General features: G+C 47.1%; 3 protein-coding genes across 3 annotated transcripts in view; 2 read left to right on the top strand and 1 right to left on the bottom strand.

Moving 5' to 3' along the window:
• Positions 1-1,552, top strand: part of LOC120849428 — an 8,049-nt gene extending 6,497 nt beyond the window's left edge. Inside the window, exon 3 of the mRNA XM_040221640.3 lies at positions 1,529-1,552. Coding sequence (XP_040077574.1) covers positions 1,529-1,552 — 24 coding nt within the window. The remainder of the gene's footprint in view (positions 1-1,528) is intronic.
• Positions 1,553-37,760: 36,208 nt separating this feature from the next.
• On the bottom strand, positions 37,761-102,585 carry LOC8035025 (flavin-containing monooxygenase 5). Its single transcript, XM_040221637.3, has 5 exons — positions 102,353-102,585; positions 77,748-78,165; positions 48,553-48,879; positions 47,748-47,948; positions 37,761-38,206 (listed from the first exon to the last, which is right to left on the bottom strand). The coding sequence occupies exons 1-5, from the start codon at positions 102,583-102,585 to the stop codon at positions 37,763-37,765; spliced, it is 1,623 nt and encodes a 540-aa protein (XP_040077571.3). The 3' UTR covers positions 37,761-37,762.
• Positions 102,586-103,031: 446 nt separating this feature from the next.
• LOC120849429 lies at positions 103,032-105,336 on the top strand. The gene is made up of 2 exons (XM_040221641.3): positions 103,032-103,039; positions 104,550-105,336. The coding sequence occupies exons 1-2, from the start codon at positions 103,032-103,034 to the stop codon at positions 105,334-105,336; spliced, it is 795 nt and encodes a 264-aa protein (XP_040077575.2).
• The last annotated feature ends 38,843 nt before the right edge of the window (positions 105,337-144,179 follow it).

Below are 144,179 nucleotides of genomic sequence, written 5' to 3'. Positions count from 1 at the left end.
GCGTGCCACTGTCCCGTTGTCGTCTTCACCTTCCTAACAGTATTTTTACTAAATAGAAGTTATACAATAAGCAATTTTTACCATTTACGGTTTAAAAAGGAAGCACAAAATCCTCAAATTGTGAATATTCACTTCAACATCTTTTTTAAATAACTTGCGTCCGTTAACGCCTTACATATATTTAGCGCATCTATCTTTATCCAAGTATGCATAGAAGGAGAGCGCATGCTCAGAACGAGCTCACATTAATACGCTGCTTAGACAGGCAGTCTCGATGGTGTAAAATGCGCGGTGCAAAAAAAAAAAAAAAAAGCTCGGGCAGCTCGCCATCATCAAGCGCTCAGCAGTCGAGCACACAGCTATGGCCGCCAGTCAATACTCCCTATTCGCCTTTCTTTGTTTGGAAGCAAACAAGTGCGTCATCTATTCGGCAGCCCCGGGCACACTTCGGGTTTACATATGTTTTCTAATTTATTTACTCATCATTCCTCTATCATAAGAGTGAATTAAGTCTTACAGCGCTATAAGTACCCATTTGCAAAAACTAACCCGTGTATTTAATTTCGCAAATACTGCGAAACCGGCCGTCAAGTTCAGAACAGGAGCTGGTTGGGGGCTTTTTGCAGACTGGCGGAACCACGTTTCAGCTCATGCGAAGACGAGCGAATAGTTATGCGCTAATGAGATGAACGGTCATCAAAACAGTGTCATAATATACAATGGCTTAAGTCCGCGCGGTCACTAAAACTGTCGAGATTTGTGTCCACATACTTTTTGACATTCTTTGTGTTTACAAACATGTAATGTTCCCATTTAAACAAAAATGTATGTAAGCTCCAATCCCATAAATAAAAAAGACAAGATACTGGGAGTTAAAATAAATGAACTTATCAGGCGACTGGCTGAGGTACAGAGGCAGTTTTTGACAACATGCACTTTCAGAAAGAAAGAGGATATATTCGTCCACCCCTTTCCCCGTATAAGACTCCCCAAAATTTCAATTCGACGTGCAGCACACTAATGTAGAACCGACCGTGCCAACTTTCCCAAGCGACTTGATAGCCGAGTAGTACAACTTATTGAAACCGCTAATGTACGTGTTACTGACTCCAAAAAGAAAGAAGAGTGTTTTGTTGGCCCTATTGCAAAACCTCAATGTTTTTTGTTTTGCTTTTCTGTAGTCTTTGATACGTACTTTAGCTGTTTAATAACTTATATCGTACCGTTATCAAGCTCATTGTGAAAGTTGGTGCCGTCTGTTTGACGTCAGTGCGTTGTACGCTGAACTGAAATTTTGGAATGTATGGGAGAGAAGAGTGTAAGGCTACACCTTTCTTTTGGAGTTTAGGTGTGTCGGAGGGGGCTTCATGACCAGTACGTTTTGCATGATGGGCATTATAGGACCAAATCAGCTTTCGAATCAAAGCATTACCTCTCTAATGTCGGCATTTGGGCTCATTTCTTGTATTCGACTTATTTTACATGCGACAAAAATAAATAACCCAGTGACATTTTCTCTTCTTTACAGCCAGGAACTAAGAATTCCAACTGACTCATATGTCGAGCATTGACCATCATTGTCCGGCAGTACAACAGGTCAAGCTCGCTAAAAAGAATTTCGTCTTTAGGTTGTGGGCGTAATAAATAAAGGATTCCTTTTTGTTAACTTCGTTTTTCCGATCTTAAATAAAGTAGCTCTCCCTTACTTCCCTTTGAGGAGATCTGTTTCAGAGATACCCATGATTATTTCTTTTTTAGGCTGTGGTGCATGTCGATGTGATGCTGAAAAAAGCCAAAATGTATGTCTGGGTTCTGGCACCATTTTTGCGAGGCAGCATTGTTTGGGTGTCTTTCTTAATTCTTAGGGTCTACAGTATCAACAAGAGCATGGCTTACTTTAGTCTGTTGGATTAGAATAAACAGATGGGAGTTCATTTCCTTCAATCTACCCTCCGCAATATATGTTTCATTCAAGAAAGGAAATGTTTACCTAAATTTAATTAAAACATTTTATCCCAGTATGGATTAGAGTTCGTCATTGGTGCGGTGAAGCTATTGGATTTTGTGTGCCACGTGTATCTCAAAGGAACAAAAAAGCAGTTATCTTGTTTCAAAATTTAGAAATTGCCGGCCAGGCATTTAACAGAAACGTAAAATTTTTATTTCATACATCGGCTTTTCATTCAAAGTTGACGCGTGATTTAGTTTGTAAAGACAAAATGAGAGAATATTCTGGAACAGATAGGGCGTTATGCTACATTTCTAAGAAAACGAAATAATACAAAAATACTTCTTAGAATAGACTTCAGTTCCCTTTAAAGGATGTACTGGTCGTCTAACATCAGAATACTGGAGGTATGATGGCAAAAACTTAATAATGTTTATTATTAACTTGGTTAATTAAGATATAAAAAAAACTTAATAGAAACACCAAATTGTAGATTGGAGTACAATGAGAGATTAAAGTCACCGCTTCTTAAATACAGTTTTTTTTTCAGGCAGCCTTAAAAAAATATAATGTGATGTCGGAATTAAATCGCATCCCCAATATTCATTTTTCTAAAGTAAAACGAATATATAGATGAAATAATTTTGGGGGGTCTTTATAGAGAAAACCTATATTATTATTAGTTACAAAAGACGCATTGTGTGGGAACTGAGCATCTGAACCGGACGATAATACATTCCTTTGGTCTTGGTTACTTCGTATATAATCCCAGTATCACTCGGAACTGAAAGCGGGCATCTGTGCGATGCACGGCCATAACTTTGAAGGAAGGGGGCCTGAGGCTACGGCCCTGAATGATGTATCAAAGTATATAAGTTCACTTAGGGCAATAATGGGAGCTGTGGATGTACTAATAGAAGTGTGCAAGTCGTCCCAAATAGTGACTCGATACGATATCGTGTTTGACTTGCTGTACCCTGGCAAAGATATCCAAATGGGAAAATAATCACCGTTCAGGGTTCCAGAAGCAATTTTCCAATAATTATTAAGGCTGCGGTCCCACGGCAGCCATCTTGAACGAGGCGTTAGTTCAACCAATAGATGGCGACACGCACCCGTGGGGTGGCCGAAACATTGGTTCACAGTGGGATGGCTCGAGCACCATCACGTTCCCCTCGTGGCCTTGCTCGCGCCGCTGCCAGCTGTGTTCAGCTAGCTGAAGTAGCGTGGCCCAGCAAACGGATGTATGCGAGAATGTCAGGCTGGGTATAAATTGTTCTCTGATATAGGGAGATGCGGTTCGGCGGTTGTAACGGGCTTTCGCAATAAATCTTAGCAATAAGGAATCCAATGTTGATTGACGTGTCAATATTCTATCAATGAAAATTTTCTCTGCAGGAATGCACGCTCAGTAGACTCAATCTTCCAAGACACCAGTGGAAGCGGACGTGAAGTAAACTGCTTCGCGATTTACGGTACTTACCTCACCATTTTAATGACGACTAAAATAACATCACGAAATATTGTGTCACGGGGTCCGGAAGATGTTGTAAAGGTTGTTACATTTTAGGTTCCCAGAAAACAAACGCTGTTGCAATATTTTCGGAAGTACCGATAAACATAATGTTGTAAGTACAGCTTAGGAGGAATATGATGAAAACTATCAGAAGAAATAGAAATACGTTTATTTGCAATGATGACGCTATGAATGAAAGGCGTTTAGCGACGGCAAGTTATGAGCGTTCGGGAATTTATAAGTTGACGTGATTGCTAACTATGGACATGCGAACAATGAAGACCAGTTTTGTCGGGAGATGGTGTTGCGGTGATGACCTGATATCGGACGACTCATGGCAGACGAACAGGCAAGTTTCTTCTCGGCGAAGGGTAAGTGTCCAGTGTCAAGCACAACACGTGGCTACCGACGTTGTCGACGTTTCGAACACTTACCGCTTTCGACAAAAGTCCTGGCACCTGGGCTAACTTTGTGGAAAGAATCGAAGACTTCCTTGAGTCCAACGCCATCATCAACAGTAACTGAAAACGATCCACTATTCAGTCGGTGGGTGGCGAAACGTATCCGCATCTACGGAGTCATGGGCGATGCGTGCTCTAAGTGGCTGGAAGTTTACACGATGCCTGCCACGACTTCCAAACACGTCATTGACGTTCTACGGTCTCTTTTACCTACTTTTGCCGTACCGAAAATACTTTTCTCTAATAACGCGCAAACTTTTGCTTCAAATAAAATAAACAAGTTTTTTAAGAAAAAAAACCGCCATGGAGGCATCACATTAATGCACCATACCATCCTGCAACTAACGGGCAAGCAGAACAGATGATATGCGAAACGAAAAAAAAAGCCCATTTGAAGCTTACGGAAGAAGCAGTTCAGTGAAGAATCGCCAGGTTCTTGTTCCGGCAGCTCGCGACGGTTTCATCTTACACGAAAAAAAAAACCCGCCGAAGCAATATTCGGCGGACGAAAAGCCACACCCCTCGATCTCATAATACTGTGGCCTACGAACAAAGATCGAGAGATTCCCAGATAGAGAGTAATGGCAGTTTAATCGGTCGGACAACTCGTCTACGTGAGGAATTTCAGCGGAAGTGGGGCCTTCCATGTAAAACTTGAGTAGAAAAGTCTCTATATTGGTTGACCAGGAGGTGTCATCTCTCTGAATACGTTGGTTATCAATGCCCTTCAGTGTAAATATAACTAAATCTCAAAACTCTCTTTGTATATTGTGTAACTGCCCTTGTATTTGATCGTAGAAGCTATGGTGGTGATTTGGACCTTTCACACCAGGCTCCTTTTTCTTATTTTTCGCTTCATACTCCTTTGCGGTTTAAGTATGCTTCAAGCATCTTCTGGAACGGGGACGCTTTACGTCAACGAGGCCATTTGTTCCAAGTAGTCAATCAGGAAATGCTGCTAGAAATCCGTTTCTCATATTAACGAATAAGCCGCACTTCTGCACAGTGCAGTTTTCCTGTTCCACGTAGAGTTGTAAAGCAGCATCCTCATTGATTCTACCATATACTGTTGCGGGTGAAGAAAGTCTTTGGGTACACGATACTTGAAACAAGTCTGGCACTGTACGTTGTGGTTCGACACTCACTAATGTCGTCGTCCTTATAGAGCCTCATCAATTAATAATTACCTCGTCACCTCATATTGCTCTTCATCAACAGTAAGTACAATAGGCTACAGCCATATTACAATCCAAGAATTGAAAAATGTAGTCGTTCAGTCCTACAACAAGTTTATTATTTATACATTGTTATTACGTTACATTACCTCGAGACGATCGACGCCCATCGTCGATCTTCAAATACTTATACCTGTATATAAATTAGACGCACAAGGGGGGGGGGGGGGGGGGGGTCGGTGGCCGAGTGCATGGTCTAGCGCACACTAGCTCGGAGCACTTGGAGCGAAAGCTCGCGCTGCAGAGCCCACCCCGCCCCTGCCCGTTTCGATAAACCAATTAAACATGTATTGCGGGCGATTTTACCCTATTTAACGCACATATTCAATTTAGCACTTAAGTATGGTACCTTTCCAAAAAAAATGCAGATAGCAAAGGTGACTGTAATATATAAAACCGGTGATAAGAATGACTTAGGAAATTATCGACCTATTTCGGTTTTACCCATATTTTCCAAGGGATTAGAGAAAATCATACATCAAAGGCTTAATAATTTTGTGAGAAATTTTCAATCATTACGCCCTGTCAATATGGATTTATGAAAGGTCGCTCGACTGAGATTGCACTTTTAAAACAAAAAGAACTACTTTTAGGCAACATCGAAGCGAAGCTGATAACACTCGGCATATTCATTGATTTCACAAAAGCCTTCGACCGCATAAATCATAAAACGTTACTTAAGAAACTGTTCATTTATGGTGTTCGCGGAGTCGCTTTACAAATGATTACTAGTTACCTTCAAAACCGCCATCAGTGTGTTGAAATAAATAAGACATGATCAAATTTCAGACCACTAATCGCCGGTGTACCACAGGGCAGTATATTGGGGCCACTCCTCTTCAACTTGTATATTAATGACCTAGTAAATATTAATGGTAATGTGAACTGCATTATTTATGCGGACGATACGAGTATATTTTTTTCCGGCGTTAACATAGATACAATTATAAGCAATGCGAACCATTATCTTTATCAATTAAATGCTTGGGCACTATCGAATTCCCTGCAAATAAATGTAAGTAAAACAAAGGCCGTGGTATTTAGATCTCGGAATACAAATTGTAGTCCTAGGTCTGTACTTTTGCTTGGTACAGGCACTATTGATATAGTTGAGAGTGTAAAAGTCCTGGGGGTAATCTTTAATCAGTACATGACTTGGAACGATATGGTGCAATACACATGTAAAAAGCTATCGAAGGCTGTGGGTATAATATACAGATATCGCCATATGATTCCTAGTTCGGCCATGATACTCGTTTACAACTCTATTTTCTACGCTCAATATAACTATTGCTTTTTGGTATGGGGAATTACGACCTTGACTAATATAAATCAAATGCATATTCTTCAGAAGAGAGTGATTCGTACGATATGTCATACTAGCTATGACAGTCATACGAAACCATTGTTTAAAAAATTTAATATTGTGCAAATTACAAGTCACTATAGTTACAAATTAGCACTTGCCTATAAAAAGTCGTTTTGTACCAACCGTTTACTTTTATCGATCTCAAATCTTCAGTTCAGGGAAACGCTCTACAACACTCGTTCTGAAGATGCGTGGGCAGTACCGCACTCCAGGACCAATTACGGCGATCAAATGCTGAGATATGCACTACCGCGCCTTTTCAATTGTTGCAGTGAATTGGATATAAACATTTTAAGTGGAACTCGGAAGGACGTGCTTTCTGTATTTGTTAATGATTTTCTTAAACACGTTCTGGAATAGTTAAAGTATGAATCGATTGTACGATTTACCTCACTTTTTTCTTTTTTTTTTTTAGTGGTGTAGAGATTGTGAATTTGTATGAGTCTGTGTACGTGTATATATTTTTTCTCTCTCTGCTGCGGTAGGGAGAGGATTTAGCTCACTTATTTTCGTTTTATTGGTGTAGAGATTGTCAATTTGTATGAGTTTGTGTACGTGTACATATTTTTTTTTTCTGCTGCTGTAGGGAGGGGGGCAGAGGCTCGTCAAGCAACACTGAGTTGCTTTTTTCTCTGCCTCCCCTCTCCAAACCGAGAGAAAATAAAGACTTTTGACTTGACTTGACTTGATCTGGAAGAGCATCGTACCGGCGTGCGGTCGTGTATCACTACTGCGTGGTGCACGTTAAAGACCCCAGGTTTGCGGCTGTACCGCACTGGCTAAATTGTTCATCTACAGCTGAGACACCAGACGCCCACTAAGGCAGACTAACTTCCGACTGTATAAACATACACACAACAGTTTGCAATTAGACGCATAATAACAAAGAACACAGCGTGCCGCATCTTTTCTTTTGATGCCTTTTTTTTTTTTTAAACCAACGCAAGCTCGTGCGTTCTTTTTTTTGAGACGGTTAGAACGGTCGCACATAAAACCCGCGTTTCTCCTACCCGCCCGCTCCCTCCTCTCATTATGTGTATTTTGTTATAACTAAATAAACTATAATAATGGTGTTTTATTCATATTTACTTTCAGTTTCAGTCAGGGAAAAGGCGTTTCGCGGGAACTATAGCCAATAAATGAGCTGCGCTTAGAGTATCGGCACTCTCTTCCCCGACAGTGTTGTGAACGCCGCCATTTTGTCGCTTGTGCAGAGCAGGCGCAACTGCCGATCGTCATGATTCAAAAGTGCGACATCCTCAGCATTAGATTTGGTGTTAGGAAGCCCATGTAATGTTGCTTTGCTTTGTCGAAAACTGTTTAAAGTGGAGGACGGAAAAGCGTTTCTTCGTGATTTCAGATAAAGCTTCAAATAACTGGCAACCATGATTTTAAGCCACAATAAGGCCAAGTGTCGCTACTCTGAAGCGTAGCTTATTTAATGGCACTATTCATGCTCTTGTTCAAGAGGCTTGTAATACCTGGAGGGGCCATGACGTAAGCCCCGTGGATTCCACAGGCCACTACCTTTTGACACCTGCCTCTTCTTCATTGTTCCCGGTTGTGCCAGTAAATTAGCTGCGGTTCCGAGTAACGACACTTGGCTTAAAATTGTGGCTTAAACTCATGGTTGCCAGTTATATGGAGCTTTATCTAAAATCGCAGGAAACGCTTTTCCGTCCCTCACAAATGTTTAAACAACCCGCGACAGAGCATTTCAATATTGCATCAGCTTCCTAGCACCGCATCTAATGCTGAGGAAGTCGTACTTTTGGATCATGATGATCGGCAGTTGCGTTTGCTCTGAGCAAGACCCAAAATGGCGGCGCCCATACCAATTTCGGGGAACTGAGTACCGATACTTTAAAGCTCATGTAGTGACTCTAGGCATAAAGTGAACTCGGGTGTCGTATTTTCCTGTTCGTCTTTATTGTTTATTGATTTCAATCATATCGAATAATTAACGCATTATATCACGCTACGCTTGTGTAATTATTTGTCTTAGATTTATTAGCCTGACCCAGTACTTAAACCATTTATTTATCGATAGTAAATCTTCCAATATATTTTTTAAATGTGAAGGTAAAAAGACACGGAGATTGATGATGATACAGACGCCAACGCCGCCCTCGGAAATTTTTTGAACACTAGAAATCAGCAGTTTGTCTGCCATCCGCCAGGTAGCGGAACAAAACACCCAAATAGTTGTTAATTGTTTTTAAAATTAGCTAAGCGCTGTACCTATTAAGAAACCAAAGCAAGATCACTGTGAAAATTTAATACATCGCAATGTATATCTATTATAAACAATAAATGTTATTAAATGCCAATAAATCTGTTTGATGTCCAAAAGAGATATGAATCAAAAACAGGTATGTTTGAAGGGCTCCTGGAGCGTTATGACTTTGAAAATGAAAAAAAGCCATCGTCCACCTCTTGGAAAACCATTGTAGCTCTAAATGCGATAAAAGATTTTGTCATAGTTTAATTCTTTCTTCAGCGGCATTTGAACTACCATGACTCGAAGCACAAAAAAAGTGCTACGTTTGATATAAAATATCTAAACAAAAACATTTTACACAACATTAAATTTTTTACTGCATATTACCAATTATAAGCACTACATCTTTAGCTAATTTCATTGCCCTAGCGCTTGTCATTAAAAACATATTTGTGCTGAAAAATGTCAATTTTAGGGCAATATTTGGAGGGATGAAAAAAACAAAGTAGTGCAAATACCAAAAAAGTGTATCGTTAGATTATGCTCCGACATCATCTTAACAAAACTGCTCTATTGCAACCGTGCTATCTTTAATAAATCGTTCATAAAACATGAACTAGCGGAGCAAGTGAGGGTCCGCGCCATCATATTCGCAACGCTACAAATGGGCATGAACAGTAAAAACCAACACATACATAATATCAAATGAAAGAGGATTGCATTGCCTTTCGAATGACATCAATCGCACAAAACAGTATTTAAAAGGAGATGAGTAATGGCATGCAAACAGTACCTAAACTGCCACATTCAGTGGGACCGTGGCCTTAGGGGTAGGATTATAAGCTCTCACATACATAGAAAAAAGTAGAGGGTGGCCTGTAGAAAGTTGGGCCACCTGAGTTAGCTTATGGTGGGCTTTAAAATCATTCCACACTATCAAACCAAATTTACTACTTACACCAATCCTGCAAAGCGTCCACCATGGCATTGTATCTGCCCGGTCCCCTTCCCCCCCTATGCATGCATGCATATATATATATATATATATATATATATATATATATATATATATATATATATATATATATATTGCCGCGCGCAAGGCTGAGAAAGCAACGCTCGGTCACGGTCCTCCAGAAAGTTCCCGTTTATTCATGTACCGAACGTAACTTCTATCATTTATCCCTGCTTTTGTTTTCTAGAAAGTGCGTGTTCATTCTCGCCCGATCACGCGACGCTCGAACCGCTTTCGCCGAATCTTCTAGATAGCGGCGCACTCTAGATAAGAGGCCGCCCGCGACCTTGTCGAGTCAGTTTCGCCCCAGCGTTCGACTGTGCTGCTACGCCGACTTCGACGCCCGCGACGCTCTGTTATTATCTTTGTACCCTTTTAGTTTTTGGCACAAGTTCGCCACATTAAACGTTTCTTTCTTTCTGTTTATTCAGTATTCCTTTGGTCACCACCCGTGACATTTTGGTGGAGGTGCGGGGTAACCGCATGCCCGTGCAGCGCTCCCCTCCGAGTTCTCGGAGTGCAAGTCCGAACACAAGCCCCCAAGAACCCAACGAGGACCAGACCGAGATCCGATTAAGTCGCCGGAACCTTGGCCTACCCCCGGAGTTAGGACCCTTGCCACCCAGGACCAGGCAAACAAGGAGGACGACGATGGCCAACCAGTCGGAGACCCCGGCCGCTCCAGCCGTCGTTTACCTGCCCGTCGTACCGCGGACGGCTGCTCCATTCCACGGCGAGCAATACGAAGACGTCGAAGACTGGATTGACCAGTATGAACGCGTTGCCCGCCACAATTGCTGGACCGACGAGCAGCGCCTGAACAACGTCTATTTTTCGCTTGAGGGTACCGCCAAGCACTGGTACGAGAATCATGAGTCCTCTTTGACGTCGTGGGACATGTTCAAGACCGATCTCAAGGCTACGTTCAGCAACCACCACCGCCGAGAGAGAGCCGAGGAGCTACTGCGAACCAGAACCCAGGGCCCCAACGAGAGCGTCACCGGCTTCGTCGAGGATGTTCTTCGCCTGAGCGCCCGCGCCGATCCTCAGGCTACAGAGGAGAAGAAGCTGCGACACCTGATGAGGGGTGTGAAAAGCGAGATATTCGGAGGTCTCATTCGCAATCCCCCGACAACTGTGGAGGGGTTCGTCACGGAGGCGACGAATATGGAACGTGCCCTACTAGCACGCGCCAGGCACTACGAGCGACACCCTGGCGTGACTACTCTGGCGACGTACGGATACAACCTTGGTACCGACCTCCCAGGCATCCGTGACATCATCCGTGAAGTCGTCCGGGAAGAAATCCGCAAGATGCTCCCCGCTATGGATCGCCCGTCCTCCCTGTCGCTCGCCGAGGTCGTGCGAGATGAAGTTCATCGGGCCTTCCAACCTGAGGTTCCGATCAACATGACGACGCCAGACGAGCCGACTTCGAGCTACGCCGCCATGGCCCGACGACCGCCGCAAGCTAACCGCCAGGCCACGGCGCCACCCCGACGAGACCCTCCGATGCCACAGTATCCTCGACGCCAGGAAGGGCAAGTCCAGGACGTCCGCCCGGAGCAACCCTCGTCGAGGAAGACCGACGTGTGGCGAACGGCCGACCGACGCCCGCTCTGCTACCACTGCGGGGAACCCGACCATGTGTACCGCCGATGCCCATACCGACGACTCGGGCTGCGCGGGTTCCACCCAAACGACCCGCGCCCCCGGTATGGTGAACGCCCTCGGGAGATCGACGAGTACCTGCGACGACCCCAGTCCCCCGAGCCTGCGTCCCGCCGAGAGTTCCGGTCGCCATCGCCGCGACGTCCAGCTTCGCCGATGCACCGACCCCGACGTGAAAGCCTGTCACCCCTCGCTCCTCGCCGGGGAAACTAGGCGCGGCAACCCCTGGAGGTGGAGTTGCCGAAGACGACCGACGTAAAGAGCCTCCAAGAACGACGGAGCGCTCCCACTCCCCCGACGCCACGCATCGCTACGACGCCCCTGCAACGGTGTCCAACAACCTAAACGTCGTCATTGACGGCCACGACGCATCGGCACTCGTGGACACCGGAGCAGACTACTCAGTCTTGAGTGGGAGGCTCTCCCGCCGCCTTCGAAAAGTCATGACGCCGTGGGAAGGACCCCAAATACGAACCGCCGGAGGACATCTCATTACACCAGTCGGGAGATGCACTGCTCGCGTCGAGATCCACGGTGAAACGTGCCCTGTCAGGTTCGTCATTCTACAAGACTGTTCGAGGGACGTTATCCTCGGAATGGACTTTCTCTGCGAGTATGGCGCCGTCATCGACCTCGGAACAAACCGGCTGACGCTACGAAAACCTGCTCCACCATCGGAGGAACCCCAAGCGACGTCACCCACGGTCCGAGTCCTCGCAAACCACGTAAACCTACCACCGCGGTCGAGTGTTTTCGTACTTGTCGGGATCGATGAAGCTTCCTGTGGCGAAGTTCTTCTCGAGGGAAACCTCCAATTGCTCCTGGGAAGAGGCATAGGCGTCGCAAGGGGAGTAGCTGAACTTCAGGATGGGCGGACTGTGGCCCTCGTGACGAACTTCCGAAACGAAACGCAACACCTTACGAAAGGTGCAGCCGTGGGCCACGTCGAGGAACTCCGAAACCCCGCCGAAATCATCGCGATTACTGACGAATTCTCGCCGTCCCAGCAAGACAGTACGTCGCCAGCGCAGCTCGACATTGACCCTAAGCTTCCGGACCCTAAACGACGTCAGCTGGTTAACCTCCTCGCCGAATACCGCGACTGCTTTGCGACGTCGTCGAAGGTGCGCCAGACCGCGGTTGCCAAGCACCGCATCGTTACCGAGGACGACGCGCGCCCTGTGCATCGATCACCGTACAGAGTCTCCGCGAAGGAAAGGGAGGTGATCCAGCAGCAAGTTCAAGAGATGCTGAATGACGACATAATCCAACCTTCAAGCAGTCCATGGGCCTCTCCAGTCGTGCTGGTTAAGAAGAAGGACGGAACTCTTCGGTTCTGCGTGGACTACCGGCAGCTCAACACGGTTACGAAGAAAGACGTCTACCCACTGCCCCGCATCGACGACACTCTAGACCGGCTGCGCCACTCTCGATACTCTTCATCGATGGACCTGAAGAGCGGCTACTGGCAAATCGAGGTCGACGAACGGGACCGAGAGAAGACAGCCTTCGTCACGCCGGATGGACTCTACGAGTTCAAGGTGATGCCCTTCGGACTGTGCACGGCGCCAGCAATTTTCCAGCGTGTCATGGACACCGTACTTGCAGGGCTGAAGTGGCAGAGCTGTCTCGTCTACCTGGACGACGTCGTAGTATTTTCAGCTGACTTCGACGAGCACTTGCGACGACTCCGCACGGTTCTCCATGCCATACAGACCGCCGGGCTCACTCTCAAGCCGTCAAAGTGCCGGTTCGCCTATGACGAACTGAAGTTCTTAGGTCACGTGGTTAGTAACGAAGGCATTCGTCCAGACCCAGAGAAGACTCGCGCGGTCGCAGCATTTCCAGTGCCAAGAGACAAGAAGGCCGTGCGAAGGTTCCTTGGGCTATGTGCCTACTATCGGCGCTTCGTTCGAGATTTCGCAAGGATTTCCGCACCGCTCACAAACCTCACGAAGGACGCCGAGAAGTTCGAATTGGCCGAGGAGCAGCAGCAGGCATTCGACGAGCTGAAGCGACGACTGCAGACGCCTCCTGTTCTTGGACATTTCGACCAGGATGCGGAAACCGAGATTCACACGGACGCAAGTAACGCAGGACTTGGCGCGGTACTGGTTCAAGTTCAAGAAGGCACCGAGCGAGTCATCGCCTACGCAAGTCGGACATTGTCCAAGGCGCAGCGAAATTACTCCACGACTGAAAAAGAATGCCTTGCGGTCGTCTGGGCAATCACGAAGTTCCGCCCGTACTTGTACGGGAGCCCGTTCCGTGTAGTCACGGACCACCATTCGCTCTGCTGGCTTGCTAACCTGAAGGACCCGTCAGGACGTCTTGCTCGATGGAGCCTCCGACTACAAGAGTTTAACATGACAGTGGTCTACAAGTCCGGCCGGAAGCACAGCGACGCCGACTGCTTGTCCAGAGCCCCCGTCGAAACCCCTTCCGGCTGCAGCGACGACAATGACGACGAGAGCTTCCTAGGAGCTGTAAACGCCGACGACATGGCACGACGTCAACGGGACGATCCTGAGCTGCGGGCATTAATCGAGCACCTGGAAGGGGGTGGGGGTACCGTGCCGCGTGTCTTCTCACGCGTATTGCCGACCTTCGCCATTCGACAAGGTGTACAATACAAAGAGAACTTCGGCGACAACAGCACTCCGTGGTTGCTGGTAATTCCGACAGACCTTCGGGAGGAGATCTTTCAAGCATGTCACGACGACCCGACGTCGGGACACCTCGGTTACAGCCGAACGCTGGCCCGTATTCGTGAAAAGTATTACTGGCCGAAGCTCCCCAAAGCCGTCCACCGCTACACCCGATCGTGCCACGAGTGCCAGCGACGTAAGAAACCGCCAACGAAACCGGCCGGTCTCCTGCAGCCGATTGCTCCCCCGACCGCACCGTTCCAGCAGATCGGAATGGACCTACTTGGCCCCTTTCCGCCGTCAACATCGGGAAACAGCTGGATAGTCGTCGCCACAGATTATCTCACGCGGTACGCCGAAACGAAAGCCCTCCCTTCAGGGACTGCTGTGGAAGTCGCCAAGTTTTTCATCGAGTCCATCGTCCTCCGGCATGGCGCCCCCGAAGTCCTGATCACAGACCGAGGGTCATCGTTCATGGCACAGCTGACCCAAGAAATCCTGCGTCTCAGCCACACCAGCCATCGTCGCACCACGGCGTACCACCCGCAGACCAACGGGCTCACGGAAAGACTCAACAAGACCATCGCCGACATGATTTCCATGTACGTCGACGTGGAGCACAAGACATGGGACGAGGTGCTGCCGTACGTCACCTTTGCCTACAACACAGCCGTACAAGAGACCACCGGAGTGACACCCTTTCAACTGGTGCATGGGCGCAGGGTAACGACAATGCTGGACGCGATGTTACCCCACGAACCGGCTCTCGACGGAAGCGACGACGCCCAGGTGGTTGCCCAACGGGCAGAAGAAGTCCGCCAGCTCGCCAGACACCGTATTCAAGCCCAACAACGTGTCGACGCTGGCCGCTACAACCTTCGTCGTCGGGACGTCCACTTCCAGCCCGGAGACAGGGTGTGGGTGTGGACACCGATCCGCCGCCGTGGTCTCAGTGAGAAACTCCTAAAGCGCTACTTCGGACCCTACAAAGTACTTCGTCGACTCGGTGATCTGAACTACGAGGTGATGCCCGACGGAACACGAACATCGTCACGCCGCCCACCACGACCTGAGGTCGTCCACGTCGTGCGCCTGAAGCCGTACTACGCTCGATAGGACTGTGGACCTTTTGTGCTCCAAAAGACTCTTTAGTTTATCGTTCTTTTTTATTTTGATTTGTTTTACACTGCATCGAGGCGATGCACTTTTAAAGGGGGGAGTAATGCCGCGCGCAAGGCTGAGAAAGCAACGCTCGGTCACGGTCCTCCAGAAAGTTCCCGTTTATTCATGTACCGCACGTAACTTCTATCATTTATCCCTGCTTTTGTTTTCTAGAAAGTGCGTGTTCATTCTCGCCCGATCACGCGACGCTCGAACCGCTTTCGCCGAATCTTCGAGATAGCGGCGCACTCTAGATAAGAGGCCGCCCGCGACCTTGTCGAGTCAGTTTCGCCCCAGCGTTCGACTGTGCTGCTACGCCGACTTCGACGCCCGCGACGCTCTGTTATTATCTTTGTACCCTTTTAGTTTTTGGCACAAGTTCGCCACATTAAACGTTTCTTTCTTTCTGTTTATTCAGTATTCCTTTGGTCACCACCCGTGACAATATATATAAACACTGTGACGGTGGATTTCCTAAATGATACTTTTACAGCTATGAATTCGGCATCAGCAGTATTCAAAGAGTCAGTTGCATTTCGACACTGAGGTAACTCTTGTCGAATTTGCAATGGAGCACATCCATTAGGAAATGTCGAGAGTGAAGGATTGTAGTAGTCCTTGTATTCTGATATTTTAAATTAGCTGGAGTAAAGATGTTCTTTCTTCGAGATTGCGCCGGGACCCGACGTCGGAGGCAGCTGATGGTCGCTGACGGAAGAGTAAACCAGACAGGACTCCGCGGAAGGGGGGAAGAAAAAAAAAACACGTCTATTTACAAGCGAAGCTAATTTCCGAATCCTTGCAAAAGGTCCCACCACGTGCTGTCCCCCCTCGTGTTCCTCTTCTCTCCAATGTCCCCTGCCCCAGCCCGCACGGGCGTCGCCAGTTCAGCCACACACAGGGGTACACGTGGAAACGCCAACACATAAAGAAAAGAAAACGAAACTCGGTCCTGTTGCCGCGTCCATTCACGGTGACGGCGGGGCCGATTCTCACACCTCCCGACTAAGTATACTTTTTAGACCCGAAATGTCAAAAATAATATATAACAACTAATCTCAAACCCGTACGCATATCAGTCACACCTTGCGCAGAGTGTGGGACTCAACCCGTAAGAACTATAAAAGAAATTTATACCAATATGCCAATCACATGCTATAGTCGGATGCAACCTAAGAACAATCTTTTGGCTCCACCCACAAGCGCATTGCGCCCATCTGAAGTGCGTCCGCCGTCGAGAAAGTAGTTCGCTAGCAACGTTGCTTTTTCTTCCTCCAGGAAACGTGTCTTGAACTACTACAATACTTATCTAATTAATTCAGGACATTTAAATAATTTAGAATACGTTTTTGTCAACGAAATAGCTGTTTAGTAAAGAAAGAAAGTCATGCCCAATGTACCGTCTTCCCAATTCATTTTCTGACCAAGCTACTGTCTAACATACCGTCTAACATACCTCTCAGCAGTGCTAAGCCTCGCGCCCGCTTCGAAATTTTCGTTGGCGATAGCGTCGCTGGATTCTCACGTTGCCGCGCAAAAACTGCTGCAAACGCAAGCCGATACCATCAAGATTTTGTGGCGTAACCTCGGGCACGTAAAACACGGTGCAAAAAAGCAGAATAATTGTCACGAGAAACTAGCGTCGCGTTGCTAATGCCAGCAGCCATGTTGGGCTTTTCTTTTTTTTTTTCAAAAGGATCGCGATTGGTCCACGGAATCGTGACGTCATGAAAACGATTGGCTGGCGTTTCTTGGCGTAGGATTACATTTTCCTCTGAGAGGCATTTCCGGTTTTTCCTTAGCTTGCAACCGACTACAGTAAAATGATTCTTACTGTGCCCGCCAAGGCTCCAAAGCAGTGACAAATATCGCGCCGAGACTGGCACAGCATCTAGCCTCCTAGCCTCGGTCTCTTTGCCGACAGGTTATTCAAGACATCCAGATTTCGACGGGACTTGAATCGGACGGTGTATCACTGGTTCCGAAATTTCCCCGCGCAAGAGCGACTACAGCTTATACTCTGTCCTGATTTACGAATCGGGAATGGGCCTCGCAGGCGGTCGCCGTTGTCGACATCTTCTGCACCCCCAGCTCTCTCATACGTGCCCGGCTGGCAGATGGTCGAGTCTTCATCAGCGTCCCTAGCTACATTCTGGGACATCTTCATCTCAAAGACGGTGTCCTCGTCGCTGTCCCCGCTTTCCCTGGCATCTTCACCGGCTGGCTGTGACGTCAACCACCCTAACAAGATGTCCGACTTCTTGTCGACACCCACTTCCCTGCCGTGGTCACTATCAGCTTGCCAGAACGTCTGCCGCCAAAGCAAGATATTCGGTTCTTTCTCGTCGTCGTGGTTCACGTTCTCGTCGTAATCATCCTCCGCTCTAAGAAACGCCTGCCGCCCAGGCAATAAGTCCGGTCCTTCGTCGTCGTCCACGTTCTCGCCGTCGTCGTCCTCGGCTTGCCGGAACGTCCGCCTTCCAGGAGATACCCTCAGTTCTTCCTTGTAACAGACGCCCATGTTCTCCACGTGGTCGTCATTGGCTTGCCGGAACTTGTGCAACCCAAGTAAGATCTCAGGACCGGCCACGATGTTGTCGAAGTTCACACATGGGTCGTCCTCAGATCTCCGGGACGCTTGCCGTCCAGGCCAAGTGCACGGCATTTCGTCGTCGACTTTCACCTGCTCGCCTTGGTCATTTTCGGCTTGCTGGGACGCCCTCCAGGCACGCGAGACGTTCATCTCATTTCTGTCGTCTACGTCCGCCTGCACAGGCACGCAGCTGCGATTGTTCTTCGACGACCACTTCGTGTCGTCGGCCTGTAACAGAATCCGAGGCGCCTCGCGGACCGATGGGTCCGGCCTCTTCTGACCTTGGTGGTCCAAGTTGTTAGCGTCGGTCTTGCCCACCTGGGTCGTCACCTTGTCGGGTTCATGGCTGGAATCTTTGTTGCCACAGTGACATTCTCGGCGTCTACTCTTTTCTTGTGAAACAGAAGTGCGTCGTCTGGTGTCCTCGGCCGAGGACATTCGCGGGAAAGGTGCCCCAATTCCTTGCATTTAAAACAGTTCACCCGATGATTTTTGAGGCCTTGTGTTCTTGTGTTTTTCCTTGAAAGAAGTGGTAGTTTCAATAAAGGGCCTCCAGACCTCAGCTCGCGACTGTCCGAGCTCTAACAAGACCCGTTTTTTGATCGCACCATACCCACTTCTCTCACCCATGTTCAGCCTATTCATTAGTGCACGCATGCTGTCCGTGAAATCAGGTCGCGCAAGATATCCTCTGAGACGCTCAGGGACTTCATATGTATCGAAGACGTTTTCTATGCCATCAAACCAGCTCGGCGCTAATATATTGGACGACGACCATGGTTGTCAGTACTCCCTACATCGATCTCGAAATGCGAAGAACTTCATCTCGGAGGTTGAACTCCATGCCGCCTCCACTGGCTCGCGTTCGGTTTTCGGAGCGTAGATGTTCTAGTTCTAGCTCGAGGCGTAACAGGCGTTCTTTCTCTCTTACTAGTTCTATCTTCCTTTCAAATCAGCTGTCTGATCAAACTCCTCCGTTTCCAACCCCTTGTGTCTGCGAGTTTGCCACTAGTCCACTCAAAGGCGACAATTCACCTGGCCCGTCAACATTCATATTCCGAACCCTATCGTGCTCTGGCGTTAGAACCGGTATCTGCCGCTCTTGCCTGTCTGTATCCATGGCGGGAACACGTCAAAAAAGCACTTTACCGTAAGGTCAACCACTTCCGCTGGGTCACAGACACAGCCCGCTCCTCAGAATAGTCAGGCACGAAAACGATGTCCGAGCTGTAGACTCAAGCGTTCCTCGCTGGAGTGGGCTCTGCCACCACGAAGTAGCTTGGTGGTCCAATTTTCAAGGAGCTCAGTGGTCCAGTCTTCTCTCTAGAAGGCTCCACCAATGCCGCGTCAAGTCGCTGTCCGCCGATTCCGTTGTGAAGATCACGCCGCCGGGGTCCGCTGACGCAATCCTGTCGACTGCGCCAGTAATCATGTTCTTTCTTCAAGATTGCGCCAGGACCCGACGACGGAGGCAGCTGATGGTCGCTGACGGAAGAGTAAACCAGACAGGACTCCGCGGATAGGGGGAAGAAAAAAAAAAAAAAACACGTCTATTTACAAGCGAAGCTAGTTTCCGAATCCTTGCTAAAGGTCCCACCACGTGCTGTCCCCCTCGTGTTCCTCTTCTCTCCAATGTCCCCTGCCCCAGCCCGCACGGGCGTCGCCAGTTCCCTCACACACAGGGGCGCACGTGCAAACGCAAACACTCAAAGAAAAGAAAACGAAACTCGGTCCTGTTTCCGCGTTCATTCACGGTGATGGCGGGGCCGATTCTCACAGCTGGTAGCCTTGCATCCGTGAGAGTCAATATGGGAATGGGAACCCGCTGTAGATAAAAATATAATTCAGAAACTTTTTTATGGCAATTCCCTGCAGTTTCAGTGTAGGATCGTGGGTACAACGTGATCAGTGTGGCCTTGACACACTGTCGGGTGTTTCTGTTTGTCAATATTGATGAAAGCCGCTTCCCTGATTATAACGCAAGAAGGGCTTCTAAGCACAATATGCCTTTAAAGGCAAGCTTTGACTGCTCCGTCTGGCAGACTTTCCATGACTTGTCTAATAGTTGTAAATACTATTTTTACGATTGTGTCCTTGGCACTGTTAGTGGTTTCACTTTCTCGTGAAAGAGGTGGGCGAGTTGGAATATCTTTCATCAACCTCGATTTCTGAGCTGGATTACTCGCCAAGACGCTGTTAAAGCTGCGCAGGCCTCCAGGTATCGCATTTTGCTGTGATGATCGAGCCTCTTCGTCATTCACACTAGGGGTATCACCTGATGTAGCGGAAGCAGAGCCCTGATACGCAGACTTTTCAGATTTGTTTTGTCTTCTTTAATTTGGCGAACTCTGGAGGCGGCGGTGCATGAGGTGGTTCCTGAGATGAGGCATCATCATTTGAAATCAGGGCCGGGAAGTCACCTGGAGCTGCTGTGAAACGTGCAGCTTATTTCCTTGGTTTTGGGCCTCGAAGTTACGTCTTTTTACATGATAGTGCTGAGAGTCGTACCTCGACGTTGACGTAATCTGCGGGGTGTCAACCCACGCAGCTGGCGCACTCGGCGTTGGTCTCTTTTGAGTAAATTGCTATGTGGTGGAGGCCTTCCCATTTCTTGCACTTGGCTTCTCCTTTGCAGTATTTCACAACGTGGCCCATGACTTGGCTCTTGAAGCAGCATGATGCCACCACGTGTTCAGTTATGTTGTGTCTTGTAAAACCCACATTTATTTGGGCTGGTCTTTCGGTGTTTGAACGAAAGGTTAGGCAGACCTTACCTGTCGGTGTAGCTGGGGCTCCTGGTTGAACTTGTCTCTGAAAGGGAAGGCGGAGAGCGATGACTCCCGCTGGTACAACATAATCCAACAACTATGTGTCGGAGTACCGTTGGGGAACGCCCTTGATAAGCCCGTTATTCTGAAGGCAAATGTTGGACAGGGATCTCTAAACTTCAATACCTCAGAGCGTTTTTATTTTCATCAGTCGACTGGCGGCGTCCTGTTCGGCAACTTCGATGTAAAGTCCTCCGCGTGCTGTGAAATTAAGGCGCAATATATTTCCGCCCGCAGTTGCATTGATGGCACTGCTCAGGTGCAAAGGTCCTGCTGCTGTGCGTGACACGTCTGATCCTTCGGGATTAGATGTACTAGTACTCCAGTGCTTCTCTTACGGTGATGTTCCACGAGGATAAAGCCATCTTCATCGCCGCCGTGAATGTCGGCGATGATCGTAGATTCTGGGGCGATGCTTTCATCATCTCCGTCTTCTATTTCTTTTTTTCGGCGAGTTGCTGAGATGACGCACAGACGCTGTGTATCCGAGACAGAAGCATTCTTTTTATGGAATTGGGGGGAGGATCGTCACCTGTACAAGTGAGACATGAGTTGAGGTCGTAGGATCCGAGGGGCCTCCGGGTGCGCCTTGCATACCCCAAAGACCCGGTGGGTGGTCGTTAGCCTCTGGAGGGTCAGCGATTTGCAGGTTGTGGCTGGTATTTACGAAACATAAGTGTAAAATATAGGGGTGCGTTATCTCTGCCCCTCCAGGGCAGAGATAACGCACGACTCCTGTCCATTTTTCTTGCACTCAGTCGAGGAAGATGAAGTACAAAAATCTATGAGTGCTGCGTCCGTGTTCGGCTTTTCTGATTGAGCACGAGGCCCAGTCGAACACTGATGCAACGTTCGACTACGTGGGCCAAGCGCAGCGTAAAAACGAAAACAAATAATATTTGTTGTCGTTGTTCCGCGGCTGTTTATGCTGAGAGAGTTTGGCCAATGGGTGGAGCGTGTTGCCCGCTAAAACCAGCGGAAAGCGCGATAACACAAAATGGCGTTACTTCTTTGTCTCCTTTATTTTGAAAAATCGCATAGAGTTCATAACAGTCAGAGCCTCAAAACTGCGGACGGAAGTAGTCATCCCCCTGTTGTCAGACTAAGCTGCTGTGGTTGCCAGTCTGTCATTATCTTCTTAAGAAGGCCAAACACTCTCAGTAACAGCGGCTCTCAATTTAGCCACTAGGGGCTCGATTGTTATACCTCGTTTCAGCTTCGGTCCAGACGCAGCCAAAGCTACAAGCGCGAGCTCCGGGCTTTCAGCATCCCTGCCAAGCACGCGCGCACGTGCAGTGCAAGCACTGTTCTGGGCCACATGCTCGCGCTTGTAGCATTGGCTGCGTCTGGACCGAAGCTGAAACGAAGTATAGTTCTCCCTCCCGGATCAATCGGACTCCAACCAAAAGGTGGACATCGGCCGAGTGATGGTTGTGCGCGCTCTGGTAAGCTTGAAAGGAGCTACCTCCCAGGGATTAGACGGGGTCCGGGCGAGCGTTCTCAAGTCCTTGGGAAAGAATGCAGTGGAGCAGCTGGCGAATATTTTTGAAGCAATCTTAAGCGGAGAGGAACCTGTGCCCTAAGACTGTCGGGTCGGCCGCGTGGTTCTGATCCCGAAGAGAGGAGGCGACAAAGAGTTCTTTAAAGATTATCGGCCCCGGAACATGACCTCTACGGTATTCCGGACCTTCGCCCACATTATCAAGAAACATATGGCAGCATAGGCAGAAGAGAACGAACTGCTCACCGAACTTCAGGGCGGATATCGGAGGGGTCGAAGGTTGGAACACAACCTGCTCACCCTCACGCGTGTATTGAAATTGCCCGAAAACAGGGAACAAGACTGCTGTGTTGTTTTCTAGATGTGGCAAAAGCATATGACAGGGTGCCGCACGCGCAACTCGTGCGACGTTTGGAGGAGCTCCACCTTCCTCTTCGGCGGCTAGCTGTCATACGGCGCCTATACTCACGCAATACAGTAATGACGGAACTGAAGGGGGTCGACTCAGAGCAAGTCACAGTGACGAGGGGTCTCCGACAGGGATGCCCACTCTCCCCACTTTGTCATATTCTGTGTGTGTCAGGGTTGGAAGAACGCCTGATCCAGTCGGAGGTGGGTTTTTCACCGCCACACGTGGAGGGAGGCACAGAAGTGAAGTGGATGCTGCCGGGCTTCACCTATGCGCATGCTATTGTATTGACGGCGGAAACGGTGGAGGACCTGCAGCGTCTAATATGCATTTGTGAGACGGAGGCGGCTGCGTTGGGCGTTCGATTCAACACCAAAAAGTCGGCAGTCCTTCAATTAGCCGGGTTCGATGAGACTAAATTAAACAGTCTGGTGCTGAACGTCGAGCAAGCACAGGAACAGGAGTCGTACAAATACCTGGGAGTTGTGCTGACCAACAAGCCGGAGTACTTGTCTGAGCATTATGCTCACCTCCGACAGGCAGCCGTGCGAGGTACGAATGTACTCCGAAAACGTAATCGTTGGAGTTGCAATCGTTTTTTGGTGACTAGCGAACTCTGAAAGCGGTTGTGGTGCCTGGATTAACCTTCGCCAACGTGGTTCTTTGTGTCTTTGGCACAGTGCGGGAAGTCATAGAACGTCGTCAACAAGAGGTCTGGAGGCAGGCCTGCGTTGTCACAGAATGGTGGCCACCGAAGCAGTCCAGGAAGATCTTGGGTGGTCGTCGTTTGAGGCCAGGGAGGCGACCGGTAGGATAACCTACGACAGCCGTCTCCGTCTCATGGACCGCAGCCGGTGGGCCAAGAGACTCTTCGTCTACACGTATCTCACGGTAGTGCAGACTGGCTGAAGGAAGCGGCTGTACCAGTTAGAGAAGAAGTACGGCTTCCTTTCAACCCCTGTAACTATTACATCAGATAGGAAGTGGGAAATGGAGATACAAAACAGGGTGAGAGAGGAGGAGCCAGTTCGGTGGGCAGAAACGGCGAAGTCCAAGTCGACGCTATATATGTTCCATCGATATAAGCCCGAAATTTCGGCAGAGACTAGACTATAGGACAACAGCCTGGGCAACCGGCTCCTCTTTGAGTCACGCGCAGGAGGGCTGCGAACGGAGGTGTATCGCTATTGCTTCGACCAGACGGTGGAATCCGCAGCATGCCGTGTGTGTGGTCAGGCAGATGAGACAATTGAACACCTTGTGCTGTCGTGCACCGGTCTGCAACCAGTTCAACCGGCAGAGCGTGGACAGGTAACCCGGAAGCTCGGGCTGGCAGAGGCACTCGGCTTTGGGTCTGCTTCCAGCTCAGTGGCAGACTCTGCGGGTGGGACTAACGGCAACAACAACGCCGACGCTACACCTATAACCAATGGAGGGTGGCGTGAGCTGTTGGAAACCACGAAGCGAAGATTAGAGAACTGGTGGATGCTAGTTCACCAACGGGGATAACCGAATCCCGACTGGCTATACATACAGGCAGTGGCGTATACATAACCTGCCCGTAATGTCATTCGCGGCCATGCAGGAGTTTTGTGCCGTGCGTTCGGTAACTTCGGTTTACTGTGTTAGTTTCACACCGCAGAAGTAGGAGCTCTAGGGTCAGTACCCTGGAGCTCCCGCAGCTCCTGCAGGTAAGTCGATACCTGCCAGCTGTGTATAGACCCCTTTCGAAAATCACGTGTCGACGGATTAAGAATCCGATCCACTGCAGAATGGCGTAACAATCGACACCGCTAAACGTGCTAGTAGGGTGAGCGGGTAGATTTGACGGCACTTTGATACTTTAGACCTCTGTTGTTGTAAAAATAGTAAAATGTCTTCCGTAAAGATATGGCCGGAATTTGTTAATGGCCCAAACGACAGCTAGGCATTCTTTCTCGGTTATAGTGTAATTCTCTTCGGCGGCGGAGAGCATTCGGCTCGCATAGGCCACAACATATTCTTTTAGTGTGTTGGGATCGCTCTGCAATAGAACACCAAGGCCATATCCACTGGCGTCGGAGTGCAACTCTGTAGGGGCAGAGTCATTAAAGTGCCCCACGATTGGATCGGACTGGAGAGTGGCTTTGAGAGAGTGAAATGAGTCTCGGCATTCAGGGGACCAGATGAATGGTGCATTGGCCTGTAACAACCGTGTAAGCGGGGCAGCCAGTTGGGCGAAGTGAGGTACAAAACGGCGAAAATACGAGCAGGGTCCTAGGAAACTACGAAGTTGTTTGATATTAAGAGGAACAGAAAATTCGTTTAATGCCTTGAGCTTATCTGGGTCGGGCCGAATGCCATCTTTATCTACTAGATGCCCAAGGATCTTAATTTGTTGAGAGGCAAAGTAGCACTTTTTTTGTGTTCAGTAGGGGGTTAGCTTTCGTGAGACAAACTAACACTTCGGACAGGCGGAGGAGATGGTCGTTAAACGTACGAGAAAAAAGTGAAAGCCGTTTAAAACTCCCTGTAACACCGAATTAGAGCGCAGCTCTTGAGGAGGAGGATGGAATGGTTCTGGGGGGTTAAGTGACCTGAGGGGGGGGGGTCACCTGACCTTGGGGGTCACGTGACCTTGGGGGGTCACGTGACGATGCCGATGATGTCATCAGTGACGTCACTGATGACGCCATCCGTGATGATGACGATGACGATGCGGATGCCGGTGACGTCATCAGTGACGTCACTGATGACGTCATCAGTGATGATGACGATGACGATGCGGATGCCGGTGAGGTCATCAGTGACGTCACTGATGACGTCATCAGTGACGATGACGATGCGGACTCCAATAACGTCATCAGCGACGATGACGATGACGATGCGGATGTCGGTGACGTCATCAGTGACGTCACTGATGACGTAATCCGTGATGATGACGATGACGATGCGGATGCCGGTGACGTCATCAGTGACGTAACTGATGACGTCATCAGTGATGATGACGATGACGATGCGGATGCCGGTGAGGTCATTAGTGACGTCACTGATGACGTCATCAGTGATGATGACGATGACGATGCAGATGCCGGTGACGTCATCAGTGACGATGACGTCGTGACGATGACGTCATCGTGGAGGTCACGTGACCCCTGCGGGGGAAGGGTCACGTGACTTTGGGTGTCACGTGACCTTGGGGGTCACGTGACCCTGGGGGAGGGGTCAAGTGACCTCTGGGGGTCACGTGATCTTGGGGTGACCTTGGGGGCCACGTGACCTTGGGATGACCTTGGGTGGTCGCGTGACCTTGGGGTGACCTTGGTTACGCCGACGCCGACGCCGCTCAAGCCGGGAACGGGCCCCTAAGAGCTGCGCTCTAAGAGGAGGAAGGGAGAGTACTGAGGGAAGGGCAGACCCCTCCTCCTCCTCCCCTCATTCTTTAATATGCTCCAGGGGGGTCACCTGACCTCGGGGGGAGGGGGCCACGTGACCTCGGGGGGGAGTGTCACGTGACTTCGGGGGGGAAGGGGGTCACGTGACCTTGAGGTGACCCTTGGAGGGGTACCATGACCTTGGGGGTCACGTGGCCTGGTGGTCACCTGACCTTGGAGTGACCTTGGAAGTGTTCACGTGACCTTGGAGGGTCACGTGACTTGGGGTCACGTGACCTGGGGGTGACCTTGGGGGTCACGTGAGCTTGAGGGTTACGTGAGCTTGGGGTGACATTGGTTACGCCGACGCCGCTGAAGCCGGAAACGGGCGCCTAAGAGCGGCGCTCTAAAAAAACTCCGGTCTAAAAACATGCTTTTCGTGCAAGGCTCGTCAAATTATGAGGCGCTGGAGAAATGCAGCATTCTGGGTTAAGTCCTTATTTCGAACTCGTTTCGTTCGCCTTCCACCCATTGAAAAGTATGCGTAAGGGCCTTAGAACGCACCTGGTATCGCTGCGCCGCAGCGTTCTTCCGCAACATAAAGTTTGTCTGCTTTCCTCGCCGTCACCATGGCAACGAACGCCGAATGACTGAAAGCACGCACGGTACCGCCGCGTGAAGCCAGCAACAGCTGACGCCATTTTACGAACGCCGTCTGCTAACCAAAGCCGAACGCGGTGTGTCAGATCAACCGCCTCGGCCGGTGCGCCGCTAGCAAAGACGACGAAGCTGAGACACGCCGACGGCGATGGAGCAAGCAACAACACCGCGGGACGACTGCAGGGGCGGCATTTATTCGGATCAAAGGCCGCCTTCGCCGGTGCGCCGCTAGCAAAGACGACGAAGCTGAGGCGCGCCGACGGCGAATGGGCGAGCAACAGCACCGCGGGGCGACTGCAACTGTGGCATTTATTGGGATCAAAGGCGCAAAATAAGCAAGAACAATTTTTTTATTTTAATCATAACACGCGATATCCAAGTTGGGAACCACATACCTTTGCTGGGTCTTTCCTGTGAACTATTTACAAGGACACGGGGTGCCCAGGGGCGGATGCAGGAATTTCCTGAGGGGGAGGGGGGGGGGGGGGTCAGGTGTTGGTCAGCATACCATATGTTTAGGAACCCCCTCCCCCTCTCCTTCGTTTTACGCCCTAAACTTTACACAAGCAGAAATCAAGAGGTGGGTCAGGACATCCGGACTCCCCCGCCTCCCCCCCCCCCCCCCCCCTCTAAATCCGCCCCTGGGGGTGCCGCATTCGAAACACAGCTCCGTTTGCAAAATATGGGGGCCCTGAAAAGGGCCGTTTAGACCGCTACCAGAACCTATAACTGACGTAACGAGCACTTGACGAGGGTTTGGCGCATAAGTCGTGTTTATGCACGCAGGCGGGCGACAGGCTCAGCGCTGCAGATCACTCAGTCACCGGGGCCGTCAGAATCCTTGTCCTCCGCACTTTAGGCAGCCGGCAATGGCCAGGCGGCGCCACGAGAGTACTGCATTCAGCGCCACAAGCGGAGGCGTCTCTGTTAATGAGGCGGCCAGTTTGCCGGTCGGGCCGTTGCGAGCAGCGGCGACCCCGATTTCAGCAGTCCCCGTGTGCACCTGCGTCCCTGCGTGCCATATCACTGGTTCTTTTATGCGGTTTTTTAAAACCATCGGCAGCCTTGATAGGTCCAAGTGTTGAGAGAATATTCTAGAGTCGTGATTTGGACACCAGTTTCAGTTGTCTTCACTACTTGCGGCCGCACGTACGGTCTGTGCTTCGCTCGTCTCCCAGGAAGTGACACAACACAACGAGAAGGCAGCGAATGAGTTTATTGTACATCCCGGTTGCCCGTCTTCGAGAGCCGGCAGTCCGGTCTTGCCGACCCTAGTTGTCGCCCGTTCAGAGCTCACAGTCGGAGCCCGTGTCGAGGCCTGTGGATCGCCCTTCCCACGCCAGTGCTGCGTAGGCTAGCTCTTCCGGGCTATCACAGCCAGAATCTCGCTGCGGAACCAGTCCGGGATCGTCAGGGACTAAGCCAGTATGGTCAGGGTTTGCCGCTTCCGCCGGTTCTGATCTGAACTTTGCTGGTGGAATGCTCCCGGGAATCGCCATGGGCCAGACCAGCCAGAACGGCTATATCGTTCTTGCGCGGCCCCAGCCTCGTGCAGCACGCTCTTCCTCTTTCATCGCCGGCTGGCCCCCGCTCGCGCCTCGCTCGGCCGTCCTCTCCTCCCAACGCCCACACACACTATAATATAGAATAAAATTTGACTAATTAGAACCAAACTCTGCATGCTACAGAACCGTACGCGCATTGCAAAGCCTGGTGTAAAATGGCGACAGGCAACAACAAAGCGTACGTGTATGAAGAATATTTACGCTTCGCACGAGATTTTTATAAAGAAAAACTTTAGCATCCTGCTTTCATCCTGCAGACGTCATCTTCATCTGTGTAAAGGCTACGGCAGTTAAATTTGCTGGCGCCATCTCAAGCCCCCCCCCCCCCCCCCCCCCGTATGCTTAGGAACTGAGAAATTTTGGACAGCGCATCTTTTAGGCGTGCATGTATGAGCTTAGGTGAGCCTGCAGACGTCCAGAAGCAAATGTCGTCTGCATAGACTGTAAGGTGTACAGCTCTTGTGAGCATTTCAGTGATCCCACTGAGAACAATGTTAAAAAGGACCGGGCTTAGAACACCCCCCTGAGGCACACCTTTGGTCACTGTATGACGAGAAGTTTCCCCTTCCTTTGTTCGCATGTAAATCGTTCGATTATTAAAGTAGTCAGATATCCATGCGTAAAGACAACCGCCAATTCCGATAGATTGGAGGCCCCGTAAGACTGCCGAATGTTTGATATTACCAAAAGCTCCGCAGACATCAAGAAATACAGCGACTGTAATTTTCCCGCGAAGCGATACATTCCATTTCGAATAGGTATAACAAACGTCTTCCAGGGTGTTCTTTTCATTTTTTTCAAAGATATTTCATTTAATTCATTTAATGATAAGGAAAAAACAGAGAAATTCAGTGAAGAAGTCTCGTTTGGCTACTCTGTATGGGGATGGGGAGTGTTAAAACAGACTACATATGGCACCTGGAACTTCTTTCTACTCCTTTTCTATTAAGTGTAATAATATGTAATTTCTCAGATAGCGAAGGAGATTAGAAGGGTAGGAGGGAGTATCACGTCAGCCACGAAACTGCCACAAGGCATGCTCCCTTGCCCCCTCGCCTCTTTCTCATTTTCCTCCTTACCCTCCTCACTTATCGGGCCAACGTAACCACAGCACGTGACCGTCGCGTTGTTGATGTTTGCGGGTAGGAGGGAGTATGGTGCTGGTGCTTTTTTTTTTTCAGTGATCACAACTAGAAACTGTGGTCCGGGTCCAGCCGACCGATTCTGCGGCTGCTGCGCGTCGTTATGTACCCTCAGTTATAAATTAAATGCGTTCTGTTTTCTACAGACCATTACTATCCTGAAAACGAGAGTATTTAACGTGAAACGTCAACGCTGTAACGACTAGTGCCTGTTAGCGTTTTTTTTTTTTTTTGGTAATGTACCGTGTATCTGCGGGGAGATATTGTGTTTTTTAACTCCTGGCCACTAATTACTACAGTAGCCAAAGCAAGAATAAACTATATACAGACATGATTGCGTAACCATGTCGGCCTGACAGGTTGGACCAATACTTACGCATTTTTACGGCGATGATATCGGCGCTCGCCTGCAAATGATAGCAGCGCTCTTATTGCTCTCAGGTAATATCACACTACAATACGTTTGGCTTTTTCTTTTCGTTGCGACCGCTATGCCCGTCGTCCACTTGGGCGTTTTATTGAGGTCGTGACAAATTGAACCAGCTCAACTTGAGTCGAGCTTGGGAGACCGTTGGCGTCGGTGAGGCGAGGTTGGGGTTTTATCGACTATTGGAAGTGCACGTACGGAGCACACCACGCTCTGCTTCGATGAGGTCCAGCCACCGCCGCGACCTACGGTTGAAATGCATCGTCTCCGCAGTTCGGCGACCGTCGGAAATTTAAGACTATTGTTGATCAATTCCTGTTATCGTAAAACTATGTGTGTTTAATATGTCAAGGGCTTACTGGTGACAGGTAACCCCCGCTGAAGACAAGCCAGCCCGAATGCGGCAACCGACAACGCTGCAAGCGCCCATCCCGTAGCCGGCAGAAATTAGCGTCGCGGCGACGCCAGGTTTTCGTTTTCTCCGTTACAATGGCGGCGATTGCCCTGATCGTCCCGTGTACCAGCAGTGGTCTGTCGTCTGCTCGTGATCCGCCTGAACCGCTTGCTTGCTTGCTTCACGTCTAGCCTGCGATATGATAAAACCTACCGGACGGTGCGCGCGCAAGCCTGCGTGGAATCCTACTACAATCAACCATCCATCTCGCACTTGACATGTCACGAGCACCAATTGCCAGAGAGATCTACGGTCACGTCGGCCACAAAATCGTTTAGACGTTTTATGACTAGGGTTAACAAATATTGCAACGTGCCCCCTCCTAGTATTTATAAGTTCCTTGCAGTTGGCGCTGCTTCTGCCTCCCTCGTCCTTTCTTCCTTGTTGCTTTGCGCTATATATCCTCATGGTCAAAGCACGAGGCTCACACTGCAGAGCCTGCGGGGACCCGAGGTTAAAGTGAACTGGCTGAGAGGTAGTGAGCTCAACGAGCGCTCACGGCTGCCGCACATCATGTTGACGGCACGGGAGGGCGCTAGTAACGCGTAGGCTGTAGTAGCTCATGCTTCGCATTGCATTTTCTGCGCTACTGGCGCTGTCGTCGTCATCCTCGTAGCCGATTCTGTATTGAATTTCACTCGACATAAGCAACACAAAACATGAGGAAAGATCTGAACGGTTGCCCATTCGTGCTTCCGAATCGCCAAGCCAGGGCCCCTCGCCGAACGACCTCGGAACGCTCCTATCCTTCATTCCAGGCTACGGCAGCGCCGCAGTGTTCACCCGGGACCTTTCCACGCTCGCCGCTTCACAGGACGTCTGCGCCTGATTTCCCTACGCCTCCTATAGTTCACTTTGCCTCGGTTCAATAAACCGATCTCACTAAGCATTCCACGCTTGCGTGACGCCGCCATAACTGTAGTTCATAGGATGCAGACGCCAGTTCACGAGACAGCTCATGACGCCTCGTACTCTTCTCGTGCAGACCTCCAGCGGGTTCGTCGCGCGTGCAGAAAGACTACAGCTCCCACGATGCATGGCGGCAGCGGTGGCGTACTTGAACTAGCTGGTGAGATCGGTCTATTAATACCTGCGATACTTCGCTTCAGATTAAATCCAGCGCTTTGTCCGTGCACTTCTTTCACTTGTCCTTTGTTCAATTTTTTTGCGCTGTTTTCACGTTTGACGATGTTAAACCAACTAGTCCAACTTACCACCTTGTCGATACTACAAGCACGAGCATGTGGCCCTGGACAGTGCTTGTGCTGCACGAGCACGCGTGATTGGCAGGGACGCTGTAAGCCCGGAGCTCGCGCTTGTAGCATCGGCTGCGTCTGGACCTCAGCTGAAAGCAAGCATAAAAGACGAGGCCTGTGCATGGAAGGCAATCCTATCGCAATCTTTATTACGAATCACATTATGATCAGCCAAGTGTAGAGTTCCACCTTAAAAAATTGTCCGGTCAAATTACCCAAGAAAACATTTAGACCTCATTGCCAACGGCTGCAGAAGCATTGTCTACGACGATTCTGAATTTTATGTGCCTCCCTGGACGAGTGATTGTGGAACAAACAGTTACGGCGCAAAAAAGCTGGTGAAGGTTTAACATAATTTAAGACATACCCCCGAGACTGGGGAAAAGACGAAGGACAGCAAAACACAAAAAAGTCTTAAACACAGCTAAATTTTATTTTGCAGAAGTTAGTGTTTATATAGGGTTTCGCTGACCCCCTGAACCAGAAAAGAAAAAGAAAGAAAGTGAGAACGCTCTTTACACGAACGCATACGAACTAAAAATACTTGGCACAAAGCCGAAAGAAGTAACACAAAAGGTTGGGTTGAACCTTAATCATTTAACTACAACATTCAGGTAAGACAAACAAAAAAAGGAGAACTACCAACTACCCTTTCCCTGAAAAAACCAACAGGACCGTGGCCAAAAACCTCGAACATCAAAACACTCAAACGAACACAAAACAAAAGAAAGGAGCTAAAAAGATAGACGCCCAGGGCTAACACTCATTTAAAACCAAGCCTGCATCAACGGCGTTTTCCTCTTCCACCTTTAGAGCAGCGGAGGCTCTGACGTAACATAGCGCAAAGATAGCGCCGAACTCAAGCCCCCTTTGAATTTTGTCCTCCACGTAAGCGCTACGACGTGGTTCACCCTCGTTGGTGTGCTAAAAATATTTTTTTGTGAATGAAAGAGGTCTCTCCTTGTGCAGTTTTGACACGCCACACTGCTCCGCGAGATTTACAGTGCCGAGTAGAGTAGAACGCTGCGATGCATCGGGAGCACTCTGTTCACACGGAGGAATGAGGTGTAGAAACCGGTAATTACAAGCCTCGTGTGACGTCACATACGGAACGGGAGCGCAGCCATTGATACTTTCGAAATTTTGCATGGAGTTTCGCATATTTATCCGTTATTGATTGCTCTAAATGGGGGTGGTTTAATAGAATAAGAATGGCTTATGTTAATCATTATTCTCCTTCCAGAAAACCATCACTATATCTTAAGAACGTCAAATTTTCACAGGACAATCTCTTTAAAGGCCTGTTCACACATACGGCGGAGCGCTATGTTAGCGCTACGTGAGCGCTCCAAGGAGCGCTCATGTGGCGCTTCTTAGCGCGTGACTTAGTTCTACCATAGCGCACGATTAGAGCTCCTGTAGCGCCTTGTTATGGTGTATCCACATGACAGACCGGGCCACGGATCGATGGATCACGTGATGCGCGGCCCGCGGGCCGCCCGGCTGCAATGAGCATCCGCACGGCGGACCAAAAGAGCAGACGACCAAGCGAACGGGCCGGTCTAACCCTCGACCTCACAGCTCCGTCAAACTCATGCAGCGAGCTGCTTTGAGGCTATTTGTAAGGAGCCAAGATGGAGGTTGAACGAAAGAGAGGTTTGGCCACGGTGGCCCTGGCGTTGACTATTGAGGACGAGGAGGACTTAAGTGAACCGAAAGAGGCATGGGGACATCTTTAGATGATTATTTGAGTAGTCGTCGCGACTATTGTCCCACCGAGCGGGGAATTGCTCCATGAGCGCGATGAAGTAACAAGTTGCATCGCCGCACAACAAAAGGTTCGTCTTCTTCGTCTTCAACAGTTGGCACCAAAAGAAAACGACTTTGGATTTGGATTCCAATCCAAACAACAAAAGTCAGCTTGTTGCCAGACTTAGCGCTTCAATTATACTAAAAAAGCCGCGGTCCGCCGCCAAGGTCCGGGCGAGAAAAGTCGCTTGGCATTTCTCAGAAGCGCGGGCCGCGGACCGCCGGCAGACCTTAAAGACCGATGACGTAAAATCACGTGATGCGCGGCCCGCGGACCAAAACAGCGATTTGGTCTGTCGTGTGGATACACCTTTAGCGCTCCAGTAGCGCCTTGTTAGTGCTTCAGTAGCGCCGCGTCACTAGCGCTTCTTGTACCGCTGTGCTGCGGATTAGCGCGTGCACTGCGGTTCCGGTTCTTGGGGTTGGGTGTGCATCAGCAGCACCATGGCGGACATGTAGGATGCTGAAATAGAAATGCGACACATGCTCTTAGATACGCGATTAGTGCATATGTGTGTGGACGGCTTAACGCCCCAAAGAGCCTTCTGGGTGCGCGAAATCTTTCGCCGCCGAGATATCGACGGGTACCCGGCGAGCCTTGTTCGCAAGCTTAGGGACCGAGACAAAGAACTCTTTCGAAGGCGATTATTTTCATGATAATGCTTCACAGCGCACAAGATCAGACACACTTAAAAAGGAAAATCACGCATACACAGGAAGAACACTCACGCAGCGCTGTGTATGCGTGTATGCGTGATTTTCCTTTTTAAGTGTGTCTGATCTTGTGCGCTGTGAAGCATTATCATGAATTACCGACTCGCCCAAGCTGAAGTTCTGACCGATTATTTTCAATTCCGTGTCTTTGAAACGAGGGTCACCCGCATCCAATAAAAAGCGATGAGGTCGTACCCAATCAATTAGTCGCTCAGAGTCCATGACTCTGGATTGCCTGCCCGACCCTTTGCTTGGAGAGCGGCTGTTTTACTTCCTCTTCTTTGAATACCAAAGGAAAAACAACAACAAAGGAATCGCCGTGCAGGCGCTGTTCCGCAGCAGCAAGCACGGCACAAGGAGCGTGAGAGCGTTAACAAAGCGCTTCTGTAGCGTTAACAGACCGCTAACAAAGCGCTTCTGAAGCGCCAACAGAGCGCTGCTGAAGCGCTAACCGAGCGCTACATCACGCGCTAGGAAGCGCCACATGAGCGCTCCTTCGAGCGATCACGTAGCGCTAATTTAGCGCTCCGGCCGGTCTTAAGGGTGAACGGCCTTAAGGGTGAACGGAGAACAGTCGGCCTCTCAAAGCTCACTGCCTCTTTTCCGAAACATGAGTGCAGAGTAAAAAGACAGTAGAAAAAAGAAGACGTGTCATTTCATCATCGGAGAGCCAACCAGACCAGTGGCACCCGCCACGTCTTCGATCGAGAAGGTGCTCAAGCTGCCCGGTTACAAGCTCGACCGCAAACTGGGAGATACCAAAGACCGCTTTCGCGAAGACCGACGCCCGGCCAAAAACCGCCGAAAACTCTCGGAGCAGCACCACGTGAGCGCTGGACTCCCTGCGTCACCGGAAATTTGGTCGGATCGTCTGCAAACTTGTCAAGCACGGAGGCCTGCTAGAGGTCAGCAGCACATGGCGACCCCGCGAAACCATCGTTGCGATGAACACCGCTGGGCCTGACGCTCCTCTTCACCCTCTTTATCAACCCATCATCATCGTCATCATTCACACCACTGATTTATACTATGCAATGGACTTCTTCCAAAACCGACGCGCCCCATCGCGGCGAAATACCACGCAGTGCACTCTGGGAACTAGTTGGCCGCTCAGTTTCGGTTTCGTTTGAGCAGCTTCATCTCATGCTATCACGCCGCGACCGAACGCGCCGCTTGCGTTTTCGGTTATCTGACTTTTTACGAACGTACAATACACTCATTCTCGAGCGATACAAAACGAAGACCGGGGCACTTTTCTTGGTTCCCGAAACACCGGATATTATGAGTGCGTATGCAAACGTATACTAAGACCGTGGCTTAGTCACCTCACCCAACGAGTGCATCTTTGATTTCAATTTCATTCATCCCGTCTAGTACCAGTGAACTAGAACTGGAATTTGTTCACCTGGAGCCTTTCACCTATTTTTTTTTTTTTTTTGCCAAACGTCCGCTTCTTGTTACTTCATTGGGCAAAAAGCAAGCCGCATTCTCACAGGAGTATCAAAGTTGAGCCCAGCGTTGACGAATGAACTTTTCAGGAAACGCAATAAATTCGACCTCGCTACTGCACAAACGTTACTATGATGTCTTCCTCGTGTCATCATATATCTCCCACTCAAACTTTATGCTGATTGAAGATTAAGTTTTTGCAAACGCTGAGATCGGCTAGCTACGACGGAGGCCCTAACAAGCGTCCCCTACTCCTCGCTAAGCCTTTTTGGACGAGCTTTTACTGACGCCCAAGATCTGTGCCTGAACGGTGTGTCTGAAATTATCTCGACATACTCAGGCAGGAAGAAAGCAAACACATAACAAATATTATGGCCATTAGCAACTGTCAAACGCGCTTTGAATAATTTCGTTCGTTTGGCGCACCGCATAGGGGTTCTTGCCCGTCCGGCGCACTCCCGGCGAACGGTGCGACATTCTTCACATAAGTGCTCGACCTTTGCTTTCTAAAAATGGTCTGTATGTGCGAATGTGCCAATATGATTGCAGGATAACTTTATGCGCATACGCCATGTTGAACATTAGTGAAATGCAAGCGGGTGGGGACCTCACTTCGTGCAGTGCTGCGGGTCAGTACAGATAAGAGATTAGAAGTGTGTTAAAATTGAGCTTTTCAATGGCGCCTCCGAGTTTTACCTCGCGTACTCAGGCGTATTAAGAAAAACAGTAATTGCAAAAAGTGCTTTTTCGTCTATGGACGCACGAAACAAACAAACTTCCTGGTCAACAACACTAATGTAAAGGCGCGAGCTCGATGTATGCATACTTATTGGTTACTACAGCTTGTTGGTTCGTACATATATGCAAGATCCCCGAGCTTTGCAGCGTCGAGATTCCCAGCACTGGCTCGTCCACATACCTCGATTGGAACGCTAACAGAAAGGCTCAAGTACAAAAATACAACAAGCATGAGTTAAGACAAACTATACGTCGCGGGCTTGTCTAAAGCTTCAAGGTCTGGCCATTTAGGTTAGTTTAGAGACCACAAATGACGCTCTCGGGACCAGAGAACATGAAATAACGGCCGTTAATAGTCCACGCTCTGTGTATAATCTTTTGTCGACGTGTCAATCGAAACCGAAACCATGCCACCCTCCTCCCTGGCTGGCCAACTAGTTCCCAGAGTGCAACGCGCGCCGTGTTGCATGTAGGGCTTTATGGAAGTAGTCTATTTATCCATCATTAGAAGCGGCGCCGCACGCCGTCAGGGTATGGGCGATTTGCCATTCTCCGGCGCCGCGGCTCTCCTGGGATAAAGTAGATATACCATATCATATATCATATCATGTTATACTGAGCAATGGATTCTCTAATTAAGGTCGGTTGCAGCGCCCGATGTCTATCGTCAGTATACCGACTCACGGGGTACTTGAGACATGAAGCAGTGTTCCAGGTTGGAGGCGCTGATTCTCGTTGCATATAAAACACGCTTTACTATACTGCCGTGTTTTTAACTTTCGGTGAAACAAGGGAGCAGCAGCAGTGACAAGACAATAAATATTTGGCAACATTTCTCACTGATTCGATACTGCGAACGCAAAAAAAACTATTTTTTTTAAATTGTTAGGGCCGAAATAATGTTGAAATAACGTGCGGGGCGTTAACATATAAAAGCGGGCACACACAGATATATATATATATATATATATATATATATATATATATATATATATATATATATATATATATATATATATATATATATATATATATATATATATATATATATATATAAGAATTAGGGGAGTGAAAGCCATAACTTGGCGTTCTGCAGGGCGAAGCACAGGATCTCTTAGACTGCCGCTTCAAGTATTTTCTATATATTGCCGGCCACAACTTTAGCGGGGTTCTAGACCATCCCAGAGGTATATAAACATTTTCAGCAAATGTAAACTTAAGACATTTGTTTCTTAATTTTTGTTTGTTGCCATCTTTTTCGGCGATACTTTTACTGTGCATGCTTCGTCAAGTACGCAAGGAAAATTTATTTCACTCATATTTGCAGCTTTTTCATCCTGTTTTTGAGAGAGATATTACATTTTTGTTGAACGAAGCGAAGACTCATTTCCCGCACGCCGTTTGGCGATGCTAATAAAACACGACAGGTCGGTGAGGCGAAAATGTCACCTGAAACTTTCTACTCTTTGAATCAATAATGCAGATGGCATTTTTTCATATTTACTAATATATCATACCTCAGAAAGCCCTCACTCACTTCTAGAACACTTCATGGGCTACAAAGAGCCATTACGCGTGCTCCAGCAGGTCGACGCACGACCGATATAATATTTGATGCTCTATTTATAAACGAAGAATGCGATAAAAAGAGCAATCACGGACAGGAGTATGTAAAACATCGAGGCGCCGCGCTTCTCTGTTTGGAAGCTCGTGCAGTTGCGATTTAACGGATAGAGCACTCTCATTTGGGATCCCAAGACGGCGTCTCGTGCTCCAGACCATGAATGAGGGCCTTCGAGTCTGAATTGGTATGGCACACAAGGCCCCAGTAGGGCACGGAACAGCTTGTGGTCGGTGAAGAAGTACTTGAGCATCCTAGGACTGGCGCCAATCTTGTCCGCCAGATCATCCATGTACTCCATCGAATCCACGTATATGGTGGTATCGAACGAGTTTCCAAAACGACGCCACAGTGCAGCTCTTTGTCTTGCAATGTCCTGGTACATTTCGTGATGCGGTGGAAGCTTGCATTTGCCCGCGAGCAGCTGTGCCGCCCATCGGGCCTGCGGGGAATTAGCGGAGTAAGAGATTATATGTTTTGTTAGGCGACAAATGCAATTGTGTGGTTCAGAGCTGTGAAGTGCTCGATAAACATTCATATAAATTAAAGATGGACATTCCCACGACTGAACCGTTATGGCCTGAAGTTTGAACAAGTGGCATCCGGATTCTTAGCTTGTCAAGAGCTTCACAGTTTCAATAAACACAAAGTTTGCCGTAAAATCCCGGGAGACGCTCTACCACTGAAAAATAACTCACCCCTGTTTTTGACGCGATTTGCTATTTCTTTAAAAATACCGAATGATAGCCCAATTATGGTAATTGCAGGGCCCTGGCCAATGGTGACCTCCGCAGAAATGGTGTTCTTTAGCCAAAGCTGGAGATAAGCGAACATTGCGGACTGGAAAGAACATTTGTCTTTGGTTCATCGCTCCTCCCCTCGATTACAAGTTCGCCCCTCCCCTCGATTACAAGTTCCGCAGGACCCAATATCTCAAACTAGCATTTTTATCTAGGTTGTTTGATCGCACACCGGTAGGTAGCCCACTGCTTGCTTTCAACCGATTTCGATTTTAGGTGGACTATTTCTGGAGATTTTAGGGTAAATGTTTTTTCAGCATTCTTGACGGACAATGTGCCACGTCATTGTACTTTTACGCCGTCCTAAATATGGGAGGGGGCTGCTCTGCTTAAACTAGCGGCAAAAAGAAACGTAGCAGTGATATCCTCCAGGTTGTAACGGTGCTGCTACTCTGGCAACCTGCTGCATCGTGGGCAGTGCCACCGCTGGCCTGTTTAAGGGACGCGCCATTAAACCTTATCCTCTTTTCTTCAATCGCTACCCCACGGCTCGTGTCTTTATTCGATACATGATGTCAGAAGGGGGATATGGAAGGATTAAGAGCACCTACAGAGCTCCAACTGGCGGGCAATGTTGCCGAGAACTGGCGTCGCTTCAAGCTGCGGCCAGAGGTCTTCATGACGGCAACAGAACCCACCGCTAAAAGGAACGATCGGCAGAAGACAGCGCTGCTCCTTCATGTTGCTGGAGAAGAGGCCCAGGAGGTTTACAGCACCTTCCAGCTCGGTGATCAAGCGACGTACGCTCAAGTCGTAGCTAGATTTGAGGACTACTGCACACCGAAGAAGAATGAAACGCATGAGAGATACGTCTTTAGAACACGCATCCAGGCCGAGGGTGAGCTATTCGAGCAATTCTATAGCGACTTGCAGTTGAAATCCAAATCGTGCGAGTTTTCGATGCTGACAGGGTCAATGATCCGAGGCCAAATCGTATATGGAACTCCAAGCAAGAAATCGCGCCAAAGACTTTTTCGGGAACCCGATCTGACGTTAGAAAAGGCTGTGGAAATGTGGAAAGCGGACAAAATAGCTGCCAAGCAGATGAAGGCATGGGAGGAGCCAGAAAAAAACGGTCCACCTCATTAAGGGTAGAGCGTCGGAGGGGCGAGTCTCTTTTCACAAACAAGGCGAACGGAAAGACTGGTGCGCAAAATGCAACTTAATTCACCGGGGCCCTACTTCTCCAGGTTTAAGCAAAGTTTGTAGAAGGTGTAACAAGAAAGGCCATTTTGAGGCTTGTTGCAAGACGGACCGAGTGCATGAAGTAAAAAACATCGTGGAACAAGAAAGTCAAGGCAGCCAAGAATTCGACATTCTTGAAATCAACAGGTGCAGTGAAGGACGTGGTTCTGAGTGGCTGGCGCCGGCAACTGTGGCTGGCAAGGAGATCTCCTTCAAAGTGGACACCGGAGCTCAAGCAAACTTACTGCCGCTCTCGTGGCTGCTGCGTGCCAGAAAGAACATTGTGCTGCAAAAAAGCGCTGCAGACCTGCGAAGCTACAACGGCGGTTTGATTTCCCATAAAGGAAAAGCCAGCTTGATGGTGTCATGCAACAACAAGCAAGGCCTACTGGAATTTTTTGTGGTGAAGAAATCTCGCACTCCGATTTTGGGACTCCAAGCCTGCGAGCAGTTCGGTTTGGTAAACCGAATATCAGCGGTTAGCGACAACACCAACGCAATCATTTCTGACTTTCCCGAGGTATTCAATGGCTTAGGCTGCATCAAGAAAACCTACCACATGGTGCTTAAGGAAGGAGCCCAGCCGGTTGTTCAAGCAGCACGGAGGGTTCCTCAAGCGCTGCGAAAACTATTGGAGGCAGAGCTGCAACGTCTGACAGCCGCCGGAATGATCCGGGAAGTTGACAAGCCCACCAGCTGGGTAAGCCCTTTGGTGATTGCCCACAAAAAAGACGGGAACATTCGAGTGTGCTTAGACCCTCGTCATATAATGAATGGGTGAAGCGTGAGCATTATCAGCTTCCGAAACGCGAGGCCAGTGAGGCAGAACTTTGCGGAGCACAGTGGTTTTCTACCCTAGATGATAACTCCGGTTTTCATCAGACACCGGTAGACGATGAGACCGCAGACATTTGCACGTTCGCCACTCCGATTGGGCGGTATCAGTACACGCGACTACCTTTTGGGATTGCCTCAGCTCCTGAAGTCTTTCAAGAGACGGTGTCAGAAATACTTGAAGGTTTGCCGGGAATTTGTGTGTGTATAGACGACATACTTGTCTGGGGAAGAACCGAAGCCGAACATGACGAACGTCTACGGGCAGTGTTAAGCCAAGCAATGCGAGGAGTTCTGACACTTAATTTAGAGAAGTGCAAGTTATCCTGCAAAGAAGTCACTTTCCTAGGAGACGTGATAAATCAGAACGGAATCAAACCAAACCGAGCTCAACCCTAGTTCAGGGTGTCCACGACTTTCCGACGCCAGATAACAAAAATGATGCGCAGCGTTTGTTTGGATTTATAAATTATTTTGGCAAGTATATACCTAATTTGTCGTCCAAAACAAACTTATTGCGTGACATGCAAACTGTATTTGAGTGGACTGGGGCGCATCAAACATAGTGGGAGCGCCTGAAGACACTCCTAGTGACCGCTCCGACATTTGCGATCTTTGACCCTGTGAAACCAGTGAGAGTATCGACAGATGCGTCGCAATACGGATTAGGAGCTGCATTGATGCAACTGCAGGAAACTGGGTGGCGGACAGTGACGTACGCCTCGCGAGCTCTGTCAGATACAGAGACCAGGTACTCCCAGATTGAAAAGGATACCCTGGGAGCCACTTACGGGCTCGAGAGGTTTTATGAGTTTGTGTGCGAAAGGAAGGTTTTTTTCGAAACGGACCACAGTGCGTTATTATCGCCGTAGCAAAGAAGTCTGTGGGTGACATGCCCCCACGATTGCAAAGGTTTTTTCTACGTTTAATGAAGTACGACTTTGAGTTGAAGTTTATTCCTGGAAAGGATCTAGTCGTTCCGTATGCCCTCTCTAGAGCATTCTCAAAGAGTAAGAAGGAAGAATAATCGGAATCAGACGTTGAACTACATGCTGTAGGGGTTCAATACAGTATGGTCATTCCGAAAACACGGGAACAGCTAATAGCTGCGACAGCTAGTGATGAAACTCTTGCTCAAGTAATCAATAGCCTTGAACATCAGAGACCTATTCAAGGTCTATACAGGGTCTTTGAAGGGGAGTTAACGGTAGCAGAAGGAATTATTTTCTAAGGCACAAAAGTTGTCATTCCTCACAGCATGAGAAAAATAATTCTTAAACAAATTCACGCTGGTCATCTCGGCATTAGCAAGTGTAAGGCCAGAGCAAGAGAACTGGATTTCTGGCCTAGTATTACTGAAGAAATCCAATCTCTTGTTCAGAGATGTCGGGTTTATCAGCAGCATGCGTTAGGCTGCCAAGTGAGCCCTTCCTTATGCGGTCAGTTCCTGACCTCCCGTGGAATCGAATTGCGTTGATCTTTTCGAGTATGCTGATTCCTCTTACCTCGTAGCCCATGACGCTTTCTCTAACTTTCCGGAAGTCCAAAAAACTTGGAGAAGTCACGTCAGCGGCTGTGATGAAGAAGCTTAGCAGCTTATTCTCAAGACTGGAATACCACTGGAACTATGCTCGGATAATGGTCCACAGTTTTCCTCACACGAGTTTCGGCATTTCGGTCACAAGTACGACTTCGTACACACAACATCAAGCCCTCGCTTTCCTCGCTCAAATGGACTCGCCGAAAAAGGAATCCAAATAATTAAACGAATTTTGAAAAAAAAAAAAAAAACGATTGACGCCAACGAAGATTTTTGGTTCGGACTGTTAAATTACAGATCAACTCCCGTGGACGATGGCCGGAGCCCGAGCCAGCTGCTCATGGGACGGAGATTGCGGTCTCCCATTCCCGACTTTGCGCCACGGGCCCCATCGCCAGTACAGAAGCGCTGCCAGTGCCACAATCGGAAATCTACACATGTTCCTCTTGCTGAGGGTCAAGTCGTGCGAATCCGGGACGATCGGGGGTGGAACAGAAAGGCTCAGGTACAACGAGGTGTAGCTCTACGTTCATATATAGTAAGCACGGAAGATGGACAAGAATTGAGAAGAAACTGGGTGCACCTCCGTCCCACCTACGAAGACATTGTGCAAGATGGACACCACCCCGAGCCCCGTGCCACAGAACCTGCTTACTCTTCCGGCCCTTCAGCAGAAAGTGAAGAGACTTATCTTCAAGCGCCTGCGCAGAGCAACTTCATGGCAGACACGCCCGTGGACACAGGGCAGCTTTCCACAGATCAAGGAACTGCCGTGAAACGAACACGTGCGCGACAACCTCCCGCAAGGTTGTGGTACGACGGGCGTTTTCAGCAGCACCCGTAACTTCATTGCTTTCGCCATCCCTCATAAAGAAAGGGAGGTGTAACGGTGCTGCTACTCTGGCAACCTGCTCCATCGTGAGCAGCGCCACCGCTGGCCTATTTAAGGGAAGCACCATTAAGCTTTAACCTCTTTTCTTCAATCGCTACCCTACGGCTCGTGTCTTTATTCGATGCACAGGTCATGTCCCAATTGAGATTCAATAAATTATAGCTTCTAAAATCTCTTGCGATTCTTATGTGATTCCTCTTTTTACCAGTTCTGGAATTCCTACACGTTCATGATGGAATGGTCACTCCTCCGTACAACTCAACGGGGGCACTAAACCACTTTTTTTTCGATTTTGAGATAGTCTTTTTATCTTCCTATCCCAATCTATAAGCTCTAAGCATCAAAAAGTACAAGCAATACATTCATGCTTGGCCTATCTTCTTTTTTTTTTTTTAAGTTTTATGTAACATTGCTTACATCAAAATTATCGCAGACGCCAGGGGGCACCGTCAGACGAGGCGAAACCGTGCTCGTCCAACAACGCCCTCCGGTGTCTTCGAGAAAGAGCATGGCGGCCACCAAGCACTTTTTACCGTCGTGTTCCTCGCTGAACCACTTTGCACCGCATTCTGAGCTTCGACAGGATGTGGTTTGTTGGGCGTGCCGATTGCACTTAAAACACCTGAGTGGGTTCGGGATGAAAGGCCGAACTTCACGTCTCGGGTAGCAAACATTGATGTGCGAAGGTGATTCAAGTGTTTGGAAGGCGCATACTGCCGAGTAAATGAGTGAAGGGAATCTTCTCCCTACATCTAGAAGTTTCTTGCTTATTCGCACCCCGAGAGTAAAAAATAAGGAAGCCCAAATGACGTTGCTTAGTTTTTCTTTAATTATTTTCTGACACTCCGATTGCTTGTGGTGAAAAAAGAACGGGTGTTTTACAGGTCATTAACATCTGGGATTCGTTCTACACGGTATTTGCACAAAGTAGAACAATCATTGCATTGCCCCTTTAACTCACGTGAAACATTTGAATTCTCCTATGCGGAGGGCAAGTTCGTCTGCTTCTTGCGCAGGGGGTAGCGGTGACGTCAGAACGCCGAGCCCTGATTGGCTGATTGCGACCCCCTATCTGAGCGTCGTCTGCTCCTCTGCCACGTCGTCTGCTCGCAACGTCGTCTGCGTCTGTCTTACCTTTCCTGCGACTTTCGAAAGTGCAGAGGCCAGAGGCCAGGTTCACAAAACGATCTTACGCCAAAAATATGCGTAGGACAAAACTTAAGAACAAATTCGTATTCACGAAACGAAATTTTGGTAAGTTTTGCGCTGGTTACGACGAAATCCTACGACAGCTCCGAAGCTGTCTTACGCACTTCTTACGATCAAATCAGCATGGCCGACAGCGTCGCGGTCGCGAGGACCAACGGACATTTATTTTTCTACGTGCGCTTCTCACGCGTCCCGACTTCAAGCAGCAAGAAAAAAGTAAAAAGTACTTGAAACAGACCACGACGAACAAGAACGGTGGATCCACAAACACCCGGGAAAAGCTCCAACGGCCACGATTCCACCGACAACGACCAAGCGAGCGCGGCTGATAGGCCTAGCAGGCACTCCGACTCGCCGACCGTCTGCCCACGACCGGCTGGCGTGCTGAATGGAATATGCCCGCGAGACCCTTGTAAACCCTTCCCGTCTTATACTTTGATAGCTGACCTCAACTTTAGATTAAGAGGTCAATCTCTTCCTCTTGTCATCTCCTTGTTTTCCGAGGCAACGGCGACTCTCGCCGGTAAAAAAAGCGGTGAATCTCCGACAGACGCAGGGAAGGTAAAGCAGCCATCGCTTTGACTAGCAGACGTAAAGCAGACGACGTTAACTGCGCCAACCCGCCGGCGCCGTTAAAGAGTGAGGAGTCTCGCCGCACACGAAAGGAGGGAAAAAGTATTTGGGTGGGAACTTGCGGACACTAACCACCCTCACTCTCCGTTCTTAGCAAACAAACCTCGGCGCCTCGGGACACCTCGCCAGTGAGTCCTTTGACTTCCCTCCTTGATGCGCGTCTGCTAGTTCTTAGACAAAAACAACGTACCGCTCGAGTTATTTCGTCTGCTTTCTCTGAAAGGCGAAGTCGAGCTCGCTCGACTTCCGAAAGTCGCAGGAAAGGTAAGACAGACGCAGACGACGTTGCAAAGGAGCAGACGACGCTCAGATAGGGGGTCGCGATCAGCCAATCAGGGCTCGGCGTTCTGACGTCACCGCTACTTTCTTTCCCATGCGCAGAAGACAAAAATGAGCCCACTTGCGAGGCGTATATGAATATTTTTTAATCTCACATGACAACGCCTAAACATTTAAGACAGTTTCGATTTCTGCAGTTTACTAAGTAAGCAAACTGAAAGAAAAGAGCCCCTCACCATATAATACTATAAATGCTATCAATGTATAAGTTTTGCTTAACTGTATTTTGGATTCGAGAACAAATAAAAACTATGATCATGTTACAGAAATACCTAATATTTAAGTGAAAAACGAAACGACAGAAATTGGTGTCGTGGAATGGAGGTACAAATATATTTCTTTTCAAAGGAACGGCTTGGTATGACAAAGCGATATAAGTCAAAAAAGCATGTTTACATTTATAAGAGCAGATGAAACTCTTTTCATATAATTCTAAAAATAAAAAAACATTTTCTTCAAATGACGTAGAATTTTCTACTTTTAGCTTTTGTTCTCATGTTTAGAGTCTTGTTTCTTTTAGGTAACTATATATATATATATATATATATATATATATATATATATATATATATATATATATATATATATATATATATATATATATATATATATTAACAATATTATACTTTTTAAATAGGTTCAGATAAAAGCTTTTCATTAGAATATTTCTGATGCATTAAATAATGGTAAATCGAAAGCTAGCTCGATTCAAAGTTGTCCAATTAATGTCAAATATGAACGATTCAAGAATATTTCTTTTATGAAATAAAGCTTAAATAAAACAAATGTTTAGAGAACTTTGACCTTCCTATGATAGTATTAAAGCAGTGAAAAAGTTATCATTATTGTGAAAAAAAATAATTTAAACTTGCGAGACTCCAAAATATATCACCAATAAAAACTGCGAAAATTGCAAGACCTACTTTTTTCCCTTTCGAAGCCCAAACTCCAGGACGAAAATATTCCTGAAGTTCTAATTTACAGTTTTGTTTAAGCCACACAGTTTCCACCAACATGCATTTTTCCAGAATGTTTTGAAGACCCATCATTTTTTCTTGCACGATTCCAGATGAAATAACTCATCATGTATGAAGCCGCGTTACGATGGAACTTTTTTCCTTGTACCAAACAACGTTGTGTAAGCAGAATGACGTCAGACCTCTAGAAGATGCGGTTGGCATAGGCGGGACCTGGCTTTCCTGGTGTTCAGTAAGGGCACGCATTTCAGGGTCTGTTCTTTACTGAGGGGTCATAGACGCGGCATTGATGACAATGAGGAAAGTGCCACCCGTTTCACTGTATTCTGAAGCAGGGTAAGCAGGAGCATAATTCTTGAGGAATCAGGCTTCAGCGCGCAAGACGGCTGGAAGGGTCTTTGAGACTGGCTAGCCAGCTTAGTGAATGCTGATCACTGACTACCTTGAAAGGCTTTCCGTAGAGGTAAAGGCGAAACTTGATAGTGTCCCAAACAATTGCAAGACAGTTATTTTTCCCAGTTCTCGGCCCTGGACAACTGATGCAATTACTTGTTTGGCACCGTCTTGCCGCTGGACTAAAACGGCTCGGAAACGACCGTTCCAAGCATCGGTGAAGATTCCGGTCTCAGCGAGTTCATCGTTACGGGCAAGAACTGGTGACGACTGTAGGCGACTTGGAGAACTTGGAAAGCATTCAGCTGCTCTTCCGTCCACGTAACCGCAACATCCTCCCGCGTCTGTCGAGTGAGCGCTCCGGCGGTATAGGAAAATTACTTCACAAAGCGTCTATAATATGCACACAGTCCTAAAAACTGTCCTGCGGCTTTTTTCACTCTAAAAAAAGCCCGTGCATCTACTTTCCCGCACAACAGTTAGAGAGCCAATCACCGCAACTTAGAGAGGCAGCTCAGCGAATGACGATGCCGAAACATATGTTAAACCGAAAAACGCAGTCTTAGTTATGAGATTAAGCGATGCAAGCATGACGTTTTCTATTACTTAATGTAGCAATGTGTAGCCGTGTCGACCGCGAGATGAGCGAAGATGACAAGATCCACCATCTATTCAAAGTGCTTTCAGAAGGATTATTTCCCATCGTAGCCCCAAGTCTCCACCGACCGGGGCTCAACTTCTCCCTGAGTGTCGGAAGTATGAAGAGCTCGACAGGGCGAGAATACTCAAGAGGCCGTTCGAACTCCTTAATGATGTGTCTGTTGCTCCCCACACTGACACGAGCGTCCTGAACCTGATACGTACACGCCTTTACTATATTTTATGAGTGACAAGTGTCAAGTGACAGGAGCTATTCGCTTCAATGTACTTCGAAAATTCGCTAAGTGATTTATATAACACAGTGGTGCTGGTAGCACCTTTCATTATTTTGTGTCTCTAAGGAAACAAAGTGATTTTAATACAATAATGATGTGCGTTGTGATTTAACGGCTTTAGAGAGTACGATCTGCACCACGCATTATCTTAGCTATCGTCCCTCTTGTTCGCTTTTAAGGGAACAGACGCGAAAACGCTTCGCACATATCTAAAAATAACTAACAAGTTCATAAAAAAGCACGCACCTGCAGTTCAATAAGGGGGAGTGGAGATCCATCGCCCATCACGAGTCCAATGATTGCCAGGGTCGGGTGCTCCAAACCGGGAGGGAAGACGTGCTTGTAAAGTGGTACCTGCTTGTCCACAGCCGGCATCACGTTCTCGGAGAGCATGGAGAACTTGATCTTGTAACCCGTGGCCAGAATGACGGCGTCTAACTTTGTCACCTGTGCACGTGTGTTTATGATTGTCCTAAATAGCTCACCCCACTAAGCTCATGGCACCTGCATCTGCTGAGTGCTAATTGAAATAATAAAATGTAGACGGTCATTTGCCTCACTGACTTGTATTTCTGCTTATTTTATTAAAGGATAGTTTATCAAAACTTTGATTTAACCATTTTGTCTAAGTAATACAATGCAAAAACCTTTGTGTTTCAAATCTGCATAGTATCCGAGAATGCTGCAAAAAGAAACATGTTTTCAACAGATTAATTCATATATTTTATTAGTACAATCACCAGAAAATATCTTACCGCTACCTAAATTTATTTAGTCAGACCAGAAATGGCACGCTTTTATATTGCTATCATATACTTTTTCTCTGGACGCCATCTACCGACTGCAATAGACAGACTTAATTTGCTACGACAAATGATTTTTGCCCCCCCATACCCTCTCGGACAAATTATGGTCTGTGTTCATTCATTAGAATCAAATAATCAAAAATATTGACACCATTCTTCAATGGCCCGCCGGTACAAGGCTGCCTCTGCTTTGATGCTGTTTGGAGGAAACGTTCAATGCGCGTCAGTGTCAGTTTGGACCTTACCTCCTTGTCATTCTCGAAGACGATGCCGTCCTCAGCAAACTCGACCACGTTTCTCTTAAGGATGACGATGCCACTCAAGATCAATGATGGCAACACGTCGCTCATGCTAATACGCTGGCTGTTGACGGAGTCCTTAGGTCGGAGCCCATAGGCCTCGTGGCTGAAGAAGTTATTGAACCGAGATTCCGGTTTTTCGAGGCTCATCCATCTAGGCACCAGACGTTTCTTCAAGTCCATCGCTCTTGTCGATAAAGCTGCGTCATTCGGCATGCCGTTTGGCCCAAGCCTCTTGGACATCCAAACTCCCCCCCTTGATGACAGGTAGACCTGCGGCAGAAGTAAAGGGTTTCTGAAACAATGACCAACAGGCGCTGTTTATTGGTTATTACGCTAAATCGCTAGGTTTTTTTCCACATTCGTTAAAACGCTCAGGAACTCACATGGCGAAGAACGTTCGCCACGCTTACGTTAAATAGTGATGCAGATTCTGTCACCTCTGATTTATAGTCTCGTCCCCTAATACGCCCAAACACATCCCCATGCTGAGTCAAACACTCCTCGCAGTCGCACTCTCTTCAGAAGGGGAGAAAACGTATAAGAGTCGATATAAAGACCGAAGCACGCCTACATCAGTTATCAAAAATATCCTATAGAAAAAGTAAACAAATATTTTACATATCCCCATCCCCGGAGTTCCTCCCAGGAAGTTTTAATTACTTCCCCGTTGCGGGTTGTAGTTCAGCTAATTGGTTTATAGTTGTAAATGAGGAAAGAAATTTTGCCATTACACAAAGGTAACGTATAAGGAAGACGCTGAACACACTTTTCTCTACTTCTTCCCTTCGTGTTTCGTGTTACTTCTGCCGCCCACATTAAAACAACGCGGGTTGTTTTACAATGAGTGACGTGGGCGTTCGCTTTTCAGTAAACGGCGAAGAGCTTCCTCAATATACAGTGAAGAGCTGCAATGAGTTTTGTGACAGCCTAGCAGAGGGCTTACATCGACGATCAAAAGAAAGGTTTTGTATGATGCAGATTTTGTGTATAACCAAGTACTTTGTTGGAAATAGTTCTAAGCCAATGGAGGACAAATCTAAATCAAGATTATCCGTTGCTCGTGCACCACGTAGGCCTGGACACAATACTTGTAGCTTGGCGAGATCTGGGCGCAAGGCCAGGGCTGACGAAGAAAAAAAAAACGGTAATCCAGCATGCTACGTCTTTGGACGAAAACATATTATTATGTGAGTAGCGCGTACTCCTGTAGTATTCACTGCGTTTTGTTGACGATTCTGAATGGGCGTCGCCTTTACTGGCTATGCAATATCTCACTGTGATTTTGCCTAAACAGCGCTAGCAGCAATGCACCTGGAACCCCGCCCCCCCTTCTTTCTTCACCGAAATTCCTTGGTCACCGTAACCCTGTAATTCCTATGAATTCAATAATGAATCCCTGGGGCATAAAAATGAAATTGTGCGGCCTGACCGATATCAGCAAGGCGAAGTTAAGATGGTAGCATGAAACATTTCATCATCTTGCGAAAGTGAGCTAGAATAAAGCGGTTTGAAATTCGCCTGTAAAAGAGGGCTCTGAAAGGATCGGCCGCACGCGGCTTAAAAAACGTTCAGGACTAAGTCACTGAAGAACAAAGAATCCAGAGTTTTTCTTCTTGATGTCCCTGGATTCAGAATTCCCTCGTGCCCTTCTGTCGCTCTGGAAGTGGGAAAGCTTAATCATCTTCCTGTCGTTCAAATTTTTTCTGTTACGGGAGTCGGCAGCACTCTGTACACCAGTTGGCTATGGAGAGGACAAAAGAACGCAAGCGCTATGCGATTTGTTTATGTCAGCATTAGGGTGCCTCAATGCAAAGCGCACATGAAGGCACCCTAGTCAGCATTAAAGGGGGCGGTTATCTGCACATCATTCGAGGGGGGATCGATACTTTTTAGATACATTATGCCAAAAATTAGTGCCGCTAAATTTGCCATTGCGTAATTTATAGCTAAATGTGCTGCTGAATGTTCAGTGCTTTCTGTTTTTGTTTGTTTGTTTTACAAGAGGAATATGGGGGGGGGGGGGGAATTCAAAGTTTAAGCTCGAATCAAATTGAAAGGTGCAAAATAGTGGTCAGAAGGTTAACGTCGAATTAAATATCAATTACAAAAATAGGTATTATCAATAAAAGAAAACTAAACAAAATGCACAGTCAAGATTACAGCACCTGTCTGCTTATACCTCAAAGACCGCGTGCAGCCGAATTCCGGTGAAGTATTAAGAGTGACCACATAAATCAGCTTGGTGCCGTACCTATAGATTAATATTGCCGCGAGCGAAGCTGACTAAGTAGGCAGCGCGCTCGTGGCCTAACAGTTATCGCCCGTGCCTTCCACGCAGAAAGCCAGGGTTCGATTCCAGGCAGCGGACTGTCCTTGCATTTACTCTTTCAACTTGCCCGTCTCGTAAGTTCGAGAACATTCTCGTCTGATCGGGTTACGAAAGTTCTACGCTGACCGATCCAGAAATCCACGATGGTACACAAGGGACTCCGCAGGGCGAGCGGAGTCAGTTTCGTTACAGCGTTCGACTCTGCTGTCACACCGACCTGGACGCCCGCAACGCTCTACTTCCCTCTGATACTTTTTTTTTTTTACTTTCGGGCACAAGTTCGGCCCCATTAAACGCTTAGTTTCTTCAGTTATTATCGCCTCATCAATTGTCATTCGTAACATTTTGGTGGAGGTGCGGGGTACCGCATGCTCGTGCCGCACAGCCCTCCGAGTTCCCGCAGTACAAGTCCGAACCCAAGCTCCCGAGGACCAAACGAAGACCAAATCGAGACCCGATCAAGTCGCCGCACCCAAGGTCTACACCCGGCATACGGATTTCTGCCACCCAGGACCAACCAGCCAAAGAAGCCGACGGTGGCCAACCAGTCGCAGACGCAGGCCGCTTCTGCCGTTATCTAACTGCCCGTCGCACCACGGACGGATGTTCCGTTCCACGGTGAGCTCCACGAAGACGTCGAAGATTAAATTGACCAGTACGAACGCGTCGCCCGCCACAATGGCTGGACCAACGAGCAACGGCTGCAAAACGTAAATTTTTCGCTTGAGGGGACTGCCAAGTACTGGTACAAAAATCACGAGTCTTCTTTGACATCGTGGGACATTTTCAAAAGCCAGCTGAAGGCGACATTTGTAAACCAGCAACACTGAGAGAGAGCCGAAGACTTACTTCGTACAAGAACTCAAGGCCCCAACGAGAGCATCACCGGCTTCGTGGAAGATGTTCTGCGCCTGAGCGCCCCCGCCGACCCTCAATCTACGGAATAAAAGATGGTCAGAATCTTCATGTGGGGCGTAAAAGGCAACATCTTCGGTGGCCCTGTTCGTAGCCCTCCGACAACAGTCAAAGATTTTTCCGAGGCGACGAAAATCGAGCGTGTACTGCAAGCCCGTGCCGGTCACTACCATTGACCAGACGGCCTCGCTGCCCTCACACCGTCTAGGTGCGACCTTGGCTCCGGTATTCAGGCATTCGCGAGGTCATTTGATACATTGTCCGGGAAGAGCTCAGAAAGCTGTTGGCTTCTGCCAACTAGCCGGCTTCGCTGTCGATAGCCGAAGTGGTGCGCGAAGAAGTTCGGCTTGCAATTCAACGGGAGGCTCCTGCCATCGTAGCAGCACCCGACGAACCCACCCTGACCTACGCAGCAGTGGCCCGTCAGCCACCGCCTCCTCCTCGAGCCTATGTCGCGCCGCCCCGAAGTCCGTCTCTTGCGCCGCAGCACGACCGCCACCGCGGTGACCAGGTCTAGTACGCCGGCCAGGAGCCCCGCGCACCTCGGAATACCGATGTGTGGCGAACGGCCGACCGACGTCCTCTGTGTTTCCACTGCGGGGAAGCAAACCACACCTACCACCAATGCCCATACCGGCCACTTGGGCTGCGGGGGTTTCACTCGAATGACCCACGCCCCCGTTACGGTGAACGCCCTCAGGAGAACGACGAGTACCTGCGACGACCTCAGTACACCAGCCTACGTACCGCCAAGAGTTCCGGTCGCCGTCGCCACGACGTCCAGCTTTGCCGATGCACCGACCCCGACGTCACCCCTTGCTCCCCGCCGGGGAAATTAGGCGCTGCGGCAACTGGAGGTGGAGCTGGCGAAGACGACCGACGCCAAGATCCACCACGAACGTCGGAGGGCCCCCACTCGAACACTACCAGAGATCGAAACGACGCCCCTGCAACGGTGTCCAATAACTTAAACGACGTCATCGACGGCCACGACGCACCCAGCACTCGTGGACACCGGAGCAGACTACACAGTCTTGAATGGGAGGCTCTCCCGCCACCTTCGAAAGGTCACGACGCCGTGGGATGGACCTCAAATACGAACCGCCGGAGGGCACCTCATTACACCGGTAGGGAGATTCACTGCTCGCGTCGAGATTCACGGTGACACGTGCCCCGTCAAGTTCGTCGTTCTGCAAGACTGTACGAGGGAAGTTATCCTCGGAATGGACTTTCTCTGCGAGTATGGCGCCGTCATCGACCTCGGAGCAAACCGGCTGACGCTACGAAAACTTGCTCCACCACAGAAGGACCCCAAAGCGACGTCATCCGCGGTACGAGTCCTCGAAAAACACGTGAACCTACCGCCGCGGTCAAGTTTTTTCGTACCCTTCGGGGTTGATGAGACTTTCTGCGGCGATGTTTTGCTCGAAAGAAGCCTCCAGTTGCTTCTAGGAAAAGGGATCGGCATCGCAAGAGGCGTCGCAAAGCTCCAAGAGGGACACTCTGTCGCACTCGTCACAAACTTCCGACTGGGGGCCCAGCACCTTACGAAAGGCACCGCCGTGGGTCATGCCGAGGAACTCCCGGACTCATCCGCTATCGTGACCACCCAAGACAAGGCCGCCTTCGCAGTTTGACATCGACTCAACCCTGTTTACCCCACAACGATGACAACTCGGTGACCTCCTTGCCGAGTTCAATGAGCGCTTTTCCGCGTCGTAAAGGTACGCCAAACGACCGTTGCGAAGCACCGAATTGTCACTGAAGACAACGCGCTTCCTGTTCATCGGTCGCCGTACCGTGTCTCTGTCAAATAGAGAGAAGTCATCCAGAAGCAGGTCCAAGAAATGCTCGACGACGACATTGTCCAGCCCTCAAGCAGTCGTGGGCTTCACCGGTAGTCCTGGTGAAAAAGAAAGACGGGACTCTTCGGTCCTGCGTGGACTATCGCCGACTGAACGCCGTAACAAGAAAGGACGTCTACCCGATGCCACGCATCGACGACAGCCTGGACCGGCTGCGCCACGCCTGATACTTTTCGTCTATGGACCTGAAGAGTGGGCACTGGCAGATCGAGGTCGACGAACGAGATCGTGAAAAGACTGCCTTCGTCACTCCAGACAGGCTGTACGAATTTAAAGTGATGCCGTTCGAACTATGCACAGCACCAGCGACGTTCCAGCGCGTAATGGACACAAGCCCTTGAGGCTTTCACCGGCTCGCTATTGTACTTTCAAAAATGTATTTTTTTCAAATAAAACTATGTTCTATGTTCAAATAAAACTATGTTCTATGTTCTTTCCGGCTTGAAATGGCAAAGTTGTCTCGTCTCTCTCGATAACGTCGTGGTATTCGCCAGCGACTTCGACGGGCACCTGAGATGTTTGCGAGCCGTGCTATAGGCTATCCAGAATGCCGGACTGACATTGAAGCTGTCAAAATGTCGGTTCGCTTACAGTGAGCTCAAATTCCTGGGCCATGTCGTGAGCTCTCAAGGTGTAAGTCTTGACCCTGCAAAGACATCCGCGGTCGCCGAATGTCCGAAGCCATCAGACAAGAAAGCCGTACAAAGATTTCTTGGGTAGTGCGCATACTACAGACGTTTCGTTCGCGATTTTGCCCAGATTTCTGGACCGCTCACGCATCTGACGAAGGAGGACATGAACGTCCGGTGGGCGGAGGAGCAGGAACAAGCGTTCAACGAACTGAAGGAAAGACTCCAGTCGCCCCCTATCCTTGGACACTTCGATCCATCAGCGGAAACGGAAGTTCACACAGACGCCAGCAACGCCGGGATAGGTGCGGTGCTCGTGCAAATACAAGATGGAGCAGAGAGGGTGATCGCTTACGCAAGCCGGGCACTGTCCAAGGCAGAAACAAATTACTGAACAACCGATAAGGAATGCCTCGCTCTCGTCTGGGCATTAACCAAGTTCCGCCCGTACCTGTACGGGATCTCTTTCCGCGTTGTCACGGACCACCACGCTCTCTGTTGGCTCGCCAACATCAAGGACCCGTCAGAGCGCCTTGCTCGCTGGAGCCTTCGACAGCAAAAATTCGACTTGACCATTGCACACAAGTTTGGCCGCAAGCATAATGACGCCGATTCTTTGTCTAGGGCCCCAACTCGAATCTCCTCTCGACAGCACCGACGACGACGATGACGCCCGTTTTCTCGGAGCAATTACAGATACCGACATGGGAGCACTTCAACGAGACGACCCGAACTTCGCGCCGTGATCAACCTCCTCGAAGGTCAAGGAAGTTCAGTTCCCCGAGTCTTGGCCCGAGATTTGCCAGGCTTTGTTCTGCGGCGAGGCGTCCTCTTCAAGAACGTTGGAACGAGCAACCCTGCCTGGCTGCTGGTTTTTCCGGCCAGCGTGCGAGAAGAAATCTCGCAGGCTGGCCGGAGATTTTTTCCGGCCAGCCTGCGAGATAGCGTCTGTCCTGTATACTTCTTGTCCTTGTCTTTCTGTTGCGATATTTTATATGTTTTACTAAAAATCTTTCAAGCATGCCATGGTGAACTGACGGCTGGACACCTTGGCTACAGCAGGACGCTCGCCCGGATTCGTGACAAGTAGTACTGGCCGAGACTCCCGAAAACAGTCCACCTGTACACACGGTCGTGCCATAAGTGCCAACAACGTGAGAGGCTTCCGACGAAGCCAGCAGGGCTCCTGCAGCCGATACCTGCCTCGACTACGGCCTGCCAACAGGTCGAAACGAATTTACTTGAGCCGTTCCCAACATCGACGCAGGGAAATCGGTGGATTATCGTCGCGACCGATTATCTTACACGATGCGCCGAGACGAAAGTCCTGCTATCGGGAACAGCGGTGGAAGTCGCCAAGTTTTTCGTCGAGTCCATTCTCCTTCGACACGGCGCACCTGAGGTGCTGATCACAGAGCGCGGGTCATGCTTCTTGGCACAGCAGACTTAAGAAGTTCTTCGGCTCAGTCATACCAGCTATCGACGAACAAACGCGTATCATCCGCAGACCAACGGGCTAACGAGCGGCTCAACAAGATGGTCGCCGACATGATCTCCATGTACTTCGACGTAGAGCATAAGACATGAGACGAGGTGTTGCCGTACGGCACGTTTACCTACAACACAGCGGTTCAAGAAACCACGGGAATGACACCGTTCCAACTGGTACACGGCCGGACGCTTACCACAATGCTCGACGCCATGCTGCCTCACGTGCCGGCCGACAAGGGCAACGGCGATGCTCAACTGATCTCGCAACGTGCGGAAGAAGCTCGCCAACTGGCAAGAATCAAGGTTTATGAACAACAGCGAGTCGATGCACGCCGCTATAACCTTCGTCGCCGGGACCTCTACTTCCAGCCCGGTGACCAGATGTGGGTGTGGACAGCGATACGGCGCCGCGGGCTCAGCGAGAAGCTTCTCAAATGCGATTCTTGACCTTACAAGATCATCTGACGCCAGCCACGACCCGTGGTGGTGCACGTCGTCCGGCTCAAGCCGTATTACGAACGATAGAGCTTTGGACTCTCATCAAAGAGGGAACTGCGAACTGAAGCTCGCGACTCTGCTACCCTTTTGTTGAGTATTTTTGTTTTTGTTTTGTGCTGCATCGAGACGATGCACTTTTTTTAAGGGGGGAATAATGCCGCGAGCGCAGCTGACTAAGTAGGCAGCGCGCTTCTGGCCTAACCGTTATCGCGCGTGCCTTCCACGCAGAAAACCAGGGTTTGATTCCAGCCAGCGGAGTGTCCTTCTATTTACTCTTTGAACGTGCCCTCCTCGTTAGTTCGAGAACATTCTCGTCTGATCGAGTTCCGAATGTTCTACGCATCGAAAGTTCTAGGCCGAATGATCCAGAAACTCACGAGGGACTCCGAGGGGCGAGCGGAGTCAGTTTCGCCCCAGCGTTCGACTCTGCTGTCACGCCGACTTCGACTACCGCGACGCTCTGCTTTTTTCTGTTCCTTCTTTTTATTTTCGGGCACAAGTTCGGCCCCATTAAGCGTTTAGTTTCTTCAGTTATTATTGCCTCATCATTTGTCATTCGTGACAATATAGTGTAATGTAGGGTGTCACTTAGGCCCCAGCGGCTCACTCAACTGCCTGCGCACCTAGCGGCTGTTGTGAGGTTAAACTCGGCTAGGGGTGTCTCGAAATTTTGTCGAATCTCGACTTTGACGTCGAACCTAAAGGTTTGAGTGGTTCACCGAAACTTCGACCTTCGACTAAAGTTCTAAGAAGTTGGACTTATGCGCAATGTTGCCCGGCTTCTACACGAATATTTTGAATTTCGGGAAAGAAATGATATAGAAAGTTTATTTTATATGTTATAACATGGTTGCCAATGTTTACAGCATATAAAAGCGCAAATATGCGCCCTTAATGTTTTCCTTAGTAATGTGAGCCAGTGATGCCAATACAGCCAACAAATACTGCACTTTCTTTCCACCATGCTTTTTTTATAATTTTCGCGCATGCGCACACAAGTTCAACTTCAATCGAACGCTTGTCGAATATTAGTGAATGTTCGAAAATGTAGACCTCTGTCTACCTAGAGCCTAGGCAACTTCGCGAAATCCCTAGTCTCATCTTTATGCGCCTCAGGTGGAACCAGCTAAACAAAGGAAGTAGGGAGACAGCAGAAAATAAAGTAGAACCGACCGCTAGACTATAAACTGTTTTATTTCATCTTCCTCTTCTGCTATTGGTTTATATCCATACCCCTTTTTTGCCTCTGCATTTTTCTTCGTTTTTTCCATCGCTCTCATTTTTTTGTTATTGATTTTATTCAACTAACCACAGATAGTGTTGTGTAGAAAAAGTATTTCTATGACTTGCAAGATGATTGAAGGCCTGTGTTGTATTTTAGAAAAACAGACAGACAGGAACTGTGACTTAGTCACCCTGCGTGACATTCATTTTAATTATATCCCTCCTTGCTCCATTTACCGTCAGTCCCCGTTCCCACTTCGTCTTCGGCCAACATGACACGCCCCCCCTCGCAGAAAGACCGCCATGGAGAGTACCGATCAAGAGGCCGCGCGTTCCTCTTGGGTCTGGACCGAACGGAGTATCCGGTAATTGGCACCTTTGCTGCTGTACCGGAACCTGTTGTACCAACCGTTCTAGTTAACTTCCAGGCGTTCCAACAGTGTCCGTCTTCTGTTCGGTGCGTTTTGGGTCGGGGTGCTTTTTCTATTCTGACTGGGGCACTAAACAATGTAGTGCCCTTTGTGGTATGTCCTGGCACTCGGACGCGCACGTAGTCCCCTCCCTTGTACTTTAGAGTTTTGACCACCCTGCGTTGGCCAGCATATTTTTTGAAGTTTCTTTGCTATCTTTCCACCTTTCTACAAAGGTCCTCTATTGCCTCCCTAGCATTTTGTGCAATGTCTGAATGGGGTAGTCCCATTATGTCGAGTCTCGGGCGCATTGGTCGTCTCTGCAAGAGCACTGACGGGGACGGATTAGTTGCTGCTAGAGGTGTAAAGCGCTAAACTCCAAGGAAGTCCACCAGGTCAAGCTGTATGTTGCCCTTCTCCAACAAAATGCTTTGAGTGTAATCCTTGAGCACTCCATAAAAGCGTTCAACCTGTACATTTACCTGTGGATAATAAATAGATGATGTTGCGTTCGTGATGCCTCTATCTTGAAGAAAAGTCTTAAATTCTAGACATGGATTGTGAACCGTGGTCCGATACCAGAACTTCCGGGTAACCTTCTTTGCTGAAGAATCCTTGCAGGAAGGTTATTAATACATCAGTTGTTAGTTATTTGTAGAACTCAACCTCTGGCCACTTGCTGTAATGATATATTGCAGTGATGGCGTATCGGCAGTTTCCAGGAAAACTTGTGAACGGTCCGGCGAAATCAATTCCGATCTACTTCCACGCACCCGTGGTGTTGCGAGCTGGTTTCGTAAGAGCCGGTGCTGTTTTTGTTGTTTTGTCATGTTGCTGACAGGGCACTCCAGTTGGTGATGTAAGCACTGTTGGGTTTCATGCTACTCTTTAGTAAGCGTGTATGGACTTGCTCTAGATTCTCGTAATGTTTTCTTTTATTATATTCCTGCAGCGAGAATATCATTTGAGTAGTTGACGGCGCCACGGCATCCCTTCAGTACTGTCGACAGCCTCTTCTGAAAAGCTGCTGCTGCCAAAGCTAGGCCGAAGCAAACTCTTTTGTATCACAAGAGTCTATCCATTTTTATGAACGCCGATAGATATCTGCTCTCCTCGGTCAACTGCATTTGATGATAGGCCGATCAGAGGCCAAGCTTGGATAATACTGTCGTGCAAGTCAGTTGATGAAAAATGTCCTGTTGATGAGGAAGTGGATGACTGTCAATTGACAATTGCCTGATTTGGTTTTCGCAAGTCCACGCATAGACGAATTTCGCCGTTTTCTTCCCGGCCATAATGATTGGAAAAGCCCATTCCGAGGCGTCAATCTTCTCGATCACGCTTGTTACTTCTAACTTTCGTAATTCATGAGATACCTTGTCTCGTGTTGTCAGTAGAAGACGACGAAGTTTTTGTTGCACCTGCTGAACAGTGGTTCGTGTTTTGACGCTGTGGACAAAATCCTTCACGAGTTACAAATCATCTGAAGAGAGTTGTGGAAACTTATTTTTATACTGCTGAGGATCTTGTTGATTTCCCGTTGATAGTTGATGAGACAGATTTTTTTTTTTATGTCTACCGTTATCTGCATGCCTTGAAGGATGTCTAAATCAGCCAATGGTTCGCCTCGTATATGTGGGATGTGCAGGTTTTGTAGCAAACGGTACTTTAACCTTGGACATCCCCTCTACCTGGATCAACCCATTGGAGTAATTCTTAAGTCCCGGTTTAGAGTGCGCGAGCTTGGTGCGTCGAAATTCTGTATTTTATATCGCCGAAAATATGATAGAAAGTGGAAATCCTGTGTCCACTTGCAACTTGACCGGTACGCCAGCGATGACCACCTTGCAGTACAAAGTGTTCGGAGGTCCCTTAATGTTCATCAGCCTTTTGGTTTTAATGGAAGACGTAATCTTCGCTGTAGTTGATTTCCTTCATACTGGCGCGAAATGATCGAGCGTACCGCATTTCTTGCATATCTGCGTTTACGCTGGGCATGAAGTATTGTAACCTAAGTGAGCCGAAGATGCGCATCTTTAGCACTTCTGATCTTGTTTTGGAGAATTCGTAGTAGTTCTTGTAAGAGCTGCAACCTCTGAAGTGCTTGAGACGTTCTTGCCTTCGTTGAATAGCTTAGACTCGCGCAGAGCTTATTCCACTTTTCTAGCAATGACGAATACTGTGTTCAGTGTTAATTCTTGTTCAAGTAAAAACCTCTTTCGCACTTTCTTGCTACTGCCTTTCTCTACTAGCTGGTCACATATTAAATTATCCGTGGGTTCTCCAAACTTGCATGTCTTGGCCAGGCTCCGGAATGTTGCGACATACTTTTCAACCGCTTCTCCCGGTAGTTGTTCCCTTTGACGGAAACGATAGCGTTCGACAGTCTTGATGACGGTTGGCGTGGAGAATTTGCTCAGAGTACGTATTGTGTCTCCGAATACTTGAGTAGTGGAAGCACTGTCCGCGGAAGTCGATGGTTGAGGGTCTTATGTGGTCACAGGTACAGAAAAGAATGCTTACTGACCCTCCACTCCAAGGCAGTTGAGAAGTGTTGCCTTCTTCCAGTCGTCTGGGTACGTAGTCGTTCCACTCGCCACCTGTAAGGTCTCCCAACAGTGGGAACCATTCTACCCATGGAATTGTCTTTTCACCTTGAGCCGGTAGAAAAGTCGGTGGCCTTTCCAGCTTAATTGTCGACAGCACCAATTTGTCGCACTACAGAAGAACAGACAGAAAGTAACTTTAACTTAGTCACCCTGCGTGACGTCTATCTTTATTCTATCCCTTTTTTCTTCCTCTTTTTCCCCGACAGTCCCCGTTCCCACTTCTCCTTCGGCCAACATGACAGGGTGCTCACGCATTTGTCATCGTCGTCTATAGCAAGGGCGTCTAAAACATTCCTCGTAACCTGATTTTTATGGTTTCCTGCTATGTGAACATGGCCGAGCTCTGCTTTACACAAGCATGTCCAACAATTGGCAGCAAAATGTCCTGGTCCTTGCGAGGTTCCTAAGTTTTTCTGCATGTTCGCGAGCTTTATCGGTAATACATCGACCGGTCTGTCCGATGTAGCAGTGCCCAGATGTTAGCCGTACGTTATACATGACTCACAGTTTACATAGAGCGTACCTGTAACGCCAGGCACCGAGAAAAAACGCTCCACTTGAAAAAGAAGTCATATATAATGCCTTCGTTTCCATATGTAGCGGATTTTCTTCCATACGTGACCAAGTCGATTTATGGGGTCAGTTTAAAAGATTCACCCGGATTCGGGGGTTCGTGGATACATTGAACGAATAGCGGCGGCGTAATAGTCTTAAATAATATTTATAAAAAAAAATATATTAATGTGCAATGACGCCATGGAGGCATAAAAGACGAACGGAGCTCGAGCTCCGTCATAAATTCCCTCCATCACCCCACGGGTGGTTCTAAATAGACCCTTTTTAAAACTCTATCAATCCAGATTGGTAGTCGCCGTTTTGGGGTGCAAATATGGATGTGATATGATCCGAATCCTCGCCAAACGCTGACTCAGCACTAGTTTTTGATACAAGCCAAGCCGTGTTCACGCCGAGTACTGACGCACCCCTTGCGTCCAATTCACTCAGAGTACGCACCCCGACAATGGCGGACTTGTATAATCGACGCACCTGCTGTTAGATGGCGCCCACTTTTGAAAAGGGTCTAATCCTTGTGGGATCTTGTTAGCTACCAACACAGGCACCGATAGAGTAACCAAAGGGTTGTCTCAACAGCGGCGATATCTCAAAGGAGACGTCAAACCTAGTAGCGCGGTCCCCACATCTCCACGGCAATATAGACGAACGTTTAGGGCCACATTACCGCGGGTCGGTTCGATTAATCACCTCCGTCGGTGCCAATGATCGTCCACCTTGTCTCACTCTCTCGAATATAGCGGAAGAGAAGACACACTTACCAGAGTAAGGACAGAGTCCAAGAGCATTTATTATAACACTTTTAAAAGAACTAATGTCCCCATCCAAAGTGCCCCCCGCGCCGGCAAGGTAAGGAAAGGTCCTTACCTGGCCAGACTCGGAGTTCCGGAGAGCCAAGACCGGGGAAGCATCGGAGAAGTCGCCGACACACGTCCTATCTCTTTCGCGGTCAACCGGACGAGTCTCTTTCCCGAAAGCGGGAACACAAGAAGTGAAACCTCCTCGCCTGTTAGCAGTGATCCGCATCCGAGCGGGGGGACGGAAAAAGGTCGCCCCGGGAGAGAGTGAGAGGAGGGCCCCCCAAGCCAGGCGGCCCTCCGCCTCACGAACAGGTCGGAGCTCACGGCGAAGGAGGCCGAGTGTTCCGACCCGCGACCGTTGTCACAGCCATTGGGGAAGGGAGACCAGAGGAATCCCCACATCCTCTGACGTCTTGAGCGCGGCCAACGCCTTTGTTCCCGCCAGCTTTTGTCCGTCATTGAACGTGGCACCGAGCCTTAATGTAGACACTGGCGAGCCTCGCAGCAGCAGCAGAAATTGTTTGTTAACCTCAAATACCACAGACTAGCACGAATAATAATGGCGTTGCGGACAACTTGAAAACCACAAACTTGAGGCGCAGCTGAAGGTGTTCAATCACTCACGGGTGTATATGGTGGATACACAGCGTCCACAGCATGCTGTTATGCGCAGACCAGTGGTGGATCCAGGGGGGGAAGGGGGGGGGGGGGGTCTCAAGGGGCCCCTCCTAAGACATATCAGCCACCGCAACTCCCTGCCTTCCCCCGGCGATGCTGCGCGGACTGCGGAAACCAGAGCTTGGCGCCAAACTATGATGAATTCAAAAAGGTTCTCTCCGAGCACAGGAAATTCGGTTCAAACGTTCGAAATTTTAACACTTTACAGTCGAACCTCTGAAATGTTTGCGTATTAGCGTCGTTCCCTGCGTTCAAGCGCATCTGCATCCTCTATACAACGCGTAGTCGAAAAAGAAAAACGAGCCTGTTTCCATAAGATATTGGGCTTTAAAGTAGCGACCTTCACCGCGGTCCTCGGAGGGCTTCGGCCGACCTGAGGGGACTAAACGTCGCAATCCAAAACAGAAAAAAAAGAAGGCCGAAAATAAGCAGATTTGAGCACGGCAGAAATAGGAACTCCTTTCGTGTGCGTCAGGGTGATTGGCCTTTCAGGGTGATTTTTTTCGTTCGAGCACCCTGTCCAGGCAAGCAGTCTTCGAGCTACCATTAACACTTCTGAGTGAGAAAGGCTACGGATTACGAACTTCGAAAACCTTCTGTTGCCATTCCCAGAAATTAATTCCGAAAGGCAATAAGAGAGGCGTTAGCGTTGTTGTGAACAATCTCAACGTTATTGGCTGTCACTCCGATTTCTTCAGGTCCCCGCGTAGGGACATAGCAAAATATGTTTGCCTTAGGCGAAGGTGGTGAAGCCTACACCCTATGGCCACACTGACTGCCAACGAGCAGTTGAATTTGATCCCCGGGACTTGTGATTGCCGACCAGGTCTTGCTTGCCCGTTTCGACCTTAGGATGCGTGACAATCAGCGCAGCTAAAATGGTAAGTTTTTTTTTGTTGCCCTCTGCTTACTTAGTCCTTGTTTTTCTGGTTATACGGTAAAGCACCGAGTCAGACTAAAAGTGCACTCAAGACATAATTTTGTATAGTATTCAAAATTATTTCGTAGGCCTTATTGCAACACGCATTCTTGTGTAGAACTTTTTGGCAAATGTTTCGTCACATAATAGCCGACGCACAAATTTCATGAGGCAATCTTAAAATCTGAAATTTATTATGAAAATCCGAAAGAGATATTGTCTAATTGAACTTGACGACGGGGATCAGAGCTTCCGTCCCACATGAGTATAGGGTTCCGTCTTTTTGGTCAATACAGACAAACAAACATTGACTTCCAAGCTCATCTGATAAAAAAAAAAAAAAAAAAAACGTAAAAGCCCGATTTGGAGTCGCCCTAAAACATCTTAAACCCAAGATTCACGTGAAGAAAACTTGTATTACAGCTTTATTCTCCTTAACCCGGTAACTCCGCACACACTAAACGTCCGCGAGGCTGCTGCTTCCTTCGGACTCCTGTTCACCTTTCTTTCTCTTATCGGTACGGGACTCACGCGTAAAGGTGAAGTAAAGAAATCCTATGCCCTTTCTTCTTTAACATAAATCCTGATAAACTCCGATTTTGTCGCGAGTCTGCAAGGTGAACCTTCAGAGCGAGCTAGTTAGAGCTCTCATTCCTTCGAGTGCGTCTCCACACGCCGGTGCTGCCTAGCTAATGAGTTTGGTATCGTTTCGTGTTTTCAATATTTTATTTTTCTAGGATTTGGTGGATGCATTTTTGGGGGCTACTTTTCCCCGCAGATTTGGTGTACTTCGGTGAAAACTTCTGGTGTTGCTCGATACAACTGGGTTTTATGTAGGATATCTTGAAAAAAATGGGGCACGTGATTCCTCAACCTCCGCGGGGCATTCGCGTGACCCGAACAATCGAAAGACAGCAAAACTGTAGATGAAGGTTTTCTTCCCTGAAAGGTTGGGTTTTTCTTATTCAAGGACCGATTTTGATAAAAGGGACTTGGAGGTTAATATTGGAGGCTTATCGGGTTTCACAGAAAACACTAAACCATAGTCTTAGGTTATGCGAAGTGGCCACAAAGATAAATCAAGATTCCGTTATCCCCCCCTCCCCCTCCAAGCGGGAGATATCGCAACCATGTCTTGAATAACGACACTTGGTGTCGCTGAGCAGGAAAGACCTTTTTCTACTATTTATTCGTGCGTTTAAACAAAAATTCAACAGGCTATGAGGTGTGCAGCGGGTGTTCCCTCTCTCCACCCACCCGTCCCTTTTAATATTAGTACTGCCCCCCCCCCCCCCCCAGAGGGTCCTCTGTATCCGCCCCTGGTGCAGACACGGCTGAAGAGTTTCAATCAGCCAGACGTCTTGACACCCGACTGCGGCACCTCTCTCAATGTCGCGGGAAAAAGACGGCTTTGCTGACGACGCGCGAATTGAGTTGTCTTTGTGATGCGCACTTTCGAAAAGTAATGTCCTAATATAAAGTCACCAATAGGCTTGTAGTGCTAAGACCTTGTGGTAAGTGAATCATGATACATGAATTCAAAATCGAAAAGTACGTGGTTTCAGGTTTCTTTTCGAGCGCGTTGGAGAAGTTCGAGTGTGGTAACTTCGTCTAAAGAATATAAGAAAGAAACGCTTCTTTTTTTGCTTTTTTTTAATTGGAGTGGTTAGATAGTCAAGATTTCTTGATGCTGGTATGATTTAGACCTAGCGGGGACCTGCTTAGATAATTTCACTATAGGTACAGAGTACTTGAATGAACTCGAATTTTTTATTTTTTTTTAGCAGCCAAATCATTCTAAATAGTGGATGTACCGAAATATTCTAAATTCGAATACTATGAATTTGAAAAGCAAAGCGTAGTATTATAATAGTCCCATTGATTTCAAATTCTACGCTCAAATATTCGCGCAAGCCTACTTTCGCAAGTGTGGGGCCACAAACACAGGGTAGCGTTTTATCTCACTATTAGGCTAACGTCTCCAACCTTTAGCATAATTACAGCATCAAACGCTTGCGTGTTACAGTGTTTAGCAAACATCAGACTCCTCTGTGCCCGTACTTGTGCTTATAAAATATGTAACACTTTGACACCGGAAAGGTCTCCAAGTGTTTTACAGGTATTTCAAGAGGCATCCAGAACGAGGTGCACAATAAAATCTGTTAATCGACTCGCCATTCTTACCTTGCACATGTTTCTTGGCATGCGCTAGATTTTTTTTTTTTCGAGCTGTGCAGATTTATTTAAAAATACCGTGAAATCTACATTTATGCAGTTTGTGCAGGTGAGTTATACGGTCAGAGGCACAAAGCATAGGGGCCTGATCAGAACGATCAATCGGCTAATTAAGCAAAATTTTGTTAATTAATATTTTAATTAAAAAATAGACATATGGTTTCAATTAGAAACTTGCTGAGCATCATCCGACCACCGAATCCCTAAATGAGTAATTTTCAGAAAACATTTGAGCGCGTGAAAAGTGCATTAGTGCACTAAAGCTGCCACTGGTGTAGCAGCAGCATGGCTACCTGCGCGATAAGGGGCCGCGTGGTTTTTCCGTCTCTTATCATAGCCACAGCCTTCTACCTGTTGCGCGACTGGTACTTAAAACACGAAAGAATAAAATACATTAAGACGAACACACCCGATGTGTTTTATTATTTTGTGTTTCAAGTCATCTGCGCCGACCTGCTCTATGTTCATCTACGACTGGTAGATTTAGCGCACTATTGCGCTTCCTACGCGCTCAAAGTATGTCTAAAAATTATTGGCGTAGCGGTTTTGGAGGACGCGTATCAGGTTTCTAATTGGGACCATCTGTATATTTTCCAGTGTTAAACACAATACTCGATAAAAGTATTTAAATTAAGCTACTAAATATCTCCTTCGTAAAGTATTTAAAATAATACTCAAGTTCCTTTCACTGTAAAGTACCTTGAGTAGAGTACAAATAATTAGAAATGTAATTCAATTACTTTTGAAGATACTTCCGCATTCCGTAATTTGTATCGACGTCAGTGACAAGCACATTGCGCAAATTTGGTTTACCCGAATGGTTTATTAACCGGCAAACACACAACGGAAAGAAAAAAAAAAACATCGCAGGGTTATTTTATGAAGCCCAACCATATCGAGCAGAATATCACTGATACATGTTACAAAACATTTCTGGGACAAAAAAAAAAGAAAAGAAGGAGGTTGCTTTACCTATTCGCAACTTTATCAAATTTTAGACAACAACGCAGAGTCGATAAGCGGGACGCTACAAATCCTAAAACGTCACTCATAAAGCGGTATCTCCACCGGATCGTCGTATTCTTGTAAACGAAGAGCGCGCACGCACAAGGACGAAACGACGCCTCAAATCGCGATTCTCATTTCCTCCTCTTTTCGCTTTGACTCCGCGAGGGCGCGGAGAGAAAATGGAGTGAGGCCATTCTCCTCCTTCTCAACTCTTCTGCGATGAGATGACGTCAACATTCTCGCTCATTCGCTCCTTTATTTTCCAGAAATACGGCCATCTGCTCGAGATATGGCTATATGAGTGATGTTTCGTGGTTTACGGCGCCCTGTTGATCACTTCTGTAAGCTTGTTTTGTGAAATCCGAGTTTGGGTTCAGCATTATTTTGACGACCTATAAAGGGCGCGGTGGTGCCTTTCAAAATGGCTGTCATCTGGATGATCTTCGTATAACAGCACTAGGAGGCGGGGTCTGCGAGCCCTAAATAATTGTAGTGCTGGTGTTTACAAGCGTATTAGAGCCTTACTTTATCTTTTCCCGCCAGGAAGGTGTAGTCGAGCACCTTTCTTGTGAAGTCGATCATCCAGGAGCTAGGGAGCGCGATTCTCACACCGTGGTTCCGCCATCGCTGGAAGTTGCGAATAGTGACATCGCTGAATATCACGTTCTGTGGTGGACCTTAGACGCATCGTTTAACTACAATCCATTTTTTCCTATATGAGGACTTTACTATAAACGAACTTGGGATACGGAACGGAAATGATGAATGGATAACAAAGAAAACCCACATGATAGATACGGCACTCTGCGCACCTCCTTCAAGTAGGTTGCGTTCAGAAAGGCACTGAACGTTGGGGAACCCTTTGTTGGCATTTTTAGAGGTCACCCTGCTCGTAGTTAGTTTCCTGTCCTCTTATCTACGTATCAACAATTTATCAGCAAGAGGATTGGGTTGCTCGAAAGAAGCTCAAGTTGACTCGCACCACGCCCATGCCTCTTCATACCGAAAAACTCGGAAAATGGCGGAATGTAAAAAAAGGGTTTGAGATAATGAGTACAAGAGACTCAGAAATGTAATTCCAATACTGAATCAAATACTCCCCATCAAAAGTATTTGCAAGATAAAGAAGTTACTTGAAAAAATATTTTAACTGCATTGTCTTGAGTAGGGTATTTGTGATTGGGACAAGTCTGATTTTTGCGAATAAAAAAGTTAATTAACAAACGTTACTAAATAAACCGACATATCGTTGCGATTGGCCCAATACGCTATGTCCCTCCGGCCGTATAAATACCTGCACAAACCGCATAACTGTAGCTTTCAAGGCTTTTTTTTTTTTGTTGTTTTAAACAGATCTGTATATCTTAAGATAAACACCCCATTTGCGATAAACCTTGAGTATTGGTCGAAAGCCAGACTACATAAAAATCATAGATAAAATTGGCAGCCACCTTGATCTCCAAACTTCTATAATTCGGTAAACAAAAATATTCAAGGTGCGCCACAATAAACTCGTTTAGAAGATCGTAGAAAAAGTTATGAGCAGCAGGAGAGGCTTTATTCGACGTTTCGAGCAGACTCTGCTCTAAACGTCAAATAAAGCTTCTGCTGCTGCTCAAAATTTTTCCTACGCCTGATACTCTCTTGGTGAACCATTGCTTATTAACGCTTCGGATCTTGTTTAGAGGACATCAATCCGTCTTTTCGGGGTATCAAGAAGCTCCTATATTTTTATCTCTTTCCCCACAACATTGAGCGGGAAAACTGGGTGCCCAGGGCACATGACGGCAATTTTCTTTCTGGATCCAATAGTGAAACAATGCCACCCAAGTGGCCTTTCCCCAGCAAAGGATGAGACTTCGCGGTTAGGTGTTCGCAGCCAGGATTTGCGGGGTTTGTGGAACCTCTCCCGAACGTCGCACCATATATGTGAAACCGAGCGTCGGTGTCGGGGGGCGTTTGTTTCCATTTAGCGGTGGGAGTCCGACGTTCGTAGCCGCGGCGGACGATCCGTGCTTCTACGCCACGACTACGGTAGTGGGGTCAGCTCGTCCCCCACCGTCACGTGAAGTTAGGTTGCGTCATTGACATCAAGTGGCCTGTGCACCAATTCAGTTTCCTGCTAATATTAGCGGGAAACGCACGAACCGTTGGACGGACGGAAAAACAAAACTTTGGGATTCGAGTACCTTTAAAAAACATTTCATGCTTTAAGCTAGAAAACGCAGAATTGGAGCTGTCCTTTGATTAGAAAAAAACATGCCTCATGTTTTTTTTTAGAGCGCAGCTTTTAGGTGCTTGTTTCCGACTTGAGCGGCGTCGCCGTCGCCGTCGCCGTCGCCGTCGCTGTCACCGCGCGTTGCATTAGGGGAAACGTCCAATTATGCAACGCGTGGGTCTCACTCGTGACCCGCGGGTTCCATTATGGCACGTTTCCCGTATTGGCATCACACGTGACGTCACGCGTGACGTCACGAGGGCCTCGCGCGTTGCATTATGGGAAACATAACCCGAACTGACGCCATACGTGACGTCGTGAGTGACGTCACGAGGGTCTCGCGCGCCCATTATGGGAAACGTCCCATAACGCAACGCGCGAGTGACTCGCTACCTGCGCGTTGCATCATGGACGTATCCAATAATGAAGTCACACATGACGTCTCACGCGACGTCATGGTCACTTGTAAAGCTAACGACGGTCACGACATTCTCGTGACCTTCACTTCACGAGGCTTTCATGGCCGACGTCACGAGGGTCACGAGTTACGCCACCAGGGCGGAGGGAGGGAGGGAAGCTTGAGGGAGAGGAGAAGGAAAGGAGAATGATGGGAGGATGGAGGAGGGGGAGAAGGAGGAGGAATACGTGAGGAGGAGGGAGGAGGAGGGGAGGACGACATGAAGAGAAGGGGAGGAGAAGGGGCATACCTTCCTCTCCGTACCCTCCCCTCCTCCTCCTCAAGAGCTGGGCACTAATGCGGCATTACAGAGAGTTGTAAACGTCTTTATATTTTTTATAACTACAGCATTATTTTTAGTTTATTCTGGACACAACACGGCAATGAGCTGCCCTCTACATTGCGTCTTTGTTCTGAAACTGTACCCTTATTTCGTTTTCTTTTTATAGACCAGGGGTGGCCAAGCTACGGCTCGCGAGCCGCATGCGGCTCTTCGCGTGTTAAAGTGCATGCAGCTCTCAGCTCTTTCCCCTCCCCTTCCTCCTGGCTCCCTCCCGATCATATGAGCACTTCCCAAAAAGAGAAATGGATGACGATGTAAATCGAAAAACAGGTTGCGGTTTGGTAGCCTTGTGCTACTGCTACCTTACATACAGTTATACAGCTTTTGACTCGGACAGATCAAAAGTAGTTCGTTTCGTTTATTGCTCTAGACAAAAGTTTGCCCCCTTCCCCCCCCCCCCCCCCCTCCCTGCGGCTCTTGAAAGTTTCGTGGTCTTGTTTGCGGCTCTTAGGCTGGGTCAGCCTGGCTACTCCTGTTAAAGAGCAACACGCGTCTCTGACGTCATACCACTGCGGAGGCGCTGTTGTCACCACGGCGCATGCGCAGAGGCTTCACCTCACGCGAATCTGGTTTCTGCGCTCGCGCAGTGCCCACACCTGGTGTGGGCAATCGCGGGCTTGTTTGTGAAGAGTGTGCCGGTCTATTTAGATACCTGGAGAATTTGTAAACACTGCCGCGTGCATAATCGAGGAGATACACTTCTACCTTCATCTAGAAGATACACGTACACTTCTACCCGAGCGTAAACGAAAAGGTGGCCAGAATGACCTTGCCTAGTCAGTCGAGCCCTAGCTCTTTTCAGAACATTGTAGGTAGAATATTCGAGATGACGAGTGTAGTAGAATAGGAGCCGAGCGGAGTATTGACGATTTATTCACCGATTCCCTCTCGCGATAGCCAGCTATTACGCCAAACTACCGAAGCTTGTTGCTGCCGCCGTCAACACTCGCTGCTGCGTTCTCCACGTATGTTCTGCTTTTTCGTTTCTGGCACAAATTCGACCCCCATTAAATTTTTATTTAATCCGTTTTCTTCCGCCTCATCGTCTGTCATTCGTGACATTTCTGGTGGGGGTGCTGGGTAACGCAACCCTTGAAGCGTACCCTCCAAGCTGCGAGCCCAGTCCCCGGCTAAAGAAAAATTTGTACGGAAACGACGGAGACCAAACGAGGCTGCCGTGTTCAATGTTTGCCCCCGTAATTCGGTCTACTGCCGGAGAAGACCCTCCAGTCGACGAAGCTGACAATGAACAACCAATCGTGGCAGACCCCTGCAGCCGCTCCCATCGCCCGTCGCTCCTCCTACGCCGACACCCTTTCACGGTGAGGTCCATGAGGACGTCGAGGAGCGGATTCAAGACAACGTGCGCGTGGTACGCCACAACGGATGGACTGCTGAGCAGCACCTGCAGAACCTATACTTTTCGCTGAAGGGTACTGCGAGGCACTAGTTCAAGAACTACGAGGCTTCGCTAACGTCATGGACATCTGCGTGGCCGAGTTAAAGCGGACCTTGACGAGCCAACACCGACGGCAGCAGGCGTAATATCTGCTACAGACACGGATTCAGGCAAGCCTGAACAATGTGGTTGAAGATGTGCTACGCCTAACTGTACTCGTCGACCGTCAAGTCACCGAGGACAAAAAGTTGCGCTTTCATGAGAGGCGTGAAGAGCGACATCTTCGATGGCGTCATGCGCAACCCTCCAACGACAGTCGACAGGTTTGCTGCCGAAGCCACAAACATCGAGCGGGAGCTAGCGGCCCGAGTCAACACTTACTAGACAGCAAAGCCTGCGCGTTACGTCACATGACGTCTCGTCAAGGGGTACGGCATGGGTGCTCATTGGCTACGAGCGGCCCGTCAGCATTCGCCGTGGGGCTCGTTTCCTATCATAGTCCCACGCGACCGCTGACGCGGCACTCGCATTCAATCAGCGCCCGTGCAGGACTCCCTGACGTGACGTCTCTTGACGTAACGCGCAAGCTTTAAAGCTTTTTAGGAAGCGTTACCCGAGCTCGCAACTATCATCGGCTGAACTACGTTTCAACACCGGAATCAGTCCGCCCTGTGCTCAGCACCAGCGCCGCCGGACTTCGCGAGATTTTCCGCGACGTTGTTCGCGAAGAACTCACGAAGCTGCTGCTTGTTGGCGATTCGCCAGCATTGATGCTAATCACCGAAGTTGTGCGAGAAGAGTTCCAGAGAGCCATCAAATCACGCACTCCTGTCAACCCTGCACCGCCCGATCAACCGACCCTGAGCTCTGCCGCCACGGCCCGACGACCGCCGCCAGAAACGCGCCAGTACCAGCACCCGGCGCCCCTTCGACGGGAGCCCGCCACATTACGCTAGACGCACTGAGAAACAAGCACCGTACGTCCGAACCGAACCCCCGGCGCCAAGAAAGACGGGCGTGCAGCGCACGGCTGTTCGACGCGCGCTGTGCTACCACTGCGGGGAAGCCGACCATGTGTACCGGCGATGCCCCTACCGGCAACTTGGGCTTCGTGGGTTCGTACCGAACGCCCCCTTCCCGAGGAGCGGAGAGCGAACGTGGGACATCGAGGAGTACCTACATCGGCCGCCGTTACCAGCGCCGACTTCCCCCCGGGGATTCCGCTTGCCGTCACCACGACGTCCGGCGTCGCCATTTTGAAGGTCTCGCCGATTGACCCTGTATACCCTATCCGCATCGAGGTAACTAAGTGCGGTGACCCCTGAAGGTGGAGTTGCCGAAAATGACTGCCAGAAACAACCGCCAAGAACATCGAAAGGCCCCTACTCTACTCACGTTAACCGCCCGAACGACGATCCTGCAACGGTGCCCAACAACCTCAACGTTGCCATCGACGGCCATGACGCGTCGGCCCTTGTGAACACCGGAGCTCATTGCTCCTTTTTGAGCAGGAAGCTCTCTCGCCGCCTTCGAAAAGTCACGATGCCCTGGAATGGCCCGCAAATACGCACCACCATAGGACACCTCATCATGCCTGTTGAGACGTGCACTGCTGGCGTCGAAATTCGCGGAGAAACCTGTCAAGTTCGTTGTCCTTCATGACTGTGCCAGAGACGTCTTCCTTGGCAGGAACTTCCCGTGTTAAGCGCGAGACACATGGACGGAAAAATCGTCCGATTCGACCTGCGAGCCGACAGTGCGAACGCCGCTCCGAATTGCCGCATGCGAAAGTTTGAGACACACGCTTCCGACCTTGCATGCGACACGACGATCCGTTCGGCTCTGCCCAGGACAAGCGTTCCAGGACAAGTGCACCAGGACAAGCGCTCCAGCTCTGGTCCCACATTGACGGTTCAGCTCGCACGAGCGAAATTAGGAGCTCGTACTCGCTAGCGCGTGCATTCTTTGCTGGGTCCATCGTTCTTTAATGGGTCAGCGCGATTCACGCGTCCTGCTTCCCGTCGCCCAGGTCAGTCCCGTTTTCTTGTTCGTCCCGACATACCCAGTACGTCATCAGGACGTTCGCGCTAGCTGTGCTGTCATTGGCTGGATGCTTCTGACAGTCCGTCTGCCGTGCGAAACTGTCTGGCACGTTGTACGCACGCCGGATCGCCGATCCGACGTCTGAAGCGACCAAATTTTTCGGATCAGGCAGTCGTACTGCCAGATCGGACGTCAGATCGGATGTATTTTTTGCGCATGTGTCTGGCGCTTTAGATACGGTGGCGTTATCGACCTTGGAGTAAACAGTTTGACGCTGCGAAAGCCCGTCCTACCTCCCCAAAACGACGCCAGCAGCCGTCTGAGACATTGCGGACCACGTGAACCTGCCGCCACCGTCGAGTGTTCTTGTTCCCGTCGTTACCGGTGCAGTCGCCTGCGGGGAAGTTCTTCTGGAATGCAACGTCCAACTGCTTCTCGGAAGAGGAGCAGGCGTCGCAAAGAGCGTTCCAGAGCTGCAGGATGGACTCACTGTGGTCGTCGTGACAAATCTTCGATAGGGGGCGCAGGATCTCAGGAAAGGTTCCGCTGTAGGCCACGTCGAAGAACTCCGTAACGCCGCCGAGATCGCCGCGGTCTCGGATGAACCCTCGCCATCTCAGCCGTACGGCACACCGCCGCCGCAGCTCGACGTTAATGTTTGAAGAAAAAGTCAAACAGCGCCGAAAGAACGGAGGACAAGAAGACAAAGTGTACAAAGAGAGCGCTGACTCTCAGTTGATTTATTGGAAGAAAACACATAAATCGACAAGCTTCACGATCATCAAGAAACATCAAGTCACCGCTCCCCCGCACGTGTCAAGCTTGCTCCAGCCAGCTGATTATACACTTCGTCTTCTTGTCCTTCGAAGTTTTGGTGCTGTATTACTTTTTCTTCAAACATGTACCACCAACCCGCCCAACTTTCTACCATATTGCTCTACGTTAACCCCAAAACCAGTGCCACGGAACGACGATAGCTCACGGACCTCTTCTCAAAATTCAGCAACTGCCTTGCGACGACAGAGACAAGGTGTGGGTGTGGACACCCATTCGTTGCCGCGGCCTCAGCGAAGAACTGTTGAAAGGGTACTTCTGACCGTACAAGTTACTTCGTCGCCTCGGGGAGCTCAACTACGAAGTGGTGCCCGACAGAATGCAAACATCATCACAACGCCGACCACGACCGAGTTGGTTCACCTCGGGAGACTCAAGCCCTTCTACTCCTGGTAACACTGAGGAGTTTTCAGCTTACCATTATTTTCTTTTGTTTTGTGTTGCATTGGTGCGATGTGGTTTTAAAGGGAGAAGTAATGCAGCGCGAATGATCGATAAGATAGCCTTCTCCGTTCATCATGAAGATTCTTGTACACTTTTACCCCGAGGGTAAACCATGATTAAACCTGAATGACCTTGTCTAGTCAGTCTCGCCCTAGCTTTTTCCCGAAGATTCTAGGTTGAATATTCGAGAGGATAAGCATATTGGATAAACAAGCAAACGCCGCATGCGCTCCGTGCGGGAACTATAGGGGGCGCTTCGAAAAACGCGCGTAGCACCGCTAGCGGAGGAGCTGGCGTTCGACAGTGAAGCGCGCTCAGCAGCCTGCGGCGCCTTTTCGCGTGCGAAGCTGTGGCGGCGGAAGCGCGCACGGACAGAACTTTTGCTTTTTCAGCCGATAAGTTGAGGGTGGAGGGTGACGTTGCATGCGTGCTGGGGCAGGTTTTAAAAAGGGCATTCAGTTAAACAATCGGAAAGAATAAACACAAATTTGGGACGAAAACAGACACATACAACTCTTTCATGGAAGAATTGGTTAGGGTCGAACGCTGTTCGGCCGACTTTCGGACGAGGACAAGACATGTAGCTCGCAAAACTTGGTTAACATTAAAAACGAGCGTGTTGGTAAATATATTTTCTCCGCTTTTTATATATTGTGTTTGAGTAATTATTAGGGATAACTTCTTTAGTTGCGATCGAAAAAGGGGTTTGAGCAATTTTTTCGAAAAGCAAGACGGCCGCCACCATAATTGCTCTCAGCGGGAAATTTGGTATGGGCCGCGTAACTAAATGCGAAACGGTTTTGACCGTGAAAGGCTTGTCAAAAGAATACCACTCGTCGTGGGAGATAGATGCTTTACAGGTAGGAAGGGACTAGTGCACTATACTTCCAATTCAAAAAAACCTTACGAAAGGTGGCTTCAAAGTCGAGAAAACCAAGTTGCCGGCCAACACACGGTTTGGCCGTCAAGGGCTTTTGCGGTCAGCTGTTTTGTAGTAATCTGAATGTGCGAGGTGCTGATTTTCGGCACACAGGCACTTGGCCAAGCGCAACTTGACAAAACACTTATTATACCTAAAAGAGGTGGCACATTTTAACCAGGTGGAAATATTTTTGGGCGGCGTAACTAAATGGGAACCGGTTTTGACCGTCAAAGGCTGTCAAGAGAATACCATTCATCATGGCCGGGAGGTTCACATTTTACAGGTAGGAAGGGACCAGTGGACGGTACTTCCAGTTTGAACCACTTTGCGATAGGTGGCTCTAAAGCCGAGAAAAAGATATTGTTGTCTACAAGACTCGGGGTATCAGCATTCCCACATCCGAAAGAAGGCTGATCAAAAAGAGAGCACAACACATAAACTTCCATACTCAAACATCGAATGTCCAGTGATTCCAAGTTTCATTGTAGTCTTCCTTAAATTTATATTTGTCACTTTTTGTACCGTCCGAATCTTTCTTCATGAAGTAGAGACTGCGTGCCACACTGGTCCAGAAATATCATCGACACATTCGATGGGGACGAAACTTCTTTGGAGGGCATTCCTCCAACAAAATCGGCACTGCATACCCGCGAGTGTAGGATGGCATTTCAGTTCGAACTGAGATATGTAGGCGTTACTGGTACAAAAAAAAAAGCAGAGCGCAAAGCGGCAGTGTAGAATATGCCAGCTGTACCGACACAGTGGCGGACGTGATCGGGAGACCAAATTTCTCGCGTCGTACGGCACGGGCCCATCGTTGTCGCTGTCTCACAAAGCATCGGCGAGGTAAAAAACTGTGAAACTTTGTTCCCACGAGATACGACGTATAACTATCGGAGCACTTAACGACGCAGCAGTTCATGCTGTCGACCCAGCGCAACCGCAGCGCTCCGAATTCAATGCGTACTAATGTGCGCGGCGTGGTTTCGTTTCGCTGGGGCCTTCACTGCCTACCTTCGGTAACGGCCGCGTGGCGGCGCGCCGGTCGCGTCGCACGGAGTGTATACCCGATTCATTCGCCGAGGCTAGCTACTGCATTCTCGACATTTGTTTTTCTTTTAGAGCGCAGCTCTTAGGGGCCCGTTCCCGGCTTGAGCGGCGTCGGCGTCGGCGTCGGCGTCGCCGTCGGCGTAACCGCAACCCTCGTAACCCTCGTGAGGGTTACGAGGGTTACGAGGGTTAATCTCATGAGGGTTACCCTCACGAGGATCACGAGGGCCACGAGGGTTGCTTACCCTCGTAACCCTCACGAGGGTTACGAGGGTTAGTAACTCTCGTGAGGGTAACCTTCACGAGGGTCACGAGGGTTATGAGAGTTACCCTCACGAGGGTCACGAGAGTTACCCTCACGAGGGTCACGAGAGTTGCCCTCACAAGGGTTACTAGGGTTACCCTCACTAGGGTCACGATGGTTACCCAGGTCAAGTGACCCCCCGGGGTCACGTGACCTGAAGATACCCCCGAGGTCACATGACCCCCCGTTGACGTCATAGCCACTGATGACGTCATCAGTGACGTCACTGATGACGTCACCGGCATCCGCATCGTCATCGTCATCATCACTGATGACGTCATCAGTGACGTCACTGATGACGTCACCGGCATCCGCATCGTCATCATAATCATCACTGATGGCGTCATCAGTGACGTCACTGATGACATCACCGGCATCGTCACGTGGCCCCAGGTCACGTGACCCCCCCGACGTCACGTGACGCCCCAAGGTCACGTGACTCCCACAAGGTCACGTGACCCCCCGCCCCCCGAGGTCACTTGACCCACCCCCCCCCCCAGTACCCTTCCCTCCTCCTCCTCAAGAGCTGCGCTCTAATTCGGCGTTACAGGGAGTTGTAAACGGCTTTCATTTTTTCGTTTCTGGCACAATTTTGCCCCCATTAAATCTGTAGTTCATTCCGTTCTTTTCTGCCTCATCCTCTTTCATTCTTGAAAATACTACTCCGGTGACTTTCATATTTCCTTGAGGCTGGAGGACCTTACGCTTGCGTCACGTTTTCTTCAACGTGATCCCTAATAAACGCCGATATATTGCCCCACATCAAAAACTGACTCGAAAAGCACAAAGATCTAGGACAGATAAACCCTGAAAAAACGCTTCCGAACCCGAAGGAAAATTAATCCAAAAAGGCCTAGCTTTAGTTATAGACTTGCGTGCTCGGGTCTGCTGGCTTACTTCTCTATGTGAGTAGAAGTAGGCGATAAGGATGTGAGACTCACCTGTGCAGCCACGCGGGAGGCGTCTACGGCAGCGTCGATGCCCGAGTTGCCGATGCCCACGACGACGACCCTCCTGTCCTTGAACTGTTCTGCGTCCTTGAGGCTGTGGGTGTGCACGATCTTGCCCTTGAATTTCTCCATGCCCTTGAAAGTGGGCACGTTGGGAAACCCGTTGTGCCCTGAGGCCACCAGCACTGCGTCGAAGGTCTCTCGGCGCTCGACGTCGCCGTTGAGATCCTTGACGACGACGTCCCAGCGACCGGTGGAGTCGTAGTCCTTGGCTTGTGTCACCCGGAGGACTTCGTGACGAAGTCGTATTTTACTCGTGATACCAAAGTGGTCCGCGTAACTCCTGATGTACTCCAGCACCTTGGTGTGTTTCATATAGTTGGGAGTCTCTTTGGGAGGCGAGAAATCGCTATGGAAAACGTAAAGCAGCAGTTTTAGCGTGTTATTGTGCAATGCGTTATGGAAGGTCTTCTAAGGTTTACTGAAAAAAGTAATCAATTACGATCATAGAAACTTTCGTTATGACAGCATTATTTAGCTTGTTCGATTATTTCAGAATAAAAAAAATGAGCTTTACTTTAAAAAGTAACCGTTACGTTTTCCATTACTTCATTTTTATGAATCTGACGTTTTGAGGAATATTCTTTTGTAGTGTGCATTGTTAGATTAGAATATCAAAATTACAAACTACTCGGCCTCTCAATCCACAAGTTTGGGTTGATCATCCTCCGTTCGGGAACTTGGTTCAAGGATACCTCGGTAGAAACCTTGGTCAAACAAATACCGCCATTGGGAAGAGGAGGGAACAAGCCTATTCGTACGACTTTGAAGGCGAACAATAAGCCACAATGGTTTCAAAAGCGAGGTTTAGGTATTTTGATCTAGAACACAGCAGCACGATAGAGCAAACTAAAATCACTTTCCAGTTACTTTTGAGCATTTAGAGCAGGGGTTAGCAACCGGCAGCTCACATCGGGCCCGCGAGGCAGTATCATACGTCCCCCTGCAAGTAACAATAAATGACCCGACCCCCCCCCCCCCCTCGCCGAAATACACTATCGAGGACAACGCGTATGTTTAGTTACAAACCCGGTATAAACGAACGCATAAAATTTTATTAATTTCAGGACTTTGGCCAGATAGGGTTGGCAGATCAGCTGGTCCCAAAAGAACAATTAGCTGAAGCAGACTTCTACGTAATTTTTTACAAATGACGATATTGCTTCTAACCCCTTCTGTGTATCGGCCATTTTGAAAGAAAAATATTTACATATATTCCAGAGTAACTGGACAGTAATTTTCGTACTTATTTACGCACGTTGTGATTTATTTTCATTCACGGAGAAAAAAGCAAGAATTTTAAGCGCCGAAACTTTTTTAAAGTAAGGAAATATACTTTGATGGAATCACACTGTCACCTGCACCCACAAAATGCAAAGCCTGGCATTCTTCGGATGCTCAGCCTTTCTTCCTGCCGCGTAACTCCTCGACTAGATTTTTTTCTTTTTGTGGCTGGTTTGTTTGAGTTTGTTAGCTCACTTGTCCACAACGCACTGTTATAAAGCGGCCTTTCGGTGCAAATATTATTGAACAAAGTTCCGGGGTCAAAGTGCTTAAGTTATAGCTAAAACAAAATACGAACACGGTCAAAGTGCATTAGAGATGGTGTAGCGGATTTGGGGCGCCTTTTCCTTTTGTTCTGTTACTCTTGCTTTGCTTTCGAAGACGTGGAGAGGATGGCACGAAACAATGGCAAGCCTTCCAAAAGCTTAAGACAATTAACAACGCAATCGTCGGTTATAGTCACTATGATAGCTTGCAACAGGAGGTGATGCTCCGTCTTCTGCCAAAATTGAGTTTAGCATAGAGATCAACTGAAAAAGAAGTGACGAAACTGGCTTGCTGTTCAAAACATATTTTACACTTATCACTTTTTGGAGACAAGAATGCTTTTTCTTCTTATTTTGTGCTAATTCGAAGTTAATCTTCTAAAAGCTCCAGGTTGCCTACTTCCCTCTCACCCTTTTCGTGTGTCAGCTTTTTCTTACCTAAATAATTATGGTAATTATTGCTATAATATTAGCGCACGTCTTTGGTAGAATGCGCCTTAAAGGTACGCTGCAATTAAAAAATGTTTGTCTAAAGGGCCTAGATGGGACAATTAATTTTTGAAAATATTTACCACAAAACAACTTTTTCTTAACAATATTAACGTTGTTTGACCCAATTTAGGTGGAGAAGATGGTGGCTGCAGCCCGCTCTACCCGCCCCGTGGTTAAACAGTGCTCACACCTTTCAATGGCTGGAGAGATGATTGAAGCGTGAAATGTTGTTTGTAAATTTGTCTCTCCTTGACGTAATTTTATTTTCATCGACAATTATTTGATACATAAGAATCCAATAATTTACTCTTGCACAAATGTAATTTCTGTGCTTATATTAAAACATGCAAATATGGATGTATAAGGAATTGGGAAGATATGACCAGATTCACATAAAACGTCCACATGTGGTTTTTATATGCGTATCTTTCCATATCGTCCCAATTGCTTGTATCCTCATATCTGGACGACTTGATATAAACCCAAATTTTTACTTGGCAAATACGTTTGTTTCAACCCCCTATATTGCAATCTTATATGTGAAGCTACTTGCAGTTTCTAAGCTATCTCCAAAACCTACACCTCTACCGATCTCAGGAATTGGAGTAGAGATGTATATTTTATGGATACGTAACTAAAAGATTGCCCTATATACGTATCTCACCAATCCTTCTTGGTCAGGTCTGTGCTTCATCATGTAGACGAATACCATGTGACAAAGATAAAACTCGCACAAGAAGAAGGCAGGCGACCTCTTCAGGAAACACTCTGTCATAGCTTATTCTAAGTGGCAAACTCACATCCCTTTGGCGGGATTTGTTGACGAGGGAGCCAGCCCAGGAATACGGTAGGCAATGAACGTTTTAGGTTAAACAGCGCCAAAAATCCAGCTAACAAGTACTTGTGGACGCCCGTTAATAAAGCAATGATGCAAAACCAGGACTTGAGTAACACACGGACAAACGGTAAAATAAATGAAGGGCGACGCAACACCTCTGTAAACAATACTCAAGTTCCAAACGTTGCTTCTTCTCACTCACAGAGTCAGTCCTGAGCGGTGTTGGTGGTAACACTCTACCTTTCCGGTAACATAGTGCGTATTCGATACATTTTAAATCAGTAAGAGGTAACATAGGTTAAGACGTACCACGCGAAGAGACGGGACAGAAGAGGAGAAAGCACAATTGGTGTGTGTTCTCTCTCTTCTGTCCCATATGTTTTCACTGTATGTTTTAATCGCCATGCCTTACCAACCGGCCCGAGCATCCATTTGAAAGACTTACGTTACTTATTTGAAGTAACGAGTAGAATTCGTTACTTGTTTCAAGTAACGGGTGAGATGCTAACGTTACTTATTTCCAGTAAAGGCAACATGCTCATGTTACTTATTTCAAGTAACGGATGACGTGGTTACTCCTTACTTCTTCCTAAGATCTAAAAAAAGAACACTTATTTCTTCTGTTTCTATGCTTCGTTTTAGCTTAAATCAAGACTCAACCAACTCCACAAGATGATGAGACAACTCATAGAGTGTCAAACAGTCACCATCGTGGTGTTCCTCATGTTTCTATACCTGTCCTGTAATCGCTGAACCAATCATAAACAAAAAAAGCCCAGTCACTTGCGCTTTAGACACTACTTGATTAATCCCATGTGACTCGTAGCGTCGGCTGCGTCTGGACTTCAGCAGAAAAAAAAGTATACCTGCCAGGTCATTAATTACTGAACTCACTCCACACATAAATTTTGCTTGTCTTTCCCCCATTCGAAAGGTCCCACTGTAGAAAAGCACCAGCGCCAAAGCCCTCTGTCTCAGAGTCAGAAAACGCTGTTGCCAAACACAAAACGCCCTACTGCCGTCCTTTTATCAATAAAAAGTAACTCAAAAGAAGCGTGCGTTACTCCTTATCGGTAACGGTAAGGCGTTTCCTTTATTTTCGGATAACGTAAGTGGGTAACGGGTTACCTTTATTTGCAAATAACAACTAACATACATCGTTACTTCTTTGGGTAACACCTACAATACTGTTCCTGAGCGACCTCTTTTGTCAATCCAAGCAGTTTTGCCACGCGCTTGCTTGCCAGCCTCGTCGTAGAAGTCCTTTGCCTTTCCCGCGACTCCACTTGTGCCCTTTTTCGTTCGAAGTTCCCCGGCTGCTCCTCGCCAGCCTTTCATTTCTCTGTCGACGCTCTACCGTTGGCTTTTCTCGGAGAACTGCCCATTATCGATCCCTCGTACCAATTTCAACTGCCAAGAAAAAATCCTCCCTCTCCGTGAGGTGCGGTTTAGGGTTTCCAACACATTCCTTGTGGACGACGCGTTACACTCACACACGCACGCACAGGCACACTGTTCGCAGTGAGCAACGTAAAACGACGAGGTAACTACGCTATATATATTGGCCAGATATATTCCCTATGCGGTTATATATATTCATATAAGGAGAATATATGCTGTAGCATATTGCCTTATCGGGGAGAAAATAGGGGCACATACGAAAGTGGCGACATATGGCCAGGCATGGTAACGGATATATTGACATATGGTGCTAATTATTGCCACACATGGCTATATGTAGTACCTTATACGGTGCTACCTTTCCCTTATTTATGCGTATATGTCTACATGTAGTTCCAGATATGGCGAACATTTGACATATTTAGCTTGAATGGAAATATTATTTCCCTTTTCTGACAAGGCGAGGGCATTTTTTTCAATAAAAATGTAATGCTAAATATTCATTTATCCAGAAAAAAATTACATATTGACAATACTCACTTCTGAATTGCAATTTCTAAATAATTTCCTTTTAATATCTTTTTTAATCGGCGCTATATCTCCATGCCCATCGATATTTTCTGCAAAGAAGTCCCTCTGTTTTTGACAGTGATTGATTACAAACTTACAAGCATGAATTCATAACTATGCTGGCATATTTTTGTCTGGTGCATTTAAGAAAATTCAATAAGATTGTTTCTCGGTCAATTATGTAGTATATTCACTTGTAGATGCACGAATGTATTGAAGATTACAAAAAAGTATACATGTTCGTTCGCTTAAAATTGTTTTATGACTATATCCCCAAAGGATAAATCAATGTGCAGCTTAAATATGCGTAAACCGTTTCAAGAGGCTTAAATATGACGTAAAATAATTTTTGTTTACGAAGTTAATGAGTACAAACCAGCGCAGAGGTAAATGGTTATCTAAAATCCAAACACACAGGAAAAATACACTCACACAGCGCTGAACTATCAACTGTTTTGTATTTCAAACTTCCTCTTCTTCGACCCAAGAAATAGGTTGCCAAAGCAAAGCAAGCAAATTGTTGTGTGTGTGTTTATAGGGCCGGAAGTTAGCTTGCCTCAGTGGACGTCTTGTGTCTCAGCTGTAGAGGAGCAATTTAGCCCGTGCAGTACAACCGCTAATTTGGGGTCTTTAACATGCACCACGCAGTAGTGATACGCGACCGCACACCTGTAAAATGGTCATCCAGATCGAAATGAAACCCTTTGCCTTGTCTTTCCCCTTAGGTTGCCAAGGAAGAAAAGGGGAAAGACAAGGCAAAGGGAGGAAAGGCGAAAGAAAAAGAAAAACAGATGGATAGAAAAAAGAAAATAGAAGACAAAAAAAAAAAAAAGAAAAATAAAGGAGGATAATACTGATACAGCCGACCCCAAAGAGTTACAAATATTATATAAATTGCCGATGCCAACTCCGATCACTCAGGTATTCGCCGTAGGGATTGTGGCTGTTTTGCGCGACAGGACAACTGAGCTGTGTTAGGCAAGAGTAAAAACCACCTCACCCGAGAAATTATAGAAGCGGAGAACATTGCAAGACTTCGTCCTTAGCTTTATCGGAGAAAGAACTGCATTATTTAGACAGAATATGTTTTCGACAGTAAGCTAGTATAACCACTGGTCTCTTTCTTTTTGTTTACTTCTGATATTTTATAACACTTGCTTTCTTTACTCTTGGACTTTCTGCATCACACGAACTATTTACGCCAAGACTGTAGTCGACAGTAAGTAGACCAGCATATCATCTGGTTTATATATGTTCGTGATTAATTTTGTAATTATTTTTGTAATGTTTGTAACTCTTGTACTCGGCTGTTTTAGCATTATTTTTCTCTATTTTCCTTTTTCTTTGTCTTCTTCTTTCCTTTTTCTATCACCTTTGTTTTTCCTTTTCTTTCGCCTTCCTCCCTTTGCCTTGTCTTTCCCCTTTTCTTCCTTAGCAACCTATTCCTTGGGGTCAAAGAGGAAGTTTGAAATGCAAATCAGCTGATAGTTCAGCGCTGTTTGAGTGTATTTTTCTGTGTGTTTGGATATTGAGTAGCTGTCTAGCTGTGCGCAGGCTCGAAATTATGCCTTACCAACTCGCCCAATCTGCAGTATTAACAGGTGCTAATATATAGCGTAAATATAGTTATTGTTGCTTTCAAAAGTATCCCAATGTTGCTTGTACCGCATTGTTGTGAAACGATCACAAACGTGGCTGCCAGCGTCTGCAAAGCAGTCAACGAGCGCAGCTTGTCAAGCTCGTTCTTTTTTTTTTTTGTTTTTTTTTTTCGAGAGCGAGTTGATTTTTGTTTACCAAGGGTTCAATGAAGATTTCCTCAACCGACGTAGCTTGCAACAGAAAACTATCGCAAGTATACGCCTTCGGAACCGCTGTGCTGGCGCTTCTTTTAGGCAGCAGGACTGGCCTAGCTTCCCAAGTCAACTAGGACGAATCAAAGGGACTGATAGCTGTTTCAAGGGACAGCATAATTCGGCTTCTGAACGTATCGTGGTAATATTTTACACGGAGGTGGCGGAAGAACGTGCATTAAGGGAATACAAATTTCATTGAACGAGCTTACCTTAGTAAAAGGTTAGAAATGAAAAACTTGAAACCTCTACCTACGCGCGCAGCAACCGACTGCTAAATAAAGGCGCCTTATTGGTTCAACAGCCGACAGATGACGGCACATAACATCGCCGGTGGCCACGACGAGACTAGAGTTCCTGCATAGGCTGACTGCGGAAGCCAGAGTTGCGCGTTTATCCCCGTCGCGTGGGCTTCACTGTAAGGAGTTTGGTGTGTGCTCCTCACGTGATTGAATTCGGCGAATACCAGCGCAGCCGAACTTGGAAAACAGACGCGCAACTCTGGCTCCCGTGGGGAGCCTATGCAGTGTAATGAACGCCGTCCTGGAGGCCCACAGGCGTCCAAGCGACCTTCCAAGAAGCCAGCAGACGTGGGAAAACGCCCAGGCATTTCTACGTTCCAGGGACCCATTGGGCTCCAAGAAGCCCAAGGACATGCGTCCGCGGCGAGAAGAAGGTGCTGGCCAGCGACCTTTCAAGAGGCCCACCTCTTGAAAGCCACTCGACCTTCCACGAATCCCACAGTGGCCCACGAGGTCAATGCATCCTTTCCCGCACTTCCCAGGTGGACCCCTCCAGTCGGGCGCCCCGCACCCAATTACCTTCCCTTCGGAAGAGGAAGCCGCTGCAATCATGGATGCGCGCCGCGCCGACCCTACCGACCCCTCGGGGGACAAGCGGACACATCTTTGGGACAGCTAATCTGCATGGTGTTGGTGGTGTGTGTGGGCGGAGACGGGGATGTGTCTAGTGTCTGGGAGAGGGGCTGACATAGCTAGCCGAAATCCCTACGTGGTGAATGTAGGGAAGAGCGTCCGGTTAAAAGAAGCGGACTTCTCCGGGACTCCTGTCCTCTGATGCTGTTTTTCGACCCTGTACCCTATTGAAAATTCCATCAAGCTACGTAATTTGGGACACTGACTGCCATTCACCAGCCTTGGTGGAACGTGATGGACCATCAGACGTCATCTGATGGTCCACCAGATGACGTCTGACTGCCACTGCCAAGGGAATTTCATCAACAAGGGCAGCATTTATATAAGAGTAAAGCTATACGCACTCATAAATATCGCCAAATGCCTCGATAAAACAAAATGTTCGAGAAAAAAAAAATAAAAAAAAGCAGGACTACCGCAGATCGAACCCGCGACCACTTGCGTACGAATCGGACACCTTAATCCCTATAAACCTAAACACATGACTAACGCATTTGAAGCCTTACACGCCACGAAATGCTCGTTATTTTACGAAAGAGCCCGTATGTGCACAAAATAGACCGTACTTCCTAAGCGTCAGATACTAAATCGCGACCATTCGTTTTATACGAGATGCTTCAGCTGCAAAAGTCTTCAGCATGCTATGCAAAGCACTCGTACATCACTCGCCGTACTTCAGTTCTACTCACCTGCCATGAGTACTTTCGCGTCGTAGAACGATCCTTTTGTTCGCGCGTCTCCGGCCCTGCAGACCTGGTACACCTTGTCGTCTTCAACTACACCGCTAAAGTCCCTTACATCGTCGGAACTCACATCAGGCTGGGTCTTGTCGAGTAGAAATTCTACTAAAACATAAGACATTGTAGAGCCCGGGCAGGATCGACAGGTTGGAGCAAGCGGGCAAACAAAACGAGTCGAGAGCGATCGTTCATGAAAGCTCGGCGAAGCGGCGAAGCCTCTATGGGCGAAGCGAAGTGGCGTGTTCGGCGGCGTTTCGGCGGGCTTCTAATCAAGATTGACGGTCGGCTGCGTGTCATATCTCTAACATCAGCGGTTTTATGGGCTCACGTCCCGAAATCGTTTTCTTGTGCATAGATTATTTTTCGTATTCATAGATTTGACGAAATAGTGGTATCCGAACGAACTTTACGTCCTTTGACCGTACGTCTGTCTGCACGTCAAAGCTTTTTGACCTACAGTCAGAGACAATCGATGTACAATCAGAATCGCCACCAAGACATCCTGATGGCATTTCGCGGCGGCCGACTGCCAACAGGAAACCATCAGAAAGCCGACAAGTGCAGTCTGACTGGAGTTTGACTGTCGGTCAGAGTAACTTGTTGGCCAATCAGACATGCTTGACCTACAGTCAGGCACAGTTAGCGGTCCACTAGAAAACATTGACTGCCAAACAGTGTTACATTGGTGGATTTTTCCTTCGGGTACAAATGTAAAGTAAACCCGTTGTCAAAAGCGGCCCTGCTTCTGTGCTCCTTCTGCCTGATGTCCTGGTCGGCGCCTGGCTCCAGCGGAGCCCGACAACAAGGACGACCTTGGAGCTGTTACAGCAGGAACTCTACTTCCGGCAACCTCGTCAATGGCAGGCAACGTTTCTGAGCCAGAAGCGATGTGCTCTTTTCCTGCACAAATTGTAGGCGTATAATTACTTTATTCTGCCAATAAAACACGAAAATGGAGATAAAACGTGAGAATAAATCTGTTCAATTTATTTTTCGATAATTATTTTAGCCTGGTTATTGTCGTCTCTTTTGCACTCGCTGGTTGTTGCCGCGTCTCTTATCTTCTTTGTAACTGTCGCCCGTTCTGTTTTTGGGGTATTAGTCCTATTAAAGGTGCGCTCAGCTCCCAAAAACGATTATAGGTGGCTTCTCCGGTAAAGAGAATGCGAGACGACGCAAGAGGTCCGCCGAGGATTGCGGGCGGCGTTTCGGCGGAAGCATCCCGGTTACTCTGCAATTCTGCGCTGGGTTGGGCACCCAAACGAGGAGGCCGGAAACAAGCCACCTACAAAACGGGAGTCATCCCCGAAATGTACACGAAAAAATGCGGTACTCGGTGCCTCCTGTTGACCCGGAGATCACTACTGACGCCAGGCGACTGTTGTTCCAATCAGACACCTTTGGTTTCCAGATGGCCGCTGTAGGTGGGAATTTCAAGTTTTTAAGTTTTAACCTTTCACTCAGGTCCGTCTGCTGAGTGGAATTTTTATACTTTTAACGCACGTTTGCCAGCCATATCTGTACACAAATTTATCGTGATACGCTTAGAAACCGATTGTACAGACCGTTCGACCAGCCATTGATCCCTTTGACTCGCCCTAGGTTGCTCCATCTACCTTGATTTGTTCATTTTCGCGTGTTCAGAATGAAAAGTGATGTTGATTTCAATGAAATCGGCCCCACTGCTCTACGAATTCTGCAGCTATTAAGATTGCAACCATAACCTCAATACCGATTATCTAAAAAAAAAGAGCAGCGGTGAATGTGTGGTTTCAACGCTAAGAGGTAAGGTTCGATGCCTAGCTGCGGATGAACCATTTTGTTGTTTCTGTAAATGTCGGGTTCCGGAAAATTCGAGAACCCTTTTGCTTATTGGAGGTTCGAATGTTCTGCGCCGAACCTGCTACGCCCATTGTTCCAGAAGCCCACGCGTGTGCATAAGGGGCTCTGCGTGGCGAGCCGAAGTCGAGTGCTTTTTCGCCGTCATTGACGCGTGGGACGCTAACCTTCTTTCATATTGTTTTGGGCACGAGTTCGCCCCTTAAACGTTCAGTTTCCCCAGTTATTATCCGTTTCATCATATGTCATTCGTGACAACATTGAACACCCAAAATGATACTGTGACGGAGCTCGAGCAATGATTTTACGTTACATGTGCATGAACAAAGAGAATATCTCTGCGTGTGCCTTTTAGTGTATGATAGTTTTTTTTCTCCACGCTGATTCCCCGCCCCCACGCCAATCTCCGTTTCTACATCCGGCCATCTCCACCGCCGTTTTGCGTCAATTGGGCCAGCTGCAGCAAATAGGTTGTCGTCCCCTTGTTTAGATCAGTCAGAACCTAACTTCGTTGCTAGAACGTACATTCGCACTTGCTATTATTACGCCCACTCAACTCCATAGCGAAAAAGCTATCAAACCTTGAGTTCAGTAAATGGCTAAATTTTCTGGTTTGACAATCGCTTGCCTTTAATGTAACAAAAAAGGTGGCGTCTCTTGTCAGACCTTACCTTTCACATTGTCTGGATTTGGTTACCTTGGGGCACAACATGTGCAGGTGCTTTTAGAAAATTGATATCAAAATAAGCTAGGGGGGTGTGCAAATATTTGAGTTTTTGTTCAAATCAAAACATGATTAACCGAATAATCGTTTCGATTTTGTAATTCTCTCTTATACGAGACTGCGAATAATTCAAATCATAAATATCTGTATTGCTGGATCGAAAATGATTCGTTCATACACGCTTTTCATGTGGTGAAATCATCCTCAGAAGCCAGTGTGGGATCTAAGTCAAGCCTGCTTTCAAAAGCCTGGACAACTGTGCTAAAACGCATTGTATCCTACTTGTATGATTTGAATGAGAGACATGTCTTAAAGGATGCTCGATCATTCCCTAAGAAAAGGATTAGGGAAACATGTTAGAAATAAAATTTATCATAGGGGGTGTTATGACGAAAATATAGGAACCTGTAATACAGATAGGAATTTCAGAATATGCCGAATGAGCAAGAGAACATTCTCACTTTGGGCTTATGTGGAATAATATTTCTGGTATGTTTTGCTCATGAAACATGCGTGTTCAAGGAACATGTGTCCCTTGAAAGAAGGAGCTACTCATGGGTCCACCTTCCTGGATGCACTCAACAAAAACGCGTAACCACATACATCGCCATTTTGAATTAAAAAAGCTTGCGTCGCCGGCGCTCATCTCTGTGCACCTAACCCCAGAGCCGTGTGTAGAGTGAGTTTGGTCAATGGGAGGCGCGGGCAGAGCCATGCCCTCTTGAACAACCAGAAGCCGAAAAGAATCCCCTAGCGGAGGTAGCGAAAAACAGTTCTGATCAAAGGTATATGTTCGTATATGGTTTTAACAAGCGCGTAAGAGTGAAGTGTAGTAACTCTATGTGGTTGAAAATAGGGTGCACGTGATGTTTCTATCATGATCATGCAGAAAGATATAAGAAACGAATGTGCCGCTCAACTCTGTATTGCTCCGATCGACTGTGACCGCTCGGACGGCATATTCCCCCCCTCGGCGTTTGGCGTAAGGATTATGTCGATCGTTCCGCTAGTCGCACTCTTCCACCATCATTTTGGATGAGCGTGATTGAAACATCACGTGTACCATATTTTCAGTCACCGAGAGTTACGCCGATGCACTTATCAGGTTTGCTTCTCGCGACCACCGCCAGGGTATTATTTTCGGCTTCTGGTTGGCCACATTCAAATTTCTGAAGACGCGCTGCAACATGCCCAGCCCGCTTTTGGCCAATGGCGCCTCCTTATTTGTCTCCTTTACTTCCCAACAAATGGCCGAACTCTCTACATATATGGATCTGCCTAAACCCTACTCTTTCTTCTCAGGTTCATAATATGAAAAATTATTGTCAATGTACAAATAGCGGCGATAAGTGAACCGGCATATTGGAGTAATCCGTCGCTCCCCGAAGCGTCGAAGAGCTATACTTCGTTTCAACTAACGTCTGGCTGCAGCGGATGCTACGAGCCATTAGAGCCAATCGAAGGCCGTGTGAGGTTCCCGTGACCTTCGAGAGGAAGCGCCGTGACTAACGAGATGGAGGGGATTAGAGCGACATCCCCTTCACCAGGCAAAAGGGACCACCACTTGACTGCCGCCATGTTTTACAATTTTGACCACGAGACGCGTGGTCAAGACACGTGGTTTTCACGCAAAACTGAGCCGGGAGTTTTATTGCGATCGCTGTAAGAAACATACTAAACTATATTTTTTAAATAGTGCTAGCCCCTGAAATGAGTGTCTAGCTCCGATAAAAACCCGAAATTCAGCACCGCTGCTGACGGCATCTTGCGGAAACATTGCGAAGCTGCCAACGTTTTTGTCGTAAAAGCACGTTTTGAACTTAAAACAAGCGAACGAAATATAACTTATCTCGGCGGTACTGTTATTAACGATCAATAAGCAATTATTTTTGCGCGGTACTTCGGTAAACTCTACAAGTAAAACTATAAGGGCACGTGTCTAGTGGTCAAAAATGTGCAGCATGGAGGCCGCCAATCAGGGGTAAAATTCAGCTGCCAGATTATCGCTCTAAGCCCTCTTCCCAGTGTTGTACGGAACGGAGTCCCTGGAACGCGTTTTTTTAGGAGGAACGAAGAAACACCGCCGTTCCATTTTGCAGCGATTGAACTGGAACGCGAACTCGTTACATTTTTACGGCGACGGGAAAAGGAACGGCATTCCGTTTTCTTCGTCCAGTGGAGTAATGAATATTTTTATTTCCAAGAGAATTCTCAAAAAAAGTATAAGAACAATATATTTACGAAGAGCGTGATCTCCTGAACTTTTTGCTATTTACGTTTTATTTTGTGAGGTCCTCGCGTGGTAACATTCGGCTACAGGAGTGCTAGTGGGAATTGATTCTCTATGCCTGCAGTCTCGGGCATTGATTCTCAGTGTCCGAGAATGCACCACAGGAATCAAAACATTTAGTTGACGGAAAAGCAGAAAAAGACACGTCTTAAAGTCAGCTACTCTCTTTGCATACACAGATTCTCAGACACCCAGAAATCTAAGGCCGACTACAGCCAACACTGAACTTACATAAAGAGACCTCCAGTTACAACAAAAGGACAGGTTATAAGTCATCGAATACACACTTGTATCTCAAACATTGGTCACTCAAAATAAACACAAACACTAAACTAGATATCTTCTCCTCTTGTCCCCCGCCTTCAAACTGAGCAACGAATCCAACCTTCACGAAGAAAGACCTGAAGTTGTCAAGACTGACCTTCCAAAAGCCCGTCATTTTTGACTTGCTCGTCTTGCGTAGAGCAACATCGAGAAGCAACTGTTGTTTAGTCTCAATCTAACAAGGAGCTTTGTTAGATTGAAACGTGTGAGTGTGTTGTAAAACACTCGTGCAATGTGGGGTTACAGTATATTTGGCTCGTTTGGATCGCCCACCACAAACATAAATATGGCAAAACTCTGATACTTTTAGGAATGAGTATTTCAAGAAATGAAACCTTGCTTCCGCTTGTTTTCCTGTCCTGGTGCCTTTCCATCACGGCATTCAAACTCGTATGTTCCCATTTTATGGGATAGATAAGAAATATAAAGAAAGCTTTGCTTAATCTAACTAGTAATCAGCAAAATACAAATGTAACATATATGTAACGAACCGTTCCATCTTTTGAACTGTGGCGGGAACGAGTTCCTTTCTCACAGATGGAACTTGTAACGGGAATTCCAAAAAGTCAAAAGCAACGAGGGATGTGCTTCCGTTCCTCCTTTTGAGGAACGTGTACAACACTGCCTCTACCTCGTTGGCCGTGGCGCGCGAAAGCCGTAATCACCTGCTACATTTACACCGCTGGGTTGCCTGGGATCGCTTGTAACGTCCGCTGCGGCCTGGTGTCAGGTGCAACGGAGTGTAGGACTAGGCGGCAGGGTCGGGCAGAAATACGCTAAAAATTATTTGGAAATAAACATACTCGAAGACAAGGCAAAGAAGGCAAAATGGAAATGCTGACATATATTTTTTAGAAAGGAGTATCTCGATACGTATCAAATACATTTGTGACTTATAAAAGTATTATAAGATACAAATACTAGAATACATTTTGCAGATACACAGATAGTGAAATATTTTCGACAAAAAGCTTTTTGAGATGTCCTCATACTCGCTGGAATTTGGTGGATCCACCTGCTAGTGTATACGTGGTACAAAAAATAGACATGATTTATAATCTTTGTGCTCTATTTGTTCAACAATAAGCGAGTGCTCGCTGCAGGATTTTAACGTCGACGTTCTTGAACCCGAAATGAGAAAGCGACTCCTCCAAAATTGTCACAAGATACATCTGACCTCGATAGTATCGCAGGTACCAGTTATACAACTGAAAATTAAATTATGTACAAGAATGCCAAATACAGACAAAAAATTTTAACGCGTTACTGAAATATTAATACAAATTTATACTTCAGTACAACTATGGCGATATGTTTCTGCCTAGACATTGCCCAACACTGCTAGCTGGCGCAAGGCGTTGCCCGATTTAAACGGGTCATATCCGTCCATTTATGCTGCACGTTTTGTATCCTCATGGGGATGGGTGGCAACTAGTGATGGGACGAATTTTTACCCGAATCGGGATTCGGAACCGAATCTGAAGATCCGGAAAGATCGAAAGAGTAGTCGAATCTCAAGAGATTCGGAAAAGCTCGGGAAAATTCGGAGCGTTGCCATGGTTGCCAGATCACATTGATGAGTGTTTCAACTTTTCGGGATATTAAATTTACTAAATTCTACAAAGCGCACAAAATATTGTTGTAATGTAATATCATAGCAATAAATAAAACGTTCCGCTGTGTTTATAATATTTCGGACGTTTGTCGAGAACGGTAACCAGACATTGCGGTCAAATTGGTTTCGGTTCCCGACGATTACGACCAAAATAGGCATGCCTTGTGCACGTGGCAATGCAAGCCCATGCTTTCATCGCCCGGGCAGTTCGGCGACAGTCGGTTGTGCAGCAGAGTGGTTTGACGAGAGTTTCTTGGGCACCAGAGACCTCCGGCGTTGTCGGGGGGGGGGGGGGGGGGGGGGCCATGGCAGTCACCACCGCCGCTGCCCTTGCGGCGAAACGCAAGCGCGATAAGTTCCTCGTAGATTTCGTCAGGCTTGGCGTGCAGCCGGTGCAGCGGCGGGTCGACGGAGCGAGGTGATGTTTACGCGTAGGTCACGTTCTCGTACCCCGGGGTTCCCGGAGACCGCAGACGTCGACCGTGCCCGGCTAAGGTTCGCAGCAGTACCCCCCCCCCCCCCCCCCCCCCCCCCGGCAAGAGATCGATGCGGTACGTGCTGTTCGGCAGAAACACATTTCGTGCCCATAATTACAGTCATAGTACCACACCCCACACAAGTGAGTATGCTCCCTTCGATTATCTTCAACGTGTGTCCACTGCAGTATTGTTATCGGAAAACGGCAAACAATATAAAACTCCTTGAGTCATACTATTACGGTCTCCTGTACTCGATTCGTACCTTTCTGGTTAATGATATCTGAATTAGTTAGTGTTTGTTTTTGAACAATAAATTTGCATTGGACACTCCTGTATTGTTTCTTTTTCATCAAATAAAGTTCACGTATACAAAACTTGCTGCCGAGAGCGGAGAAAAGGCAGTGCGACGCTTTTCTTCACCGGTGCCGGTACGCGGTCGAAGTTGGGACGAGCAACACTTTTCATCGCTCTCGCGTCTCACGCAGCTCTAGAGAAGAAGATGAGACATTTCCTTGCCTGAATATATTTATTGCGCGTTGCGCCACATTATGTATAATACTCAGCATTTCGCTACATTTTATTTTACCGATCACCGCGAAACCGCGCAGAAACCGAGACGTCAACCACACTGATCAGCTCAGCTGGACCTAAGCGCGTGCAAGGTTTTAGAATGACAGTACAGTACATATTATGGGTTGAAGTAAACAAGACGTAGTCGGGTTATATGCAGTAACAGTACCTAAAAAAAAAAAAAAAAAACTCAACTGACCGCCATTCGCGAGGTTTACGACAACGTTCACGCCGCCGTCTGCAACCAGTGATGAATCGGACGAATCTTCGAATCTGCCGAATATTCGTCACGGGAAGTTCGGAAATTTCCGAATCTGTCCGAATCCGAATCTCCGTGATTCGTCTTATCACTAGTGGCAACGTTATTAGAACCACTCACTTGGGAAACTGCCACCGAAACTGCTCTAAAAAAGTGGCACCGACCCGTACTCGAAAGCAGAGCTAATGGCGATCGCAACGCCGCCATTTCTCCCGCAGCGGCCACTCGAGGAACTGCATATGACTTCTATTTCGGCTATAATTGGCCATTTTGGCGCCGAAACATATACGGGGCAAGGAGTTTCAGGGTTGAATAAAATGTATTGACACTGTAAACTGTAAGACGTAAATCACACCGGCAAACAGGTATACAGTAGGAACCTATAGGCTACAACGATCCCGGGGCGGAGGTAGAGTCTCCCAAGCAGACGCGCCACGATTTACTACCGAAAAGTTAGGATGCCCCTAGGTCGGGACGCGCAACCTGAAATCACCCCTGAAGCATGGTTTTTATAAAAACAATATTGATTGTGCCGCAAAACCTTGCAAACTAAAGATTTCTGAAAACATTACGCGTCCTTCGATTTCTACTAAAGTCCGATAAAAGTTACTACAAAAATAGTGTTTTCCCGTTGTTTTTATGGAAAAACATGCTTTCTAAAAGCTCAAGGTGACCACAGTACACACAAATGATAAAGAGTGGCGCTGTTGTCGTATTCAGCTCGGTCTCGGTGGACGCTAGAGGCCAAGGTTTTAACGGTGAGTTTCCCGACTGAGGGTTCTAGTAACGTTGATGGGTGGCCACATCTTTGAGCTGTGTTTTAACTTCGTCTTGTACATATGGTAATTTGAAGCGTTTTTATTTTTGCTAGCCTCTCAAACGGTCTGTTTGCACTGTAAAAGAGTAAACACGTGGGGCTTTTAACCCAATATCATTATTAAGCTACTCATCACAGGTTTTTGCTTATGTGTGTCGCTTCTAATGTAGTAAATTTCCCGCTGATTTTATCGGAAAATAGACTTTACACCTCTACCGTAAAACCCAGTATAATTTTCAATATTTGAATTATCAAACTTGAAATCTATCTTGTTGTTATCTGGATTTCCTTTCTTTCAGAAATTATTCCTCCATTTCCAACCTGGATTTCAGGTTTCCAGAAACACTTCCACTTAGAGTTTTAGACATAATCCAGATAGTGAAAAGTCATACTGGGTACTTAAAGGGGCACTGACACCCCAAAGGTCGTATTTATTTTTATTGTCTAAAACGATGCAAGTTGCAGTCATAGACACGGAAAAAAAACCGCATCGCGAAAAAAAATTTTCCCGCGCGCGCGCGCGCCTTTTCATTTTTGGCGTTTGATTTTCCCGCCTCTCGCCTCCTCGCTTCTTTTGATCGGTGACGTCAAAAATCAGGAAATTTAGAAGCTTTGTAGGCGACGTCTCTATAACATTTAATTACGGCAATCGTAAAACATGTTTTTTAACGCAATTGCGAACGCACTACGGCCCTTCTTTTTGAAATACCAAAAATCGGGAGTTCGTTGTGGTGCCGTCTCCTGGATTTGTATCCTCCAACGGAAAACAGGCGACACCGCTCAAAACCGGTCCGCCGTAACGCCGCCGCTCACTCCTTTCCTCCTCGCTTTGGGTCGCCATGGCAACAGCTGGGAGTGGTGAAAGAAAGTCGACTCTCAGGTCTCCGCGATTTTTGACGTCAAGGCACCGGCGCCGATCGCGCGGGAACTTCGAATTCGGCATTTGGAAATTGTTTTTTTACTTCACAAATACTGAACTCCCAAATTTCAAATTTTGAGGGTAATGTCCCGGCATCGTTTTCAATCGTTTCGGATAATAAAAAAAAATATGATTTTGATGTGTCAGTGCCCCTTTAAGTAGGGGTGACCTATGCACCAATTTGGGTTCCCCGATAAATTAAGCGGAATCAGGTTCCTCGCAAAATTTAGCGAAATATGGACTTCACGTTACCTATGCACCAAATCATGCTCCCAGCCAAAATTAGGGAAATCAAGTTATTCGCTAAATTTAGCGGAACATTTACTTCACGTGACTCACGCACCACTTCCGGTTCCCCGCTAAATTTATCCGAGTCAGGTTCTCCTCTAAATTCAGCGGAAAATTTACTTCACGTGACCTATGCACCAATTCAGGATCCTCACTAAATTTAGCGGAGTAAGTTCCCCGCTATATTCAGCTGAAACTTGACTTCCCGTGGACTATGCACCAATTCAGGTTCCCCGCTAAATTTAGCAGAACATTGACCAATAAGCCTTATTGATAAAACCGGCAACGAAATCGTGCTGGTCTTGCTGGTATTTACACTGCTCAAGCTGGTAATTTAACTGGACATGCCGGTCCAGCTGGTTGTGAAGCTGGGAGTAAAACTGGCGAAGCTGTAAGTCAATTTGGCGAAGCTGGGAGACAAGCTGGCGAAACTGGAGTCGAGCTGGTCAAACTTCTAATCGTGCTGATCAAGCTGGTCTCGCTAAGAGCGCGTCCGCCAAGGTCGGCATGCGCTGGGACGACGCCACTTTCTGTGCTTCGTCCTCTCGTTTTTGGAAAGCGACCAGGCGCTTCAGGTGCGCTGCGAGCTGCCTTTGTGTGCGAGAAAGGAGAGAGAAAGAGTGGTGGGAACGATCAATTTGAGACACGCGTGGCTAGCTTAGGCAGATTTTCCAAAGGACGGCAGTGTGTGCGCTGTAGGGAGACCACTTGGACGGCGGAGCGAGCAAGGCGGGTTTTGAGGCGACAACGAGCGGCGGTCCGTTGAGCGCGGGAAGAAGTCGGACGTCCCGACTGAGGCGTCGCTTCGTGTCTTCGAACGTGTGTGTGCTCGTGGAGTAGGGTACATGGTGCCGCTGAGTATCGCCAATGCCATCCAAGCTATACGGATTTTCTCGCCTCTGCCGACTACGCAAAAGGCCGCTTCGCCCTCATTACTGGCGGGACCCAGGTTCGCCTCTCTCATCTAAGGGGTATTTTCTATTGTCTGTTTTGCAATCGAAAACGGGGAGAGGAGAACACCAAGTGATTCTGTGCCTGTTCAAGAAGCTCAAGGCATAAGTGCACATTCAAGAATTAACAATGTCCCTCTCGGTTACAGCGGATACGCCCATTTTCATATGGTCACAACAGGAGAGGACGCTTTGTCTAGCCTAAAATCCACTGAAGCGATGTGACAATAAGGGAAGGTGTTATAGCAACAAGCATCCTCGTTGGTTGCTGCACAAACGCTTCTCAACCTCTCTTAGATCAGCGGTTCTCAACCATTGATGTTTCACTGACCCCTGGTGCATCGGCGGAGATGATGGAGGACCCCGTTTGAGAGCAACAATATGGTAGTACCCCCATCTAGTGCCTCAGTTGAAATGGTGTTCAGCGTTGCAGTCAACATCTTCACAAAGGAATGAGGCAAGATGCCTAACGAGACTTTCGAGAGCTGCTCTCTCTAAATATACACAAGTTCAATCATTAAGACTGGTGGACAAAATAAACGCCTCTCTTTGAATTCCAGTGTCTTCCATCACTATGAAAGAAAGCGGTTAAGGGAGGCGATGACTCCGTCACAAATAATTATCGCCCCATATCTTTATTGTTGCAATTTTCTAAAGTCTTTGAACGGGTAGTGCATTCCCGAATTTGTTTTTATTTCCGTCAAAACTTTGTATCTTGACAGGTTGGTTTTCTGAAAGGACGGTCGGTTGAAATCAATGTTTGCTCTTTTTTAAACTACTCTACCCCATTGTTTTAAACCGAGGCCAAGTTGATTGTATATATTTTGACATGTCGAGAGCTTTCAATAAAGTGAATTATGAGTTGTTGTTGCACAAATTATTGTTATATGGTTGCTGTTCAGAGCTCTGTAACTGGTTCGAAACTTACTTATCATCTCGTACAAACAGTGTTCGTATTCATAACAGTTATACCAACCTTTTCTTCTCAACATCTGGTGTCCCTCAAAGACGTATTCTTCGCCCCCCTTTGTTCTTAATCTTCATTAATGATCTAGCGGCCTCCGTAGATAGTGCTGAGTTACTGAAGTTTGCCGAAGACATAAGGATTTTTATGAGTGTAAATTCTGATGTTGACTGTCATGTTCTGCACCATGATGTCTTACGTGTTGTCCACTGGTGTTCAGAAAATATCTTATCACTAAATCTTCCAAAAACAAATGTATTGACTTTCTGCAGGCGTCGCAGTCTAGTACACTATGATTACATTAGACGAAGTGACAATCAAGCGTGCATCTCTTGTAAAAGACATTGGAGTGCATCTCAATTATGCATTCAAGTTCCCTGTTCACGTGTCGTTTTCTGTTGGTAGGGCGACGCGAATGTTGGGTATTATGTGCCACATTACTTAGCCATTCAAGAGCCCGGCCCCCATAATTCGTTTATTGTGTGCCCTAGTTACGCCTAGGCTCGAGTTCGGTAATGTGGCCTGAATTCGTGATCAAGAACACAAGCAATGACCATCGATAATGCGCAACACAAACTAATACCTATTGTTTATGGTTGCTACTTCCAATGCCGTTTCTATTTTGCCTACACTTTTTTACTTAATAACATTTCCTTGATACCATTGAATAATAGAAGAGCAGAGCGCAACTTATTTTTTTGTGAAAAATTGTAGATAGCGTATTTGACAGTGCTTCGCTTTTACGTGATGTAAACATTCATGTCCCTCCTCGGTGCACTGTGACCCGCAGTACTTTTAGCATTTACACCATCTGTAAGCCATCTCCTCTGTCACGATACTATTTCTCTTTATCAATATTAAAAATGCCGAACTTGATATATATAGTGGCATTAAGGTGTTCAGGAACCAACTGAAAGCGCTTGTTGCCAAACTTTAAATATTGTGTGTATGTTGCTTTGTGTTTGAAACCTGCAATTGTATTTTTCTTTCTTTTCTGTTCGTATTTAAATATTTGGTCTCCAAAGAGAAGACGTGCATGGTTGTTTTTTGGCACGAAAAATTAAAATATATAAATAAATAAATAAAACTTTTTTCTCTCTCTTCTTTACTTGCGGTGAGTAATGCTGGAAAGAACGCCACGAAAGTAACGGATTCCTTTTTGGGGTAACGGTCACTTACTTTTATAGAAGGTTAATCGTAATTGAAATTAATTACAGTCTATTCTGGAGTAATTTTAGATGTAGTGCCTTAATTGTTTTAGTAACGTGTACAAGTCTGCTCTGTACGGCTTCTTTATGTGATAGAGTTCATGTTTTTTCAGCCTCCTCCGAAACATTCTGAATCATAACACGCAACAATTGCGCATGCGCGGAAGAGCAATAAGTAGGTAAATAAAAACTAGTTTTCCCCTCAAGGAGTATTGAACCCAGGACACGAGGATTGTAAGTTCGACACTCAACTAATGTGCCGAGGAGGAAATTTGTGAGGCCACAGTTATTCCGTGGCATCCTTTTTTTCTTACCGGCCGCACGCGCAGGTCAGAAGGCGAGGAGCTCACTGCATACGCTGCAGTCTTCAGAATGTTCGCAAGAGGAAGGAGTGGACTGGAGATAAGGCGGCTGAACGGGCCCGTTTTCAGTATTATGAACATTGCGAGTCAATCTTAGTGTTCGTATTCAATTCGACATTTGACTTTTGGCTACTATTCAACACTGCTCGATTGTAATATTGTTTAAGTTAAATTTTCACTTTTCGCACATTTCTATAGAACTAGCATAAGGACGAATCTAACTAGGAGGAATATTATTTTTTTTAGACTAATTCATGCGAGAATTTCAGGTTCTGTGTTGACTTTGTAGCTCGCAACAGTCTATTGCTGTACCTTCTCTACCTTGTGTGAACGCTGAGGCTGAAAGTCAGCGCGGGTTATCAAAGTGAAAGACTGTCTCCACTGACATACTGAGGTTAAAATTTGTTCCTCAGAGTCCCAGCTCCAAACTGAAGAAACGTCTATGTAATCTGTCCACATAAAGTCCATTAAATGTTTGTACAACTGGTTAACAATCGAGTTATTCTTGGTCGTCCCCAAGATTTAGGAAAAGGTAAAGTGGGCTTATCGCAGAATTGTTTGCTCGAAATCTGGTGACTAAGTTGTCTTAAAACCAAAAATAGGAAACGGCGGGGGAGAGAGATTTACGAAATAGAATAATGGTTACCAGTATTATTTTGCTTCCAGATGTAATCAAATTACTCTTGTGGTTACTAGGTGTTAGAAGTAATCAAATCATTACGAAACTGCGTCACGACGTAATATCGATTTTAAGACATTTGACTGGAGGGCGCCAAGAGAGCGCACGGCACGAGAGCGCCGCAACACGAAAGCGCGGGTCATTAGAACGCGCGTCACGAGAACGATGAACAACAGCTGCAGTTTCTAAGGTGCCCTCCCCGTGGAAGAATTGAATTATCTGTTACGCGACAGGCCTGCACTGCACAATATGTGGTTGCAGTTTGATAATTGGTCATTAATCATATAAACGAACAGATTGATTTCTAGCGCGTTCCCAATTCAACGTTTGCTCAACGTTTTCCATAATGAAACATGATAATGATGTAACACCTGCTCGCACGGTAGGCTCCCGCAGTTTTAATCTCGGTGAAGAAGTAAACTTTTCAATCTAACCCCTTAAAAAAAAAAAAGGAAGCTCATTGTAAGAACATTTTTTCCCACCCCTGTCAATATATGAACCAAAGTTTTATTCAGGGGGGACGTAAAGGGTAAACGGAATTGTCTGGAGTGCTAAAGTACGGGCAATTTTTAAAAAGACCGCTACAAACTGCAGCGATCCCCAATGCGCGGTAGTGTATAGTTTTAGCATAGATAACCTGAACAAGAGAAATTATCTAAAAAGTTGTGACTGCAGACCACTGCGTTTCACAGGCTTGTGTCACTTCGCCCTGCTTCATCTGCATACTCAGCCAATCAAATGACATCGAGGCTTCGAAGTGCGACTATATTTAGTGTCAAAATTTCAGTTCCGTGGAAACATGTGTTTGAAGACTCCAATATGGATCGTTCCCAAGGCGCACCCATGCGCTCTCGTGGCCCACGCTCTAGTGACACGTGCCCTCATGTCGCAACTCTCTCCTGTCGCGCGCTCTCCCCGTCGGCGTTCTAGTGTCGCGCGCTCTCGCGTTATGCTGCCAATCTGACTACTGGCATAGCCTCCTCTATTAGCGGCGAGATGTTTTAGTGGCGCCCTCCTACGGTTACCTTTCGTGACGTCATTACCTTGCGAGCAACAAGTTAGATGGTGTTTGTAATAAGCATGGAGAAAGCTTGAAATCATTGCGCTCTTAAAGCAACACTACCAACACCGTCAAATTGAAAGTTCTTACATTCCTCTTATTTCCGTCGATGAGAGATCCTTTGCTGACGTCATAGTCAGCATTTGGCCAATCGTGCAAGGCCGACCACAGCGACGCTTTCGATCGCGCACGTCGCCAATACTGACAAAGCCTGCCAGATCGTCACGTGACGCGGCCGCCGAAAGTGAAAAGGCAGAGCGGCAGACAAGAGTCATGTAACGGGCGCCCCGCTGCGGCGAGAAACCGAAACACACTCTTTCCGAGCGATAGAATGTCCGGTCGTGCCTCTCACGTCCCTGGGGCTACCGCTTCTTTTCTCGTTGGGTTCGAAAACCATGTTTCGGCTCCTCGCCGCTGCAAAAGCTGTGCGCTGAATACCGGACTCCCCGAGAAATATTCTGTGCTACCAGATCCCCGCGCTCCAAATCTGCGACTGGGCACTTTATGTCTCCCTCATCGAACTGTCAGGCTTTGTGAGTATGGGGGAGGCTATGCTACAGGTAATAAATATCGTACAAGCCCGCACGTCACCAAATCAGAATATTTATCTTGAGAGACAATCAGTGGAAGCTAGTTCTGAGCATGGACTTCCAACAAGGACCTAAAATATGATGTTCAGCGTATACTAACGTGCTATCATGAAACATTTGAGGTATTCGTGGTTTCGGGTAATTTTTCAATACTTATATACATTTCTCGGTTATCTAAGAAGTGAAACGTGCCAAACACGCAACTGCTTCTCAAAGTGCATACCTGAATGCGCTCATTTCCTTGCTGGTATTGAAGACTGTAGACCGCATGATGGACGGCACACCCTCCTCACTATGGTCGCGGTAGGCCCAGAGGCCGCCCAGGCTGGAAGACATCTCGTAGACGACCGGCTGGAAGCCCTCGTCAAGCATCTGCCGGGCAGAAAGGATGCCGCTCGCTCCGCCTCCCACGATGCAGACCCACAGAGGGCTGTCCTCATCGCCGTTTCGGTGCATGGTGCTTGCGGGACTGTTGATTCGGTTTGATGTTGTTCGTTCGAAAAACTGCTCATGGGCACCTAAAAAAACAAGAAATGCCGGGCTTAAAGAAATAAGGAGCTCCCTTTGAAAAATCCACCTACAAACAAATTCAGTTTCCCCGAAAAATTTGGCGTTGAAACTGTGTTTCTATAAAGGTCTGGCGACGTTACATGACATCGATTTTCTCCTATATTTAGTGGGGAAACTCAAGTGGTGTAAAAGTCACGGGATAGGAGGTTTACCTATGCATTTAATGGGGAGACTATAAACTCCTATATAGGTCACGTGACATAATGTCGCGCAACGTTATGTTTTCGCGAGATTTACCCTGAAATGCATGAACGAACAAAAAGAACAGACAATAGCTTTTTTATAATATTCGGAGAAGAAGTTTCGTTAAATAGTATTTCATGATTTCAAAAATGTCACCGTGGGTCATCCTGGCATTTATTGCGACAAGAAAACGGGGGGGGCCTGCATTGCTTGCATTTGGTGTCCAACTTGTCAAAATAAACACCAGAGTGGCCCATCACTGCCTTTGATGATTCCTCAGAGGTTGGTCTTGGTGCATAGCATTTTCTCTCTCATATTTGGGCTCTGACTGAGGCAAATTCATCCTTAGATATTTATTCGGAAAATTTATCATCTACATAAAAAGCATCTGCACAAATTTACATCTCAATAAAAAAAAGTTATGCCCTGTCTTTAAAGGGACACTGACAGGGTATTTATGCTCGCTGAGGTTTTTAGTTGTACGTGACATATGAGAGCTCAACTACCCAGAACAGAATTTGCGGCTCGAAATTCGGTTTCTTTCCGCCCGAAAACCGCCGATCAACAACTGGCCGGTTCGAGTCTCGCTCACTCTCTTTTTCGCGGTCACGGGCCGTTTTCTAACGTATCGATGCGACCACCAAATTTAATCGAAGTCGTGGGTCACTTAAGGCACACACTCAATATTAAAAATAGAAAAAAAATATGAAACCCATTTTTTGTGGCTTCTAAAAAGCTGTAAATACGTTGATTGAAAAAAAAAAAGTTCCACAGACAACCGAAAGCATTCTGTGCGTTCGTCGTTTCGCGTATCGTGGGACTCGCGGGGACGGCGATGGCAGCGGACGACGGGCGTGGGACCTCTATTTCAGAACTGTCGTTCGCGGTACCGGCGAATTCTGTCTACCGTTAAAAGAGAAATTTGGGACTGATCAAAAGAATTGGTATTCATCCCGTACGACACGCCCGGCCACCAAGCCGATTTGCACGAAGACGTCGCCGAGCCGTGGCTCCCTTCTCGTGGCTGAAGACATCGCTCCCGCAAACGTCAAGCACGACGTGTCTACTTCGAGTTCAATATGCACGCGTGCGATTTCTTTACTAGGTGCGAATGTCCCCAAAGCGTGGTGCTTTACGACTTCGACCCGGGAGCGCTTGTGCTAGAGAAAACTCGACAGCAAACTTTCCAACTTACAGTTTACCGGCTAAATTATTACTAAGGAAAGAGATCCACCAGAAAAGCGATGCCCCAGTAGCTCGGGAGTGCGAGCGCGCGTGCCGAACGTGCAAGACGTTCGAAACATGAGCTCCGTGGAAGCGTCTGCAACGGCCCTTGCTGGCCGCGGTTCTAATCACTCCGGTGAATCGACGAACGATGACTATAAAATTGTTTTACCACAGATGCCTACAGGAATTACGAGTGAAACATCGGTGCTTCTGCATTGCGATTTGAAAGGGCGCCCCTACCGTATCCAGGATTTTCGACAAGAGATGGCCAGGTGCGGCGTACTCGGCGACATCGCAGCACTTGGTGCGTACCAAATGAATCATGTTTGGATGGCTACCCTTCGAACGGCAGAAGCAAAGAGACGACTCGTGGACGCCAAAGAACTGCAGGTGAAGGGTCTTCGGTGCCTCGTCGTGGATCCCAGCATCACGGAGTTACGGCTTCGTCTCCACTGGATCCCGTATGATGTGCCGGACGACGTTGTGCGTAAGGAATTGGAGCCGTATGGCAAGGTCCTGGAAGTGAGCCGGGAGAAGTGGAATGTTGAAGGCTTCCAAGGGATCGAATCAACGACCAGGTGTGCGCGGATGACACTGAACGAAGGCGGCACGGCCGATACCATGCCACACCAGCTTCGGATCCAAGGTGGTAACGTACTTGTTGTGATCCCTGGACGGGCGCCCTTGTGCTTACGCTGTAAGCGCACAGGTCATATTCGACGAGAATGCAGGGCGCCGAAGTGCTCGGAGTGTTTTCGCTTCGGGCATTATGGCACCGAGTGTGTCAGGTCGTACGCCAGGGTGGCCAGCGGGGCCGGGACGGCCGAGACCAATGACCACGCCATGGATGCCGAGGAAGCGGAGCGTACTATCCAGGGCTTGGCGCCAGAAGTTTCAACCCCTGCCAAAGAACGCAAGAGTGAAGGAAACAGCTCCTTGGAGGCAGCCAGAGAGAACGGAGGTCAACCGGAAGGCGCACCTCCCAGCGGTGCCGACGTGAAACCCTCTGATGCCGGAGCAGACAAGGAATCGAACGACGCAAGCACCAACGGACCTTCAGATATGGACGACACCAGCGAGTCAACTAAGCGAGCCTTCGATGACGATACGGCAGCAGGAAACGGAGCACGCCAACTACACCCCTGGATGGAACGCACGAAGAAGGGGCGTTACCAGCCCGCGCCCAAGGATCCTAAAGAGGAACGTCGGCGCAGGGAAAGCAAGTAAGGCGTTCTTTGCCTGGTTCCCTGGTGTTTAAGATTGCTGCATCAAGACAACTTCGACCCTGACTGCTTAGGTTTTTAGTATCTGCACCGAAGCACAGCGCATGATTTGTGAGTCCCAATCAGCCATAACAGTTGCAACGCTGAATGTTCGTGGTTTATGCACTAGGAAAAAGCAGTACCAAATACAGCGATTATTGTCGAAAGAGCAACCCGATTTCTTGGCGTTGCAAGAAACTAAATTGGCTGAGGCGGAACAGGTAGAGGAAGCAGTCAGACCTTTCATGCCCAACTACGAAATCTGTGTGACGCATGCAGTTGGTCATTCGGCAGGGTGCTTCCTGCTTCTGAAGAAGTCGGTACCGTTGTCGCAGTTATGCGTTACTACGGACACTGAAGGACGTTTCATTATGTGTGATTTTGTGCTAACGTCAAATCAATTCAGGCTTATTTGCATTTATGCCCCAAATGTGACCACTGACCGCGTTTTATTTTTTGGCGGTTTACGTCGGTATCTTGATTGAGATAGAACTCTAGTCCTTGTGGGTGACTTTAATTGTGTTGTACGACAGTTGGATAGATCGCCAATAAGACGGAACGCTGATAAGAGTGAACTACTTTTGGGCGAAATGTTGGAGGATTATGACCTGATTGATGTGGGCACTGTAAAAAACGCGAAGAAGGAAATGCGCTTTACCCATTTTCAAGCGTCGTCCAGTGCGCGTTTGGACAGGGTGTATGTTTCTGCCCCTCTAGCAGAACATTTAGGAAAGTACCGTGTCACTCCAGTCTTTTTCTCAGACCACAGTCTCGTTATCGCGACGATAGGCGACAGAGCACCTGAAAAGAAAAAGTTTAATTGGAACCTATGGAAACTAAACATAAAGCTTCTGAAAGACAACGTCTTTCTAAAAAACGCAGAACAGTTTTTGAAAGATGCTTTTAAAGAGCCGGGAGGGGACATTTTCGAGAAATGGGAACTGGCAAAACAAGAAATCAAAGCAATCGCCATTGAGAGGTCGTCAATTCTTTCGTACAACGCCCGGTGTGAGGAACGCAGTTTAAATAAGGACTTGATAGAGCTATGTAAAGCAGAGTGCGAAAGACCCGGTAATGGGGTAAAAGACGTGGAGTATGTCAGAGAAAAATTAGATCAGCTCCACCGCGAGCGCTATCGTGGTGCAGTAGTGCGCGCCCGTGCAGAAAAATACACAATGGGCGAGCAGCCCACTAAGCGTGCCTTGGCAGTCGAGAAGCGTTACGCACTTCGGAACGAAATAACCGAAATTGAATTCAAGCAAATGATTACTACGGATCCCGAGAAAATAGCACAGGCCTTCCTCGAGCATTACGCACAGCTTTTTGCTAACAAAGCGCAAGGGTGTCATACGGACATTTATGCCCAGCTTTTAGAAAAACTGCCAAGGCTATCGAATGATGAACGCGAAGAGCTTGAGCAAGAAATTACGATCCAAGAAGTGGATCGCGCAATCGACGATCTGCCGAACTCTAAGACGCCGGGACCGGATGGATTGGGCGCAGAATTTTACAAGAACTTTAAGAGCCTAATAGCTAGTGTTTTTTTGAACGTCATTCATACTGCCTATGAAAGAGAATGTTTGCCCTTTTCGTTTTCTCGTGCCTACACTGTCCTGATACCGAAATCTGATGACCCCGTGAAACTGCGCAGCGTCACCGGTTATCGCCCAATAACGCTATGCAATACCGATTACAAGATCTTCGCGAAAATTCTGGCGCGTCGCCTTCAAGGTGTCGCATGTGAGATAATAAGCGAGCATCAAACGTGTGGGATACAGGGGAGGACTATCTTGACAAATGTGCATGTGGCTCGTAGCGTCCTGGAGGCCTGCAGTGACAGCACCACGCAGGTTGCAGTGCTACATATAGATCTAGATAAGGCATTCGACCGTGTTAGCTATGATGTACTCTTTGATGTTTTGAGTCATGTCAATGTTGGTGACGCCATCCTAAAAGGTGTAAAGATGGCCTATAAGGACTGTACAACAAGGCTTATAGTGAACAAAGAGCTCAGTTCTGTTATTAACGTACGAGAGTCGGTACGACAAGGTTGCCCTATGTCTCCCCTTTTGTTTGATTTGTATTTAGAGCTTTTCTGTTTAAGCGTAAAAAATAGTCAACGTGTCCGAGGTTTCCAATTTTATAATGCAGAAGTAAAAATAATGAGTTACGCCGATGACATTGCTGTTTTTTGTAGGGACAAAGAAAGCGTTACCGAAGTCATAACTTTGGCTAAAAGGTTTTGCCACGCTACTGGTGCTGTTATAAACTGGGAAAAGTGCCGTGGTTTCTGGCATGGTGCTTGGGCCACTACACCCTCAGAATTTGAGGGTGTATGCTGGGACACAGTGCCGTGCAAGTACCTCGGGGTGCCATTGCAAAGTTTCCGGAATAGCCAAACGTACTGGTCGGGTGTCGCTATCGACCTGGACAGGCGTGCTTCTCGTTGGAAGCAACGCGAGCTGTCCATTTTTGCCCGAGCGACTGTTTGTAACGTTTTTCTGATTGCGAAGCTCTGGTATGTTCTTCAGGTCATCCATTGTGCGCGAACTAATGTTCAAAAATTTCATCGAATTTTTGCCACGTTTATTTGGAACTCGAAGTATGAGCCGATGAGACGAGACCATCTTTTTCATCGAGTTTGTAACGGTGGCGTGGGGCTTTCCCACCTTTTTGTCAAGCAGCTTGTGTCACGCTTCTTTTTTTCGAGAGACCAAGAGCACCCGTTCATTCGCACACTGATCCAAACAAAAGTGTCACCACATTTGCCATCTTTTCTTGTTTCTTCTCATGGCGGCGAGCCAACAAGAATCACTGGTTTTTTGAAAGAAGTTGTTGACACGATGGGGTTTCTGACAGCACGTTTTTCTTTGAATTACCTTTGTGATGTCAGTAAAAAAGCGCTCTATCGCGATTTAGTTGTGAGTGTTTTCCCCATGCCCTTGTATCGAGATGTGTCCCAACATGGCCACGATGTGCTTAGACGTGTAAAAAGGATGTGTGTTCCCGCGGCTGTTAAGACTTTCTTTTATAAATTACACACGAATACCGTACCAGTTAAGGTTTGGCTTAAAGAAAGAGGGATCTATGTGCCATGGTCGGTAAATTGCCTTCTATGTAAAAAACCTGAGACTATTGAACATGTGTTTATTTTTTGTTGGGACGCGGTATTTTTCTGGGATGTCCTCCAACGCACTTTAAAGAAAGAATTACCTGTAACCCCAACAGGGATACGTTTCCTTAGTGTGGATAATGATAATGAAGTTCCTTATGACATGATTATGTTGTTAGCTTTATGCAGCATTTGGAGATCACGTATGGCTGTTCGACATGCTGACCTCGACGCAAAAGAAGTGCGGATATATTTCTTCAACCTTGTAAAACAAGTACAGAGTGTGTATTTGAACTGTGAACCTGAACCGGAGTGGACTAGTATTTTAAAATCACTCCTCGAAATGCGTGATTTTTAATACGTTGTGCAAAACAGCTGTGCAGTGCAGTTAGAATGACATGAATGTTGCTGTAACTACCATGCAATAAAGAAAAAAAAAAAAAAAAAAAAAAAGATGCCCCAGTAGCTCAGTTGGAAAGACGTCCGGTTCACACGCGGTAGGACCGAGTTCGATCCCCCGTGAAACTTTTTTTTTTTTTTTTTTTTTTCAAACATTTTCCGATGTTTACATACATATATATATATATATTTTTACAATCATCACTGAAGAAACAAACAAAAAAATAACAAATTAATGTTGTGGACGATACTTCGCTGAATTAAATGGTATGGGATTTCCGTTTTGACACCTGCGAGCTCAATGTAATCACTTTCCACAAAATGCAAGGAGCATATAAATCAGGTAACGTCCGCTTTCCGAGGTGCCCGTATATGTTCTACAGGAATTGCAGCCAGCCGTTGGTCCCGATCCCGTTGATCTTTCGGAAACTCTGTCGCACAATGCGACTTTTTTTCGGATGCAGGAAATGTGAGCCAGCTGTTCACGCAACATCTTAGGTGTATTCTTTTCGGAGCCGATCATGGAAATTCGCCACGGGCACTCACTACTCATCTCCAACTCCTCAATGTACAAAACAACTCATCTTGGAGTACAGAACAACGAGCGGAACAAACATAACTGCAAAAAAATCGCACGGCGAGCAGTTCCCGCACGCCGCATCGCACGCCGCATGTCCTGTCGTCAGCTACCGGAGAGGAGAAAAAAAAAAAAAAAACGCACGGTCGGGTGTAGCCACGTGACTTCCGCCACTCACTCTCTTCTCTCCACTTCTCCGACCTCCGTCGGGTTTCGGTTTCGGTTTCGAGGAGTTGCGTCTTTTGGCTTTATTAAAAAAATACGCTACTCTGTTGCAAAATATTAATTGGGTAGTCCTCCGACACCATAATGAAGCGCCTGGCAAAAAATAAAATTTTTTTTTTTTGGGGGGTGTCAGTGTTCCTTTAAACGCCCACCGCATCGCCAAAGCTTGCCTGTGGAAAAATTAGACTGACGTAACCTCCCTGCTGACTTAAGAGGTAGGTGAAATTACTCCCTAAAAACGCGCTAAAATCAATTGATAAAAATGGGGACGATTTAATATCTTCGACACAAAACCGATGAAGAGAAGCGAGTGTAAGAAGACAGGCTTTTTTATTATTTAATTATTACTATGTGGGTCGACCGTTTTTTGGAAATTCGAAAAGACACAAGCAATATCCTTTATTCTAAATAAAAGTTATCTTTTACGGCGAGTAAATCCTGCCTTTACCAAATGCTTATTTGATTAAGTGAGCAAAGATTGCTACAGCACATAAAACTACCAGTACCTCGAGTTATCTCTAAGTTACCAATACCTCCAATCTCGCCCGCTAAATAACGGAGGTTTTTTTTTTTTTTTTTTTTTTTTTCTCTTTCGTGTTTTTTTTAATAATAACGCACAGAAAATTTATACTTCTTTGTAGTGCCGCCTCTATATACCAGTTCTCTATTTAGCATGCAGATCGAAGCAACATAAATTCAAATTGTTTGCAGGCGTAAACGCGCCTGCAAACAATTGTAAGAAGTAGTATTTAAGCCGCAATACGGATTACTCAAATGCTATGTCTTTACTTGTGTTACATATTTATATAATATAGTAAACTGGGAGCATAGCAACAGTGTTGTACGGAACGGCGTTCCTGGAACGCGTTCCTTTTAGGAGGAACGAAGGAACGCCGCCGTTCCATTTTGCATCGCTGGAACTGCAACGGGAACGCGTTAAATTTTTACCGGAACGGAAAGAGTAACGGCGTTCCTTTTTTTCCTCCAGTGGGGTGATTTTTATTTTATTTCTAACAAGGAAGATATGAAAGTACAAAAACAATGTCTTTACGAGGTGCAGGATTTCTTTAACTTTTTGGCTACTAATCTTATGGATTATTTAGTGTGGTCCTCGCTTGCTAACAGTTTCGGGTGCAGGAGAGCTGATGGGTATTGATACTTTTTTGAGTACCCGAAACTGCGGTACAAAAGCAAACATTTAGTCGAAGGAAAAGACAAAGAAAGAGGGTTGTTTCAAACTCAGCTACTTTCTTTGGTTCCACGAATCCTCATACGCCCAGAAATCGTATTCCGACTACAGCCATTTCTGAACTTCAATAACCAGACCTCCAATTACAACAAGATCACAGATCGCTAGATATCGGACTCACCCGTGTATCCCGAACATTATTGACTTAAGAGATGCACAAAAAAGTAACCTTTATTCCTTCTCTTGTCTCCACCTTCAAACCGAACAACAAATCCAAACTTCACAACGAAGTATTTGTAGTTTTCAAGACTGACTTTCCAAAAGCCCTACCCTCTCCTTCACTTGCTCGTCTTACGGACAGCAACATCGAGAAGCAACTCTCGTTAACTTCTAACGCGGGACTCCGTTGAATTGAAACGTGTGAGGCTGTTGTAAAACGCTCGTGCAATCTCGGTAAAAGTACATTTGGCTCGTCTGAATTATCCACTACATACATGGACATGGTTAATCGCTGAGATTTTTAACATGAATATATCAACAAATGAAACCCTGCTTCCGCGTGTTTTCTTCTCCTGGTGCCCTTCCATCACGACATACGAACTCGTATGCTGACTATTAATGGGATAAATACAAAAATAAAACTCAGCTTGATTTAACTATATATAGTAATTGGCAAAAAACACAAATGTGACGTTTATGTAACGATACGTTCCATTTTTTAAACTGTAACGGGACGAGTTCCTTTTTCACATATGAAACTTGTAACGGGAACGCGTTCTAGAAATCAGAAGGAACGAGGAACGAGCTTTCGTTCCTTTTTTTGAGGAACGTGTACAACACTGCATAGCAATAATAAACTTTGTGTTGCATTCACTTATGCCGTTTAGAATTTACTTTTCCATGTGTATTTAAGCGAGGAAACCCCGACCAAGCCGAAAAGGAGCTCGCGGCACAAAGTCTTGTTGAGTTAGATGTGAAAAGACCCATAAAAAGAAGTAATGAAAGTTAGCGACAACCGAAAACCAAGCTTACCAAATGGAAGCAGTGCTACGTACAAACCTGATGCATTGAAACATCACCTTTGTAGGCCGGCCGAGTTTAACGTTAGAAACAACTGGCCTCAAGCGTCACATGATCCTATTTTCCACTCATTTCTGTTTTATTATATTTACATGAGCCGAGTGCACCTGGAGCTCATATTCATATTGTGCTAGTGAACAACTTTCATTCGTATCTCTACTTCTATCTGTCTCTCTCTCTTTCTAATTTTATACCGTTCCGGTCCCATTAAAGAGCACAAAACCACTTTCTGTGGTAGTCTATTTATGGCTATAATTGAATCTATAGGCTCTAGGCATCCTGCAAAAATCAAACATCACACTCATGCGTGGCCGATCTTTCTATTAAAATCGTTTTCTAGTAACACACGTTCACTAGGCCAGAAAAACAGGGGGAAAATGGAAGGGCAAGGCGTCGATGGCTACGACGTCTGGTCTACCTCGCATATGACACTCACACATTGAACACGAAAGGAAAGCTATATGTGCACTTCTAGGCCCAAATCAAGAACACAGTCGAATGGTGAATTCTGTTCGCAGGTTTGGAGCGCTCCCAAAGCATTCCTTTTGGAGAGCGCATTTTCCGCTGGCAGATCCGGCTCAAGTTAGTCATCTTCCGCTCGTAGCTATGTGGCGGCACCTGTCCCGTGGAGCACATTCAACCCCGTCGAACTTGATTCGTGGAATTTCACGGAGCTTGTCGAAAGTTGACTGAAGCGCGCTACGTCATTTCCTCTAACTCTGCGGTGTGCATTGCTGTCGAGTTGGATCTGTTCGGATGCGTGGGTCGTTTACGCGGGATTGTGATGACTCGGACGCTCCTACTTCGCGTTGATCCGGGGTGCAGAGCCGGGACTGGAGCGTGGCAAATTATAAGCGCGGACATCTGTGATCGGGAGAGTAAGAACGAAAAGAAAACCGGCTTAGGATTACGCCCAAATACTAGGGTCAGCGGCACCCAGGCGGCAGCCCTGGGTGCCGCTGACCCTAGTTCAAGCCCGAGCCCTGGCCGGGCTCGGGCTTGAACAAAAAAGTCTTCGGGCCTCCCGGGCAGTCGTGTGCCGTGATTTCTAAATCGTTGACAACAAAAGGTTTGCTCATTCATATTTTATATTCATTGAAAAGAAAAAAAAACGCGATGTGTAAACTCACTACAGCGTCGTTCACAATGACTAAAGGCGTCTGCAGGTAGAAAGCCTTCAAGCGGATAGCAGAAAACGTATGGACTCCACCAGCATAGTGGAAAAGTGCGGCCAAGAAAATGAGACCACTCTGGTCGCAGGGTACAACATGATTGCATTTTTCCTCTGCTTTTTAAACTAAAAAAACAAGAAAAAACGTTACCTCGACTGTGCACTTTCTGCGGGGGCCTTTCTATGACAAGCTAACGTACTCTAGATAATTTTTTTTACGCAGTTTTTTGAAGATCCACTAGCGAGGTTGTGATTTCCTCTTCTTTTCTTCTAGAATCTTTCCGGGTTCGAAATGATCAATAAAATTGACCTATGTCCTGCCCGTTTTACCAACCGTCCAATAAGAAATAGACGCCTGACGGGACTATTTTTCCAGATAAACTTTTCTTGTATTATCATTTATTTTCTATACTGCCACCTTCTGTCCCAGTGGCAGCAATAAAAGGAGGTGCGCTGGTATCAACAATCAGCGAGCTTGGCATCACCCACGCTCTACAAGCTTATTGAGAAGACAAACTCTAAGGCTTTGTGTGGGAAAAATTTCTCACAGCCGTCGACTCCAGAACGCCGTTGCAAAATAGGACATGTTCAGGGTCGTTAGTTCAAAGACCGGGTCGTCTCATCTCAGTCTCTACAAGTGCAAGGTTTCATCGAACAGCGCAAGTATTTTTAGAGCGCAGCTCTTAGGGGCCCGTTTCCGGCTTGAGCGGCGTCGCCGTCGCCGTCGGCGTAACCGCGCGGTGCATTGTGGGTAAATTTCCCCGCTAAATCTAGCGTAAAAATTTCCCCGCTAGATTTATCGGAAAATTTTCTCCGCTAAATCTAGCGTGAAAATTTTCCCCGCTAGATTTAGCCGAAAAAATTCCCCGCTAAATCTAGCGGAAAAATTTCCCCGCTAAATCTAGCGGAAAAATTCCCCGCTAAATATAGCGGAAAAATTTCTCCGCTAAATCTAGCGGCAAAATCTAGCGCTAAAAATTCCCCGCTAAATCAAGCGGAAAAATTTCCCCGCTAAATCTAGCGGAAAATATTCCTGCTAAATCTAGCGGAAAAATTTCCCCGCTAGATTTAGCGGAAAAATTTCCCCGCTAAATCTAGCGGAAAAATTTTCCCCGCTAGATTTAGCGGAAAAAATTCGGCACATTGATACTTTAGACCCATGTTGTTGTAAAAAAAACTATCTCCAAACTCCGGTCTAAAAACCTGCTTTTCGTGCAAGGCTCGTCAAATTATGAGGCGCTGGAGAAATGCAGCCTTCTGCGTTAAGTCCTTATTTCGAACTCTTTTTGTTCGCCTTCCGCCCATTGAAAAGCATGCGGGAAGGGCCTTAGAACGCACCTGGTATCGCTGCGCCACAACGTTCTTCCGCATCAAAAAGTTCCTCGCCGTCACCATGGCGACGAACACCGAATGAATAGAAGCACGCACGGTACCGCCGCGTGAAGCTAGCAACAGCTGACGCCATTTTACGAACGCCGTCTGCTAGCCAAAGCCGAACGCGGTGTGTCAGATCATCCGCCTCCGCCGGTGCGCCGCTAGCAAAGACGACGAAGCTGAGGCACGCCGACGGCGAATGGGCGAGCAACAGCACCGCGGGACGACTGCAACGGCGGCATTTATTCGGATCAAAGGCCGCCTTCGCCGGTGCGCCGCTAGCAAAGACGACGAAGCTGAGGCACGCCGACGGCGAATGGGCGAGCAACAGTACCGCGGGACGACTGCAACTGCGGCATTTATTCGGATCAAAGGCGCGAAATAAGCAAGAACAATTTTTATTTGAATCATAACAAACGATATCCAAATTGGGGACCACATACCTTTGCTGGGTCTTTCCTGTGAACTTTTTACAGAGACACGGGGTGCCGCATTAAAAACACAGCCCCGTTTGCAAAATATGGGGGCCCTGAAAAGGACCGTTTAGGCCGCTACCAGAACCTATAACTGACGTAACGAGCACTTGACGAGCAATTGGCGCATAAGTCGTCTTTATGCATGCAGGCGGGTGACGGGCTCAGCGCAGCGGATCCCTCGAAGTCACCGGGGCCGTCAGAATCCTCGCCCTGTCTGCGTCGGGGCTCTAGATTTTGGCGGCCGCGGCGACGAACGACTGGAATCTATCAGTGTTTCCGCGCCCCTTGTCTCTCCTCCAAAACATGAACTTTGCAAGGTGACCAGTGAAATGGTGGCTCTCGCGCCGTCCAGATGGAAGATAGTTTTTGACGTGGCCCCAGGTGCAATCCACCGTATTGGTGTGCGCACCAGTGTTCGCGTCGACAAAGTTAAGCTTATGGTTGACGGTGAGGTGCGTGAAGCGAGCGTCATCTGCAAGCTTGGGATAGCCAGCCCAACAATCAGTGATTATTCTTGTTTCAGGGCGGACCCACCCGGCTATTAGCCCTTGCAGGGTTTTAGCGTCACGGGTCTCCACGGGAACAAGAAAGCAGCACCCGCTGCAACGCGCCACACCGCCGAAAACCCACTGGCCAGGCCTTAAATACCCGCGATGGTACTTGTGCCGACCGAACATACTCTCGTCTGGTTCTACAGTCACGCCGTCGCCACCAATCATGTCTGAATGCTTAAAGACGGCATTTACCACAACCTCCCGACAAAGGCTCGCCCAATCAGTTATTGTCTTACTTGCGATATCAGCCTCCCGCTGAATGACGGCGCACGGTAGGTTCTGGCATCCGGAGCATGATTTTCATGAGTTGGAGAAGCGTCAGGTGCGTGCGATCCTTCGAAAAGGGAACCGCTCCGTATCGAGACTTCGCCCGGCACTGAACTTTGACCGACTTCCTCTTGGGCACCTCACGAATCATCCACACACCGCACACTCGCACCCCCCCCCCCCCGTGTAGCCATCCGCAGATCTAGCGCGGACTTGCAGCTTGTCATCGCAGCTTCGCACTCTGGACACGCAGGAAAACCCAGGAGCCAGGAGCAGGCCAACGCGCTAAAGCAAATTATTTGCTTCAAGAGGGTCTTTCATGGCGCCAAGAAGACGGCACAAGTTGAACGCCATGGCACTGCGATGCTCGCCTCTGGAAGAACAAAGCGCCGAGAGGGAACTGCGCGCTTCTTTGCATTTATTATATTTATTTCATCCGCCATTTTATACCTCGTGACACAATTCTAACAAACTCATTGGTTGATCGGTCGGACAACACCATCGCGTGACAAAAAAAAAAAAAAACGCCAAACGTATGTCCACGGTCGGCATCGTCACAGAGAAGGGAGCAGTCGAACCCAACAACAAAAGAAAGTAACAAAGTGAATAAAAAAAAAAAATAAGAAGGAAGCCGTTGGAGTTTCGGACGGCGTCTTCTTTGATGAGAGGAGCTGCTCTGGCCCGAGCGGCCAGAGCAGCCGTGCTGCTCTGGCTGCTCGGAATATTCCTTTTTGTTCTTTTTCTTACTCTACAGGGTGCCACGACCCTTATTTGAAGCTGATTTGTTAAATTAATAACAAACAACGCGTTGGAACGGAGGAGGTAGAGAGTCTTGGCGTCAGAATGCGACGTGGTAGAAAAGAAAATAAAATAACGAATGCACAATACATACCGTATGCCAAGACCCTTATACTCCGCTCTTGGCGAGGCCTTATGACGCAGCCGACGACCGTAAGGCTATTTATTTTGTTTCTTTTGATTTTTTATCGTGACGCCTACTCCACTGTGCCTCGGAGTCTTAAGCGGAGATCCGGCAGTTTTTAATTATTATTATTATTGTCGTTTGAAGGGCACTCTTCGTATGCTGCTTCGTTTCTGACGCCATAAAAATATGGGGCGGGATTACTTTGCACCACGTATAAACAAAAATAAAAAAAGTTTAGTTCATGGTTGGATTGGTTTGTGGATACAATTAGTCCAATAAAATTAGTCCAATAATTGATAAGTACGATTATTTAGCTTCATTATTAGCATCTTTTGTGTGCATGCGTGAAACACAACACCCAACGAGAAGACACGAGAACAACGCTGCAACTGCTGGACCATAGACCCCTTTTGAGAAAATGCGCCGCAAGACAGGGAGGGAGTAAGGGATACAAAAAGTAGACTATTTAATGTCACCAAATTCCTGGGCGGGGAACATTTGGCGGTATCAGTGTATCGTTTTGAAAGCGATACAAAAACACGTCGGGGACACTGGACTTCTGGACCAACTTTGAGTGCGTGCGTGTCTGATGTGTGTTTATGCCATTCTTTCTTTTTAGATTGTAGGCGGGAAAAATCCACACGGACTAGAGCCTCAGTAATGCAGAGTTGTTACTCAGGCCCCAGTCAGTGTGGATTTTTCGCGCCTATAATCTAAACAGAAAGAATATTTTTATGGCGTCAGGAACGAAGCAGCATAGAAAGAGTGCCCTTCAAACGACAATAATAATTGCTAAAACCTGCATGCCGGATCTCCGCTAGAGACTCCGAGGCACATTGGAGTAGTCGTCACGATAAAAAATCAAAAGAAACAAAATAAATAGCCTTACGGTCGTCGGCTGCGTCGTAAGGCCTCGCCAAGTGCGGAGTATAACGGTCTTGGCATACGGTATGTATTGTGCATTCGTTATTTTCTTTTCTACCACGTCAAATTCTGACGCCAAGACTCTCTACCTCCTCCGTTCCAACGCGTTGTTTGTTATTAATTTAACAAATCAGCTTCAAATAAGGGTCGTGGCACCCTGTAGAGTAAGAAAAAGAACAAAAAGGAATATTCCGAGCCGCCAGAGCAGCACGGCTGCTCTGGCCGCTCTGGCCAGAGCAGCTCCTCTCATCAAAGAAGACGCCGTCCGAAACTCCAACGGCTCCCTTCTTATTTTTTTTTTTTATTCACTTTGTTACTTTCTTTTGTTGTTGGGTTCGACTGCTCCCTTCTCTGTGACGATGCCGTCCGTGGACATACGTTTGGCGTTTTTTTTTTTTTTTGTCACGCGATGGTGTGGTCCGACCGATCAACCAATGAGTTTGTTAGAATTGTGTCACGAGGTATAAAATGGCGGATGAAATAAATATAATAAATGCAAAGAAGCGCGCAGTTCCCCCTCGGCGCTTTGTTCTTCCAGAGGCGAGCGTCGCAGTGCCATGGCGTCTTGTGCCGTCTTCTTGGCGCCATGAAAGACCCTCTTGAAGCAATTAATTTGCTTTAGCGCGTTGGCCTGCTCCTGGCTCCTGGGTTTTCGTGCGTGTCCAGAGTGCGAAGCTGCGATGACAAGCTGCAAGTCCGCGCTAGATCTGCGGATGGCTACACGGCGGTGGGGAGGGGGGGGGGGGGGGGAGAGGGGAGGGGAGGGGGTGGTGCGGTGTGTGGATGATTCGTGAGGTGCCCAAGAGGAAGTCGGTCAAAGTTCAGTGCCGGGGCGAAGTCTCGATACGGAGCGGTTCCCTTTTCGAAGGATCGCACGCACCTGACGCTTCTCCAACTCATGAAAATTATCCTCCGGATGCCAGAACCTACTGTGCGCCGTCATTCAGCGGGAGGCTGATATCGCAAGTAAGACAATAACTGATTGGGCGAGCCTTTGTCGGGAGGTTGTGGTAAATGCCGTCTTTAAGCATTCAGACATGATTGGTGGCGACGGCGTGACTGTATAGAACCAGACGAGAGTATGTTCGGTCGGCACAAGTACCATCGCGGGTATTTAAGGCCTGGCCAGTGGGTTTTCGGCGGTGTGGCGCGTTGCAGCGGGTGCTGCTTTCATGTTCCCGTGGAGACCCGTGACGCTAAAACCCTGCAAGGGCTAATAGCCGAGTGGGTCCGCCCTGAAACAAGAATAATCACTGACTGTTGGGCTGGCTATCGCAAGCTTGCAGATGACGCTCGCTTCACGCACCTCACCGTCAACCATAAGCTTAGCTTTGTCGACGCGAACACTGGTGCGCACACCAATACGGTGGATTGCACCTGGGCCCACGTCAAAAACTCTCTTCCATCTGGACGGCGCGAGAGCCACCATTTCACTGGTCACCTTGCAAAGTTCATGTTTTGGAGGAGAGACAAGGCGCGCGGAAACACTGATAGATTCCAGTCGTTCGTCGCCGCGGCCGCCAAAATCTAGAGCCCCGACGCAGACAGGGCGAGGATTCTGACGGCCCCGGTGACTTCGAGGGATCCGCTGCGCTGAGCCCGTCACCCGCCTGCATGCATAAAGACGACTTATGCGCCAATCGCTCGTCAAGTGCTCGTTACGTCAGTTATAGGTTCTGGTAGCGGTCTAAACGGTCCTTTTCAGGGCCCCCATATTTAGCAAACGGGGCTGTGTTTTTAATGCGGCACCCCGTGTGTCTGTAAAAAGTTCACAGGAAAGACCCAGCAAAGGTATGTGGTCAACAACTTGGATATCGGGTGTTATGATTCAAATAAAAATTGTTCTTGCTTATTTCGCGCCTGTGATCAAAATAAATGCCGCCGTTGCAGTCGTCCCGCGGTGCTGTTGCTCGCCCATTCGCCGTCGGCGTGCCTCAGCTTCGTCGTCTTTGCTAGCGGCGCACCGGCGGAGGCGGATGATCTGACACACCGCGTTCGGCTTTGGCTAGCAGACGGCGTTCGTAAAATGGCGTCAGCTGTTGCTAGCTTCACGCGGCGGGTACCGTGCGTGCTTCTATTCATTCGGCGTTCGTTGCCATGGTGACGGCGAGGAAAGCAGACGAACTTTTTGATGCGGAAGAACGCTGTGGCGCAGCGATACCAGGTGCGTTCTAAGGCCCTTCCCGCATACTTTTCAATAGGCGGAAGGCGAACAAAAAGAGTTCGAAATAAGGACTTAACGCAGAAGGCTGCATTTCTCCAGCGCCTCATAATTGGACGAGCCTTGCACGAAAAACATGTTTTTTTGGCCATCCCGCGTCCTGTTTTTTTTATCCAGAACATGGGTCTAAAGTATCAAACTGCCAAAAATTCTCCGCTAAGTCTAGCGGAAAAATTTTCCCGTTAAACCTAGCGGAAAAATTTCCCCGCTAAATCTAGCGGAAAAAATTCCCCGCTAAACCTAGCGGAAAAATTTTTCTGGGGGGTCACGTGACCCCCCAAGGTCACATGACCCCCCTCCCCCCCCCCCCCCCCCCGCCCCGAGAACGGGTAACCCTCAGTACCCTTCCCTCCTCCTCCTCCTCCTCAAGAGCTGCGCTCCAATTCGGTGTTACAGGGAGTTGTAAACGGCTTTCATTTTTTTTTTTATAAAATCTAATTCAAAACATATTTTAAGCTAATATTAGCTGTAATCGGTTCCTACCGTTGTATTTCTGACGTTAGATATGATTTTGCTAGGAGGTTGCCTCAACGTTTCAGTAGAATGTGCCGACACCAGGAGAGCAAGTCACAGCAAGGACCAAAGCATTAGAATTATAATGCAACCTTCGGTGACGTGAACCGAGTTGGCGCAGCGAATAAAGCACTCAGCTATATTTGCTTTTCAGAAACGATATTAAGCAGAGGCAAGGGATGATATGTTGAGAATCCAAATGCTGTAAAATACCATAGCTAAAGCTAATTTTAGTGCTTCAAGCATATCTTAGAAGGAACACCTTTGAAATGGGTCGTGTCTTAAAAAACAGAACGCGCTCTTTCGAACAATTTTTTTTTACACACTGGCGCTAATTTTTTATCTTTTATCACCTCAATGCCCTTGACCTCTCTTGCCCGCGGATGTAAAAGAAAAAGTGATAACCACGTGCGCGAAAAGCATCCATGCTAAAGTCTGTCTGCTCCCAGTTCGAGGAGATAGAAGCTCTACTGGAATCAAGGACCAATCCAGTGATGGAAAGCGTCAACAAGACAACACTCAACGAGTTAATCGAGTTCCTGCAACCCTGTAAAAATGCTGGCGACGCCCTCAAGAAAGAGAAACGTCCAACACTTCCTCTGGTGCTGCTTAACGCTTGCGCGTTGAAGAACTATCTTGAACATGCTCCGGGGTCTGCAGTAGAGGCAGTGTAAAGCGAGACGATCAAGGCCCTTCTTGTCTTTTCTTGGACACGAAGCTGCAAATTTCACTCCTCCACAAAACCGCCACATATCTCTGGGCTCAGTTCCACCAACTCCGCATCTTGCCCGAGGACGAGCGCCTTCAAGTCTACGCGCAGGTCAGAGAGCTACTTGCCCGTGTCACTGTAGCAATGACCCAAGTTGAAGATGAGACTAACGATGACGGTCGAGATCTCGCTTCGAAAACAAGGTGCCGATCCCAGGCAAGTGTTGTATAAGCCAACCTTCTGTGGCATTAACCGACTAGAAAATCGCATTTCTGCAATCATATGAGTGTGGTTGAGGGGATCAGTGGCCGAGTGGGCTAGCGCACACCAGCTCGGAGCACGTGGAGCGAAAGCTCGCGCTGCAGAACCCAGAAATCCTGGGTTCAATCCCCTCCCCTGCCCGTTTCGATCTGATCGAGCATCGTGCAGGCGTGCGTTCGTGTATCATGCTGCGTCATGCACGTTAAAGACCCCAGTCTAAGGGTTGTACTGCACTGCCTAAATTTGTCACCTATAGCTGGGAGACTCCTGGCAGACCAAGTTCTAGGCTGTATAGAGATAAACACAGCCCTTTTTTTTATGAGATTGGTTGATGTTCTGTGCCCTCCGCGTGCTCGGGTGCTCCCGTGCCAGTGTGGCCTCGCTCCGAGCTGGTACTGCGGGCTGGGGCCCTAACGTGGACACTTAGCGGAAAAGTCGGCGAGAAATCTGGCGGCTATGATTGGCCGGTGCCAAGGTCAAGTGCGGCGTTGGCCAATCACGGCCGCCAGATTTCTCGCCGACTTTGTCGCCAAATGTCCAGATTAGGGCTCCTGTTCTTTTTTCTACCTTCAACACATCGAGTTGTGAGTATGTGCTTGTTTCTTCTTTCTCCTCCGGGTTCCTTTGTATTTGTGCGCAATTTTAACTATGTTTATACACCAAAACACTAAACACCAAAAGGTCCTTCCATGCTCGTGATGTTTAAAATCATTCATCCACGTCGTGATATTGTGAGCAAAGTTAACTCAGAGAAGCAAGAGGAAGTGACGCAGACCACAACCCTTGTTAATTTGGATATTCCGATTCAGTTATCTAAACATTGCTTTTTCAACCATTGACTTCAATGTTCTAACATGAAGAGACGCCCGACATAAACATTCATGGTAATAAAGCCCGAGACTCAGGAAAAACACACCACACCCTAAAAAAAGGGTGTATTCTTACACCCTTTGTGCTATATAATACACCCTAAAACTTCAGTTAGACGTACAGCGCACTGAGTAGAGCACTGCACGGGCCAAAACTTTAAGGCCCGGCCCGGCCCAACCCGGCCCGGTAGAGACACGGCCCGGGCCTGGCCCGTGCCCGACAGAACTTTAAGCCCGAGCCCGGTCCGAGACGGAAAACAAGGACAAAGATTTTTTTTGCACCATAAATGACTTAGAAGATGTATTTTCAAGAATATGCACAAAATACGCACATCATTTGCGACAGTCTTTGAACTCATGGCACACCGAGAATTCTTGAGACAAAAAAATGGCAGTTCTTATTATGAATGCTTTGAGCAGATTGTGCACTTTTCGTTGTTGCATTCAATTCGTTTCACAGAGAACTTTCCTTCCTACATGTTTTTGTGGAGAAACAATGAATTGTCCATTGACTCTTTCGTCAGGCAGGTCCGCCTTGCTTGCATGCGGAAGCCCTCCGCGCTAAGGTTCCGTTCGCTGCTGACACTCAGGGATGCACAAGATGCGTTTTGATAGGAGGGACAGTTTAGGGAATTCCGTCTCATGCGGTCTCCAGAATCCGCGAAGATATCTCTTACTAAAAAAGCATTGGTACAACTAATAACAATTCGGCGCAGTCCCTAAAACAATATCCACACAAACGGCTCATGAATTACATGTTATTGCTTCTCTGCGTAGCACCACTCAGGACGAAGCGAATCAAGGCAGTTTCTTCACTTTAAAATACTGTAAACGACTTTATTTTCGTAAGGACCTAATTCTCGCAAAGTTCGCGAATCGCCTACAATTCCGAAAAATAGGTCCCGTGAAAAATTCCGGCAAAATGTAAAGACATTAAAATCTATATTGGGATCCCAGCGCGTCGCGAAAATTAGAATTTGCGAATTATTCCAAAACTACAACTTTGATCTAAATCGCGAAATATTGAGCCCGCGAAAAATAAGTATTTTACAGTAGTTATTTTGCCTTCCTTTTTAGTAGTAGACTATTTAATATGGTAGTTAATGTCACTATATTAAGGTCACTATTCACATCACGTACAATGGTGAGTATACACGTTCAGCGAACTAACTTTGTGCTGACAAAACCACGCCAAACGTACCTGTTCAGAGCACCCGCTGAAGCTTTCCAAAATCAGCAAATGTTGTGGTTGTAGTTCCCGAACCCCGTTTGTGATTGGTGTGCAAGGAACTGATCAGGTGTGTTCTTGATAGAAAAAAGGAAACAATGACATAAACTGGGCTGATTTATCAGTGCGATGCTGCGCAATTCAGTTGACAAACTAATCAAATGTTGTATTTAGGCGCTTCAGTGCACTCCATATCTGCTTGAAGTGAACTTATAGAAGGGAATCTTTTCAATATTTTGGTAGTTTAAGTCAAATTACCAAAGTATTGCAGTCAAAAGGTACTTAGAGTATAACACAACAATATTTACGATTTTCAGGTATTTTAAGAGTATTCTGCACGTAATTTTGATTGCTCCATTTTTTTAGGGTTGGAGTATATTTTGCATGAATTAAATAAATATTCCAAGAAATATATGTGAAAGGTATTTCGTTCCTATTAATTTAGTATTTACATATTTCAAAACGCATGAAGGGAACTTCAAATGTAGTTTAAGTAAAGGTATTTTAAAATGATTTTTAGAAGTATATTTTTGTACTAAGTAAAAAAAAAAAAGTTTATATTTTCGGTCTATTTTTCGTGTACTTACAATTATGAACTGTACTTCAAATACACTCAAATTAGAATGTGGTATATTTCAAACGTATTACTTTTCGCTAAGGGGAGGAGTACACTAAAAGCTTCACAAATTTTCCTATTGTGTGGTTTTCGCAGAATCTGCCAGTTATTGATGTCTTTGTAAAGATGGTGTTCACTTACACGCGTGACAATGCAGATGTAGGTGACCCCCTACCGTGGAATTCGGAGAAAGATTGTGTTCCCTTAACCGGTCATTAACACACCATCCTGTTCGTCTATACGTAGGCTCTACCGCAGGAAAGCGTAATGCTATAAATCACACCGGTTGAACAGAGCACATAAAGGTAGACGTCGTTTGTGCCGCACGTGTGTTTTGTAATATTTTCTACGTTTGCTCGAACTTTAAAACAAGTTTGAACCCTTTTCGGGGGGGGGGGGGGGGGGGGGGGGGGGGCTGACATCACTGATCCGTGCCGTTTGGGTACCTGATTTAGATTGTGAGAAATTCTGTGTATACACAAAACCACCACCACTTTTTTTTTTACAATACGTTTAGTCTTTTTTTTGCATTCTTTTACTTTTCTTATTTGTGTTCCTACCACCTCAGTTAGCACCTGCACTGAAAACCAGATTATGTAAGCCTCTGAATTTGAGCTTTAAAACTGCCTTTGGTGGTGTGGAAACATGACTTTTTTTAAGGCTGAAGTAAGGCAAGAAAGAGATAATGCGTCTTTTTACGACTTTTGAGGTCGTGGACGTATAGTGTTGTAAACCCTTTTCTAGAACTGGGTGGAAATGACCAGCACAGGTGTTTTCTTTGCCAAAACAGGGAAAGGTCTAGAACGTTTAACACGCTCTCCTACAGAAGTTTCATAAGTAAAAATATATCGTGAAACTCACTTTGGTGTATCTCATATTGGTGCAAATTTTTGGAGCAAGCATGTCTTAGTGTCTGGATGTTACGATGCGCAAAGTTCTCGGTGCACATACTTTTCGATGCACGGACGTTTCGGCACGCGACTATTTTACTAGGCAGTTTGGCAGAGTCATAAAAGGATCATGGAGAATGCAGTAGGGCGATTTAGAGCTTGACACGTGAATGCATTACGTTTAAAACAATTGTGTAGTATCAAGTGAAATCAAAATAGGAGGAATAGTCTCTGCTGCATATACGTTTATCATTCCCATCAATGAAATTTTCTACGAATAAAGGCGCGGACCACTACGTCCCAAATTTCACACGTCATTATCAACAATTGAACAGTTGCAGTGCCGTATTTTTCTTAAAGTTGGCCTAAAGTACTTCGCAACAATACTACGCCTTTGTATGATCGGAGTGCGTTCGTCAGATACCAAGCAGGTCTCGATTTTGGCTTCACGTCTCTAACGTTTCGTTGACCACCAGGCGATCACGCACTTCAAGGCCGCCCTGGCATGGACAGGAGAAAGTTGTCAGTTCCCCGGAACACCATTGCAGCTTCACGTCCACCCTTCGCGAAAGTTTAGGAACCACGGCTCTAACGGGGATCCCTTTTCATGAGCCAGGGCTGAGCAGCAATACTCAAAAGTATTTCGGAGTACATTTGCCCTTCATTTAAAGAGATAGCCCTAAGATCCTTCCGCAAAAACGACATAAAGTTATCCCGGAATATGACACGGTGAACAGAACAGTTGACCAAAAGACGAGGAGAGAGAAAAGGAACATGCATGACAGAACAAAGGAACATCCCGGAATATAGGCACCTATATATACTTAAATGTTTTTTGTTTTTTTTTCACCCGAACGGTGGTTACTGTGGGCAATGAAGTTCATGATGAATGCAGAATGGCGGTTGTCTTCTCTTTGTTGTCAGTTTACGCGTTTTCCTTCACCTCAGATGTCGCCAGGAGGCCGATGACTTCTTGACATGCTTGACAAAAGGCGTTTGACCGAAATGAATTCTGTTTTGCCTCACGTTGCTTTTAGAACAATATTATTTCTGTTTCTAAAAAGTCAATCTCCGCATGTCTTCATGGTGTTATGACTGGGCTGCCGTGCCGTCCGGAATTTGGAACGTGAATACCCTAGCCGAAAAACAGCATGTTTCGAATATATTTATGAGAAACTTAATATAAATATTTTCCGCCTATTTTTCGCAAATTTAATTGGCCGATCCCCAGTACACTACACATGCAACTTTAATGTGTTCTTCGCCCTCTTTTGCCTTGCTTCTTACAAACTTCAAACCGCAAGGTCGATGCACCCTGAATATACCTTTATTCTCCTTAAAGATACTTAAGAAATTTATGAAATAAATGTATTAAAAGTGCGTTTAAGGCACAAGTCAATATATGAACGCGCCCACCGCCCTTCACCACAGCGAGACAGCATACTCAGGACCATGATGTTAGCGTTCGCCTCCGAGCGCCGTTCCAGCCCGCGCCCGTTTGCCGCTTGCAATCAGCCGAACACATGTGCCAGCGATGTGGATGTGAAAGTGTCTCGAATGAACAATGTCATATTTCATGCGTTATAAACAACTTGTAACGCCACATGTAGCAGGGGATCGACCGCCAGAGCTTCGGAGGGAGTGCTGAAGCCAAGGACGAACTACTGACCGAGCCATCGGACGAGCAGAGTTACACTCCAACTACACGTTAGTCCAGGGTTCTCCAAACTTTTTGCTGAGTGGCCCGTCCGAGGGTCGGTCGCAGTCTCGAGGGCGGGAATATAAATAAAAAAATTGCAAAGTAAGGAAAAACAAATAGTTCTATACTATTGCTGCTGACTGTTCGAGCACAAAACAATGCCGTTTCTTTTTTTCTTTTTGTACAATCTTTTAAATTGGTTTTGGTAGCAGTTGGCCTGCTTAAAGCGGACCGCGAGCAGGGCGTCACTGGATGGAGCGCGGCCAGCTGCGGGACTGTTGGAAAGCCTCAGCTGGCCGGGGTTAGGTGACCCCGTGATTCGAGGAACCCCGAACGACATTTTTCCGCCCAAGGTTGCCTTCGCGTATGCGTACCCTTAGCAAAAGGAGGCAGCACTTGAAAGAACTTGAAATATATTGAATACGAATATTCATTTTGTATTTTTTCTGTATTATTTTGTCCCCAATCGAAAAACGTGCGAAAGGTATTCAAAATATATCGTAAATATTAATCAGAAAAAAAATTTTGATATTCCAAAAATATAATTCCTTGCCCTCAAGATGCCATTTGTGCACTTTTTAGTGCACAAATGACATTTCTAGGGGCAAGGAATTATATTTTTCGTATATCTAAAGTTTTTTCTACACTTTTTGGGGGGATTTTGTTATAAAATTGTCCTTGCGGTATTTGAAGGCACTACTAAATACATCCCACAAATAACCCATTAGAAACGAACACAAACACAAACACCATGACGCACTGAACACCTGAATGACGGTCCCGTTGACTGCTCTAGAGCCTTATATAGCCTGCACATTGAAAGCAGAGCTGGCCAAATTACTCATAGTTTGTAATTAAATTACATTACTAATTACTTTGCTTAAAATTGCTGAAATGTAATTGAATTACATTACAAATTACCACAGCCCGAAAGTAATTAATTACCATTACAAATTACTTTTAAAAGTAATGACATTACTTTTGCATTACTTTTGAATACTTTTAAATATAAAGGAGCTATTGATAACTTCCTTTTACAGATAACTTTAGTTACATTATTTACACAGTTCATGGCACACAGCTAGAACTCTCTCTTGCGTGTTTACCGATGGACAGAGGAACGCACGCGACTGATCCGTTTCCCACTCCAACCCGGACAACTATTTTTGGAAATGACTGAGGACCCTACGCGGATTATCTCTGGGAGGGGGAGAACACTTGTCATTGTTCGCAAAATCGCGTCGAGGGCCGTTCCACCAGGGGCCTTGGTTCGACCTACTTCCCCTCCTTCGTTTCCCGAGAATGTCGAGCAGAAAAGCTCGAATGGAAGGCACTTACCAGCCCTATTTCTCACAGTGGACGATAACACAGAGAGGGTACGCAGTATGCATCATAAAACGTAAGCGGAAACTTTCAAGAGGGGCCAGAAAACGTCGAATGCAAAACCGCAAAACATAGGTAGAGAATCGCGCTGAGCGGGTTTTCACAGTTCAAGAGAGTGGCAGAAAATGTCTAGCAGATAGCGGGCGCGAGAGTCGCACCAGCCGCATTAACATCAGCAACATTAGTGAAAAGACGGTGAGAGTGCAGGCGAGCTGGTGGTAGCTAATCATGTCGTATTACACCTGAGACTGCGGTGGAAGAAATCGGAAGAACTTTCAGTAGAAGGAACAGACACAGAGAACGTCTCAGACTCAGCTAACTGGTTTATTTCTCAAACAGCCTTTAAGTACCCACGGAACTTTTTCCCAACCACACTCTACAGATAAACTCCTTTGTTGCAGACATTTCGAACCGGATGGAACCGGATGGAACCGGATCTCTCCCAAGGTCACTGCGATGATCCGCAGTGTCCCATTGTTAAGTCCTCGTCTCATGTGTGGGTTGTTTTGTATCTTTTGCGCGTGTTCCATCCGGTTCGAAATGTCTGCAACAAAGGAGTTTATCTGTAGAGTGTGGTTGGGAAAAAGTTCCGTGGGTACTTAAGGCTGTTTGAGAAATAAATTAGTTAGCTGAGTTTGAGACGTTCTCTGTGACTGTTCCTTCTACTGAAAGTTCTTTCGATTTCTTCCACCGCAGTCTCAGGTGTAATACGACATGATCAGCAACATAGCGGCGGCCAAAGAGCGTTTTTTGGAAAGGTGTAGAGGAAAAAAAAAGTAAAATAAAAAGAAAAGCGCTCTTGTGTATTGTGGACACAAAAAAATATGGCTGGTGCGAAAAAGTAATTAGGTAATTTAAATACAATTACCGTCGCTGGAGTAATTCATTACATTACTAAATTACCTGCTACAAAGAGTAATGAATTACATTACTAATTACTGGAACAAGTAATTAAATTACTGTAATTTCATTACAGTAATTACATTACTGCCAGCTCTGATTGAAAGTAATGATTTGGCCGGTGACCAGCCCTGCACTTATGAAGGTTCCAAGTATTCGATATTCTCCTCGGGAGTCTGTCAAAGGGGAAACAGTGTTTTGAAGTTCGTGGACGATATCTTTTACTAGAAGCATTAATACAGCTACTAATAATTCGGCGCAGTCGCTAAAACAATATCCATAAAAACGGCTCCTAGAAAAAAATTTATTGCTTCTCTGCGTAGCACCACCCAGGATGAGGCGAGTGAAGCTAGTTTCTCACTTAAAAATAGTTATTTTGCTTTTCTTTACTAGTTGACTATTTAATATGGTCATTAACGTCACTATATTAAAGTCACACTCACATCACGTACAATGGTGAGTATACGCATTCAGTGAACTAATATTGTGCTAAAACAATTACACGCCAAACATATCTGCTCACTCCACTTGCTGAAGCTTTCCAGTATCAGCAAGTGTTGTGGTTGTAGACCCCGAACCCCGTTTGTGATTCGTGCGCAAGAAACTCATCAGGTCTTTTCTTGATAGAAAAAATGCAAACAATAACATAAACTGCGCTGATTTATAAGTGCGATGCTGCAGAACTCAGTTGACAAACTGATCAAATGTTGTCTTTAGGCGCTTCAGTGTACTCCAAATCTGCTTGAAGTGAACTTCTGATAGGCGAGCTCTTCAATACTTTGGTAGTTCAAGTCAGACTGCCAAAGTATTGCACTCAAAAGATACTTAGAGTATAACACAACAGTATTTACGATTTCCAGGTATTTTAAGAGTATTCTGCACATATTTTTCATCGCTGCATTTTTATTAGGGTTGGAGTATATTTTGCATGAAAAAAATACAAATTTTAAAAAATCTATGTGAAAGGTATTTTGGGCCTACTAATTTAGTATTTACATATTTCAGAACTCATGAAGGGAACTTCAAATTTAGTTTAAATAAAGGTATTTTAAAAGATTTTCAGAAATAAATTTTAGTACTAAGTAAAAAAAAAAAGAAGTGTATATTTTCGGTCTATTTATTGTGTACTTACAATTATGAACTGTACTTCAAATACACTCAAATTAGAATGGGGTATATTTCAAACGTCTTAGGTTTCGCTAAGGGTAGGAGTTCGAGTTCATGTTGTGTAGAGGCTCCGCACGCCGGAAATTTATTGGTGACGTATATTTAAGGCGTCCAGTATATGCATTCCTAAATGCTACTATTTACGTGGTTTAAATACTCTAAAAGTAATAAACTTCTTTTGAGTGCAATTGATATACACTAATAGCGAATATACTTCGAGCATACTCTCAAAATGTATTCCGATTAGGAAGGAGCCTATGTTATTATTGTACTTTTGGTGTAGTTCAATTACTTTCACTTGCTTATAGTGTTTTTCGTTGAGGGAAGGGTCGCCAAAGCTTGTCATTCTAAGTGCCTGAGTGATCCAGGGCAGGTAAGAGGGAGGTTAGACAACGGAGCCGAACCTTTCCACACCCTGGCACCCTAGTCTGCAAGAAACCAATACGACGCAATATCCCAAGTAGATTTGTTAGCCCCCTTTTTTACTTTTTTTAAAAATTCTTTTGAGATAAACCAGGCAACCAGGCCTTCACAGAGGAGGTTACCCCGCTGGGTTTATAATATAAATTCTGGTACCCCTCGCACTAAAAATATGGCTTTAACGAGATTCTATCACACAAAACGGGGGCCAAAAAAAAAGGAAGAAAAAACACACACACACACACACAGCGGGGTTTTTTTTGTTTGTATTTTTGTGACTACACAGCAGCTAAAATTTTCGAAAACAAATGTAACGAACTACCAAGCCTGCCAGAGATTGCGATAGTATCGATACATGATCATAAACGTATTACACTGCTGAGATACAAACGCACTTTTCAAATGTACCTCGACACAGAGAACAGTTTGGAAAGCTACCACGCGCCAACCTTAATCACTCAAACACGTCAACTCACAGATCAAGTTGAGCACCTTCCAGGTGCCCAACTTGTTTCAAGAAACCTACCACAGAAGACGGCGGTACAATTTGAATAACGTTTTGTACACAGCTGGTGCGCGAAATGTCAGCCGGATCTTCCTAAGCTACCCCTGTTTACAGTTACTGCATATACACTCCGTGCGGGAACCATAGGGGGCGCTTTGAAAAACGCGCGGAGCGCCGCTAGCGGAGGAGCTGGCGTTCGAGAGTGAGGCGCGTTCAGCAGCCTGCGGCGCCTTTTCGCATGCCAAGCTGTGGCGGCGGAAGCGCGCACGGACGAACCTTTTGCTTTTTGAGCCGATACGTTTAGGGTGGCGTTGCATGAGCGCTGGGGCAGAAGGGCATTTAGCTGTTCTCCACGTCTTATATACTGGGTTTGAGTCGCTATTAGGGGTAATTTCTCTAGTTGCTGCCGAATAGGAGTTGGAGCAATTTTCCGAAAAGCAAGACGGCCGCCACCATAATTGCTCTGAGTGGGAAATGTATTTCGCTCGTCGCTGTAAACGTAGGACTGCTGGAACGATGATATAGGAGGCGAGTGAGATGTTCACTAAGTTTGTGCACGAAGTGTACCAAGTTTCATTAAGACAGCAGGCGTCAAAGTTATGTTTCTAACGAATAAAGAAATAAAGCTGTACGGGATATCCAATATTGGACCCAAAATATTGTGTTATAACGGGCTGTGCGAAGTGCAGATTCGGGCACACAGGTGATTGGACTTGACTGTAACATGACACAGCACTTAATATAAAAAGGTGGCATAAGGAAACCAGGTGAAACTTTGGTTTGGGCGGCGTAACTCAATGGGAACGGGTTTTGGCTATGAAAAGGCTGCCAAGAGGATACCATTGGTCGGGGGAGGTGGAGGCTTTAGAGGTACGAAGGGAATAGTGGACTGTATTTCCAATCGAAACAACTTTACGAAAGGTGGTTCTAAAGCCGAGAAAACAAAGTTGTCGGCCAACACACGGTTTGGCCGCCAAGGGTTATGCGGTCAGCTGTTGTGTAATAACCTGTTGTGCGAGATGCTGATTTTCGGCGCACAGGTACTTTGACATAACCGTAACTTGGCACAACACTTATTTTAACAAAAAGAGTTGGCATAGCGAAACGAGATGGAAATTTAGTACGGGCGGCGTAACTAAATGGGAACTGGCTTTGACCGTCAAAGGCCTGTCAGATAATACCACTCATTGTGGGAGGTGCACACTTTACAGATAGGAAGGGACCAGTGTATGGCACTTCCAGTTCGAACTACTTTGCGATAAGTGGCTCTAAAGCCGAGAAAAAAAAATTGTTGTCTACAGAACTCGGGGTGTCAGCGTTTCCACATCCAAAAGGAGGCTGATCAAGAAAGAAAGCACACCACATAAACTTCCATACTCAAACGTCGATACTCTAGTGATTCCGAGTTTCATTGTTGTTTTCTTTAGATTCATATTTGTCACTTTTTTTTAATCGTTCAGATCTTTCTAGATGAAGTACAGATTGCGTGCCATACTTGTCCGGAAATATCATCGACACATACGATGGGGACGAAACTTCTTTGGAGGGCGTTCCTCCAACGAAATGGGCACTGAATACCCGCGAGTGTGGGATGGCACTTCAGTTCGTCCCATCGGCGCTGACACATGTAGGCGTTATTTGTACGAAAACAAACGCAGAGCGTAAAGCGGTAGTGTAGAATATGTCAGCCATGCCGACACAGTGGCAGGCATGATCGGGAGACCAAATTTCTCGCGTCGTACGGCACGGGTCCATCGTTGTCACTGTCCCACAAAACATCGGCTAGGTGAAAAACTGAAACTTTGTCCCCACGAGATACGACGCATAACTATTGAAGCACTTAATGACGCGGCACAGGCAGAACTTCATGCTGTGAACCCAGCGCAACCGCACCACTCCGACTTCAATGCGTACCAAAGTACGTCGGCGTGGTTTCGGTTTCGTTTTCTCTGGGGTTCTCACTGCCTACCTTCGGTACCGGCCGCGAGGCGGCGCGCCAGTCGCGTCGCACGGAGTGTATAGCTGCCATACAGTAGCAGAGTTGCGTCCGTAGCCCCGGCTCTTCTGCACGGCCCTGGATGCCTTGCTTGTCACGTGACTGAATTCGGCGTGACGCCGTCGCATATAAGAAATTACAGGATGACACTTGAGACTGCTTACGTGTAGGAATACGAAAGCGTTCGTATGCGTAGAGTACCCCTTCAAGCTTCGCGCCCCGCTATCCTCTGCCGAGGCCGGTCGGGGAGCCTCCGTGGACGCTGTCCGGCGGGCTCTGGGTAGCAGCGGGTGTGCGCTGCTGCGACAGCGTACGGTAGCAACGCCAGGAGTGTGGGCTGGCGTTTCTTGGAACTATTAGGCGTGCGGGCCGCGTCTCAACCATTTTAAGAGCCGTTACGGCGCAGAGAGAATTTTTCTGCCATTTTTCGCGGTTACGGACAACGCCGGCTCCGCTCCATAAAACAATTATTGCTTTCGCATAAAAAAAAAAAAAAAACAAATAAAACATAATAAATCAAAAGGAAAAGGAAAAGAGGGAGGCGGAAGCAGGGCAACGTACGTCGGCGGAGCGACCGTAGCGGTGGCTTTCCTGCACAGCGGGTGCTCTGCTCCTCACGTGGTCCACTTCGGAGAATAGCGGCATGGCGGCCCGGAGAAAACAAATGCGCAAGTCTGTTCCCTGTTCGGGGGAGCATAAGTAAAAACTGTACACCTGTTTTTTTTCCCCCCTAGAGTGGCTGAAGGGGAGCTCGTCTCGTCTTGTTGCCTTCGTGCGGAGACCAGAATTGTACCTATCTCAAATTCTCTACTAGAGATACTATATTTCAAATACTTTTGAAGTATCTTGGTATCTCGGAAATACTTATGATCGAGAGTATTTTATACTCTATTTTGATTACCTTTCTGAGTATCTTGTACTCATTATCTCAAATTCACATTCCGCCATTTTCCGAGTTTTTCGGTATGAAGTGGCTTGGGCGTGGCACGAGCAAACGTGAACATTCTTTCGAGCCACCAAATCGTGTTGCTTGCTCCGATTAGCTACGGTGACTTCGATTGAGCTTGTGAAAAAACATCCCTTTTTGGCCGGTTGTGACTCATATTTCAGCCCAAAGATCGTACAATGTGGTTTCCCCTCGCCTCCCAAAGGCGCCTTTTGTTTTTTAGAGTTTCCCCCGACAAATTCTCAAAAAGAAGGCATGGATTTACTGAAGTAAAGATTGCCACACTGAGGCACAACACAGACTGGGAAACGGCCTACGATAACAGCGCAGACTTGACTGTCAAAAAATATAAAATAAATTAAAAAGAAAAAAAGGCAAAAAAAAAATAGTTTTTTGCTTTCCTTGTTGTATATTTAATTCCGCTACGGCAAAACGTCGATGTTTTCTTCTGTTTATTTCCCCTTTGTCGTCAGTCCGTCACTTATTTCACTTATTTCTCTCGCAAACACTCTGTAAGCGAACATTGATAAGCAGAGAACAGGACAGGAAACTAACTAAAAGCTGGATGACCTCTCAAAATCTTAACAAACCGCCCCCTAACGGTTAGTGCCTTTCTGAACGCAACTTACTTGAAGAAGGTGCGACCACTGCCGTGGCTATTATGTAGGTTCTCTTTGTTATCCATTCACTCCAATTCGTATCCCAAGTTTGTTTATAGTGAACTCCCCATATAAGGAATATGGATTTTAGTTAAACGACGTGTCTAAGGTGTGCCGCAGGACGCACCTTAGACACATTTCTGTCCCGAAAATGGTTTGTAATAACCCTTGTTAGACGGGAAAGTAAATGTCATTTTGATCGAGTGTCATTCACCGCTCGGCGAATCAGCTCGTGATCCTTGTTCGGCGCGTGGCGCGTGCACGCGCCGCGTGACGTTTTAAACACGCAGATCGGCCGACCTGTAATGACATTTTGCTTAAATGTCATTTAACGTGTCCGTCTGACAGGGGTATTAGCGGCGAGATGTTTCGGAGGCGCCCTCGTTTGGTTACCTTTCGTGACGTCATTACCTTGTGAACAACAAGTTCGATGGTGTTTGTAATGAGCATGGTGAAAGCCTAAAATAACGCTCTCAAAGCAACACTGCCAACACCTTTAAAATTGAAGTTCTTACATTCCTCTTATTAGCGTCAATGAGACATCCTTTGCTGACGTCATTGTCAGCATTTGGCTAATTGTGGTGAGCCAACCACAGCGACGCTTTTGACCCCGCACGTCGCCAATAATACCCGTGCCACACGGGCAACTCGATTGCCATGTAAAACGAATGACATTTGTGTGATCGGCGAATCAGCTCGCAATCTGTCGCGCGTGGAATGCGCCACGCCCGGAGTGTCGCGCGCTGATTGGCCGTTCGCTCAAATGTCATTCGTTGTAAATGGCATTTCAGTTGCCCGTGTGGCAAGGGTATAGCATGTATGAGTGATATTGCCAAGCGCGTTGCCGAGCGAGTGCCAGGCCGAATGGTTTCCGCGCTCGGCTCTTGCGCGGAGCCTCCGGATTCGATTCCAGGGAGCGAACTCTTCTTTTGCTCATTCTTTCAACTTGTCATTCTCGTCAGTTGGAGAACTTTGTCGTGGGATCGAGTTACGAATGTTCTACGCGCCGAAGATTCTACGCGAAATGTTCCACAAACCCACGCGGGTACAAAACGTGCTCCGGGTGGCGGTCTGAAGTCAGTCTCGTCCCAGCGCTCGATCCTGCTGTTTCGCCGACATCGACGCCTGCGACGCTGGCCTTTCTCTATTTTGTTTTGGGCTCAAGTTCGGCCTATTAAACGTTTAGTTTCTAGTTATTCGCGGCCTCATCACTTGTCATTCGTGACGATTTCCTGCTCCTCATAGTTGGACTGCATAAAACAGCCCTGCAATGTGTGTCTTTTTCGTTGTTTCTTTTATGCTAAAGCATTATTTTGTTTTATGAAGCGATCCGGCATTTTCAGCTTTCGAAGCCGCGACAAACGCCAGCTAAATTCCCCTTTCCAATGGAGCGAAGCCTGCAGTCTGTAGCAGCGAATCGATGGGTACATGATACATTCCCATTGGCTCCTTGTCACGAGTCCCCTGTGGTTCGCGCTCGGCCGCCGCTCTCCTGTACGCGTTGACGGGGCTGCGACCGCTTGGGGCGCCTGAAGCTTCTATATGGTCGGCGGCCACAACCTCGGCAGTAGCTAAATTCGCCCGTCCACACAACTACATCGCAGACGCATTACTTTCTCCGCGTCTGGGGCTGCGGCGTCGGCGATCTATGCAAACAGATATTGATCGGGCAGCGGCGGCAGCCCAATCAAGCACATCGCCTAAACTATCATCCGTACAGTTTACAGATCTTGCGGTGTCATACAAGCAAGAATTACCAAGCCATAACAGCGTGACATCACGACCCTGTGCTTTGGCTGCAAAACGCTCCATCACCACCACGTGCCTTGGCTTCGAAACGCCCCCAGCGATTGCAACGACCCCTACCATCCACGTACGCCTAAAAAAGAAGATCCACAGTGTTCGTGACCAAATTGGCAGCGGCTTCAGCCCGATCAAGCACACCGCCTAAACTATCGTTGGTACTGTTTACAGGTTGGTCATTCCTTCTTTAAGCCGGCTGTGGTTTCCAACTTTCCCGCTGTCGCTGCTGCCATACAGTGCCGTTCGTGTGTAGCGATGATGACGTGTCTTGCGTGCTCTGTGACGATGCACTTCCTGATGATGACTGCATTATGTCTTGCACCGAATGCAAATGCAAATATCACCTGGGGGATTGCTCGGGCATATCTGCTAAGAACGACAGCTTTAAGGGGTCATGGAAGTGCCGCGATGCAAAAAGCAGGGCAGTCAGAAAGGGAAACAAAAAAAGGAGCATGATATTGCAGTCATCCTTGCTATCATAAAAGAAAAATTGGCCAGCCTCATGGCACTTAAAGAAACAGTGGAGAGCATCGAAAAATCCCAAAAGGTGATAGCGGCCCAATATGATGACATTTTGAAGCAAGTAAACCAACACGACAATAAAATAGCTGGCCTACACAAATGGCAGGAACGTGTGGAGCACCTAGAACGCAAACAAGATCTGCAATCAGCAGTTCACGACCTCGAATGGCGTAGCAGAAAACTGCCCTATTGAATATATTTCTAAAGGGCCCGTCAGCCTTGAAGGATTATGGGTCCTCACAGGCCTTCAAGACCCTTCGAAAATACCCTACAGAAAAACCCTTTAGCCGCACAGCCTTTCAGCCCTTCAACCCGTCAGACCCTTTAGCCCATCAACCCATTAGTCGCCCAAATGGCTGTGAACCATAGACAAAAACGCACTTTAAAACATTATTGAAAACTTATTGCCGTCATTTAGTTTTACATGCATATTATAACTCAAAAAGGTGATAAAAAGCGACGCTTGTTCAAACCCGGTGCAAGGAGCTGTAGACGAAAGAGATCACATCAAACAGGAACACTTGACTTCTTTATCCCAAAGAAAAATACCTTTCAAAGTACTCACAATGCCGCTGGGTATATTCCGGACGTACGGTAGTTCAGCTGATAAAACCGAGCAGGAGCACCTCACGGACACATACACAGCCTCAGTAAGCACGTTTAGCGAAAACCAGGAACTCGTAAGCAGCACCCCCCGCCGTTGAGAAATCCCGAGCACAGTCACAGTTTCGTTTATGATGACATCGCGCCGGCGTCTTCAGCGTATTTTTCGCTCGCTGGTCTGAAGTCGGACGGACGAAGAGGCGCAAAGAACAAGTCCGGACAGCGGCCGTCATCCACCGTCTCAGGACCCACAGTGCCATAATCCGGGTGCGCAGGCACGACATGCGGTGGGACGCTGACCCCGACTGCCAGGCTTTGCAGCGAGTAAGCCGACACCGGCCACCATCTCTTTGAATGCGCTGAACACAATGGCGCTCGAGCGGTGCTGAAGGCGGCTTGCGTTGAACTATGGTTCACCTGCGGTACCAAGAAAGAAACTGCACGGATCAAAACAGTCCAAGGGGCGAGCCCTCAATACCATGCATGCTCACCTTCCTGGAGGAAATTGGTGCGCTCCAAACATCCCGGCTCGTGGGATAACCGGAACCGCACACGAGCAGAGAGAAAATGGCTATACTGGCGGCTGGCCTCCCTCGCTTGCACACACCACCCTCCTCCCTCGACCGCTGGCCTGGCAGCCCTGCACCCTCTCACCATCGCCGGGCGGAGAGAGGCGCAATGTGGATTGCTTATTGGGGACAGTCCCCCGTGGAGGGACGGATTCCTTGAACGAGTCGCTCCCGCGTGCGTCCCCGTTCCTGGAAAGCGCGCACTGCTCTCGGCTTTTTTTTTTTTTTTTATACATGGTTGCACGGATTTCGCCTCGAGCGGACAGGATTGCGTTCGCCTCAAAACGCCGCTTGGCTAACACCACTCGGCCTGCGGCTCGTCAATTCTCCACATGGGGCGGTCGCCCTCAGAGGCCTCTTTGGTGACCGAACACCCGGGCAGTGAAAGACGGGTCCAGGAGCCCACTCGCATTTGATAGAAGAGCAGTAATAAAAATCTTACCCGTACACACACACGATCGGCATTCTACGAATACTTATTTTTCCCCCGTAGCGTACAATAAGCAGCTATATTCATTAATTCTGCGAAATGTGTTTTCTCCACCTAGGCCGTTGCCCACAGACATCTCAAGAAGCCTGAAGGTTTTCCCGACTCCATTAGAAAAGTTCTTGACAGGCTTTCAGACATTTCAAAGCATTGTAAAGGGCCTTTTAGACATTTCAGGAGAGCCTCTGACGGGCCAGTGAACCCACCAGGAAATATAGGTGTCCCCTTCAAACATCTCAAAAATTCCTGAAGTCCCCTCACACCCTTTAAAAAAGTCTTGAAGTCCCATCAGAGCGATTTTCAATAGGGTGAACCTTGAGATTCACGGAATCGCTCAAACTGTGAATCAAGATCTGCTCTGCAAACTGAATGAGCTCGCGACCCGGCCAGAGATCCCGCCCCTTAATGAAAGCGAAGTAACCGATATACACAGACTCCCCTCAAGAGCAGACAGAGTTCGGGGCATTATAATTCGCTTCGCCGGACAAAGCACCAGGGAGGTATGGCTTGAACAGAAAAAAAAGCTGAGGGGTGTGAAACCCAATGTATACAGATTGCTTGAGTCCTTTCTTTTTTTACTTTGTACCTATATTTTGCGAACTTTATATTTAAAAATGGCTGATCGGTGTTTTATAGCTCCCTAAGAACTAAAATTTCATGTTGACCATGAACGGTCCTTAAAATGTTCACACGTGAACGCACAACCGGCAAGAAATAAGGCGCCAGATAATGAATTCCTACTCTACCAGTTTGGTTTTTTGTTTTACATTGTCATGCTAACTGAGACATTATATTCGGATAACGATAATGTACTTCGTTTGCCCGCCTACAACACCCACTTCCTAAATCGTACTTCTAGACGTGGTGGGGGGGGGGGGGGGTGGCTTTACTATCTAGGAGAGATATGAATTGCGAATTCCTAATCGATTATTGTGCTGTTACAAAAGATTACGAGGTATTGTGCGTGCGCTCTAACCAAAACGTATTTGTAGTCTGTTATCGCCCACCTGATGGCAATGTTGCGACTTTTTTTTAATTCCTTGATTGTTTTCTCATGTTTATAAACGACCACAACTACAATGTTATTTGCGGCGGTGATTTTAATATTGACATGCTTGCAGACACTGTTATGAATAGAGAAATGCTCATGATAATTAATTCTAATGATTGCATTAATGCATTTTAAACACCAACTCGGATAACACTGCTTTCTGAAACAGCCATTCATCTTTTCATAACCAATCGTCAAACCTTTAGGTTTCACAGTGGTGTCATAACCTATGACTTAAGCGATCATCTTTCAATATTCCTGTGTGTGAAGATGTTTTCCTCAAAAAATACTAAGAAATCTAATCTATATTTTCAAAATATAACGAAAGATAAACTAGACAACTTTCGACGATGTATTGTATGTACTGATTGGAATGATATATTTAGAAAAGACAGCGCAGATCAGGCTTACGATAAGTTCGTGGAGCTCTTTTGTGCACTATATAATAGTCCTTTTCTATCAGAACCTTTGAAAGTGCCAAAAGGTGCTCGCAAACCATGGGTAACACAGGAATTATTGTGTAAAAGTAAAGAAAAGAATGCATTATATAACCGTTTTTTGAAAAAGAGAGAGCCAGAGAAGGCTTGAGATTTGCAAAATCAATCGAAATAGCGTAACAAAAGAACTACGAACCGCAAGGGCGCACTATTACTCCGCCCTGTTTCAAGCATCTCAAGGGCGTTCAGAAGTAATGTGGAGAAACCTAAACTTGGTGCTACACTGAAACCGCTCGCAGAACGCTATTGAGAAGCTGATTATAGATGGCGTAACGTCGACTGGCAGTCCTTTAGCAAACGCGTTTAATGTTTTGTTTTTTTTTGTTAACCAAGGCAATATCGCTGTCGACCGCAATCCATGTAGATATATTGATGAAAGCAACGTAAATTCTATATTCCTTGAGCCGGTTGTTCCCCCGGAAGTTGTATCTCTAACAATGCTATTAAAAACAGTAGTTCTACTGACGCTGACAATAATCAGATCCGACCGGTTAAATATGTCATAGATCTTGTCCCTCTACCACTAACACATTTTAATATTGCTATCGAAACAGGCGTATTCCCCAAAGGAATGCAATTAGCCAAAGTATCAGTGATACATAAAAAAGGTGTAACATATGACATGGGCAATTATCGTCCTATTTCAATTTTACCTGTCTCTTCTGAAGTTTTCGAAAAAAATATTGCATAACCGGATTAAGTTCATTTTCTGACAGGCATGGCCTGCTAAACGCCGCACAATTCGGCTTCAGAAAACATCTTTCCACGTAAACAGAACTTTTACTAGAGAAAGAAGTTATTTTGGAGAACTTTGAGAATAGAAAGCTAGTTTTAGGAGTATTTATGGATTTCACCAAAGCTTTCGATTGTTTAAACCATAGTTTCCTACTCCAAAAACTTGAACGTTATGGTTTTCGTGGTCGTGCGCTGACGCTTTTGAGGTCATACTTAAAACATAGACAGCAATATGTGCATTTAAGTGGTTTTTCTTCTTTCGTCAAACCAATTACTTCTGGCGTTCCCCAGGGTAGTATATTAGGTCCGCTTCTGTTCAACATATATGTGAATGATATAGTTAATGTAGATAAGGAGGCTAAACTTTTTATGTGTGCTGACGAAACGTGCTTATTTTTTTCTGCCGACAAGCCAAACTTACTTCTCAGTCTTGCAAATAAAACATTATCAAAATTAAATGCATGGACAAATGAAAACTCGCTCAAAATTAACACAAGCAAAACGAAAGCCATTATATTTCGTCCTAAAAATAAACAAGTCTCGTACAACACTAGCCTTATCTTAAACGCGTCACCAATTGACATTGTGTGTTCTTTTAAAACACTCGGCGTTCTTTTTTCTGAAAACATATCATGGGACTGCCACGTAAATCATGTTATCAGCAAGCAGGGAAGGGCAGTATTTCAAATACAAGTATTTGAAATACGTATTTTAAATACTGTGTGTATTTTGCATTTGTATTTAATTACGAATTGAGTAATGTATTTGACGTGTGTATTTAAATTCTAAAACGTGGGTATTTCCAATGGAATTGTAATCAAATACAATTTTGTGGTCAAAAATACACCCATCAAATTTATTGTCACGACAATTCTTGTTTTTATGCATGTGGTTGTAAGATATAGTCTCCATCCTTTATTCGGCCATGGGGCTTTTTTTTCTTTTTCGCCTCCGGCTTCATTTTAAAGCCACTGTCCAGAGCAGTAAGAAAACTACGTTATGCACCGAATGCAATGTCTCTTAATCAAGCACAAGCGTTTAATGACTGTGATTACGTGCTAGTGCAGGCCAAGAATAGTGACGAAATTGACGTTCCCTGGCAGACTGGCTAAATAAGTGCCTGTGACTACTTGTGATGGTTTCTAGCCTGATTTCAATCCATATTTTTGCCTGGAACATTCTAAATGCGTAGGTCATCCAGATTTTCGTAACTGGTGCGAGTTGCAACAATAATAAATTCTCTAGCTAGTGCTGTGCGTCTTAGTCGTCTCGGTTATTTGTTTGTCTATACCAAAATGTAATCGACAAAAAAAGCTGCTTGAAGCTCTGTACTTTTTTCACCTATTACGTCCAAGCTGATTGCATTTTTTTTACTATATTTCTATTACGTTACTAAAGCCTCGCACACTAACTCCCGAGCGTGCGATGCAAAATTAAAATGAGATACCCAGAAACCCGTTGCAGGTGCCCTGATGTCGCTGACCCACATTTTGAGGAATGTTTTTGGAAAAGTATTTGGAGGAGACCAAATACATTTGGTTGTATTTGTATCTTGTACTTAAATGCTTTTTTTTGAAAATGCAATTTGATTTGTAATTAAATACATTTTTGACGAAGTGTATTTTGCCCATCCCTGTCAGTAAGCTATATTGTATCGTCGGGCTGGTTAATTGCAATCGCTCTGTTTTGCCAATTTCTGTGCGACTACTTCTATACGACTCCCTTTTCTACTCATACTTAAGTTCTTGTCACCTCGTATGGGGCACGACCACGTCAACAAATTTAGGTAAGATATTTTTACTTCAAAATAAAATTATCATAATTATATGTAACGCTCCGTATGACACTCATGCTGCCGACTTCTTTACGCGCTCTGCAATTATTACTGCACATAATTTATATAATCACAGGTTGAACGTTAGTTTTAAAAGCGAAGAAAAAAAAGTGAAAGCCGTTTACAACTCCTGTAACGCCGAATTGGAGCGCAGCTCTTGAGGAGGAGGAGGGAAGGGTACTGAGGCGAGGGTATATTCCTCCTCCTCCCTCGTGATCATGCCTGCTAGTCCTCCTCCCCTCCTCCTCCTCCTCCACCCCCTTCCTCTCCTTCACCGCCTAAAACAACAAATTAAGCATTACGTGACTACCCCCTCCCCTCCCCCCCCCCAGATCACGTGACCCCGGGGGTGACCCCTCCCCCCGCCGAAGTCACGTGACGCCCCGCCCAAGGTCATGTGACCCCCTCCCCCCGAGGTCACGTGACCCCCCGGACCTCTGCCCTCCTCCTCCTCCCCCTCCTCCTCCTCGCCCCCCCCCAAGGTCATGTGACCCCCTCCCCCCGAGGTCACGTGACCCCCCCCGCACCATACTAGACAATGAGGGGAGGAGGAGGAGAAGGAGGCCGGAGGAGAAGGAGGGGGAAAAGGAGGAGGGGGAAGAGGAGGAGGGGAGGAGGAGGGGGAGAAGGAGGAGGGGAGGGGCGCGGTTACGCCGACGCCGACGGCGACGCCGACGCCAACGCCGACGCCGACGCCGACGCCGACGCCGCTCAGGCAGGAAACGGGCCCCTAAGAGCTGCGCTCTAAAAAGAAATTCTCGCTTTCTAGCTGAACTTGCAGCACTGACCTAAAATATTCAGGCGTATTCCACTCGTCACACTGAGTATTGGAAGATGATGCCTCACATAACAAATTATGGTAAACAAATGCTCAAACACATCTTATCGTTTTAACTCAACAGCCTCACAAGTATTGATTTGGACCTTAGGTGAATACATGTGAAATTTGTAGTGTCAATGCTAAAAAATGGAATCATGAATGACTGTCAAGCCACTGTAATTCATTCTTTATTTCCATTCCCTGTTTTATAACCTATTTATTGTTCTTGCTGCCGTCTGTTTTGCCACTGTAAGGGGCCGGAAACCCGTCAAGCTGTTTCTTTTGGAGCATTTTTCTCCGGCCTGCCCTTCATCATTGATGAGGAATGAAACTATTATTCTTCTTCTTCTTCTTATTATTATTATTATATCGTACGTGCCCTGGAGAGCCGTTACAAACTCGATAAGTGACTCTTCCGGGTGCTGTGTGCGCGCGCGCAGCTCGACCCTAATCCGCATGCTGCAATCCGGAGGCAGAAGCTCCGTCCTTAATCGCCCTTCGAAATCTGTCATACTTGTGAATTTGGTTTGTCTTTGCCTCCACAGTGCTGCACTGTCTGTCAGCGCAATCAGAAAAAGGCGAGTGAGGATGGTTTCGTCCTCAATTCGTGACGCAGCTTGTTAGTCCCGCGG

Source organism: Ixodes scapularis, unplaced genomic scaffold (assembly GCF_016920785.2).
Source record: "Ixodes scapularis isolate PalLabHiFi unplaced genomic scaffold, ASM1692078v2 PGA_scaffold7__128_contigs__length_106722199, whole genome shotgun sequence".
Taxonomy (NCBI): Eukaryota; Metazoa; Arthropoda; class Arachnida; order Ixodida; family Ixodidae; genus Ixodes; species Ixodes scapularis.
This window is presented reverse-complemented; position numbering and strand designations above follow the sequence as displayed.

Coding starts and splice junctions, on each gene's coding strand:
- LOC8035025 (XM_040221637.3), bottom strand. CDS start 102,585: ATGCACCGAAACGGCGATGAGGACAGCCCTCTGTGGGTCTGCATCGTG. Junction 78,166..102,352: donor AAGGAAATGAGCGCATTCAG/GTATGCACTTTG, acceptor CGTTTTCCATAG/CGATTTCTCGCCTCCCAAAG. Junction 38,207..47,747: donor TCCCCCTTATTGAACTGCAG/GTGCGTGCTTTT, acceptor AATTCCCCGCAG/GCCCGATGGGCGGCACAGCT.